General features: G+C 37.6%; 3 protein-coding genes across 3 annotated transcripts; all 3 read left to right on the forward strand.

Moving 5' to 3' along the window:
• The first annotated feature begins 21,998 nt into the window (after nt 1–21,998).
• Nucleotides 21,999–44,835, forward strand: LOC117292904. Its single transcript, XM_033775081.1, has 5 exons — nt 21,999–22,563; nt 25,462–25,505; nt 29,428–29,493; nt 35,480–35,543; nt 43,833–44,835. The coding sequence occupies exons 1-5, from the start codon at nt 22,498–22,500 to the stop codon at nt 44,454–44,456; spliced, it is 864 nt and encodes a 287-aa protein (XP_033630972.1). The 5' UTR covers nt 21,999–22,497; the 3' UTR covers nt 44,457–44,835.
• Nucleotides 44,836–62,444: 17,609 nt separating this feature from the next.
• Nucleotides 62,445–84,679, forward strand: LOC117292653 (polycomb group protein Pc-like). Its single transcript, XM_033774787.1, has 5 exons — nt 62,445–62,941; nt 68,900–68,943; nt 70,415–70,480; nt 76,302–76,356; nt 79,227–84,679. The coding sequence occupies exons 1-5, from the start codon at nt 62,777–62,779 to the stop codon at nt 80,124–80,126; spliced, it is 1,230 nt and encodes a 409-aa protein (XP_033630678.1). The 5' UTR covers nt 62,445–62,776; the 3' UTR covers nt 80,127–84,679.
• A 47,071-nt stretch (nt 84,680–131,750) lies between these two features.
• On the forward strand, nt 131,751–138,214 carry LOC117292702 (flocculation protein FLO11-like). The gene is made up of 5 exons (XM_033774842.1): nt 131,751–132,254; nt 132,468–132,511; nt 132,725–132,790; nt 133,025–133,088; nt 133,263–138,214. Exons 1-5 carry the CDS (start codon nt 132,186–132,188, stop codon nt 136,470–136,472), a joined length of 3,453 nt encoding a protein of 1,150 aa, XP_033630733.1. The 5' UTR covers nt 131,751–132,185; the 3' UTR covers nt 136,473–138,214.
• Nucleotides 138,215–144,179: the final 5,965 nt, after the last annotated feature.

Below are 144,179 nucleotides of genomic sequence, written 5' to 3' on the forward strand. Positions count from 1 at the left end.
GACGACAACAAACTGCAGAAGACTAGGGACATAAGTGGAAAACCTTAAGTTCAACATGTTTGTCACGTAGGTAAACAGAGAAAACCAACTAAGATTATAATACTCTTACAACAAATAATGTATACTTATTGAAAATTTAAAAAATATTAAAAATTAATTTATTTGTGTGTATAGGTGATAATTGGGATACTCATCCAATCATACAAATTACAGCAACAGTAAACAAAAAAAAAGAATTAATCGCACAGAGGCAACATATTAAGTTGAAGTATTTACACTAAAAATCTAATCAATAGACTAGGGGGAACAAACAAACAAAAAACACCACGACAACAAACAAACAACATGAAGTATGAAGTAAATTAATGAATGTAAACAAAATGAAGAAGTGGCATCACTTTATATTCGACAAAGGGATTGTCTTTTATTTTTTTCAAGCTTATTATACAGGTAACAAAATATCAGCACAACGGCTGATTTACATTGGCATACTATGTGTCTTAACAAATGAAAACAATGAAAAACAATACTTACAAATTTACTTACAGTCACAGTTAAATACATTCTAAAAATTAATGATATCGCATGGAAGACATGGTTTACTTTTACTGAATCTCTCAGACGAGCCTTTTTTATTTGGAAGTGTGAAGAGGTGACGATTGTGAGAGGCTCGTTCTGAGGGATGCTAAATGAGTCAATATCTTAAAGACTTTGATAGTTTGTCTTCAATCTGAAAGTTGATTGATATGATCATACCATTACCAACCCTCAGGGAAATGTTCCAGTGTGAAATTAAACTTGAGAGGGAAACACGGAACTCCTTTCGGGGGGAATCTATTTCAGTATCCCATACAGAGAATGTTCCTCTTTCCTTGAACGTAACTTCACTAATCCTGTCAAAAATAACTCTACGGGTCAACCTTACAATCGAGAAATCCAGGAATCTGGGAAAATGTAGGGGGAAAAGTTTTATTTAGATAAGTGTAGAATTGTTCCTGTATAATCCGTAAAGGCTCGATGAAACCACATCCGGGAACAGGATAGGAATCAGTCATACGATCGTTAATGGACTCTTGGAAAGACCGTCAAAAAGCTGACAACTTGAAATGTCAACGTAACTCACAATTAAAGGAAAGTTCGAAAAGAATTATACTAAGGTTTTGAACAGATAAACTTAAATCTTTTCGATTTTATTGTGAAGTGTTAACCACATAGTTGTTAAAGACAAAACACAAGGAAAAACCCATTTGTATGATATGCTAATCAAATTCACAAAGTAAAACCCTCAATTCAAACTAAATGTCCTGGTAAATAGGTGGATAAATGAAACTAATTAGTATTGCTTGAAAACGAGAAAAAAAAAACCACAAAAACATAACAACCACTCAGAAACACACACACAAAAATTACTAACAGTTTCGCCATTGAGTACTTAAGTACTGGTACGGAAGCGTATTGTCGCCACATGAAATTTTTTTGTCTCCCCTCTTATCGTGTTCGTACATACTAACTTATCGTGTACGTACACGATAAATCCAAACTTATATTGTATGTACACGATAACTTATATTGTATGTACACGATAACTTATATTGTATGTACACGATAACTTATCTTGTATGTATACGATAACTTATCTTGTATGTATACGATAACTTATCAAGTTTGTACACGATAACTTATCATGAACGTACATGATAAGTCCAAAAACTTATCGTGTTTGTACACGATAACTTATCATGAACGTACATGATAAGTCCAAAAACTTATCGTGTTTGTACACGATAACTTATCATGAACGTACATGATAAGTCCACAAACTTATCGTGTTTGTACACGATAACTTATCATGAACGTACATGATAAGTCCACAAACTTATCGTGTTTGTACACGATAACTTATCATGAACGTACATGATAAGTCCACAAACTTATCGTGTTTGTACACGATAACTTATCATGAACGTACATGATAAGTCCACAAACTTATCGTGTTTGTACACGATAACTTATGGTGTACGTACACGATAAATCCAAAATTATCGTGTACGAACACGATAACTTTCAATTCAATTCAATTCAATATTGGTTTATTTTCATATAAAAATACAAGACCAAATAAAAAGTCATAGACTAATGGCATTTGGTTAACAATAAAATTACATCAAAAATATATGTACAACTTATCATGAACGTACACGATACATCCAAAATTATGGTGTACGTACACCATAATTTATCATGAACGTACACGATAAGTCAATAAACTTATCGTTTTTTTCAGGGAACGTCATTCTAGCTGCGCTTTGCTCATTCAATTAATTAATGTTCTCGGGTCGGTAATTTTGCGTCTGCAAAGATCGAGGTTTACTTAAGTTTAGTCAAAGGCGTAAAACACAACTTAAAGGGGCAGTCAATATTGCAATAATTGTAAGTCACTGTAATTATGCTCATAGTATTAGTATTACACAAACTTAATTAAATTAAACCGGATTCCCCCATAACTGGGCTAGAGATAATTATTTTGTAAAGTTTTGAACCTCCTAACATAGTGGTACGTACATGATAATTTATCGTTTTCGTACATGATAATTTATCGTGTACATACATGATAATTTACCGTGCACGTACACAATAAGTTAAGATTTTTCATGTACGTACACGGTAATTTTGGATTTATCGTGTACGTACACAATAAGTTTAGATTTATCATGTACGTTCATGATATGTTATCGTGTATGTACACGATAAGTTTGGATTTATCATGTAGGCTACGTTCACGATAAGTTATCGTGTATTTACACGATAAGTTTGGATTTATCATGTAGGCTATGTTCACGATAAGTTATCGTGTATTTACACGACAAGAGATTATTTTTATTCATGTTTCGGCAATATGCTTCCGTATTTAGGCTCATTAGGGCGTAATTTAAAAACAATTCATTTAACTTAATGATTTAAAAACAAAAAAAGGGTGTTTGTAAGAACCCAAAACTAATTCAGAAAAGCATTAGATCCATATAATACGGTATCGCTATCATTATAGTAGAAGTGCAACACAGTAGGGAAGAAAACATTCTTCCTCCATGAATACAGCAACGCAACCATTTTTGTCGGCATACATCCGAGGCTGTTAACAGCTCTCTGGCCAAATTCGGGCAAAACGTGGGGGAAATTCGGCCTTAAGCTATAGACGTAAAACAGAGAAAGCAAAAATACTTTTTACCTGGTACGAAAAACATATTTATATATGTGTAAAATTATGAGCAAATCAACCACTCTGTCCCCATTACCGACGAGACATTCGCCCGTGAATATGAAGCGGAGTTAAAGAAACATGTCTGAATGAATTATCTCGTTTCCTTTAAACGTTGTGGTAAAACTCTTAACGACTTCACTGAAACAATTAAACCACACTTCTCTTGAATCAACTTCCTTTATCCGTTTATTTCACACTTCGTCACAAGGTTTCTATATTCCGACTACCGATTTCCTTTAAAATCGATGATGCATTCACACTTTTTTTACGAAGGAATATAAAAACAAATTGTACATGCCCAAGTAATTTTTAAGTGTGTAGTTGATCTAACAAACAATGGAAAATCTGTTTGTTGTGGGGCATCCCCTGACCGCGTATAGTTTCGCACCGGCTCAGTTCCTTGTTCAGCATTCACGTCACAATTGATTAACTGAATTTTAATCTGGCTTTATTCTCATTAAACCCCGGCCCCCTAGGCCACTGGTTTTTTCTCTCATTTTGAGGCAGCAGCCACTCGACTTAATATTCGCAACAAAAGACGGACAAAATATACTGATCCTTTCGTTCGTAATAGCGTCTTGCGGCCGGCACGCGGGTAACAAACAGCTGTTAAAACAGCCTTGGTGTAGTGCAGCCCTTGAAAATGCAACTTGTACCGCCACTATTGTTAAAAGCTAAATGATAATTAAAAATGGATTTAAGGGGGTTGATGGACCCTCTTCCCGTAGACCGAGCCTACTGGTATTGTATGATTTGCGACAGTTGAGGTCTCTTAGTTTGTTATGGACAATAGGGGTTTAGTGTTGGGGCAGCGGCCCGCCTCTGTGAAGTGACCACTTCTTTGTCCTTGGTTCACGAGATGGCCAAATTATTATAATATTGCCCGTGTGCAACTATCTCTGACCAAACACAGCACTATAACATAATGGTCTCGGTCGCGTGTATGCGCATTGTGCTTATTAGCGAAGGGTTTAGGCTGACACGAGGCCTGTCAATAAACAACAAACGAAAGGCTATCGATCAAGGTTTGATAAAAATAATAACTACAACCTTAATTGGTTATTTGTTCCATTTTGTGATTTATTATTATTGCTCATTATTAACTTCATTGAAAAAAAAAAAAAAACAATAAAAGATTAAGAGACATCTTTGGTAAAAAGACCAGTGTTCCCACTGTGTGTATCCCAACATGTGAATAAAATAACTAACCAGTGAATATATTTACTCAATTGCATTTGTCATCGGAGTTGCGAGAGAATAAGGAAAGCACAAAATCTGTCAAGTATCTGAAGAAAAAATGCCGCCAATAGTATAGCAATACCATGCAACAAAAGAACCCCAACGCATTCGGAAAAGAATACTATATCCCCATTCATAGTGTAATCCCTCGCAAATCCTTGTAGGGTCTAGTCCTGATGAAACTTTATCCGAAGTTGCACAGATGGTCCAAGAAAGAGACAACTGTCACAATTCCTTCCACCTGTTTTTCGAAATAGAACAAGGGAACTGGGTCTGTGGCCTAATACCGGTTACTGGCGAACAGTCATCATTAGCTAACAGTTGGACAATTAGTAGTTTACGGGTTGAGGGTGACAATGTGCATATATTTATTTCCCTAAGAAAGTAGTGTTGGTTTTAAGAGGGCTCGGATTCGGATGATGAGTTTTTTTTTTCTGATAAATTGAATTTATTCGGATACAAATACAGCAAAACACGACAACAATATATACACAATATGCATCAGGAGGTTGAACAATATAACCAAAAATAATCAAAAATAAATTACGAGAAAGAAAAGCTGCAATAAAGTATCAAAAGGATAGCAAAAAGCCAATAACATTAAATCTTTTCAATTTCGGTTCTTACACCGAGGAACCAACATTTCTTCCAAGATGCCTATTATGAAGATGTTAATTTCAAAGGTTCTACCAGTACATTTTATATTAATAATTCTTACTCCGAACAATATACAAAGGGCGTCAATTATTTTATTATTTATCAGACAGTTGGTTCGAACGTAGGTCAAGCAGTATTTCCTCGAGTAAGAAATTTGTGTTTTACTGCTGACACGGGATACTAACACTAACGGGTCAAATGACCTCAAAATCTAATTCTGAGGTATCGAAATCAAATTCAACTATTTAACCGTTTGTTATAAAATGCATATGGTTAGAAAGATGTTGTAAAAGTAGAATACAATAGTCCACACAAACATGCCTCGAAATTGCACGGTTTTCCTTTTACCTCGTCGACTAACACGGTCGGCCATTTATGGTTGACTCCCATAAATGGCAGACCGTGTTAGTTCACACAGTAAAAGGAAAACCACGCAACATCGAGGCATACTTGTGTGGATCATTGTATTCTACTTTTACAACATCTTTCTAATCATATGCATGTTATAAAAAAACGGTTACAAACGCTTTTTATAGACCAACTCGACCGATCCAAGGCAACGTGTTCCTTTGAGTGAAAAATTACTTCTTTCTCGAAAACTACGTTACTTCAGAGGGAGCCGTTTCTCACAAAGTTTTATACTACCAACAGCTCTCCATTGCTCCGTTACCAAGTAAGGTTTTATGCTTACAATTATTTTGAGTAATTACCAATAGTGCCGTTTAAGGCTAGGTGGGCGAATATGAGGGTAGGCCTACCGGTGATGACGTTAAAATGAGGATTTTTATCCGGAACTCCACCCCCGGGACCGCAAAAAGTGGAGGCGTTGGAGGGTTAATAAATCAGTTTTTTAAGGGGAATGAAGGGGGAAGCAGAGACTAGGATAAACCGGTACCAAACCCTACTTTTGAATACGTGTCTGGTCGTAAAACGCTGAAATAACCTATAACAATGGCAGACACCAATTAACCCGAAAGAGTTGTTGCATTTCCCACTGTCTGAAATTATTTGTGGTAGAAAATACCACTTGGATAGCACTCGTACAACCAAACAGGTACCAGGTGCATGTCTGCAGCTTAATAAGACACAAAACTACATCTTAAATTCACAACGTTGTGTCTTAACGCCCTAACAACCATAATCCAGTTGTCAACTTCAACCTTCTTCCATGTACGTTTTTAAGGAAATGGAAATTGCCCTTAAGATGATTTGGTTTTTGCCTACATTACTGTCCGTTTTTTTATATAACTCCAGTTCATATATAACGGAAGCGTATTGCCGCCACATGAATACTTTTTCTCTCTCTCTTATCATGTAGGCCTACATACACGATAAGTTATCGTGTACATACACGATAAATCCAAACGTATTGTGTACGTACATGATAACTTATCGTGTACATACACGATAAATCCAAACGTATCGTGTACGTACATGAATAACTTATTGTGTGCATACACGATACATCCAAACTTGTCGTGTACGTACATGGTAACTTATCGTGTACGTACATAATAACTTATCGTGTACGTACATGATAACTTATCGTGTACATACACGATAAATCCAAACTTATCTGGTACGTACACGATAAGTATACAAGCTTATCATGTACATTCACGATAAATCCAAACTTGCGTACTCGTTAAATTAAAAGTTAGCATGTACATACACGATAAATCCAAACTTATGGTGTACGTACACGATAACTTATCATGTATGTACACGATAAGTTTCATTCCGTTTCCAGGTAACGTATTTTTAGCTGCGCATTGCTCAATCAATTAATTAATATTCTCGGGTCGGTAATTAGGCGTTTGGTAAATTGTTTGATGAATTACCATATTAATTTATTATTGTTAAGGAAACCATAACATGTCTCTCAACCAAGCATGAGAAAACCCTTAACTAAGGGCGCTTGCTATGAACCATAAACACGGGGGTTTCTTGCTTTGTGTTGTAACATTTATCGCACTGTACTTTACCTTTTGGGGAATGAAAGTGTTTCGTGTTTAAAATAAAACAGAGAGCAATTATCAGCATCTGTTTGGATTCAACACCCACCCCTCATGCTGTGGTCTGCAACTTTCAATTTTAACTACGTTCGGACAACTTTCTCAATACAACTCCAGGTCGCATGACATGACAAACTGATGATTATTCAAACTCATATTTACATAATTATTGACACTCCAACCGAAAATGGGGGAAGGAGACACATGGCTATGTACATAATAAACCATTTGAATCTGACAGCCTCTCATCATCACGATCACGAGTGGGGCCAATTACGGCTCTGAAAGTCATCAAGAGTCCCTTGTATTGAAACAGACCGTCCTTGGGACTCTGGTCCGTTTAGGGGTTTCCCCTGAAATGACTTTGTAACCATTATGAAAGAATTGTCCAGGATGTTGTGTGCAATCACTGTCTCTCTTAATATTTATGCATGACGTCATAACTCGTACTCAAAATGAGGCTATGGGCGCACGTTCCCCATCACTTGCAGTGGCTGCGCCCATCACCTCGTTTTGAGTTCGCATTGTGACGTACCTCATGCATAAATACTAAGAGAGGCGTATACCAACCTATCGATGAAGTTTCGAGAAAATTGCTTCTAGAAACCTTGAAGAGGATTAAGTAAAGGCCTTACAAATAAAACACTGTTTATGATCAAACAATGACAATAATGTGAGAGTTTTCGATGTGAAACCGTTGTGTTATAATCGAATACCAGTACCAAGTATATTCATTGTCGACTACAATGTGCAAAGAAATTGCCTCAAACATTGCACATGCATGCACAAAATGTCATAAATTTTATGCACCGTTTGTTATTTTTATTCGTTCATCAAAAACATTCCATGAAAACTTCTCTCTCCCTCGAAAACGTGAGCGTGATTTTCAGAAAATGTCACAGATTTTCTGTATTATGTTGGCGCTTATAATAGAACATGAAGTTACTTTGACAAAAAAAAGGTAGCTAAAAAAAATCTTTTCTGAATGGACATCATGCAACTCGGCTTTTTAGATGCAATATTGACATCTCTATTTAAATAAATAAAAAATTGAGAAGGAGAAATGCTGTAAATTTGCGCACTTACACGGCCCACCGATCAAACACACGCAAGACTTGCATGGTATTCCAGACACCAGAAACATTAATGAATACAGTCTAAAGTCCAATAAGCAATGATGACTCTTAGATGTTTTTCTAAGTGTTTTAATTATACGCATTCCCTTATAGCCAAGTTTGTTTAGTTTTTTGTTTAAGATGAGGTCAAAGTAACACGATACTAGGTCAAGGTTAGTTCACATACCCTGGTATTTAAGACAAATTAAACCGACCCTTTTCTTAGAAAACCGGACAAGGTATTGAGGGTCTCAATTATAGCTTTCCTTTTGGTGAGTGTTTAATTACCTCCGACTGGCACCCCCTCCCCCCCCCCCACCCCCCGGATTGTATTTTGAATTTCCTGCGTGAAGGTGTAAAATCCGTTTTGGTTGGATGAAAATCAGAAGGATAGAGTGTAGTTTCACTAATGGACAACCCAAAACAATCCTGTAAACCTTTCAACAAAGGCAGTGGACACTATTGGTAATTACTCAAAATAATTATCCGCATAAAACCTAACTTGTTAACGAGTAATGGGGAGAGGTTGGTAGTATACAACATTGTGAGAAACGGCTCCCTCTTAAGTGACGTAGATTTCGAGAAAGAAGTTGTTTTCCACAAATTTGATTTCGAGACCTCACGTTTAGAATTAAATTGGGGTCTCGAAATCAAGTATCTGAAAGAAAACACAACTTTGTTTGACAAGGGTGTTTTTTCTTTCATTTTTATCTCGCAACCCCGACGACCAGTCGAGCTCAAATTTTCACAAGTTTGTTATTTTATGCATATGTTGAGAAACATCGATTGAGAAGACTGGATTTTGACAATTACCAATAGTGTCTAGGGTCTTTAAAAGATTGTTTGAGTTTGTTTATTCTTGTTGGAATAATGCTTTCCATATCAAAACGCAATTGAACACTGACCAATCCTCCTGACTATCTTGAATGATAGGCTATTCCAAATCGTCCCATCCCGTGCGTATCTTTATCTTCTTCTGTCTTAATTCGGCTTTTCTGTTTTGATTTCGGGCGGGGTGGGTGAGGTTGGTATTTGCTTCAGTCATTTCTTGCTAATGCGACCCTCATGACTCACCACATTCTGGAAACCCCTGATATGTCGATTAAACCTCACCCCCGCATTTACCTATTGGATCCTAGCAGTCATAGCCTTCTAAGCGAGTCTTTTGTTTGCTAAGCCGTGTAAGCCCTGTTTACACGACAGCAATTTAACAGGAGTACCTTGCTTTAGCTTTAGCATAAATTGGAAATGTGTTGCAATGCTTGGCAGTATTTCACGAAGGGTCATTGGATAATAAAAACACAATTATTCGTCCTCTCACACGAGGTACGATTTCTAAAATTGTACAACCAAACTGCAATTTAGCGAGGGACCCTTGCTAAATTGCTCTCGTGTCAAAGGGGCTATATATTTCCAATAAACCCATGAATAAACCTATCACCCAACCATACTTTTCAACAAATTGGTGAAGACTTTTCACCTAGCCCGGAGGTATTTTCTTCTTCTTCTGTCTTGTTTGGCCTTTTCTGATTTGGGCGGGGTGGGTTGGTATTCGCTTCTGTTTATCTTTTTCATTTCTTGCTAATCATTAGATATACGAATTTCTGACTCCCGGCCCATCACATTCTGTCATTTAAACGCCAACCCCCGCATTTGTAGCAGTCATCGCCTTCCAAGTGAGTCTTTTGTTTGCTTGTATTGAAACCGAGTCTTTCAGTCTTTGATGGGATCAGAGTTTAAGGGACGTGACTTGTGAATACATGACTCTCTGGGGATCCTTGCCAGGGTGTTCACGGGGGCGGAAAGGAACTTAAACACAGGTCACTAGCCCCATTATTGCCCTCCTTCTCAGTCCAAAGCAATATTATCTATATACTCACCTTTTAATATAGAGTACATGCGTCAAGATGCTGCACTGGTCAGTATTGCAATGAGAAGTGATTTCATTACTACCAAAACAATTAGAGCCACTCTTAACTCAAAATATAAGTGTAAAATTTGCTCTTATGATTTTTTACAACCGCATTGATCAAACGTCTACGAAATAAGATATTGTTTTAAAGGTGGAACTGTGCCCATTGGGTTTCATACCCATACACACCGATGTGCATTAGCACTGTATTCCCGAGTCCAGTCAAAATATCACAGGCATATTGGTTCTTCGTGTTGCTGCTGTTATTGTTGTCGTTACAGACTCGGTTCAAAAATTAACACTGCCTCTTTGTTCACAACTATACGCATAATGCATTAATGTATAACAATGGCTCAGTAGACGACGTTATTAGGCCTTAACCCACGACATATCCATTAACTTTAATATAAATTATGCGTGTATCACCAACCATAACCATTGATTTGGATAGACATGCACTGTACGGGCATCTAATGATTCATATCTGGAATAAGGCATTGTGCTCTTTCATGCACAGTGGGACAATAATTGAATGAAAAACAGGATCGGCGTTATTCGGGTATGCCGTAGGCCAATACACTATTATACAATGTGTACATACCCCTTTGTTGAATTCAAACGTGTGAATTGCGATATTTGTTGGAGTGTTCTCTCACTTTAAAATTTACTTTGAAAAGGCACGATTGGTTCATACTCAATCTTACAAACTCAACAGGCCTATAGATACTTGTCAGTACCAATCCTCAGGAGAAATAATGTGTCCTGCCAAAGAACCATCAAAGTCGAGAAGTTAGCAAATTAGTCCTTTGAAGACCTTTATCCCTCATATAACCGTCGCTTAATTTGATCGCAGATATCGCAGTTTCATGAACAGATCGTAAGTTTTTTGTCCCGTTTAGTCAGGAAAACACGTTCACATTATTTGATGAAATTCACGCAAGTTTGGTTGAAGGGTGCGTTTATTAAAACCATGTGGCTAAAAATATAGCTCCATGGTGAAATTTACAATTTAATTAATGTCATTAAGCTACTCAACGACAACAGCAACATTAACAACAACAACAACAACCACAACAACAACAACAACAACAGCAGCAGCAGCAGCAATTGCAGCAACAGCATAATCAGGACTACAACGACGCCAACCATATATCAAATACAAAAACGACAACAAGTTGGTTATTTTGTGTAAATTTAATCAATGCGGTTGTCAAATTACTTCATGTTCACATTCGTGACAGTTGTGATAAATAGGTCTTATTATTATTTCGAACATTATATATCCGCATACATTCAAGTATAATTGACAATAATGCGCTTTGATGCAGCATTATAAGCACCGTGTTATTATTATTATTATTTTAACAAATCAATTTTGTCAACATTGACAGTCCTTGTGACATTCCAGGCATATCTGTCTCGCCAATTACACCATTATGAGTCTCAACTAACCCACTGTGTCGTCACAATACAATTATCACAGGCCCCACAGTGTAACTGACCGTAAATGCTACTTCCCGCCTTCCTCAGATACAAATCTTCAAAACAACATGAGGTCTTATTGACGTCATACGCAAACCGATATACGTAATGCTGATACATAAATAACAAATTCCAGCTTGTTTTTCAAGCGGGGTTTGAGTGGCGGGGTCTTGTCTTGATAAACTCAATAGTCCAAGGTGTTAGCCTTTTCTCATGATTATGATTTAACAGTGTTTCTAATGGCCAACTGTTGACTCTTGATGTTGCAATCAATAAGGACCGCATTCGAAATCAGGTATAAGTTATTGGCTTTTGGGCGATAGTTGGATAGTTTTGTGCAGAATTTTCTATCTCGTGTTTTAGGTTTATTTTATTTCACTGTATTTTCTCCTATTGTTTTTATTTTTTGGCATGTTCTTGCTGTATTGTTGTCTAAATAAATTCAATCAATCAAATAGCACCTTATAAAACCATACAAGGTGCCACATAATTGGATCTCAGCATTCCTAACTTCTGCAATCTATCTTTCAGTAAAAATGTAAATACTAAGCGCCTTGCGTACCCAATTGTTGGTGCGGCGCTATATAAGACTTCGATATAATTATAAATAGATTTCCCCTTTCTCAAGACGAGTGTATTTCACCCCACATAGGCCTAACTCCTGGGAAAATGACATTTCACCAGGCAGAACGGTTGAACGTTTAGAGAGGTATTAGTAAATTATAGTTTGGACATGCCGTTCTGTACACGTGCGGGAATGGCTGTAGGTCTCGTTCACTCAAGTCATTCGATGTGGGCAGCCATTATTAAATCACTAATTCACATGTATTGTTTCAGAAAACTTTCTTTTAAAACACTACAAATCATGCATTCAGTAATCTAGTTGACTTTGACTCCCTTAAAACCTTTTTGAAATTAGTGTTCCAGATTATTACACCATTATGGAGCACCATCAGGGCGGTCTGTATATAATGAAGGGGCTGTGAATAAAATCACCGTGTATGTGAACTGCGTCTTTTCATTGAATGGAGAGAAAAAATCCATGAAATATTTTTCATTTTGACGTCAGAAGTTTACAAGCTAAAATGAGTTTCTGTGGAAATCTTCACAAATATATAACATTGAAAATATAAATATCAGGGGATGTACGCTGTCATGGTACTTGATCTATACTCAGTGTTGGCCTATATAGACTTGCAGTTATAATAGGTTTTGCTTAGTCATCATTGTGTGTCATTCGTGCTTTGATAATTCCATATACAGACGTTTCGATATGTTCGTATCAGAATGATTCATTCTTTCATTATCAAAGCTATAGGGGTCAGACAAAATCGTTTCGCAACATCGTGAAACCATATATACTGTAATCATCCATGCAGTAGTTTTTCAGAATTTCACAACCGTTTTCTTTATGTATATTGTCTGGATCACTTCGGAGTCAGGATTGATTTGTATTAACAACAATACCAAACACACAAAAAAAGAAACAATGGACAAGTAAGTTCATGATGTCCACTGACTATTTAGACCCAAAACCTCTCCCCACAAAAAACCCCCAGACCCCACACAACAAAAAAGAGGAAGAAGAAGAAGATTACAATAAAATATTTCGCCTAGTATTCTTATATTCTTATATTCTTTTAGCAGGTTGGCTATAGTGATTGTATTCATTAACAAAAGAATTATTATAATAAAATGAAAAATAATAGAGGACGTGAAATTAGTTAATATCCCCCCCCAAAAAAAAAAAACATGGACTGTCATTGATTAATTATAATTTGCTTTGTACGCAAACGTCCCCCCCCCCCGCAATTTATTGCAGAATTCTCATTAATATGTAGCCTATTAATTTCTGCAATACACACATGGTTCATAGTCGTTGGAAAAACAAACTATATGTTTTCTATTCTGTATAAAGTTAATGCCGCGGAGAGTAGCCGAATTGGAAGTACGCCTGAGGGTCATTTATTGTCGATAAATTGTTTTAATTATGCATAAATTATTTGCATAAATTAAATCGTTAGATAAATGGGGACTCCCTTTTCTATGAGGAACTTGCAGACTGGTTGAAAGCGACTCTGGAAAACGTCATTGCCTTGGGTTTTAAGATACCACAAAAGAAAGAAAAAATACAGAATAAATGGTGTTAAAATGAGACTCTTCTACCAGAACAATTACATTGGTGTTATTTTAGCACCCTTTGTTGTTAATTTGGATTCTCTTATGTGTACTTATAATATTGCGACAACATCAATGGTGTCAATTATAACACCCCAGTTTTTGCAGTGTAGGGCCTATTGTATTGTACCAATCAACTTGTAATGTTATGTTTTATCACGTTGTTGACAATGTAATGTGTATACCTATCTATTTACCAGTATTATGGGATACATTATTGTACCAATGTATCGTTCATAAGTATTTAAAGTCACCTGAAAGTGGTATTTTTTTCAAAATAAAGCTTTTGTCACTAATATATGTGTTTTGATGAGTGGAATGTGAATAAACAGTTAACTAAGGTTTAAAAAAATCAGTTCTTATGTTATTTACAAATTTAAGAGTAGACCCCGACCCGAGAGGGCGCTGTTCGTGACGTCAATCGAGGCAGACTTTGCCTGTAATGCGTAGAGTAAGCACAATTGCAAAGTACATGTACGGACCAAGTCGTGAGTTTGTACGTTTCAAAAAAAAAAGTTCTTTGTTTTTTTTCCGGCAATGCCGACCAGGTGTATTGCTGCTGAATACAGAAAAACACTTTTTGAAATGTACAAACTCACGACTTGGACGTACATGTACTTTGCACGTGTGTTTACTATACGCATTGCAGGCAAAGTCTGCCTCGATTGACGTCACAAAAGGGGTAGGCGGAGTCAGCCCCCTAAACAACTTTATATATTTTTTAAACATATAAATCGTGACAAACAATTACTAAAAAAAAAAGTGTTATTGTTCGTAAGCATATACTGTTATGTTTGAAAGAAAAATTATATTTTCAGGTGACTTTAATATTTGCACACTGATATTCTTGTATAATACACCACCTAATATGAGATGGTATGATTCCTACTGGTTGTGCAACTGCAATCTTGGTGAGTCACAGTCTCCACGTTGATCAAAAGTAAAACACAAACAAATTAGTAACCCTGCCAAATCAGGATTATTGTTTTGAAAACAAGTTAAGGGGCTATTTATGGAAAATAAGTCATCCCATCCACCCATTACCCAGCACCCGGCCCGTGTTTTGCTTTCGGAGGGGTGGTGGGTAAAAGGGGTCACAGTTCTTGCCTGGTAGGAGGGCCTTGTCACACATTACGAGCAATTCTTGAATGACACTTGACGGCAACTGATGCGTGCAAAAGGAACATTTTATGTGTGACTGGGTTTTTTGTGTCAAAGGTTTGAGGGGCAGATAGGGGAACTATTTGTTGGAATGGTGTGCTTTTGATGACAAACTCATGTGACTTGGTACATAGTCAAAGTGTGTTGGGATAAGATATTTGGCTTTGGCCTCAAGGGTTTAAGTTTTGAAACAATATGTAAAATTAGTAAGCAATTTTGAAAAGTTTCAAAACATGGCTTTTTTTTAATATCTGTATTTTTCAAAGGACAAACCTGCGATGGTCCATATTAGAGCAAGATGCTTTTTTCGTAACTTACTCTTAATTTGTGCCAAAATCAATATTATTTGTAAATCAGCACAGTACCGTGTATCGTATCGCCGTAAGATGAAAACAAAATTAAATGTCATTTGTTTTCTTCTTTGGAATTGCATAGAACAGCAAGTTGATTTAAGTTAAGTTGCTCTGTCTGGCATGGCCCTAATTATGCACAATGGATGGAAATAGCATGTCACAAATTGAAGCCATGATATACCATCGGTTTTGTGAAGTTCATAGACCATTTATTTTACAAATCATGCAGGCAGCCATGCTCGGGAGAAGATGTCATCTAAATTAGGAGGCTATGATTTTGAGAAAATGAGCAGTAATTAAGTTTAAAGGCATTGGCACTATTGGTAATTACTCAAAGTAAATGTTGGCATATAAACGTATTTGGCAACGAGTAATTAGAGAGCTGTTGGTATTATAAAACAACGTGAGAAACGGCTCTCTCTAAAATAACGTAATTTTTTAGAAAGAGGTAATTTCCCGCTCAAATATAATGACTTCAGGCCTGGAGCCTTTTTAGGCATCTCAAAGAACACAAATTTGGGGAACAAGGATACTTTTTCTTAAACCATCCATTCTCTTGCAACATTGATGACCAATTGAGTAAAACAAATGAGATTTGTTGTTTGGATACGTCATTATGTTTGGATGCATAATTTTTGTAAGACGTTGTGTTGAGGAGTCCATTCATTTAGTTTTCAATCCATTTTTATCAATCGTGTGTGATATGCCTTTAGGTATGATTACCATAGCAACGTCAGATTAAGGAGCATTGCCGTCAGATTCTACTGTATGAACTGTTTTGTCTACAAACCTACTGTCCTAAAATGATGATGATGAAATAAGCACTGAAATAAACAATGATGAGGCCCCATCTTGAACGGGTAACTTTAAATGATAGGCTCATCCATGAACCCGCAAAATTATATTTCTTGTTTCTATAGTGGGTCCATTTTCTATGCCTGCAAATACTGGTGCTCTATTTCTGAAATAATATTTGTAGTAGCATGTTTATATATTTGTACAATGCAAATGCACTTTCTTTTTAACGTGGGTTAAATATTAAATATTTATTATTGAAGGGCTGTTATAAAATTGATTATAATGCACGGTTTCAAAATGGCTAGTGTAATTGTATGAATCATCGTGAACAGGTAATTTGCTGATGCTCTAGTTTTGAAATAATAGTAAAGTTCTATGTTTCAATATTTGTACAGTTCAAATGCCCTTTCTTTTTTTAACGTGGATAACACACATTGAATATTGATTATTGAAGTACCGTGATGAACTATAATAAGTTAAACTCAATGGGGTATTATACATGTACTATACATGTCAAATATAAATCTGCAGCTAGTAGTATTAATATCGTTTGTCCATCGACATTAAACACAAGCCGTTAGTTTGTGGCTATTGCTGGGGATAATAATTATTTTGAACCTGTATGTGTTCATTTCTCAGTGGAATTATTGGATGGTCCAGTGCCACGAACAAAAAAGGCAAATCTATGACATTGATGATTGTCGATTGTCGAATAATACAGTACTACAGAAAAAACATGACTCTGATCATTTTGACCTTTTCACAGTCTCGACAATATTATCACACAGCTTTCATTTTGCAATGTTTTGTTAAGTAACCTAGCGGATAACACTTTTCAAACGAAAACGTTATTTAACCCGATCTAATCTAATTAACTACTGTGTAAAGTGCACACAAAAAAACCGTTAGTTTATAACTGATATGATTGTATCAATTTGTCATTGTCATGTTCCCTCGCACAGAACTCGGCAACCGAGTTTCATACAATTATGCAGATTTCTTAATGAATTTATATGATAAACAAAGTTGCAGAGTGTCAAATTTTGGGCTTGCAACCGAGTTTGAGTGAGCGGTACTTTTCTCTGCGCTTGGCGTATTTTATTTGTAAACAAGTAAATTGAGACTCTGATGATTATTTCACAACAACAACAATGTCAACAGCAACAACAACAACAATAACAACAACAGCAAAGAGGGATGATAGCGTTAAAAGGTCTAGGCCATCCTACTAAACATGTAGAGGCAATTATATTAGAGTGACCGCACGCAGTGTGTTAACAATCGACACTTCCTTAAAAACCTCCAATGCAATTACTGTCACTCAAGGCAGTTGATGTCCTAGTTATTTCAACTCATCATATCCCCTCACACACAACGAGGTCATCAGTTTAGTAATAATTGAGGACATCGTTTTGTGAATTTTAAGGTTTAAAAAAAATTAAACTTGTTTGGCGTATTGCCTCTTAAAAAAAAAAAGGGAAGGGGAGGAGGTATGGCCGCCCGACACATACCGGCTGTGATTTTAAAACAAAACAAAATAAAAGAATTATTCTGAGATCGTTAAAAATGTATCTTTTTTAATAATATGAAAAAAAACCAAAAAAACAGGAAAACAATTTTGTTCGTAAAAAAGGAGGCGGCGTCTAAGGAAGCGAGCGTGGACGCTAAACATGTTTTAATTTATTTGGCCTTACAGTTGAGTCATCGCGTGGGGGTAGGGGCGTTGGGGAATCAACGCCCAAAGCCCCAGTACAAGTGGATGTGTTTATTTCCCCATGTGATGAAATTGATGTCGTGTCGAAACCAAGTGACTTATGGCTACGGCTTGATGACCGTTGGTTGCTTGTGCAACATGGGAGACTATGACGTTGTCGAAGCCGCAGCTGATCCAAGCATTTCGAACACGCACCATTTAGTGAACGGTTGCTTTAGGTAAAATCAGGCTGGCCCCGTTGACATGCCGGAGTTATACTCAGTGTAAAAATCAGTGTAATGACTTTTGTGGAAAACATTTAATCTAACAAAAAATTATTAGGATTTGAAATTTTGCAAGGTGAAACTATATCTAAGACTTGCGGTAACATCATGTGAATTTAAATGTGTTGGTTCTGACAAGAACTGGTGTTACCAACTCAACGTTTCGATCAGTATGCTCTCATCGTCTTTGAAGATTGAAAATGAATATGGATATCCATCCATACTATAGTGATAATATATTATTATTTATTAAAGGACGTTGCTGACGACACTTAGTGCCAGAAAATAAATTCACACAGTATACTTCATATTAATATTTAAATAATATTGCTCACACATTCCATGACGAAGAATAACGCAGGATAACACACTTGCGCCTTGATTTGATGACAATCAAAACACTAATCATTCACGAGACTTGTACGAGGTTTTGTTCGATCAATTTTTATAAAATCTAATATGAGAAGCGTTACTGCGGTAATCTCTCAGATTGGGTATTCCAATTACTCTTCTTGCGTGAACACAACCGCTCCAGGTTTCCGGCAATATCCCGAAAATTACCCCCTTTTACAAGGTTGGTTTTATGGTGTTTATCATAGGCCTATATTATAGGATTGAAGTAAACAGTGAGTTTCAATCACCAAATGGAATCCTCGATTTAAATAGTTTTTTTTTTTTTTTTTTGTGAGGCCGACTGGTTTCAATCATACTGTACTGGTACAACGGTTTTATGTTATTCAGATTCTCATATGAAGTATTTTTTCTTCTCTTGTTTTGAGGAGACTGTTAAACCGATTAAAACGAGGGAAATAATGGCACATGGCACCAATCCAGTATATTTTCCGGATATTTATGTTGCCAGCCTTTTGAAACTGAGAGAACGTGTAGGCAAACCTGAAATAAACGAACCATCACTAGATGGAAGGTATGCTGGACATCAGCGAAAATTTATTATTAGGCGTAATGGGTCATCCATAAACGGGGGCGGAATTTGTGTGCCATTTTCTTTGGAAAGTGTTTTTGTTTGGGTATTAATATAGGGTACGCCTACTCTTTGCGTATTGTGCAATGAATGACCATGTCATAAAATACGTGTCAATAAATTTCCGAATAAATTTTCCCGGAAGAAATTTTATTACGTTTGATGGATTTCTTTGGGAAAAATAAAGGGAAGGCAAATCATAGTTATTTTGGAAGAATGAAATCATTTTTGAGAAACACCAGGACATCGTCTCGGGCAAGTTAGATAAAAACAACGGAAATCAACAACGGAAAATGTTGGTTGTTTATAATATCAGTGTTAATTTGTTTGCACGGTTCGTCCTAATCGAGTGATGTATGACTAATCGAAAAAGGCAACGCGTGTGTTGCTGTTGTTGTTGTTGTTGCGTGTTGCTATGGGTTTGTAGGGGAAGGGGCAGGGGGCTAAATGTTATTTCCTCATCTTTGACAGTAATCAAGATGGGGGACTACGAAAACCTTCAAATCGATGATTTTCAGATGGTATTTTTTCTCCTGAAGGGTTGATTTTTATTCTTAAAAGTGGGATCTAGCTTGAAACCGATTATTATTCGTCCGATTACTCGGCGAGTATTAAACAATTGATGTTGACTGTATGGTGCTACCAAGGGTAGAATACCAAAGTGACCAAAGGTTGATTGTCAAGTCAATATTACGGAAACATTCGATAGACTTGTGTGTAAATCCGATCTACGTGTAGGTCTACTTGCTAGAGGGACAAGATCGCGATTAACACCATTTTACAGCGTGGTATAGAAGGAGCAGCGAACCTTTAAAAGTCATGCATTTGCAACTCCTTCTGGTCCTTGCTCTATGATCGAATGGACGATACGTTTCAGTTCCAAGCCGACCGCTCAGTTATGTCCAGGCCTTGATGTATATGGAGGCCCAGGGGGCCATGGTCTTGCCACATGCCTAGTCCTTGGTGCAAATTTAAGAGCTTCTCATATATTTAAAGATTTTATCAATGGAAGTGCCATAAATAAAGACGACCTTGCCCTCTCAAAGATGAATTTCCATGCTCGTAATCCCTATTGTAAATTATATGTGATATTTAAACATTGTAAGAATTATGATCGTATCAATTCTGATGACATTTGTTAAGATAATATTATCTGGTTTTCTGCATTAATTGCACTAATGCAATGTAATATTTCTACCTCCATGGTAACACAATACAAATTGACATTTATATAATACCCTAAGTTGCACACACAGTCAGCGCTTCGAGGCGACGAAGCGCAATATTGCGGATGACATGTCTCCCTGAAATAGATATGAATTCAGGAGTTTCCAATGAGTCTCGAATGTTCTATGACTCAGGAGTTGTTTGAGTCTGGAATTTTCTTATCTTGATGTGTTTGGTTCTAACTGTTTGGTCCTTAAGTTGTTTTATATGATGCGTTTAATTGGTCTTTTTTTCTTTCCTAAAACTGCCTTGCATTATAATGTTAATCATTGGTTTCGTCACTGCATTGTGAACAATCATCGTTTATTTTGTTTGCTCTATTTGTATGACTTCAGGAATTTTATTTTTTGTGGGTCTCGAATGTTCTGTTATTAATATGTTTTGTTCTGTTTGTGGTTCTTTGTTTTATAAGGTACATCGGTGTTTTTGTATCTAGTCACAAACATTCTTGCATTATGGTTTATTTATTTCGTCAGTTGAATTACATTGTCTTTGTCCAAAAAAATGTATCTGTTTGGTCTGTTTAGTTAGTCCTTTGTTTTATAAGGTGCATTTGACTTGCATTTTAAGGTGTAATATTCTACCAGTTTCTCCAGTTGAATTACTTTTGTCTTTGTCAACAAAAAGATAATTTTTTTTATTTTGTTTTATCTGTTTGTCTGGTCCAATATTATCCAGGATTGACTTACACAATTGCAGACAGTATTCATTTGTGTGTGATCACCAGAGTATAATATGAAATTACAAACATGCGAAATTAATCTGTTGATTGAGTCAGGAGAAAATAAAAACAATATTCATAAATTGCAGCATGTAAACACACTGTCCTTTTTTTTTGTCAGAGCGAAATCAGTTGTTTCGTTGTTTCGTTGTTTTAGGTTTACATATACATTACATGTTCTTTTCAGAGGGAAATGTTTCCCAGTTGTTTCGGTGTTTCGTTGTTTTAGGTTTACAGATACATTACATGTTCTTTTCAGAGTGAAATGTTTCCCAGTTGTTTCGTTGTTTTAGGTTTACAGATAAATTACATGTTCTTTTCAGAGGGAAATGTTTCCCAGAAAATTGATTCGGGTGTAGTGTATTTCATAATCAGTCAAGCTTTTTATCCTTACAACAATACCATAAAGGCTGATGACATATCGGTTCCAATCAACTAAAAGGCTTTAAAGGGCGGACAGTGTTGATTTTTTAACCACGAGCAAAACCAACTAACTTTTTAAAGCGAGCATATCAATTAACATCCCCCCATGTGTTATATTACCCACAGTCAAGTTTCATGTTCATGTGCAATTAGGCCCGCTTAGGACACCCACGCCCCAGCACAAGTCGAGAAATCCACCATGCATTTTTACATTCATAAAATTTTATAGCGATTGCCTGCCACCAAACCCTGGGTTGTATTTCGCGGTCTCGGGTCGACACAAGTTCGATAGCTACGGGGAGAATTACTGGAAAATTCCACCTCTACAGTTCGAATTTAATCAGATCACTTTACTATTGACTGCGTTAAAGGCGAACGGTTTGTGACTCCCTCTCGCAAAAGGTCAACCAAAGCAGCAGTTTATCACAATAGCCCGTGACGTCATAGATGTAAACAAGACCGTGGACATGTCACGTGCTGTTGAAGGGGCCCTCGGCATGTCTGCGTGTGTGTGTGTACGGCAGGGATATAGGGAGTCGTGTTGTGCAAGATCTAGCCGTGTTGTGTAAACGGAGTCCAGGGTAAAATATACGAGCACTGCACTCTATCTGTCGGCTCATTCAGAGGGCGGGTTGATGATTGGCTAACACACACGGTGCCACACGTTCGATATCACGTTGTCAACACGATTCATTCTACGCACTGGGGCCACTCAACTGTAGACGTGTCTCGCAGACGGACTGAGAGCATTGAATATTATTATAGAGCCCATCGTCATCATAACAAACTGCGACATCAGAACACAGTGAAGCTTACGGATTTGTAGTGTATGGATCGGTATAATATAAAGGCAGGCTGAGAACCGCGTGTGGGAACTACATTGGGATAATATACACTGTAATGGTCTCTGTAGGGATCCACGGAGGCCTAGATTGAGCTGAGAGGTATACAGCCCGTCTGTACTGTGAGATACAACCACGTGTAGTAAGGAGGCCACCATGATGGAAACACAAACAGACAGAGTCTTCACTGCGGATTATATCAAGAAGAGGCGAAGGAGACAGGTGAGAATGCATGCTTGAATATTATTTATTACGCAATCATTATTATCTTCTTGTTCCTTGTGTCTTGGTAAATAACACAGAGCAATACCAATGTCCATTGCTCCATGTCAATACGCAGTGCACTGGCGATGTTTATGTTTACATTATGATTATATGATAATTACATATAGACAGAACCAGACTGTTTCTACCTTTTTATTTATTTATCCCTCGTTAAGTTACTGAAAGGCATTGCCGAGTACCTGTATAGATTTAGATCTAGAATTGTTTATTTAAAAGATTTAAAAGATTTAAATTAACATCTGGGATAAAGAATATTAATCTTGGTGGGTGGGATTCGAACCTACGACCTCTGTATATTTGATTATTTGGTGTGACCAAAGTGGTTTAGATACACCGATGTGTGTTAGCACTTTAGGGTCTAATTTAACTTTCCTGAACATTTTCACAGGCATTTTACTCGGATGGGATTTGAACCCACAACCTCTATTATGATTGATTATTTGATTTGAGCAAAGCTTTTAGTGATGTTGATAATCCCGTCAAAAAAACTACTTGCAGCTTCCTTTGAGGATTAAACTGATTTCCCACGCACGGAAGCCGATTTAAATAGCTGAACAAGTTTGTAATCAATTAGTCATTAGCTCATGAATTCATTCAAGGTCAGTTAAAGTGGTCAATGTTTACTACCCTGTTAAAGTGCCAGTGGTGTAACTAAAAACTTGGTGCAGTGTCTAAAACAGTTGGCTGTGGTCATTATTTATTGTTATTTTATTCAGATTAGCCTTATTGTATTTCCTCTGTTGACAGACCAACATCATTCTCGGATACTGCCACACTAACGTAATCGTATAACTATAGGCCTACGGGTAGATGCTCGTTATGGTTCACACAGTTTGTTAGTAGTGCTAGTGTGGTATCTCAAAACTTAATCGTACACCAAATAAATATTTCATTGGATAAATCAGTATATACATTCACTGAGTATCCCATTATTGCAACATTATGCATAACATATTACAAATTTGTAAAAATTCTTACTCAATTAGTCATCAAAGTTGCAATTGCATGAAAATATTGAAAGAAAACACAACATTTTTTCACACATTTTTGTGCTCTTAGATGCCAAATAAAAGGCTTCAGGTCTGAAGTATCTCGCAATGTTTTGTACTATTAACAGCTCTCCATTGCTCATTACTTAGTACGTTTTATCCTCGTAATTACTTTGAGTAATTACCAATAGTGTCCAGTGCCTTTAAAGGACAGCCAAATAAGCTGCAACACCATAATTTAAAAAAATTACCACACGTCTGGCCTGCCGTCGAGAATGCATTGTAGAGAGATGTTCTGGGACAATGTGATATAGTTATAGTCCAGCTAATAACAATCAAGCCGCATGGACCGTGTGGACATGTTGCTGATCCATGTCATCGGAGACGGTAGGTCGCCCGCGGGGGTAGGAGTGGGCCAACTCACCCACGCCTTGTAAGTTCTAGCTGGATCTGTTAGTTTGTACACTACATAAACCGGTTATATATTTTCTCTCCTCCGTTTCTATTTTCAAATACCGTTTTTCCGACAGAAAATAGGCGTTGCAGCTTGTTCTTTGTGTTCTTTTTTTAATTTTAATTATTTACAATTGGGCTATTTGTTTAATTTACTCATTTATTTATTTATTTTAATTTGATTATTTATTTACTTTACGTTATTTTTTTATTTATTTTATTTCATTTTATTTTGTGGTTTATTTGTTTTACCATTATAAATATTTTTTAATATATTTAATTTGTATTTATGTATGTATTAATTATTTCATTTTGATTAGGGGAAGTATGAGCTGGGTATCCTCAAATGCTCAGGATTACTAATACTTACCTCAGTGCAGCGTAATTTGTAGAGACGCCATAATTGTTTCGAAAAGACATGAGACGTGACGTGACTCACGGCATTAAAGCTGGTTTTAAGAGGTTTTTAATGTCATCTTTAAGTTTATACATGTCAACATTATTCTATAGTCACTTATGATACTATGTCCTCAAGCAAGAACTTGTGTTAGTTACGAAATTTCAAAACCAATTAACAGTATACTCGACAGTCGACACACACTTGCACTGTGGAAAAAAGCTTTAGTGAATAACCCCCCCCCCCCACCCCCCAACCCTGGTTTCCTGAGGTAAAATAGAATATGTTACAGAATCACTTTAACACATGATGACGTCACGATATCGTGGCAACTTTAAACAATGCCATCATTGTTTCCTAAGCGACGCGTTTCAAAACAAATCGATAATTTGCCAACTTGCTCTGACGTCATGCATTGTTTGACGTGTTTGGCGTATACATCATAATGGTTGATAAACAAATAATAGAACAAGCAATGCATGAGCAAACATTTTGTTGAGTGTCCCCTCTTTGTTTATGCATCCCTTCTTAATTTGTCATAAACAAGTAATATTTAATGTTTGCTTACATGTATACTTGTAATTCATTTGTTGCTCAATTACTTGAAACAGGTTTACTTAAAATTCAATTTAATGGTTTGGTATGCCTTTTCGTCCCATCCCTACTCCTTGTTCTTTTTTATGTGCTTGATTACCCTTGCAATAAATTGTTTTGTTATGGTCATTGGCCCACGTGAATATACTTTTAATACAAGTATTTTATTTTTATTCTGTATTTATTTGTTCATGTAATAATACAAAAAAAAATCTAATTTACATACAACAACTGTAATTTAAGCACACTTCACCCTTCGTCTGCGATGTTTGAATATTTTTAATTAAACCAATTAGTATTTACGGGTATGCCCCCCCCCCCCCATCCCACCCCTTCTATTGAAACCCTGTATTTGTCCAACTGTTAAACAATCTTCTCTCTTCGTTTTTATCTTATTTACAGGGGAGAAACGAGTTTCTCGTCAAATGGAAAGGATTTCCGAGTAGGTATGTATTTTTAGAATCATTACGTAGTCACTTGTCTGTTTTGCAGAAGGGTAAAGCGCATGACCATGACGTCATCGACAGAGATCCTGCTGATCTCACAGTGTCGGATGACGTCACTGATCACGTGTGCCCTTCTGGTATTTGTATTGTGTCAGCTATTTCATGAAGGTTATTATTAGACCCTTCCGCTGTTGGTAAACAAAGTGTGCCTGTTGACCAAATTCGACATTGTAAAGATTCATGACTATGAGCTGAAATATCCCTTATGACTTGTTGGTTTGTTTCCAACAATTCCATATATTTTTCAATATTATGTCAATGTGTGTAACATTCTGTTTTTTATTTGCATCTTTGAGCTTTCCATAGTTGTCCAACCTCGGTTGGCAAAAACTCGGCCTGATAGAAAGGTCGACAGGACTGCCCACATTACATTTAGTGTCGACTAAGAGTATTGTCTCGCCGGTAGAGGGGGTAAACTCACAGAATAGTCATCGGCTTGTTGCAGACTTGAAGTACGCGCGCGAACCCCGACACCCCTCGAGACTGCATGACGATGTGACCGAGAGAACGACGAACTCGTGAGGCCCGAATTGCCATTTATCGGCAAAGCTCTGCTTTGATAAATGACGTCATACGGGCGTTATAAATAACGTCTTACGGGCGTAAAAAAATGACGGCATGAGCCCTCTTATCGGTGATGTAAAAGCTAGGCGTTGACTCTCGGTCACGTGATGTACACATTGTATACCAGTGACGTATGTTTTCGACAACGCCCTCTTTTGTTTCCACGAAAGGAAGCTTAACATCACAAGGTTGTGAACGTTACCCCGTAAGATTAGTGTAACTCATTGTAGTCATCTTTTAGTGGAAGAGTTGTCAGAGAGTCGGTTCAACTCCAACACCACCCTAACCGACGAAACAGTTTGTAATTTGCGTTGTACCTTGGTGTTATTTATTTGTAGGCCCGTTTCCTTGTGTGTGCTTGTGTTTTTTTAAGTGGGTCATGAAGTGTAAATACACGAACTTGCTCCTGTTTGACGCCTGATAAAACGCAACGGGAAGCGACTTTGCACATTGATGTCATATGACGTGTTCATCATCATTTCAATATCTTGGTTTGACAACAAGTTTCACATGAAAGCTGCGATGAAATGTATCTTGATAGCCGGGACCCCCCCCCCCCCCACTTCACCATTAATTGATTTCATCAAAACATAGGGATGTCCAACAGTCGTTTTGCAATAATATGGAACCAATCTGGAAGGGATTGAGAGAATGAGAGTTAGTGCTCATATTCAGTTTGGAACTCACTTGCCTTTGGTGAGTGGATGTCAACAATGCCTACAATTGCATACAGGAAGTATTAGAACATTTTAATATCTGTCTCAACCCTGCTGCGTTCAAATTTCTATTTTATTGATTAAACCTCAATTTCACGATCATTTCCACGTTTTATTTCCAGTCAATACCCTACTTCGTTTTGCAATACACGGAACCGAACTGGGATGGGATGGGAGGGGAGAGAGGAACTCGTTTGTTTACTGTAGATGTCAACAATGGCATAGGGATTAGGATAAGAACACATAAGCTGTCCCAACCCTGCTACTTCCTGGAAGCAATTCTTCTTGAGTTAGAATATAGTTACATGCTTGCGCCACACTAAGGGCTCACGAAGTTTTATTCGCATGAGATGTAAATTAGGACTTGTGGCAATTTGACATTCAAATAAGTGACTTCAGTGAAGAAAGACCCTACTTTTTCCGCGAAAAGGTTTCCAACGACATCTGATGATAGGTCTATCAATAATAATAATATATCCTTGAGAGTGACGTTAAGACGAGTTAAAGGCAGTGGATACTATTAGTAATTACTCAAAATAATTATTAGCATAACATTAATTGGTAAGAAATAATGGGAGAGGTTGATAGAATAAAACATTGTGAGAAACGGCACCGAAAGCGTAGTTTTCGAGAAAAAAAGTAATTTCCACGAATTTGATTTCGAGACCTCAAAATCAAGCATCTGAAAGCACACAACTTTGTGTGACAAGGGTGTTTTTTCTTTTCTTTCATAATTATCTCGCAACTTCGACGACCGATTGAACTCAAATTTTCACAGGTTTGTGATTTTGTGCATAATATGTTGAGATACGCCAAGTGGAAAGACTGGTCTTTGACAAACACCAAAGGTGTCCAGTGCCTTCAGTGCCTTTAAAGGCAGTGGACTCTATTGGTATATACTCAAAATAATTATTAGCCTAAAACCTTACTTGGTAATGAGTAATGGGGAGAGGTTGATAGAATAAAACATTGTGAGAAACGTCTCCCTCTGAAGTGACTTCTTTTTCGAGAAAGGAGTAGATTTCCATGAATTTGATTTCGAGACGTCAAGTTTAGAATTTGAGGTCTCGAAATCAAGCATCTGAAAGCACACAACTTCGTGTGACAAGGGTGTTTTTATTATCTCGCAACTTCGATGACCAATGAGCTCAAATTTCCACAGGTTTGTTCTGGTCTTTGACAATTACCAACAGTGTCCACTTTCTTTAAGGCATCCATCGGCGCACCTTACGTCAATCTGTATGATCTCACAAGGCTCATTATTGACTCTATAGTTCGCAGAAACCTGTTTCTGGGTCAAAGTTTTATTGATAAGATAATTAGGGGCTACAATATAAAAGTCTGAGACTTGTAAAGGCGCTGGACAATGGACATGTTTTAATTGTTAAAGACAAGTATTCTCACTTGGTGTATCACAACATAGGCCTATATGCATAAAATAACAACTGTACTGAAAATTGGGGTTCAATATCGGTCATCGAAGTTGCCAGAAAATAATGAAAGAAAAAACACACGTATTTAGTTTGTGTATTTTCAGATGACATAGAAAGGCTTCAGGCCTGCAGTCTTTCTCAGATTCAAATATTTTAGTGAGCAAATACATTTATCTCTTTCTCAATGCGTTACTTCAGAGTAGGCACTATACAGCTTTAATTCTCAACAGCTCTCCATTGCTCATTACCAAGTTTATGCGTTCTTTTTAGTAATTACCAATAGTGTCCAGGGCCTTAATGCATGGACGTATTAACTGGATGGTATTTTACGTTGACATTAATTTATTAAGAGTGAGCTTTGCATGCGCTTACTATGACCATAGAGCAATAGGATAGATGGATAGACCAAGGCTGGCAATTATTTAAAGAGCTATTATAGGTTGTAGTTCCAGATCAAGTCAATAGTTCCCTGATAGCTGTAATTGAGGTCACGGTGCGATGATTGATCGGATTTCTCGGATTTCTCGGAGGTGGATATTGCCTGTTGTAGTTGTACACGCTGATAAAACTCACAACTAAAAATGCTAATTCTTTTAGGAGATCGCAAACCTTTGCCTGTTCACGTGACGCTGCTTCTGAGCTGCTAACTAGCTCTCAACTCAGTCTTATTACTGTTATTACGTCACTGTACAATATCGCGTCTTAAACTGAGAGCATTCTTGGGCAGCTGGAACGCAGGATTTTAAAATAACACCGTTTCTACAAACAAAAAAAGTTAGATTGGTGTTATTTTTAGCACCCTATGATGTACATTTTCATTCTGTCTTGGATATCTATATGTGACAGCATCCATGGTGGTGTCAATTTTAACATCCCAGTTTTTGCAGTGTTTGATTATCTTTGTGAAATCGACTCCAAGCTTTAAAAATAATACTGCAATGAACAGAATACTGTGAGGAAAAAACATAAGGTTCCCTCTAAAGTAACGTTCAAGAGGTATACAACAACAAACAACATACAACAATTTAATTAGGGATAGCCCAAAAGCAAACTTCCTCACCATTTAAAATTCAGTTGTATTATTAGTTTCTAATACATAGCTTGAATTGAAGCTTAACTGAAGTTTGATTGTTTGTTGTTTCCCCTCAGAATGAACACGTGGGAGCCCAAGGACAACATTCTGGACCCCGGGCTGATCTTGGAATTCGAGGAAAGGTATGGTTATCAATCAGTGTGTTCCTGTTATTAAGTATCAGTGTGAACACGTCCTGTTTTTATTTTTCAAAAGCTCAGGGTTTTATATAGCACCGGTTTAAAGGCACTCGACACTATCGGTAACTACTCAAAGTAGTAACACAAAAACGTGTTTGGTAACGAGCAATGGAGAGCTGTTGATAGCAAAAAAACATTGTGACGAAGCGTCTCCCTCTGTATCTGTAACATATAGTTTCTGTGGAAGAGGCAATTTCTTACTAAAATATTTGAATCTGAGAAAGCCCTGAAGCCTTTCTCATTCATCATATGCACACAAACTTAGGCAACAAGAGGGTGTTTTTCTTACATAATAGTTTCTTGCAACTTCGATGACCAGTTGAGTCCAACTTTTTCTCAGATTTATTTTTTCTTAAGTGTTTTTTTTGGGGGGAAAGAGGTATTTGATTCACTTAGTTATTGGAATCTGGGGAAGACTTCAGGCATGAAGCATTTCTCATGCTTCTGAGAGCACACAATTTTGTTCAGCAGGGTTGTTTTTTCTGTCATTATTTACTTGTAACTGCGACGATCAATCGAGTCAAATTTCCACAGATTTGTTATTTTATGCATTAATGTCGGGATACACCAAGTGAGAATACTGGTCTTTGACAATTACCAAAGTGTCCAGTGCCTTTAAAAACCTCAGTAAAAAGCACCGGTATAGGACGTCCCTCCCTGGGCGTCGCATGCCCATGAACTGACTCTCTCGGTATGTGACTTCCTCGGTGCTGTGAACAAAGGGTAAACTAATTTAGGAAGAAACAAGGACATCCCCACAGTGACATGAATAACATGACAGACTGACAAATTGTGTGTTGACCTCTCTGTGGCAGTGTGTTTTGATCTTAAGTTGCGAGTACGGATCCTTGAAAAGGAGTATAAAGCATGTTGAAGGGAGTTCTTGTATGTACTTTACGAAAGGTTCATCTTTCAAATGTTGCCAATTTTGTTTAGTGTTCTGTGAGACTTGCTTATGCTTTTGAGTTAGTTCACAACATTACACACACATAATGAATGGTAAAAAATGAATGGGTAAAAAGGGTATTTAAAAGTAAAAGTTAACCATCAAATACACACCTCCATGATAAAGTATCAGTTACATAATGTTATGTAATGCTATACTTGTACAGAACTGTTGTCAAGTTTTACATTGATCATGAAAGTTTACAGATTTATCGGTTAATGTATACTTGAAGACGTGTGCTATAGAAGGTGTGACCTGTGCCATCACATGTTTACAAGAGTCACCAAGCCTGGAATTTCTGCAGGCACGATTTATACACAGCCTAATATAAAATCTTATATTTTATGGAGATTGCACTGTCCAATTTTTTTCAACTTTTGACACATCTCAAAAACTTGTCAAGCTGTTACTTTCATAACTTTTGGATTTATGTGGAAATTGTGACACAAAATGTCAACTTTCCCATATGACCAATGCAGTATCTTGCCTGCCAGACTAGCCAAAGAATGAACAAGGTCGCACTTATTGTAAACAAAGTTTACATGGTCTATTGTGCTCGTCAGTAGTCGGCTAACCGGTTCATATAGTAATCCTCTGAACGTCAGTCTTCTTTATGATTCGATAAATGGTGGTTAAACCCAATGGGGAAGGGTTGGTTGATAAACGTTACAAGCTCTTTCTCACCGCCGGTCTTGTAACCAACCTCTTGTCTACAGATTTTAACTGTAAAATATGTTGTCACGGTGTCCGACCTGGACCCTCCTATCAAGTTTGAACGTGAAACCAGGGGTCGTTTTCACAAAGATAGTCCTAACTTAGGAGTAGGCACTAGGCCTAGGACTCTTGGTAAGCCTATAAGTTTTCTTTTACTAATGCCAAAGAGACCAAGTGCCTTTAAGGCTCTCAGGATATGCACTTTTCAACATCACCTTGACATTTGTATCGTATAACGAAAACTTATGCAGAAATATCAACTTAAATAAAATTAAAAAAAGTAATCGTCGTTCCCTTGAAGGCTTGCGTGAACGATTCTATTTGCCAAATCATCACCTCGAAAGACTCTCGCTTCACGGCCTGATATTCGATCGTGCCAGACGGGGCAGATTCTGAGGGCTGAAATAATTCCAACTTGTCCCTCTTTCCCCTGGCACAGAAAGATGAAATGTTGTGGAAAACTTACCACTTCTTTATCTAAACACACTGCCATTACGACATGTTACACGACAATTGCACTGATGATGCGTATACCTTTTGGTAAAACAGCCGTATGTTTATAATGTTTTATAACACATTTCCTTGAAGTATTTAGGCAGAAACTCCGAGGAGATAACAACGTCAAACAATGTCAAGCCCCTTGGTCACGGTTGCTTAAATGTTTTTCCTAGTTTTGTGTGTGTGTGCACATTCTGATTCCAGACCGAATTCAGCCGCTTTTTCGTAATTGACGATAGGTCTATTCAACCAACTGTGGTCAAGTGGTTGAGTGTATGACCTGCAATACAAGGTTGGGGGTTCGAATCCTACCGAGTTAATGGACTTTAAATCAATGTTTGTTTGAGAGAGATTTTTTGTATCCCCTTGTGGGTATTTACCGAGTTCCCTTCACGGTAAAATCATCTTCAAACAAACTAACAAAACCGAAAGCAGACACTGCATATTTGCCCTAGCTCAATAGCAGACGTGATTTTTCTAACAGTGTTTTTCAGTTTTCTATGGCACTGTTTTGAAAAGAAAGAGAGGACATCAGCTGATCAGCTGAATAGTTGCATGCCTGTGTATGCCACGGGTGAATGGCCGTGGAAAACGAACTTCACAGGGTTAGGATACTTTCATCTGTTAAGATCTGTACAATTGATGACGTAGTTTGTTGGTTATGAAAACATAGCAGTTGTCATGGGCTAGGTTGATGAACAGAGTCGACGAGTATGGATGGGCTGACGTTGGCATAGTGTTAGCACAATCTATTATTATCATTTATGTGAATCATTCCAATGATTAAGTGCTACTCTTATTGATTTGTCTTGAGGAATAAATCAATGTTAGTTTTTGAGTAGAGTCGTTAAATGTTTCAAGTGTTCATACCTTCATTATAGTGCAGACATTTTGATTAGTTTGCAATGAAGTTAACGTAACTAAGCAGAGACTAGAAAACATCTGCTCTATTGGTCACCAGAAAGCTATAGTTATCCATGTTACATGGTCACATAAAAGCTAGTTAGTGAATTGGTCACACACAAAATAGTTAGCAAATTGGTCACAAGAAAGCTACATATAGTTACTGAATTGGTCACAAGAAAGCTAGTTATTAAAAAAAAATATATACCCATGTTACATCGATCACTTGATATAGTTAATTAACAATTATTTGATCATGTTATGTTTTTCCATTGATCACAATAAAACTAGTTCGTGGATAGTTAACATTGTTACATTTTCTCTAAAAGCTATTTAATGAGTAGCTATCCATCTATAAGTGAATTATTACTTGTAGGCCTGCAGTGACTGTGGAACAATTTCAAAAAAATAAAGTCATGAAAACATATAAATTCTTTTTTTTGTATGGAAAAACTTTAATAAACTATAACCATATCAACCAAACCAATATCACACACAATAATTGTTCAAATGGTGACAATTTCCCCAGTCATTAGATCGATACATTCATTTGATGATGAACAACTTTTCTTTCCCCCTATAGTCCACCCCACAACACCTTAAGGGACAGTTTTTCGGTTTTATAATCGATAATATAGATCGATGAGAGATGATTCTTTCACACGTACAGAGTGATACATTTCACAGCTCTCATCGGAGCTCCAGAGTCTTTCTGCCTTGAGTTATTTATAGATTTTCGAGCAAGCAGAGCCAGTGTGTAAACCAAGGTCTTCATTTATTAGTGTTTAATAAAGCAAAGAGTGCAGAAAGAGAAATAAATGCTACGTCATCCGTGTGATGAGATACTGTAGGGCATCTGTATATTACTCATGGAGAAGAATTATGAGTGGTGACTTTATCGTTTCATTTGCCAGTAAATGGACGAGACGGTCAGTTTTTGTTGACTCAATAGCAAATAAAAGGCACTTGAAATCACGAGAAACTTTCGAAGTATGAAGTAATTAAAGATTATTTGGAAGTTTGTTTGTCCAACTTTTTGTTGCGGTTCATAATAAGTCATCGAATACCCAACTTCGTTACCGCAACCAGGGGGACCCTAAAGCCCTTAAGGGGTCCCCGGGCAAAACCCTTCACCCTCTATGACAAAACCACAGCGGATCATCCAATATGAAAACAAATTAAATAGAAGACATGTATTTAGCTATCGCTGTTGGATAGTGTTAAGAGGGCATGTCTAATGTGACCACAACAACCATCAGCTTAAAGGCACTGGACACTATTGGTATTTGCTCAAAATAATGGTTAGCATAAAAACTTACTTGGTAACGAGCAATGGAGAGCTGTTAATAGTATAACAACATTGTGAGAAACGGCTCTCTCTGAAGTAGTTTTGAGAAAGAAGTTTAATTCTCACGAAAATATTTAAATTGAATTCGAGACCTCAGTTTGAGGTCTCGAATTCAAGGCATTTGAAAGCACACAACTTGTGTGACAAAGGTGTTTTTTTCTTTAATTATTCTCTCTCATCAACTTTAGTCAACATTTTTACAGGTTTGTTTAATATGCATAATGTTCAGATACACAAAGTGAGAATACTGGTCTTTGACAATATTACCAAAGGTGTCCAGTGCCTTTAACCATGGAGGTTTACTGTCTAGTCTTCCTTGAGCTACCTATAGTTCCTCTATTTGCTCTGTGGCTGCTTTTGTGCAATGGTTTAGTTTATGTATATATTATTGGCTTTATTGATGCCCCAAAGGAACCGTGTAAAGTCGACTCTTGCTGACGAACCACTATAACTTTTTGAAACAAGAACGTTGATAGAGGTCGGCAACATAAAGAAACACAAAGTAGATAATGAGATTTTGGATTTGTTCAGCAGACATCTTTGTAACGTGCTATTTATAACTGTTGTGTACAAGTTTGAGGGCAGTTTGATGTACCTTGTACACTCCATTAGGTGGATTGTTTTGATTGATCCGAGTGGGATGTATCCCAACTAGATAACGTTCAAATATAAACCAATGCTTCATGCAACATTCTCAAAATGTTTAAATCATCAACATGTTCAGAACTCGTTCACAGTTTCTTGCCCCCCTAAAATCATTATGAACCAAGACTAATAAATTTGACCACAACAATGTATATATATTTGTCCATTGTAGGAGGTTAACGTTGTTTGAAGCAACATTCAATATTTAATATAAATTGGGAGGTTCAATTAAAGTACATTACGCGCCGTAAAGGCAAACAACGATATTAGTAACCGTCGAGGGCAATTTTGTTCTTTTCTTTTAATCTACAGTGCAAATTTGTGCCGTTTGACTTTGTTTGTCTGTTAATAAAACAAATTGCTATGGATATGATTCCATTTAACAAGTGTCACAGTCAAGAAAATGTGATAACATCCCCAAAATAAATAATAAATAAATAAAAGTTGATGTTGGAGTGCAGCAATCGATGTTTATGATCGATGGACGTGCACAATAATCCACGACAAAACATAACCGTTTGCGCTCGAACTGTATATTTTTTTTTTTTACCAAAATGTGAATTCTGTTTTAACCTGTCCTCAAAGGCACTGGTCTTTGAAAATTACCAAATGTGTCCAGTATCTTTAAAACATTGATGTATTAACCCTTTAACATGAGAATGAAAACAGAAAGTGACTGAAAGCTAATATTACTCCATCCCAGTGCCAAATCACTATAGCAACAACTGAGGGATACACTGTTGATTTTAGAGATGAGAACACAATTTGCATATGCACACATTAACTTTGCATCATTGATCAGCTAAGAACTGTAATGTATAACTGAAATGTGAACCTAATACATTCGTTACTTTTGTTATCTTTTGTTTGTACAGGTTAGCGGATGAGTATCGGAAGGGAAGACCGGGTCGTAAGCCAGCTAAACTACTGAACCTAAAGGTAAACAACAACAACCTATTGTGTATTGTTCTAATATGGCGGCGCTATTGAGTAAACAAAAACTGGTATGAATCAAATACACTTTTGAGGCCTCAGACTCAGTAAGCCTGTTCGGATTTCTATAAGAGTCCCGAATTCACCTTGTATCGATTAATTTAGGTCAGCCTACGTCAATCTTAGGCCTGCACAAAACGTCTTAGTTTGTCCCTGTCAAACCTAAATTACTTTCGCGTGACAAAAGTGTTGCAATTAAAAACGAATCGGTGACAATCGTCGATTTATAATTAAAAAAATCGCAGCACTTGTCGGTTCGGTCAACTTTGGTGTGGGACGAGTAATGAGAACTTGCTCGCTGGTCAGCTTGGGGTGGAACAAGTCTGCTGCCACCCAGCGTTCAAAAGTCTCTCATTGATCTTGGTCAGCTCTGTAAATTTCGGTCAATCTCCTTCAGTCTAAGTCAGTAGTGAGAAAGCCTGTATCTTGATAGTATTTTGTCGATTCAGTCAACTTTGGGTTGTGTGTATGTGTATTGTAACTGTCTTTGGGACGAGTAACGCGAATTTGCTTATCGGTCAATTTGGGGTAGCGCCTTGTTTGTTTTTGTGTACTTATCTTTGATTTTGACAGCTCAATTAAATAATTTATATGTTTCGCCGCAAACACTTAGAAACGTATTCTTTCCAACGGCGGGAGTGTCCACATTGAATTAGTTGGGTCGATACATTCAATGGACGAGCAGTTAAGTTGTGCACTGTCTTGAAAAGGAATTCATGGAGAAGACAGGTGTTAGTTTTCAGGTGAAAACGATGTTTTTGTTCTAGCCTTTTTCTTTAATGGAGCTTTGTTTTGTAATGAACAATCCTGGGTGTTGTTGAAAGTCTTTTGAAATCATTGCATCATTTTCTTCTCAGTAATATTTTTCTCTACTTCGCAAAATATTTTTAAACAGCTTTGTGAAATGTTGATCTTAAATTAGAAAATAATTCACGAGGTGACATGGAATTAAGTTATTTTTCAAAACACAAAACATAAGTTTATTTTTATCCAGTGTGTTTGTTTAACCCATCTTATGTTGGCACGTTCTCGTCCCAAAACGCTCAGCTTTTTCCGGCTGCAGGCTGATTCCTCAAATTGCTGTCAACACAATTGATTTCCGTTTTTATAAGATTTGATAACATCTCATGATATTTGATCTTCGACAATCTCTTTCTCTCTTATTTCTACTCTCCTCTTCTCACTCTCTCTCTCTCTTGAAAGTGCGACCGTTTTTACTTTTTACTTAAAGGCACTTGACACGATTGGTAATTACTCAATAATTGTAAGCATGGAAACTTAGTCGGTAACGAGCAATGAAGAGCGGTTGATAGTATAGACATTGTGATAAATTGTTCCCTCTGAAATGTAGTTTTTTAGAAAGAGGTTATTTCTCGTTCAAATAATTACCAAACGTGTCCAGCCGTCGGTTTCACCAAACTATTCCTAATTTGAGGATTTATATTAGGACTTAGGACGAGTTACTTTTCCAAAGACGTGAGGACGCATTGAACCCATCCTAAGTTAGGACGAATTACTTTTCCTAACTCGAGATATGGTTAATCATTGCGTTTCGTGAAATCGGCCACAGGACCTGTAAAGAGAAATGTAAACCAACGGTGCTTTAATTTGTAACTGGTTTATGTCAATACCGGATGCTGTAGTTGTATCGTTATAGCCTCAGCCGATCCCTGGATATATGATATTGATTTGAAGGACTGCCATGCAGTTTCACTTGTTTAGCCAACGAAACATGAGCTATGCAACCATAGAATGTATCGCCATGTACTTGATATTTAAAACCCGGGCACGTTGTGTAAAACGGCGTCGTACCTGCGCTGACTGTGCGAGATAGTTCTTGATTTGGCACAAAAACAAACTCGCGGGCCTGACAAAAAAATTAGCTATCGGGAGATTGTTTTGTTGCACAATGTTTGTGATCTGCGATTATCGAGATAGGCTTTTATTAGACAACTGATGATTACATGAGTTTCGTATTAGCAAATGGAAGGTGTCTGCTACTGACCACTTGTATAACACTGCCATCATGAGTCTAAACATTGCTCACAACAATCAAATGACTTCGCATATGGCTGAGGTTTTGGCTAAGGGAATGTAAATATTAGCCGTAGCCATATACGTTTCTAACATGAATGTCTACGAGCGTGGACTGAAGTGATAGGAATTTTTGACCCAGCTAAAAAAAAGAAAAAAACAACAACAATAACATTACGTCTGTAAACAAAATTTAGACTGCACTGGAACGTACAAGGTCACCCTTTTTGTAAACTAAGGTTGCACAGGTTGTAGCTTTCGAAACAGAAAACTGAAGTCAGAACATTAATGTCACCACCGTCAGTCAGTATGATACATAAATTATGAGATCTAGTCCGTGCTGGTTCTATACATTGTGCAGGCGTCATGTGGTGTGTTTTGTACACAGTGCTATGTTACTGTCACTGACATCGCACAACGTCATTCCACAAAAAATGCAACAATCCACGGATATTCTCGTGTTGTTTTGCGGGATTATCGAGCGACCATTTGACCTAATTCTGCCGCAAAGGGACATAATGTGCCTTTTACTGCAGGGCACTGTTTGTTTAGTTGTACACTAGTATCCTACATTGAACGAAATGTTTGAATAACATTTTTGTTCTTATTATGTGTCTACGACATCTCTCAAAATTACCAATTGAATGCATTTTACCTCAGTCCAAAATGAAATTTTAACATCTGGTTAGTTGACCTACTTGATACTTTGCAACTCTAAAGTAAATCTCTGAAGGTTTATCATCTAGAGTTTTTATTTTTAGTACGAGAGTTATTGAGTAACGAAACCGTCTACGCAATACTGTATACACCATCTCTTGATTTACTGTTTCCTTTATTGACATTGACTGTACACACAACGATCCATCGGTGTGTACATACATTAATATTACATGTAGCTCACTGTGTACTGCTCGCCACTGCCATTTTGTGCATTTTCGAAATTATCATTTAAAGGGCTTACATACTCGATTTTATTTTAAGACTAAATTATTCAATAATGTGTTAAATCCCACCTGAATGAAACAACCAATCTGATTTTATCTCCTGGAAAAATCCAAAGCAAACAAACAATATGCTTGACTTTTGAAAGCAGTGTGTTAAAATAACAAACCAACAGACAAACAAACATGGTTTATACTATTATTTCGAATTGCACTTTGTTCTCATTGTAAAATATTAAAGTACACTTATATTGCTACCATTTGGGTTATGTTAAACCTGTTGTACAAAAGTAATGGTTCTGATTACATTGTACACATACGAAAGCTATTTTGCTCTTCAATTTGAATTGCCAGAAACAAAACCATATAATCGATTACCCCCTTTTGAAAGACTGTAAGGCGAGGTCAATCAAGTATCTTTTTTTTATCAAACCACTTCTCTGTTTGAAATTGTGTTGTTGATGTCAATTTACCACCGACCATCTCGTATGCTACTACTATCGTCACATCCCCTGTCTACCAAGGCAAAAAGAAGAAGCTATTTTTGAATTCTACTGAGGTGAACCACACCATTCCTCACAGTGCTTGACTATTAAGTGTCAGTCATTCTCTACCTAGTTTGTACTTTTTGTAATTATAAGCAATAGAGGCCAAATTAATGGGGGGCTTCTTGTGATGCGGACAAACAAAATATCTTTCCATTATCTATTATTTGGATTGTGTTGACATTTGAATGAAAGCATTGACCTCATTTGGGTTGCCATAATTATTGTTTGACCCCTTATATTATATCAATCAGCTGCTTAAAAATAAAATAAGGGGGACAACGGCGAAAGGGAGATAAATCACAAACTTTTAAGGCATTTAATATGTATACAGTTCATAATACGCTATAACAACACTGTGTACACAATGTATGCCCGAGGTATTTAATTTCCGCTTGCATGGTCTTGCCCCTATTATCAGTGTAATTTATATTCTATAGCCAACCAACTACTTTCCCTTTGGAGTTTTCATCCAAAATAGATACCTGTATTATACAACAATATCGATCGAGGTAATTTGCCTCTGCAGCTCAGGCCAAAATAAGAAACTTGTTCAGCGTCCTCCCTTTTTGAAAAAAAAGGAAGGAGAAGGGCCTTATTTTTTATTTTATTTTTTTGTACATGGCCACCCGACAAATGTTTTTATTCAAACGGCTGAGCTTTTTTTCAATATTATTTTCTTTGCTGAGATCGTTAAAATAATATCTTTTTTTGTGTCTTTGTCTAAAAATAAATTCTGAAAAAAAGTACAAAACATTATTGCATTAATAGAAAAAATAAATACGGCCTCTTTAAAGGAAGCAGGCGGGGACGCTCAACATGTTTTTATTTTTATTTGGCCTTATTATATAGTTTTCTAGAGAAGTGAATATCTCCCCCAGCCCTAGCTTTTATTTAGGCAGAGGGGGGACATGTAATATAATAGCTTCCTATTGGGGTCATTATAAGCGTATAATGCCGTCAATACGTGAGGTATGAGAGAGGCAAGGTATTATTAATTTGGAGCCAAAATAAACCGCCGACATGGAGGATTACCGATCACGGTTATTGCTCAGGTTTGCGAAGCTCTTGAGCCCCCCCCCCCCCCCCCCGCCCCAGCCCCACCCAATACTCTTTCCCGTAACATTTACTAAAAAGCAGAGTAAATATTTGTTTTACAAATAAAAGACTTCAGCCCTGGCATTTTATTATGCATCTGAAAGCACACACATTTGTGGAATAAGGGTGTTTTTTCTCTGTTTTCTTTAGCAACACAGACGACCAAGCGAGTCTAAATGTTGAAAGATTATAATAGAAGATTCACCAATATTATTCTTTGACTTTCAATTCCAGTGCTTCGTGTACGATCGATTACCAAACGTATGCATTCTCTGTAGTTTGTTGGTCCGGAGTGGATGACTGGTAATCGTGCCGAATTCATGGACACAAGTTACAACAACGTCAACAAGAGTCGATAACGTTTTGATATTAACAAACACGTTGTCCTTGTGAATTGTTCCTTATGTCTAAAGCGGACTGTCTGTATACGCAAGGTGACACAGTGTGTCCAAGTTTCCTGGAAATTAAACAAAACTGTGTGTTTTACTATATTTTTAAATGTAAATGACAGATAAAACAGTAGGGTGTCATCATTTAAAGCAGGGTGAACAAAAGACACACAGACACGCCTTTGGCTAGATAGAACGCTATGTATGTACGTCATCGTTTGCCTGTGTTGTGGAATGTTTTGAAATCCGTATTTTTATGCTGTTTCAGACGGTCTCTTTGGGCAGCCATTTGTTGCCACGTCCATGTCTTATTTAAGTGGAAGTGAAAAGCTTGCAAGCCCATGGCCATGTATGTCAGAGAAAGCATGATGACAAAGAGAAACTAGATTGTAGAATCTAAACGATTAGTTTGAATGAAAAACTTTTTCAGAATGTTGCTTATTGTAATGTTCTTATCTTAAAAATTAAACCTAGTAGTTTTGAACACCAGAACAAGCTTTGATATGCATTTACTCAAGCTATTTGTCACCATAACATTGCTAATTATAGAGTGGGCCCACTGGCCTACCCGCTTAATTGTTTCAGGTTATCACCCGAGCGTGAAAATCCCGTCCCCCTTTAATTGCCTAATTTGTATATTGTGGAACATGAAACGTCCGTATAATACCCGGTCTCCAGAGATCGAAGGATGGCAAAGACCTTTTTACTCTCTGTCACGTTGCCTGAAACCCAGCCTGGATCCACAACGGCTCTTTTATGTATGATGATTTTAATTATAATTTGAGCATTGTTCGAAATTACCAAACCTATAATTTAAATAGTTTGAAAATTGTTCTCTGTTGAAACACTGACATTAAATATTAATCAGTGACAACAAAGTTTTGTGCACTTAAACGGTGGTAGAAATGCCCTCAATGTTATTTTTTTATTTTTTTTTTATTTTTATGCAAAGGTCGTGTGTTCAAATCCCACCCAATAATAATGTGCCTGTGTTTGTTTCACAACACTCGGGAAAGCACTTAAGTAAACAGTGGTTACACACATCGGTGTAGATGGGTGAAACCAAAAAAGTATGTTCTTTATCCCCGATGCAAATTTCCTTCTAATCTTTCGATAATATTGTCAATTATCTTTGTTTGGGTTCAAGTAAGAGTTGTGGTTTTATTGAGAAATTGTAAAGCTTGATGTAGGACTCCTTGTTCACAAACAGGTGTAAATTGATTTAAATATTACAACTGAACTGAACATCAAATGGCTGTCGTGTTGTTTTTGTGCTAGAGTTGCAATGTGGAGGCGGTGGCGAGACGAATTTTTTTTCTGCAGGAAGTAATAAAGCTACGATAGTCGTTTAAATGTTAACATGTGTATAAAAACGATGACTGCAATTCGTTGCGCATTGTCAATCAATTGGTTAAACATGGCGGCAAAATCTTTCAGAGGAAAAAGGGGGAAAGAAGGGGTTTGGGTACTTCTTGTAGGACGCAAAACACAATATCCACAGATTAACATTAAACTTATACTGTTTGAAGATATTGATAGTAGAAAGCTTCCCTGAAAATATTACTTACTGAGGTGCTGTAGTTCTTGAGAAATTAGCAAAACAATGTCACGAAAATTATTTTTTTTCTCAGGAGACGAACATCTTCAAGGTAATTACCAATATTGGTAAATACTTAAAACATCGCTCTGTGATTTTCAAATCAGATAAATTATATTACATAGGCCTACATGTCAGGGCCAAAATCAAAACCCTCTTTGCCTAAATAAAAAAAAAAATAAAAATAAAAAAAAAAGGTACGTAAGATTTATAGTGTAGCACCAAAATGGCAAAGCGGGACATTTGTTGTAAATAATTAATGTATCCATCTGATCATACGGGATATTAAAGTTTGTTGTCAACATGAATGTCATGCACGCAATGGAGTCACGGTGACAGCGCCCTCAAGCGTTGACCTTTTACAAAATTGTAGTGCTTTTTAATTAATCGATTCAAAGAGGGGAATTCTCTTTAAAAGTCGAGAAAATTGTTGAGGATGACAATTCTAAAGTGCAAAAAAAATTGCTAAACGAACCAGAAAGTTTTGGTATTCATTTGGTTAAACAATGAGTAAGGTCTCAGATGTCGACCGTAAGTTGTGCAATATATTATTTTGTTGTTGATGACATTTTGAGGCTTCTTCTCGCGACGTCATGTTTTATTGAGGCTGATTTTTGTGTGTGAACATTCAATCACGTCGACCCACATGATTGTGTATTCATGTCACGTCTGAATGTTGTATATAGGCTACGACTCTAAGAGCCTCGCGCGACATTTCATTGCATTGGGATGCTGTCTGAGAAGGAAGCCTGTCACATAAATTATGTTTAACATTAATATACTTTAAAGAGCATGTGGTGATAGTTTGTAATGAAAAAGAAAACCTTACACTAAGAGTGTAAGCTCGTTTTAACTGCTGTGATACATTATCTAAAATATGAACACATTAACTATCTCTCTTGTATTGGGCCCGGTTTCCTTATTAAAGACAGTGGATACTTTGGTTGTCAAAGACCAGTCTTCTCACTTGGTTTATCTAAACAAATGCATAAAATAACAAACCTGTGAAAATTCCAGCTCATTTCAGTAAAAAAAATACCCTTGTCACACGAAGCTGTGCTTTTAAATGCTTGATTTCGAGACCTCAAATTCTAAACTTGAGGTCTCGAAATCAAATTCGTGGAAAATTACTTCGTTCTCGAAAACTACATCACTTCAGAGGGAGCCGTTTCTCACAATGTTTTATACTATCAACCTCTCCCCATTACTCGTTACCAAGTGAGGTTTTATGCTGATATGATAATTATTTTGAGCAATTACCAATGGTGTCCACTGCCTTTAAGCACAAAGAGTAGGTTATTAGCACAACACTTATGCTTACCAGATTAAGGTTCCCACCCAAACTATCAAGTAACATGTACAATTACAATTTTGTGACTGGTATCCTTCTTATATCTGCTAAGCAGAGAATATCTAAGTGGTATTTCCTAAAGCAACTCTATGCAAATTGGCCCTGGTTCCTTTGTAGACAGTCTCTATTTCCATCTGGTGCAATATTTACGTTTTAGAAGTGCAATATGAACCTTATAATGGTTTTGTGCAATCAATGCGTATTTACAACATGCAGAAAAGGGTAGCTCAATTTTTTCTGAATACTTCACTAAGGGTTTTTATTTCTTTCGTTCTTGCAGGACTTGAAAAATCAACGGCGGGATTTTCTTGCGAAATGCAAACAGGGGTTTTTACTTACGGAACACCAACCGATAATAAACCAAGATCACACGACTATTTCCTACGAGGAGGATGATGACAGCGATTGCTTCAAAGATGGAGCCGGCAGCTGTAATGATATGGACATTGACAGCCCAGACGCTAACGGTAACTTTGCACACTCAGACGGGATGGAAATTATCCCACCGAAAGCCGTTAAAAAGCCCGCCTTCTTACAACTAAATGAACGCCATTTACCGGCTGGGAATTGCCGAGACGCGAGGTCGCCGTTGGCCGGCTGCCTGCCGTCGCCAACAGTACCGAGACCGCCGAACAGCGCTACGTACGACCTCGGTAGCGACACGCCTCTGTCGACCACCAGTCCTGACTCCAAGCCACCATCTCCTTCCAACGTCACCACGCCGACGAACACCGTCAAGCTGGGGAAGTTTGCCCTGCTCAGGAAGTACCGCAACTCGTTGGAGGAGAACTCTCAGATCAGCGTGACTAACGTGACAATAGGAGACGTTACCGTCGCCATTACAGAGAGTAACACTCCCAGAGGATTCTTCAGGAAGATCGAACCCGAATCTGTTTGCTGGTGAAGAGAAATCCGAGAGAAGAATACAAACAAACAAAAACAGAGGAAAAATACAGCATGATTAAACTGCGAGAATCTGACCGATACTTCGGTACAAACGGAAGTTATGTGGAAATATTAACCGGAGATTCTTCCTAAAAGTGGAACAGTCTGAAATGAGGAACAGTTCCGTGATGAAACAATGTAACCAAAGTTTACTTAAAATGTCCATCACTAGTGGCAGAAGTGGGATAGCGAGAATGAATGTTTTCACCTACAGAAAGTAATGATTACTGATAGATCATATGATGATCTTATCGTTAACTCCTCTTGTTAAAGGCACTGAACACCTTTTGTAATTGTCGTCAAAGACCAGTCTTGTCACTTGGTGTATCTCAACTAATGCATAAAATAAGTAGCATGTCAAAACTTCAACTCAATTGGTCGTCGAAGTTGCGAGAGAATAGTGGAAGAAAAAACACCCTTGTCGCACAAGTTGTTTGCTTTCAAATGCTTGAATTTGAGACCTCAGCTGAGGTCTCAAATTCAATTCAAATATTATTTTAGTGATAAATTTCTTCTTTCTCAAAAACTACACTTCTTCATGGGAGCCTTTTCTCACAATCTGTTTTACTATCAAAAGCTCCCCCTTGCTTGTTACAAGTAAGTTTTTTATGCTAACAATTATTTTGAGCAATTACAAATAGTGTCTAGTGTCTTTCATCACCACAACATAGTGGCAGGAGTGGGATTGCCACAATATGGTGGCAGGAGGGAGGATGCCACAACATGGTGGTAGGAGTAGGATTGTCATAACATGGTAGCAGGAGTAGGATTGTCATAACATGGCAGGAGTGTGATTGCCATAATATGGTGGCAGCAGTGGGATGTATACTGAAGACTGTGCTGTTAATCGTTGCGTGGAAGCATCGATTCGTAATGATACGGTCGGTTTCAGAGGTCCACGTGGTTGGAAGTTCTTTGAAAATATGATGAGAAACACGAGACACATATTTGGTGTGAAGTGATCATGAACAGATTTTGACTCTCGGATTAGTCTCAAACTGATTTCAGGATATTGAGTATTTTTCTGTATATAATTACGCAAACTGACTCAACACGAAGCGTGCTTTGACTTACAAAACACCACGAATTGTGGTATATGTATTTCAGGTCAAGCTTTAATGATCACCAAATGGGTGTATTTTATCTCGACGATTGGAATTCAAATTATAAGATGTTCCAAGCGAAGGATTGGAGCGTTTAAAAGAGGTATGAAGGACCGTTCGAATTCAAAGTTGTTGCACTTGTTTTAGAAGTAACGATTTATATAATATGAATAGGTTCCGTATACCTTTAAAACAGCCATTCGGCAGCTGACCCCCTTTCTTTGTGTACGTTTACAACAACTTGAATAATGCATGAGATTTAATTTCCCTCTTAAATTCCCTATAAAGAGCCACGTTAGATTAATCTTCATCATCACAAGCTTACTGAGAAGTGAAGCGTCAAAGTTGTTACATCCTTTGCATGTACATGTAATGTCTTATTAGATTACTATTGCCATGCACACTCCGATCAGACTTTTTGTTGGCTTCATTTTTTTTCCCAAAGCGCATGCCTTAATAGCTTTACTAGAAACAGAATGGGATGAAAGGAACAAAATGTTAAGTAGTTGAATAGGATTTTGAAATATATATTCAGTAGCTATACTGTCCTGATTCAATTTGTACAATGAAATGTATTAATAAAACTAAAAACAGTTTTAACAGAGCTTTAATTAGGTGAGGTTTCCGGTAGTGCCATTTGTAAATCTATCCAACACTACTCAAACAAGATTTACACATGGTCTTACTGCAAACCTTAATTGATATTAGACCGTTATATTGGTGATAAACAAATCGCGCTGATTGGTATGGAATTACAAGTAGATACAAACCATGGTTGTTGCTTTCTTTCTAAAAAAAACAAAATCCCATAATATAGTTTTCTAACTTTACTTCCACCTTGCAAAGTTTCAAATCCTATGTCACATAGTTTACATAGCTTGTAACAACGTGGGTCATTGTGTAAACGAAGGGCTTTAAAGTTATACAAACTATGTTTCCTGCTATATTATCACGCTATCACCATCTTGGTCATGTTCCCTATTTCCAATAACGGTAATGAATGCTAACATTTATTACGCAAACATGGCACCAGACTATTATTTCGTCCGGCCTCAGTTTGGTTACAATGAGTTGGAATGGAGTTAAACCAAGTCGACCATCACACAGTGATAAAGGTTTATAGGGTTGATAAAGTTGATAAGACGTGGAGGCAAAACTGTAAGTAAATCAGGTCGTAGGCGTTGAAACATTGCCCCTCCTCTTTCCCCAATTCCATTCCCAGCGACACGCCCATCCGTGGTATCACGTGACTTACCTCAACGTCCATGTATTCCTTTCTATTATGCATTATAATGTTAATCTGATTAAATATATATATTTTGTAAATGCAAAACGTTTGAACTTGAATTACTTTATTTCTCAGTTGTTTTAAGGCATCTTCAGATTGCCAAAAGTTATCATCTGTACTATTTGAACTTTTGCTCATGATCGAAGGATTCACCAAAAATCACCACCTCCCAATAATTACAAACCAATCTTTCGACAACAACCAATTTGGTCTTTAAAATTGTTACTCTTTTATTTAGTATTGCAGTAGTATTAATCATTTGAGCTTACCCTTGGGTAAATGTTACCCTCATTATTATGGCATAATTATCTAGAAGAAACATTTTACTTCCCAACAAAAGCGAAGAACACAGAGAACTTCGTGTTGCATAAGCCCAGCGTTTTAACGGGGAATTTGTGCTTGTTTGTAAGTTAGTTTCTCACATACAAACATTAACGTATAGGTATAGGATTATGAATTGCACTAGTCAAGAAATTGTGATTCATAAACTAGACGACATCACTTATTCTAGTCAATGTGAAATCAACGGTTAGCTTTGTGGGATTCTAACTTACGACCCTGTGATTGCAAGTCCTGCAATCTAACAACTGGACCATGGTGAACGAAGCCATGTGGTCCCAAGTGACCAAAGGTTGGAGACTATTTATTTTGATGTTTCTTCCACATTTTCTCTTCTCAGTTTTCTTTCTTAAAAACAAGTTTCCCTTGAATAGACATAGATTGACATAGTGTAATGATGTGGCAGCTTGTGTATAATAGTAAGGATGCACAGCAATCCAGTTCAATGCGAAATTGAACTAGGGTTTTTAAAAGAAATTTATCTGGGGCAAGTTATAGGAAATAACTTCCTTCCGGTTTGGCGTGGCTAATATTGTTGACCTTGCCCTCCATTGTATGAATATTAGAAGATTATTACTATCATTATTAATATATTGTTCACTACAGGATATGCTAAAAGGTGAATCAAATCTCGTTCACGTTAACACAACCTGAAGACCCTGCCCAGTTACTAATATTATTAACTTAACGAAAAAAGAAGACGGCCAAAGCACAATGATCGAAACGTCGAGCAGAAAACCGGCTCTTCTCAGAGCTACCACTTTTCTCACAACATACTTAATTACCGCAAACCTTACTTAGCAAAAATGCTATGGAAGACTGTGGGTAAATTAACATATACATGAAATAAACAAACCTGTGACAATTCTGGATAAATCCATTAGCCTAAGTGAGTCAGGAGAAAGTGGACAACAAAACATGCATAATAATAATAATAATAATAATAAAAATAATAATAATAATAATAATAGAAGGTATTTGTAATGCGCCAAATCAATCTTAACAGATGTTCAAGGCGCACCAGAGACAAGTAAACAAAACAATACATGTCTTCAAACAAGTAAACACATTTATAATTTTTCATCGAATTTGCAAAAGAATAATGAAAAAAAAGAAAGAAAAAAAACACTTGTTGCACAAGAAAATGACTTACGTGCTTGCCTTCACGCCTGAAGTGTTTCAATATTTGAGAGAGAAGTTACCCCTTTATCAAAGACTACGTTACTTCAGAGGGAACCGTTTCTCGCAATGTTTCATACTATCAACAGCTCTCCATTGCTGTTACTAAGTATTAAGTAAGTTGTTATGCTGACAATTTGAGTAATATCAAATAGTGTACAGTGCCTTTAATTGTTTTGTTGGGTGGCTGGGATATTACAAATTTTTGCAATGGCGGGGTGACTACGTGAAAGAGAAACTCAGAAAGATGGCGAGCGGTAGCTTTCATTGTTGGCCACAGTTGGGTTTATTTGTTGAGTAAACAACAAAAATAAAATGTTCAACAGCCACTGTATGAAATCGATATTACTTTAAATTGGTGGGCGATGGATAAAAGGTCTCGTACAAGAGGTTTTTTTCCTCAATATTAATCATAAATATTTTGGCAATTATTATTTTCTGTACAACAAGAGTGTACAGTATTATTGTATTTGTTGGACCATTTTTATGAATAATGACCCAGTTACACAAAGCCGAAATATTACGTTACATAAGCTTAGAAAGCTAACAAAGGACAGCTTAAAGCTAATACATATTGCAATGCAAATGGTAGTTGTCGCATTATGTCTGAGTTGTGTGCGTTAGTGACTTACTGAATTGGGTGACCCTAATTTAAACTGGCTCACAGTGAGTGTCATGAAAACAAAAGCATCTCCGAAATTAAACTCCAAAACCAACAATTATTGATCACTTATATTGGTGATCTATAAGTGTTCGTTTATGGAAGTATATATTGCAATATCTACTTCCATGGGAAAACAGTGGAAGGGGATTTTAATTTTAAGATCGATCAATTAACAACAGTAATTCTATTTTTTCATATTAACCGGAAGAAAATACTCAAGTTTGTATTCTAAAGATAAACTTGTATTAAGCCAGGTGCATTGTTTCCAGTAAATGCTGTTATTATTTAATAATTATTTGATCATAGTAGATATTATCAGTTGCATGATTATCTGTATCAGAATTTAAACTAGAACGAAAAGTGAGTGTCAACTTAATTGTTTCCAAAGATAAATGAAGCAGAATTAACTGTTTAAATCGGTTAATATAATTGGTTAAAACAATATTAAAAGTTTTCTGGACCAGTACTTGTAAAAACATGTAACTTGGGGGATAATGTTTAACTAAATACCATTTCAGAGCACCGCCTTCAATATTGCGGGATTCCACGTGTACATAAAAATACAGATTCTATTTTTCAAGAAAAAAAACAAGTTTTTGAGATTATTGATGTTTTATGTTTAGGTCGCAGCAAACTAAGCGGTGTGAGCCGTCTCTTGTTATTTACAACGTGTAGTTCGTATTATGTTATGCTCTCCCTTTTTTTCTGAGATGAAAATGAAGTTGCAGCGTTTGACTGGATCATTTCTGCATAATGTAATCAATGACGTCATGGGCTTAAAAAAAGTCCAAAGGGTCAGAGGTTGGCAGGCAAAAAAATTTCACGTCGTTTCAGATGCTGGAGTTTGAACATAAGACGAAAATATGTTTATACCCAAGCCTACAAACGTATAGATTGTAAAGGGGTAAGCCTGTTGTCAGCCCCATGAGTAGGTGCCGACGGCCCCTGGGAACTGTTTTTTAATGTTTTTGCAGCCCACACCTTAAAGAAAATGTCCAAATATTTCATCCCGACTATCGAGGATATTAACCGTACTGGTCTGAAAAGAAAAAACGAAAAGTTTTTTTTAAAGAAACTCCCTATTTGCTGATTGAAACCTGAGACTTTGTGTTCTAAGTAATAGCAAGTTGACATTCATTTTGTATTGGAAAGTGAAAACATTCCACTGAGTAATGGTGTAGGCTACTATTGTATGTCTCTAAATTAATAATTATTATGTAAAGGGCATAATAATATTATATAGTTGGCTGCTGTGCAGTCAGCAAAATTGTTTCCCCACTGAAAGAGAAATAAATAAAGTTACATCATAAAACAGTCGTTTGGTCTCAATGGTTCTTATTGATCGAAATGTGTCTGTGTTGATTTTAAGAGTGCGAGTGAAGAATGGTTACACATGGGCCGATAAACGCCACATTAATGCCAATGTTGCATTTTTCTGAAATCCCATCCTTTTTTTGTTTAGAAGAAAAACATTCACATGAGACATTTATTGTCGATGATTTTTGGTATGTCTTCTTGATATAAAAACTTATTTTGGAACCTTAATTGTAAAAGGTAAAGTGTTATTTTATTTTATTTATAGAAAGAGTAAAAACAAATAAGTGTTACTCCTTCAAATCGTTTCTTCTTCAAGAAAAATAATGTGAAATTCCAACGAATTGTGTACCTTTAGAAAATCAATTCGAGGTGGTTTATATCAGATCACCCAACTAATCAACTGATCAACTTATCTAGAAAATGCAGAGAGTTTGAATAACAGTTTAGTGGAAGTCCGATTACTAAAAATCTTTGGCTTATCTCCAAGCACCTCTTGGCAATTTAACCTTTTGCAATAATAATGTAAAGAATTATCTGACCCTCACAGCGTTAGAGGTCTTTTGAGGAAATTCCGTGTGGAGATAATTGAGGAGTGCTCAGAGCGCCCTCTGTCTAAAATTCAAGAAATGTTGCTTAATTGGCATTTATATAACCTTTTCTTATACAAACGGTTTGTTGAAAGCCAAGATACAGTAAACAGCAATACTGTGAATAATCATCTTCTTTATATGTAACTCGATGTAGCTCGGTATTTGTGTAAACTTGAAAATTGCGTCATCGTCCTTTTGTGTGGTTTTTGTAAACACCAAAAAAACCTTTACGATTCTAAATAATGGACATTTTTCTGTGACAATACCTCCTCAATCAAGAGGTAAAATCCCTCGTACATGTGACACTAAAAGTGCGTATAGACTGAAAGACACACCAGTGTGATAACGGTAGCCCTAGTGTGCCGATTTGCTTCAACCGAAATAAGGGCGTTTAGCCGTGATGATGGCACGGCCAGTGTTGTGTCTGGATATTTTAATGTATGGTGGTATTCCTCTTTGGAGCCTCATCACCATGGACAGCGCCGTCCACAGACCCGTCTCCTGGCAGCGTTTCTCAGCGTTCAGACTCCGACAGCATCGAGATTTGCGGGAACAGTCAAGGAATCTCACAGAAACAGTGGGTGCGTTCGTTTAGCTTCCCTGGGTCTACCCGCGGTGCTCACGCGGGTGAGCCCCTGACAAGAGCTAAACGAACGACCACTCACCGCTCTCGTAGTGACGTCGTTTACCTGGGGCCAGCCCCCAAGTGACCCACTCCACAAGCAGGGCACTGGGGGCTGACCTGGTGAGCCCCTGGAATGACGTCAAAAGCTATTCGAACGCACACCGGGCAGACCGGGGATGACCCAGGGAAGCTAAACGAACGCACCCAATGATACACATTTTCTATCTGTATTCCTAACGTTGCAATGTGGATTATTAACGAGATGGTCAACAGAGCACCAGACTATTAAGTGAACACACAATTTAAACCTCGTGGATATAATACATGTGTCACCTCTCTATCTGGATCTCCGACGTTGCATTGTGGATTATTATATCGAGGTGGTCAGAGCACCAGACTGTTCAATGAACACACAATTTAAACCTCATGGATTTATACTTTTGTCAGCATGCAAAGATGGCGATATATCGACTGGAATACACCCATTGGATTCCTGATTTGGGTCATGGGTATCAACACTTAAAGCCTAACATGGAACCGGGCAAAGAGCTGAGCATATGGTAAATATTGCTCTTATAATAGTTTTGTGGAACATATCACACACACCAGTGCTTTACATCGCACTAGTACTCTGCTGTCACTTTGGGTTATGCATGGAACATGAACATCAATCGAGGTGAGTTAACATTTATGAATTATCTACCCTCGTATATATTACCAAAAATAAAATCGTGGATAACTTTCCGTATGGCGCCACCACTTTTTCGCTAAGTTTTACAAAAAGAGAAATCTCATTCAGGTAAATTAGATACTATATTATTTCATGTCGAATGAAAAGTTGGTGGCGTGATACGGAAACTTTTCCCCTAATGTAATCAATTAACAAAAATTAAGCCTGTGCATGATTTTTTGAAAGCAGACACTTCTAGAAAACGGTCAAACAAAAACAAATTCAAACAGACAATATGCATAATTGCCACGAGCGGCAAAACACATATAATAATAAAATAATAATAATAATAATAAGACTTGTAATGCGCACATATCCACCCTGCTGGGTGTTCAAGGCGCAGTAAAACCAAAACAAAAACAAAAACAAAACACAAAGAAAAACAGACACAACAAAATTAGTCATTGAAAACCTGTGACATAAGATAAGTTTTGAGAAGAGACTTGAATTTTGCGGTACAAACACAAGATCGAAGATTAAGTGGTAGAGAGTTCCAGATGCGTGGCGCGGCTGAAGAAAAAGACCTGTCACCCCATGAGTGTCGAGACTTGGGTTCAATGAGGAGAAGCATGGAACTTGATCGAAGATTCCTTGATGGAGTGTAAACTTGAAGCAGTTCAGAAATATAGTGGGGAGCCTTGCCATTTAGAGCTTTGTGGACAATGAGCATCAGCTTGAAGATGATTCGTTGAGAGATAGGGAGCCAGTGTAGTTGTTTCAGAATGGGGGTGATAGAACAGGATTTTCTAGACAGTGTCACAATGCGGGCAGCAGTATTTTGGAGCCGTTGAAGTCGGGAAATCTGGTTGTTAGGTAGACTGTATAGAAGAGCATTGCCGTTGTCAAGACGAGAAGTAACAAATGCGTGAATGACCTTTTCAGTGGCACTTTTATCCAAGTACTTGCGAATCTTACCTATATTCCTGATGTGATATGATGATAAACGAACAATATTGTTGATGTGTGGCTGAAGTGTCATCGATGAATCAAAAATAACCCCCAAGTTCCGAGCTTTTAGCGAGGGAGCTATCCGAGCATCACCGATGGAGATGTATGGCACTGAAACCTTAGTTAACTGTTGACGTGACCCAAATAAAAGGAACTAAAAATAGATATACACACAATAAAACGTGTTGAAAGATGGCAAAACAGTTTAGTGTAAGTCCCTAAACTATAGACACTCACTATGTACAAATAAAATATTTATGGACGAGCTGAGCATTCTGATCAAAAGTCGAGTACTCAATTCAACAGCACGTTCTTTTAAGAACCAACTAGTATATCTTAAGAAATTAACACATGATTCTAACGAACCTCGCCTTAAAATGGAATATGGGGGGGGGGGCATCTGTAAATATGGATCGCGATCTCAATCCTCTTTGAACATTATTTGAAAAGACTAATCTCATCCGATCGCCAATGTTTAGCTTGTATGACTGAAATCAAAATCTGACCAAAGTAAAATAAGATGCCACTTTCTAGTTTAAATAAGACGATGGTTCGTGTTTTTTGTGTAGGGGTGGGGGGGGGGGGGTAGTGGGTGGTTCACATGATGCACCCCTTCCGTGTCATATAAAATAATAGGCCTCTAGCAGTCTGTTTTCTCACGCACCCTCATCGTGCGTGAGTTCGGGGTGCCGTGTAAGCTTCGGATCCCGGTCGCATCCGGATTATTCAGCGAGTGCGTGAGCCGTGCAGAGCAGGAAGTTGTATAGGGTCCTCTTGAGAGATGGACGTCCCCTAGCTCCCAGGAATTAGTATCAACCCCCCCCCCCCCCCACTACAGCCCCAGCCCCACCCCCACTCCCCACGTGCTAAATTTGAGTGTTTAATTTGACGTGTGTCAGCTACTGCAAAGCAGCTTTGCATATACAAATTATATTAGATTGAAATGAAACCGAAACTAAATAACTTGCCAATCAAAGTATCGCGTTGCTTCTGTACTGTGTTATGAATGTCACGTACCCGGATCCCGATTATTGTAGCAATAAGACTTTGTGTTGTAATCGCATCAGTGACATTTCTGTCATTTCGGGACTGTGTACGTTTATTGGAACCCACACTGTTTGTTTCATTTAGGTGTAAATATTATACTTTTAATGTAACCTGTTACATTTTTTTTTCAATAGGTGGTAGAGTTTTAAAGGCAGTGGACACTATTGGTAATTGTCAAAGACAAGTCTTCTCACTTGGTGTATCTCAACATATACATAAAATAACCAACCTGTGAAAATTTGAGCTCAATCGGTCGTCGAAATTGCGAGATAATAATGAAAGAAAAAACACCCTTGTTAATAATGAAAGAAAAAACACCCTTGTCACACGAAGTTGTGTGCTTTCAGATGCTTGATTTCGAGACCCAGTCAAATTCTAAACTTGAGGTCTCGAAATCAAACTCGTGGAAAAATTCCTTTTTTCTCGAAAACTACGTCACTTCAGAGGGAGCCGTTTCTCACATCATGTTTTATACATCAACCTCTCCCCATTACTCGTTACAAAGTGAGGTTTTATGCCAATAATTATTTTGAGTAATTACCATAAGTGTCCACTGCCTTTCAACATTGTCGAAATTCTTGGAGAACAACAGCTTTCAATTTGAATATACAATATCAGATTCAAATAATTATTGGGGAATCAAAATGGATAATTTTTTTCCATAACCACAGTACTTCGAAGTTTCTCAAAATGTATTTTACTATCCAGAGTTGCTGTTCTTCTTGCGAAGTAATACGAAGTAATTATGTTTTGCCATTCATTTTCAGAGTCGGTATCAACCGTTTTCTGTGCACATACATGGTCAACAAGCATGTACTACTTTCATTTTCAAAAAATAATCTTGAATGCAATTTTCGCTGGTATTGTATTCAAGAATGTTGTGATAATGGATTGCAGTCGTCATCTTATTTCGATTTCGGGTTTTTGTTCAGTGAAATATAATAATTAGTATTTATTATGCTGATCTTGGGTGACCAGTAGTTGTAAAATACGGTTGTCTTGGTGGCAGCTCTTTATTCCGACAACACCCCCCCCCCCTCCCTCGTAGTTCAGGTCCAGATTTAGTGTTTTGAGTTAGGTTGAGTGTATTGATATAAGTCAATACACTCAGGGTTGTCAGAACGTAGCGGTGTTGGACTTAATAATGAGTGTCGGAGTAGGGTGCCGATCATATGAGTGTCAGGGTGGGGATGTCGACAGTGTCGAAACACAGGGGTGGCGGTTATAGGTGGTGGAACATAAGAATGTGGACAAAGTTGTGTATTGTTGTCTTATTGTCATATTTTGTCCTCTCGGTCATAGATCCAATCACATGCTTTGAAGTTTGTTTCGGTGGTTTGCCAAAGTGGATGGGCTTGATTGGGTATAACAAAGACTACTATGATGATCGGTTACAAAATGGTAGTGAAACTTTGATTGGATGTGTAATGGTACTGTTTGAAACATAATTGTAGTTTAGACATTTTAAAAACTTTCTTGATAAGAAGTAATGTAGCCGTTTAAGGTCTCATCCGGGGCCCAGAGGCGAAAATAAATAATAAATATATCCGAGCATCAATAGAGGGCGGGCTAACACAACTGTCAAAGGGCGGCGGCCGCTGCTCGATTCACACTTTCTTGCGCCATGGACAAAACTAGTTGAATTTTGTTTCAAATTTACTGCATTTTCCTGTCGTTATTTTAAGCCTCCCTCTCCATACTGTGATTATTATGATATAATGATTGTTGTAGCAGAATGTTTCTTAAAACCAAAAAGTCTGTGTATAAAACGCATTAGTGACCTAATCAAATAAAAACTGCAGAACATACGCAAAATACTACAATAATATTCAATTCAACCATTGCATGAAAATGTTCAAAGGTTGGTTGGTTCGTGTTTTGCGATACCGGTATAATTTTAAGCTCAAGGATGTAATCTATATTTCATCCTAGTATTTCCCCAACCATGTCCTGTTCCTCGGGGTTGTTATCTTTACTATAAGCGGGGGTTCATGAACGTTTTCCCGTCTTTCTATTTCGACAAGCAGTGCTGTGGTCAACTTCCCCAATTAAATTCCCTGTTGAAATTACTACTTCATATTTAGCACACACACAAAAAAACGTTACTTGGTGGCTTCATGGACAGAAACCAGTATGATTCGGATATGATGCGAAAGCATCGATGGTTAATCATGCCAAATGGGGGCGCTCTTTCATGTAAAATTCAACTTGATTTCGAACTCCGTGTATTCACACATAAATGTGCAGAAGACTCTTAAATAAACGCCTGCTTAATTGGTACCGCTATCACACCACCTGTTCTTAGAAATAATTCAATTTGTTGGGCTACGACAATGCTGACTTTCTAAACATCCTAAGCAAAAAGTAACAAAACTCTCAACTATAATTGCTTCTCTCCACCTAGGGGTAAATGGGTACCTGTGATGAGGGCAGAGATGGTTCTTGTGATTGATTTAGCCGAGTAGCGCATATTAATGTTGCACAATGCTGTATACTCCCCACCAGGGAGCTGAGATGGTTTAAGGAGTGAGTTAAGGCCCAGTGACCAGGGATAATAATGTGAAGCGCTTTGGGACGCCCTCCGGGTGTAAAAAGCGCTAATATAAAATTGGGTTATTATTATTATTATTATTATTATTATTATTATTATTATTATTATTATTATTATTATTATTATTATTATTATTATTATTATTATTATTATTATTATTATTATTATTATTATTATTATTATTATTATTATTATTATTATTATTATTATTATTATTATTATTATTATTATTATTATTATTATTATTATTATTATTATTATTATTATTATTATTATTATTATTATTATTATTAACGTTTGCTCATCGCTCAAACAAAGTTCACAGAGTGAATTTCGACAATTACCAACTGTGTCCAGTGCCTTAACGACAATCAACGACAATCATACTTATCACTTATAACGGCAACAGCCGCGTAAATCCTACAATCAGAATGTCAAGGAACTTGGAACAAGAAATATAAAACCGACTAATGACCAATGTCACGAGGATCTTGAGACATGTAGTTTTAATTCTGATGAGAAAAAAACAATAACGATGATTTAACGGTATGTCGCATTGATCAGTTTGTAATAAAAAACAAACCCACCCAAAACCCCTTTAAAAAAAAAAAAAAGATATATACTGTGAGGTCAATTTGAATCTGAAACTTTCAATGGTATGGTGACCATTATTTTGTCCTGAGAGAAAATTTGGCTTGCCTGAAATACTTTCATATCCAAGAAAACGCCACATAAATGAACGTTGATAAAAATCCTGACAAGTAAACAGAAACATTAAACTAATGACGTGTGACTAGTATATTTAAATCTGAGTTAAAAAATGATCACAGGTTTGTACCTTAAATGTATGAAGTTTGTCAGTGTGGAATACCTTCCTTGAAACATGTTTGCTTCAATTTTTGTGAAACGGATAAAACAGTGGTTTTGATTTCACTAATCCATAAATCCGATGTTTGAAAACAGTGACAACAAACACTGGGGATTTTCATCATGAATTTTTCTCATGACTGAAATGGATTAGAATAAATTAGATTAATTATTTCATTTTTTTTCCTATTTATAGCAATTACTTGCCCTTTTCTCTCTTGCTTGAACAGAATGTGATAAATAGTTAAGTAAAAAAATATTATGACTTTAAAGGTAATTAATACAACGTTTAAAATGACACCCAAAATATGCTAATGCTAACAATAAAAAACACCAAAAATATTTTCAAATTGAGCAGTCTTCAATAAAATCATAGAGATTTATTATTTGTCATTCAATCCCCCTGACCTGTGGTTGGATATCAACTTTGTCCGATCGTTCTGTATTGGACTTGATCGTTCATTATCAGTAGCGATTCCATGGTGTTAACAAATCAAATGTTATTTCATTTAAAGTGTGGATACTTGACAGCTGGACTTTAAAATTATTTTTGTCATCAATGACATTTTTGACATCAATCTTTGACTTTTTAGTGTTGACCTCGTGCTGGAGGATGCATCTCTCGACTCCATGTTTCCATTGTGATACAACATTCCAGAAAGTAAACTAATGAAATGTTTTTTTCCCCATTATCATCAACAATAAACCAGTTTGATATGAGGTGATTGAGTGCTAGGACATCAGAGCCATTATACACTTTCGGTACAGAAAAAAAATCACAGATTTACAAATAGGGTTTACAGAAGGTAATGATGAAAGACTTCTCTTGAAATATTATTCCATGAAATGCTTTACTTTTTGAGAAAACATTAAAACAATATCAATTCTCGATAGCGAGAATTACGAATTTATTTTGAACACATGTCATGACACGAGGAAACGTGCGGAAACAAGGGTTGGGTTTCCCCGTTATTTTCTCCCGACTCCGATGACCGATTGAGCCTAAATTTTCACATCAGGTTTGTTATTTTATATAGAAGTTGTGATGCACGAAGTGTGGGCCTTGGACAATACTGTTTACCGAAAGTGTCCAATGGCTTTAACGGAAAGACTTTGAACTTGTTGATCAGAACGAGTTGTCAACCACCGGTTCTTTTCAGAACCTTCAGAACCAGCGATACTCAAAACTTAAGAGATTTACAAACGGTGCTACCTCAAAACCTCACCTATAATTAAACTCCCGCATGCAAAGTTTCAAGTCCTACTTTACGAGTGATAATGTTTGTTATCGTATTCTTTACCAACTATGAGCATTTTAAATTATTGTCAAAAGAGTTCAGCCAACCAACCATTATAAAAGTTTTGTTGCGTTTGGGCAACCTAATAATTGGTTTTATTTGCTGTTGCACTGTGGTGATATTTCAAAGGTGGAGGCAGACTGATACAAACAGTCTTTTTACCATTGACATTTATTTTTAGTATAAAGTGGTAGTGCATAACTTGCCCCGTATAAAAGGAACGGTATAGTGACCCTGTTGCAATACATCCAAAGGACGTTATAGTTATGAGCATAAACCTTTATCAGTACAACTGGAAAATTAATAATAAAAATTCAAGTGAAAGGGGAAGTGGTAAATGCGTTTATAGTTCCAGTCTTCTCATGACCCTTGCCAGCTAGACCAAGGAAAACAATATAACTATTGGTCCCCCACTCTTTGCTATTATCCAAGGTTCATAAACCTGTTTTATACTGCATTGAATGCATTGAATCGTACATTACAAAATATCAACCTTGCCCTAAACCATCAAAATATGTTTACACTTGAACACAATACCATACCTTTTAACAGTTAAAATATAAGCATGTGGAGAAAAAAATTGGCCCATACCATAAAACAATTTGTTTTTATTTTTATTTTTTTTTAGAAATAGGTAAAGCAAGTTTACGAAAACAATTAATTTTAGCATAATTATACACCGGATTTACGCGACTCTCCTGAAAACATTGCTCTCTGGGTTTCAGGAAATATCTAATACACAGTTACGCCTAGTCAGAAAGTCAAAATGATTTTGGGAAGACCATTAAATGATCCATGATTCTCTCTCTGAACTGGTTCAAACAAGGTTGTTGGAGCCCGATAATCATGTCAATAATTCTAGCAGTCGATAATACAGCAGCGTTCCAACCATAATATTTAGTCTAACCTGGCCACTCAGTACAGAACACGTCGCACTAGCGCCTGACCCCGATCGGAGATTGATCAAACGATAACTAATCATTTTACTGGAAAATCATATGAAATATATCGGCCGTGACGATAATTGCGTGCAGTTGGCTCACTCCAAAAATGTGGATCTACAAAGGTTCGAGTCTGTTATTATTATCTAATGCAGTAATAATTTACTAATATTACTATTTTATGTGGCTCACAATATTTCAAAACATTCCCTGACTCGTGGTCTACAACTTTCATGTCTAGTGTCAAAACCCACAATTCTTTCCATTATATTTGCACCTTTTTTTTAGATTAGTAAAACTGACCATCCACTTTTGTTGCTTTTATTTGTTGTAGTTTCGTTGACTTTATGTTCAGTCAACGGAGTCCCTTAAAGGCAGGGACCAGTATACTTTTGGTAGTTGATCCGCAAGTTAATGACCATACAAACGTATTCGTGAAGGAACACTGGAGAGATGTTGTTATTAATATAACAGTGTTAGAAACGTATAGTTTTAGAGAAAGTGTTGATTTTACACTCCAAACTTTAAATTTTTGAAAGGTTTTTTTTTTTTTTTTTTTTGTACAAACCCGCAAAATACAATACTTGTATTCGATAGAGCTATCGGAATTGACCCAGTTGGCCGAATTGACCCCAAAATGTTGATTTACAATACAATAAGTATTTTGACGGGGGTCGAGAAAGTTACAAGCTTTCATTTGAGCCATTGCTCGAAAAAGTCCGCCAATTATTAGTATTAGTGAAATAAAGTTTCCAAAATTAGTTTTTGTCGGGATACCGACAATATATTACGTGACCAATTCTTATGTGTTGTATAAGAAATGTTTTAAATTTTTGTCACGGTTCCTGACCGTTTAAAATAAAAAAACATATATTTTTTTATATGTTTTGGGCCAAAAATCTGACTCAACATCTTGAAAGTGCCGGCACTCTACCAGCTAAGCTACCTAATAGCCTTATATTATTATGTTGGCGGTCTACTTTGTCAGTTTCTCTTGTGGTTACAACGTAATGTTATTAGAAAATTTGAATATTAATTATCATAATAAAATAGCACTTAATGACACGCTATTGCATCACAAAGCGATTATTACTTGTTTGTAATATGCTGCAGATCTAAGTTTGATTATAAGACCCATTCATTTACACAGCACCAAGTAACAATTTACACAATCGTGGTGCAATACGCCTCTCTTAATACTTATGCATGACGTCATAATTCTTACCAAAAATGAGGCTATGGGCGCACTTTCCCCATCACTTGCAGTGGCTGCGCCCATCGCCTCGTTTTGAGTTAGCATTGTGACGTACCTCACGCATTATTAAGAGAGGCGTATCTGCACCCGACCCGTAGCGGAAAATACCAGGGTAACCTTGTCGTACTGGGTTCTTTACCTACGCAAAATCCGTGCTCAAACAAGCCATTTTTCGTTATACTCACTTCAACAATCAACACTAAATGCTTACATTTTCACAATGGTTGCATGTAAGCGCTATATAAAAACTTGACATTACTATTATTATTATTATTATTATGAAATGTGTTGATTGAAAGTTGTGAAGATAACAATAATGTTATCATATATTATCCCTATCACAGAACGAACCATGCGAAAAAAATAACAATTGATAGTCCGTCACTTCCTTATACCAGCCATAATACTTCATATAGTTTTATCACTGGTATACCCGTACAATACTGACTGTCTTGGACCGGCGAGTTGGTCTCTTCAAAGCATTTGAAACCGTTTGTTATGGATGTTTTAAAAGTAGAATCAAATGATCCACACAGACATACCTCGAATTTGCGTGTTTTTCCTTTTTATATCCGAACTAACACGGTCCGCCTCTTTATGGAGCCAAAAGTTTGACTCCACAAAATGGCGTGCCGTGTAGTTCACCGTGTTAAAGAAAAACCACACAATTTCGAGATATGTTTGTGAATCATTATATTGTACTTTTTCGAACCTTTCGAACACCTTTCGAACCATATTCGTTTTATAACATAGACAAACTCGCCCGATCCAAGGCAACGTACCCCTTTAATGTATGCGTGCTATAATGTGCTTACCCAGTTATTCTACTTTATATTACAAACGCTTCCAAACGCATTTAAACCAACTCGACCGATCCAAAGGTATCACGTCCCTTTAAATGTCAGCGTGTTATATTATGTTTATTCAGTTAACTATTAATATTTTGTGATCATTTGGTGGAACTGGCTTGTCAGCCGGCTGCATCGATAACTCACGCAGTGAACCATCACTAAACGTCGAGATAGATTATAATATCAAAGTATTATCGTGACGTTGAAGCGCTCCTGCTACGCAGCAAAGCGCCGTGTTTCGTCGCCAGTGACACGTTTTACTTTTGCGCTGCGCCATCCGTTGGTTTGATACCTGCATGCACATCATTGCTTTACGTCATCAGTTCACTGTCTATTGGATTTTATGTTTTGCTATACAGTCTCGCCAGCGAGTTATTCCGCACAACTGTTTACTATCGTGGCCGCATTGGATTGTCTGTATACATGTATTTCTATATCCTACTGAGCAAAGTGTAGCACTGTGAATATGCAGTGCTGTAATTATGGTTTATCATCGTGGCTCAGTGTTGCACGAAGAGTTCGGCATGGGACTTTATAGTGCGTTTTTCGACAATACACTGTGTAAATACTACACAAGGTTGCAATTCTGTTTACAAATTAACTATTCGAAATAAACACTGATGTGTGCGGTGAGGTTGAGACTCCATTTGGTTTACGAGAGCTTATCGTGAGTACCGGGCGCTGGGATGAACTCCCCCGGGGCCGGCGGCGCGGGGTGCCCCACCACGAAGAGCGTTGACTTCGTGAACGTTATCCCGTCGAGTCATCTGCGAACGGCCGGAGGACTGATGGACCAGTCTCGGGACGACGTGTACATCGTGGAGGCATTAAAGGGCAAGAGGAGAAGGAAGGTAAAGTTTTGTTTTTGGCATGTTTGTTTGTCTGTCTGTCTGTTTGTTTGGTTGTTTGTCTGTTTGTTTTATTGTAAGGGCCATGTCTCATAAGGCAATTTGCAGTCAACCCAGGTCTAGGCAATTTTAAAGATGATAAGGCATTCTCGTTTGAATATTCACGTAATTATTACTTTGCGACAGTACATTATTTAAAAAATTAAACATTGCCTCGTATGACAAGGCCGTAAGATTGTATTAATGTTTGACATGTATTTGCGTAGATCTAGTTTAAATTTTATTTTCACATTGAGAATCGTATGGAATGAACATGAAATGCAAAGTAAATATTCAACTTTATGTCATGTGAATGCGTAGCTGGTACATATGGTCGACACGGTCTATTTGCCTCTATTCATACCATTATGTCGGGTACGAAATGAGTGGGTTAATTTAAGTGATAGCAGGTAGCCTAGACGACACTTTCATTTGTCATGTACGTTTTATATGTCACTCATTTTAGTTAGTAAAATTGGCAATCAGCATCAATTAAAAACGGCATTAATTATCGATGCGCTCTGGAGACCTTGGGCAACAAAAGACTAGTCTTATCTCCAGTCAGAACAAGTAACTCGTCCTAACTTAGGACAAGCCTTAAGTCTCCATAGGACTATTCCTAACTCACTGTGAAATCGACCCTAGGTAAGCCCGCCCCTCCTGCTTTTGCATAACAATGCTAAACAGGTTTCGAACCATCAAAGTACCTCAGGCATAGAGATATAACCTTTAAGTTAGAATTCAATACGAGTATGATTTGTTTTGGATAAAACTTTATGTAAACACCGACTCAAATAATATACCATAGTATTGTGTCCACAAGCCCCTCTCAATTGGGTTATATTGGATTGGAGGCCATTTCAGGAGTTAAGAAGTGACAATTTGCTTTGGATTGCAAGTTTGAAGGTCAGCTAATCGTAGCTATTAATCCACCATTCCATAGTATAGAAAGTTATAAGTGCTCCACCGTTAGCCATTTTTGATGTACAGTCGGCACATTATGATGACACTAATTGGTTTGGGTAAATCTGTATGCTTTCATTTCAATTCAATATGACGTTTATTCAGTACTCTTTTTGGAAAATAATTCAATATGAGAACATTGAGTATTTGGACCCCTGTAAAAACCAACGCCAGACAGTTTACTCACTCATGTGTGTCCACCATAGTCTCAAAAGGGTGAATTGTGTTTGATCTGAATACTATACATTTGACCTGCTCCGGAACTCATTATAAATAAAAGCTTATACTAAACATCACAAACATTGATGTATATTTGGTTTGCGGTAACACCATGTGTGTATCTACTTGCCAGGTAGATTACATATATTACAATTGCTCAAACCCGTGCCCTTTGCGTAAGGTGTTTGCTGCTGTTGTCATCGTCGTCGTCGTCGTTGTTGTTGTTTTTTTTGTTGCAGTTGTTGCTTCTGTTGTTGTTGTTATTATTTTTGCTTATGCTGTTGTCGGTATTGTTATTCATGCTGCTGATGCTGTTGTTGGTAATGTTGTTGTTGTTGTTGTCGTCGTCGTCGTCGTCGTCGTATTCGTCGTCGTCCTTCGTCGTCGTTGTTGTTGTTGTTGTCGCTGTCGTTGCTGTTCTTGCTGTTGCTGATGATGTTGCTGTTATTGTTGCTGGTGTTGCTGTTGTTTTTTGTTTTTTTTATCATCGTCGCCGTCGTCTTCGTCAATTATGTTGTCGCCGTTGTTGTTGTTGTTGTTGCTGATAATGATGTTGTTGTCATTGTTGCTGATGCTGCTGTTGTTGATGTTTATTTAGGCGCACAATTCACTGCGATTAATTTGAACCGGAGAGTAGTCAATGTTTTAGATGGCACCTTCAACTCTAAACGTTACTCAATATCAGTCTATTATTACATAATTGCATGGACAGAAATTTCATCCTAAAGACTTGATGGTTGAAATTGGTTATAACATGTCGTTTGGTGGCCACTTATATGGAGTCTTTCAGCGACATAATTCAGGTTGTAACGGGGAAGGAAGCTCGTGTGAAATTCCACGTCATATGCATTAGGATATATCGACAATCAATGGCCGCTTCGTATGAACGAGTATGTGCAATACCTCCCATCAAGTGTCAAAAGTGTCAAGTGTCACACTGCCAAGTGCCACAGTGTGATATCGCAATGAACAACGTTAAAGCTTTCCTGTTCGATTGTGACCATTAAATTAATTTGATTGGTCGCCATTTTGATTGAATCGCTAAGTTTGAACATTTCATAAAATTGTTTACACACAGTTTAACGTAGGAAGGTGCTGTGTTGTTTATACTCCCCTCATTGATTTGTTCTGATCGCTATAACTTGTTTTTATTTCTTTCGATGAAGCTTAAAGACTCTCAATTTCCCTTCTGTAAAGGGCAAAGAGTGTTCAGCAGTTGCAGTTAATTGGGGCCTACGTGTCGGGCACAACTAAGTGGAGTAATTGTGTGGCAATTCCCACAAGCTAATCAATATGGATCCTGTTAAGTAAATTTATTTGCCACGGCTACGAAGAGCATGCGAAATGTTTTTAAAATGCCAGCCGCTGCATGCTCTGAAGCCTCCCACCCCATTCTTACAAACGTCATCTCACTGTAAATTTAAAAAGTTCCCGATAACTCAATAGAGATTTCTCAACGCTCAACGGATCTAAATCTGAAATTATCTCATGTTTTTATGACTCCATTGTGTAGATCAAAATTGGGGCACAATGATGAAAACCCACGGGTGATTGTTACATGGACTGATAATCATTTGTATCCCGCCCCCACCAACTACAGCGCTCACATTTTCGTCACAACTGTGTTTTGACGTGCGTTAACCACTATTTTGTGCCAGATATTGACAACACCTTGGATCGGACCACCGCAGGGTCATTCTTTCTAACCTATTTAACTCCACTGGAGGAGGCTAGCCTCTTCACCAATTAGGTTTTTCATTGCGCTGTCTGTTGCCTTGCATATTCTCAATGCATCCCTGATCATCATCATCATCATTCGGCACAGACTTGCGTCCATGACCGCCTCGTCCTTATTGCAATGGGGGCACACTCCCACAGGAGTGACCGCCATTATCTGGGATGTTTCAATCGCTTCTTTTCTCTGCTCTTCTACACTTCTACTACCACTCCACTTTGTCACGTTTGCATCCCTCAATTTTCTGTTGAGTTCCCCTGGTCTTCTGGGAGTCAACTTAGTTGTTTTGTGACACCGCCTTATCAGGTGACAAGTCAACCTGATTGTCATGTGACAAGTCAACCTCCTGGTCGGGTAACAAGTCAACCTCCTTGTCAAGTGACCAGTCAACTCCTCGTCAAGTGACAAGTCAACCATGTCGTCACCTGACAAGTCAACATCCTAACTCCTTGTCAAGTGACCAGCCAATCTCCTTGTCAGATGAAAAGTTAACCTCATTGTCACCTGACAAGCCTACATCCCAATTCATTGTCAAGTGACCAGCAAACATCCTAGTCAGGTTTCAAGTCAACCTCCTTGTCAGGTGACAACTCAACCTCCTTGTCAGGTGACAAGTCAACCTCCTTGTCAGGTGATAAGATCAACCTCCTTGTCCCAGGTGGCCAGCCAACCTCCTTGTCAGGGGACAAGTCAACATCCTTGTCAGGTGGCCAGCCAACCTCCTTGTCTGACCAGTCAACCTCCTTGTCAGGTGATCAGTCAACCTCAGGTGACAGGTCAGACTCCTTGTCAGGTGCCAAGTCAACCTCCTTGTCAGGTGGCCAGCCAGCCAACCTCCTTGTCAGTTGAAGTCAACCTCCTTCATGACCAGTCAACCTCCTTGTCATGACCAGCAGTCAACCTCCTTGTCAGGTGATCAGTCAACCTCCTTGTCAGGTGACAGGTCAACCTCCTTGTCAGGTGACAAGTCAACCTCCTTGTCAGGTGATCAGTCAACCTCATTGTCAGGTGATCAGTCAACCTCCCTGTCATGTGATTTTTCAACCTCCTTGTCAGGTGACCATCAAAATACTTGTCATGACCAGCCAATCTCATTGTCAACTGACCAGTCAACCTCCCTGTCGTGTGAAAAGTCAAACTCCTTATCAGGCGACAAGTCAATTATAACAGTAACTGCTTATGGAGTTTATTTGCTCTGTCTTTTGAATGTTTTTGTGAAGTAACAATAAATTGAGTATTGCCCAATTAGGTCAAATTACTGTTTGTTCTTCCATTCACGAGTGTGTAAAATGTCATTTTTTTTAAACCAACAGAGTGACCGTGTATATTCCAGATTCATGTAAGACGAAGATGTTAATCTATATTCAGTTATTGCACAAAAAAACAACAACAGTTGGACACGTTTTGAGATGTATCCCCTTTCTTCGTCGAAAAAGCTGATGAAAAATCTCAAAGTTCAATCTACCGTAAAATAATAACAAGTTGTTATTCCCTCCTTTGAGCTATGAATAAATTGTGCCCTGCAGGAAAGCAGACAATGTTTAATGCACAAGTAACCATCTACTGGGCAGACAGCAATATCTAATAGACCTTAAAGGCACTGAACACTTTTGGTTATTGTCAAAGACCAGTCTTCTCACTTGGTGCATCTCAACATATGCATAAAATAACAAACCTGTGAAAATTTTGACTCAGTCGGTCATCGAAGTGAATCATGAAATACAAAAACACCCTTGTTTTTTTTACAAACTTGTGGGTTTTCAGATGCATAATAGTAGGCTTCGAGTCTTTATTATTTGAGTGAGAAATTATCTCTTGCTGAAAAATTATGTTGCTTCAGTGGGAGCCGTTTCTCACAATGTTTTATTCGATCAACGTCTGAATTGCTCGTCACCAATTAATGTTTCGTTATGCTAACAATTATTTTTAGTAATTACCAATAGTGTTCAGTGCACTGGACACTATTGGTTATTACTTAACAGTACCTTTAAACAAGACATAGTGCTCAGTATGAATTAACCACAATGTCGGTTTGAGTCTTTCTACAACTTACAGATAAAAAACACGAATTGGTGGATACGCATCGAGACACTCTAACACCCCCACGTCCTTGATGCGTGCTTAAAAATAGCAGCTTTTTACCCCGTGTGGCAAAATATTTGTAACGCTCGGCAGATCAGCCTGGGATTTGTTATTATTTTCATGAAAGTATATCATTAATGAAGCTTTTTCTATATGAGTACAATATTCAAGGCCCTTTTAATTTGTGGTTTAATGGCTGGCTAGCTGATCACAACGGTCACTCTTCAATTGATCGACCATATGCAGGCACCTTTGCTACTATAGGCCGTTGGAATTCGCGGATAAACTCGAGTTAGTTTAAATCTCGTTTTGATACAAACAGGAGAGGGCGAAGTGTTAGGCTTTTGGATGGTCGTGGCGTCAAACTCGTGGCGTAATGAGCATAATCTTAAATCGCAGATGGAAAGATTTGCGCCGTTGCCATGATTGCTTATTCTAGATATTTTTCGTAATTTTTAGAACAGTAAAACATGCTGCGCTTTATAATACGCTTTTCTGTGTAACATGATTATTTCCTTATCCTTGCACGCAGAGCTAGATGGATAACCCAATATAGCAGTTTGTACAACTACACATGACGGAAACTTAGAAGCCTAACAAACTTTTATAGAAAGTACCGCCTCGCACGCTCCAAAGCGGACAGATTTTGCTGGATCTCACAGCTTTTCTCATCTTGTTTATGTGCCCCTTAAAGGCACTGGACACTATTGGCAACTACTCAAAATAATTGTAAGCATAAAAACCTACTTGGTTACGAGTAAGGGGGAGCTGTTGATAGTATATAACATTGTGAAAACGGCTCCCTCTGAAGTGACGTAGTTTTCGAGGACAAGGTAATTTTCCACTAAAATATTTGAATTTTTAGGATAAAACAGAAATAGTTTGTACACTATTTATCACAAATATTTCTTGGTTTTTTTCAGGGAACAACCGAATATCTAGTGAAATGGAGAGGCTGGTCCAATAAGTAAGTCAAAGCAGAAAACTCTTACTTAGCAAAAGTTGTACATTTACAATAATTGAGGTAACTGGTACTCCGCTTATTTCTTGCTTAGCAAAGAAGTCTCTGTTAATTAAACAGCTTTATAAGGTTTGGTCCTGATCGGAACGTCATGGTTCCAATCAGTACCCACTCTATGACGGTAGGCAAGCCTCATCGCTTCCTCCTTCTTACCCCTCCCACCCTACTTACCACAAAAAGAGATGAAAATAAATCAGAGCCTTTCAAATGATCCCCTGCCATGTATCCGGTACATTGCCTTTACTGCCAGGATTTGTAGGAGAGAGAGAGAGAGAGAGAGAGAGAGAGAGAGCTAAAAACTTTACAAAAAAAACCCACAATCATTTTGGAGTGAAAACTTCTTGGACTGTCAATTAAAGGGATTGCTGCAGTGAATTAAAATAGAACAGTTAATTTTGCTGTCATTTATTTCTGATATATGTATTGAACACCAATACAATGTGTTTTGTTTATTCCCGACATATCTGACTTGCGTAATTAGCGAATAAGTCAGGCCCCCCCCCCCCCTTTTGTGGATTGTTACCGCCCCCTACCATCAACGTCACGTCGGGAATTCAAAAATATTGTCGGCAAAAAGAGTCTGGTCCCTAACTACACGCGCCTAGGTACCAGGCCACACAGTGCACACGTCTCTATATGCACACAGCCAGGGGGCCCGACGGCTCGGGTTACCGACATGACGTCACGTTTATGCAAATGAAGGCTCCCTTTTAGGGGCGGGGTGGGTTCCCCTTATCTCTTGAAAACCATTTTAAAAATACATTTAATAAAAAATAGAAACAAATATTTCAGGTTTAAAAAGTCATGTTTAATCGTTTAAATGAATAACAAAAAACACTGCAGCCACCCTTTAAGTTCAATTTCATGATAGTTTCGTGGGGGCCTACCACAGAATGTAGCCACATTTAAAAACATGCTGGCATGTTGTAAAAACAAAAACACCTGCATTTACATTAGTTTTACTGTGCAAATAAAGAGTTGTGTAACACTCTGTCATAATCAATGAATGTTTCGGTTGGATTGGTCATTGGGATAATATGTAGTGAAATGGAGAGGCTAATTTATAGTTCAAACTCCATGTTATTTCGTGGTGCCAACCATACAGGAATCGAATTCAAAACATGTTGGCATGTCACCACAAGTAAAGAGTAACAAACACTTTGCTATTCTGCCTGAGATCGTGCATCCCACGACTCATCCTCGTGTATACAATTTCACGTTTTTCATTTCCTCCAATATAAAATTACATATTTTCTAAATTGAATGAGCCATTCTAGCTAATCATTCAAATCACTTAGTTCCCTAGCAACAGCCGTAAATACCGTTATTGCTCTTTCTGCAGTCCACAAATCATGTTAAGTATTATTTTATTTAATCTGTCTTTTCATATTTTTCTTCAATTCCATTTTCTTATCAGACACAATACGTGGGAGCCGGAAGATAACATCTTAGACAAACGGTTGTTGGATAGTTACTCCACAAGGTAAGTTACTCACGTCATCATGACGTCATCATGACGTTATCCGTGACGTACATTGTTTACCTTTCTTTGGGTTGATACAAGGGAACAAATTTTCGCGCCCAAATGAATGTCTATTGCTCCATAATGTACTGAGCTAAGGCTCGAGTATAAAAGTAGCACAGTCCTCTCCACAGTCGATGATATGTTGACGTTTGAAATAGACGAACGCACATTTTGTGACTTCTTGTTTAAGGAACACGCTCATAGGATTTAAAGATTGAATGTCTTCGTAGATGAAATTTTGTGGCACTTTTTCAGACCACAGCGACCCAAAACTCAATCAGCATGGGCTTTCACTTCAGTTGAAAGCACTTGTTGTTATCCATAAAATCCTGTTTGGCAGCTCACATGGGAAACGGAAGGGTATAGTTACACAACAAGGAAAACAAATAATCAAGAAAGATTATGTTCAGTGGCCAATTTCATAGAGCTGCTTAAGCAAAAAAAAATGCTTAAGCACGAAAATAGCTCACTTATTTTACACGAATACTGGCCAACATTTCATGCCATATACATTGCTTGTGACTGGTATTTAGCTATTGTTTACTTAGCATAACAATTGAGTGGAGTCTTGTCCGGTAATCTGATTTTACTAGGCAAGGATTTTTTTCCTAAGCAAATTGTTTTTGCTTATGCAGCTCTATGAAATTGGGCCCAGATCAGATTCAGTCTACATAACGATGACTAGAGCAAGCTAGTCGAAACGTTGAGACCAATTTAAGAACTGTCTCCTCGGTAGTACAGTTAATTACGATCCTATGAGCTAAAGTAGTAGTCCCAGCCTATTTTCTATACCATCCGCCCGGGTAATAGTAAAACAAGATAGCAGGACAGTTCTTTTCAGAACTGCGAAATCTCCTGAACCCCCGAATATCTACTCCGCGGTAGTAGTAGAATAAAGCAAGACAGTTATCTAAGAAAAAAACTTTACATGGCAAGTAGATACACACATGGTGTTAAACCAAATTTTATATACAATGATACCTCACCATGCAATGCCTCGAATCCTGTATAAAAATTATGGTAATTAGTTGAAGACTTTGATTTATTTTTTATTAAAGTGGATACTAGAGAGGGATCCATGTTAAGTACCAACTGCAATAAACTAATGGGGCAATCTAAGTATAGCCTTGTGAATATAAGGTACCTGCAGAGGGGGATTTTCTTATGGTTGGTGCTTGGTTCACCTTCTCGTCTTTCTTTCAACGGGAAGTACGTTTGATAATCACTCTTGAAATTAATGATGTTCGTAACAACATTGCTTAGATAAGAAGCCTACAGCAGCTTTCGGTATAGTATACATCATTTGTGAGGAACATGTGGTAACCTTCTCAGAGTGTGTATTCCTGTTAGGGATAAGTCTTCCTGCATGGATAAATTTTTCACACGTTAGTTTTATTGTTTACTTCTACATTTATTTTTAATTAAAACAATCGAACGGTTCAAAAGATTGAGGGTATATATTACCTCTTATACGAATACACAGTTTTTACTATACATCAACTTAAATCGCATGAACTGTAAATTGAGACCTATTTTGCAAAGAAGCTTATGCAGATCACTTTCGATAGTGATTCAACAAAGACAGACAGTTTAACATTGATCAATTCTGCAGTGATGTGACGAGGCCAGGTGCAGCATCATCTATGGTTGAATTCCTTTCGATTTCATTATTGATCATTTCACGAAGCACAGAACCAAAATTAACTTTTGTCAAACTTGTTTTGAAAAAAATTCAGATCCATTTGGCATTCTTCGACCCTTAGCAAGCAATCTTAAAATACAAGTGAGATTGGTCATATATTGACATCTAAACCATATCTTGTGTTTCCTGAAACCAAACGTGTGCGACGTGGAGGTACCAGACCTAGTAGTTAAGGCTTTCATCGATATAGGCATGTGTAGTCGGTGTCCTTGGTTCGTCCCATTGGCAGCGTCAGCAGTTAACGCACATTATTCTTTGCCAACGCATTTTGTATAAATAAAAGAATGCCCTCTTGAAGTGTGTACATTTGACCTCACCATCGAAAGAGAAAGACACATATTTCATGACAATGGGTGCACAATGACAATTCATATCTTTGTTTATCTTATTCTTTGTGCAAATTAATTGTGTAAACATGATCACAGGTTTAAAGGCACTGACCACCTTTGGTAACTGTCAAAGACCAGTATTCTCACTTGGCGTATCCCAACATTTTTGTAGTAAAGATATATATGTACAAAATAGACCTGTGAAGATTTGGACTCAATTGGTCATCAAAGTTGCAAGAGAATAATGAAAAAAATAAACATTCTTGTTGCACAAATTTAGATGCATAAAGGTCTTCAAGCCTGACGTCTTTGAATATTTGTGTGAGAAATTACCTCTTTCTCAAAAACTACGTAATTTCAGAGAGGGCCGTTTCTCACAATGTTTGATGCTCGTTACAAAGTAAATTGTTATGCTAAGAATTGCTTTGTAGAATAACCAATAGTGTCCATTGCCTTTAACTTTGAAGATACAATGGACACTGTGTCAGTGCACTGTGTCAACCAGATTAGCCATGAACAGGAAAACAATTAAAACGCGATATTAGCATAATACCATCCCGGATCTAAATAGTATTAGAAAATTATCCAGCTTATAAATAATGCCATGTCAATACCATTGACGTTGTGTGGAAAGATAGTCATACTATTCATATAATTGATGGCCATTCATTATAATTTTGGCTTATAGTTCTGATAAAGTTACACTTGTCTATACTTGCTAAACAAATAGCTAATTGCATGTCGTTTTGACCATAGCAGAATCTTTCTCTATTGCTAAACATTATGCTGTTCATTTAATACATCTGTCGTCATGCAAAATATACTTATTATGGTCTAAAAATGGTTCATTAATGAACCTTCTGGCTTTTTTTACTCTCCCAACTTTATATTTCAAAATGTGTTTAAATTTCATTTAATATATGTCCCCCCTCCATAAATATTCATGCGTAATATAGTTAAAACATGGGCTAAAATGGATCATTGAGGAACCAGCTGGTATGTTTGAATCTCCCAATTGAATATTTCCCGATTGGAGCCAATATTACGTTTAGTGGTGTTCATTTTATACCTGTCTCAATACATCAGTCATGCACAGTATTATTAAAAACCAATGGCTAAAAACGGTTCATTGATGAACTTTCTGGTTTTTTTTTTCTCAACCAACTAAATATATCCCAAATGGAACCATCATCACGTAAATGCTGTTCATTAAAATTCTGTCTCGATACACAGTTAAATGCAAAATATATAATGAAAACGTGGCCTGAAATGGATCCTTGAGTAACCTTCTCCAAACAGAATACCCCGAATGAAACCAACATCAATGTCACTGTTCTTTTTAAATCTTTCTCCAAAAAATAGCAAACGTGGGCTAAATATGGATCCTTGAGGAACCCTCACCCAACATCTCATTAACAATGCGTGTATAAATCATCGGACTCAGCAAGAATATTCATTACATCAAGGTTTTTCACTCAGTTGTGTTTATCTCATTTAGGGGATTTTAGCCATCTCCATAAGAAGTACCACACTGACATCTGCTTGCACGCAGCTAACGTATTACTGAGTTTGCCATTGTGAACACATCCGCCGGCAATTCATTCTTTCTTTTTCTTTCCTACTTTTAAATTAGATTCCGGTTCGTGACGTCTATTAATTAAGTTGTATTCAATTCCCCTCAATTAATTACAGGTGGCTCTTTATTTGCCGGAAATGTGTTTTCAAGTTGTTCATCCCCGGCACTATAAAGGCACTCCGAAGGATATTTCAAATTAATACCTTTGTGTGAATGAAACCTGAAGTGATAATATGCAAGCTATTTGAAAAAGGTGATGAACGAGTGCTTCCAGTGCCTACGTAAAACTAGCTTCACGAATTCACAAAGCCCAACCATTTCATGGTAATTTACAAAGCCATACTATATAAAACATCTGAGGCCTGGAATCATGACGTGGGTTATATCAAGGTAATGTGATCTTAAAGATAGACAGAGTTCCCTTATGGTTGTTTTACTTGAGTACAAACATCTTCCCCATCTCTTAGAAAGACGAACATAAACCTTAAAGACAGTCGTCTTCTGTGGGTAAAACACCATGAATAAAAGTGAATCAATAGTAAAAATGTGGTGATGTCACGGAATGTAATATTGCCGGGTGCAAATTTTGTTCTCTAGTATATAATTGTCATCCTCAAAATTGTCCTGATTTTTTTTAAGGATTCCATATTTGTAATCGATTTAGAAAAAAAATTGTTCGAAATAAAAAAAAACCTACACTGTTACCTGGCAGCTAGGTGGTAGATAATGACAACTATAGAGAATGATGTCCCCTTTTTCAAAGAAAAGCTGTATTCGAACAGTCTTCGTGGCAACTGTGATAAGAACTAACGGTAGTAGCATGTTTGATGTACATAAACAAAGTTGCTCAAAAAGCTCACAGGCCATTCCAGGACTCCGTAAAATACGGACTCATCTTTCTATAATGACTAATTAATTCGAGGGTTTGTGATCCCAAGGTCAGGCGGCTTTGACCTTCTCTCGTGTCAATAACTTTGAGTTCATCTACGGATAGTTAGAAGGACCATCGATTACTATCATACACGCAGTATTGCACTTCATACATCACGAGCGACGTCGAGGGTCGTCAGCGTGACATTTTGCGGGGTAAACGAAGCTGCCTCGGGGGGAACAGCCAGTGGGTCTTCCTGGTCGCTGCCAGAACCGTTTCCGCATTGAGAAATGTTCCACTCAAACAGTTTTGAGTGTCGTCAACGCATTCACATGTTGTTGTTTTTTATCTTAAGACCGGTGTCACAAGCCATGGGAATAATCTTGGATCATGAAGTCTGAAGAAGGCTGAAGTTTTCCCCGATAATAAACTTTCAAAGGAACCCCACAAATCGGCCAAAGGGAATATCTGCAAAATTAAACATGCGATATTCGCACCGGTACATGTTTTGTTTTTATTATTTTTATTTCTAGTCCTAAAAACAGTACTCATAACTTAACCCTGCGTCCTTCAATTTCATGATTTAATCATTGAATGTTTCGCTGCGAGGAAACCTTGGTCATCGTATTACATTAGTTGTCGTATTCATTGCCCCCCGTATAAAACAATCAAGAAGTATGCGTTTAATATCCAATAATTGTTAACATAAAACAAATCGTATTGCCAATGATAACGACCGCAAACAAGAAGGCTGGCATTGTGGGAAACAATGGACCAATATGCTTCACTGATAATCAAATTGTATAGAGGATTCAAAGGCAAAGTATATAATATATTTGGTTTATGGAACCGCTATATAAATGTTTGATGTACACAATAAATCTAAAACCTGAAAATTTCATTTCAAAACTTTGTTGCGTTTTTTAATATATCCACGCAGAAAATAATTCCTACAAGGAATACACCATAATGAGAAGCGTTTACGCGGTTACGCTTCTCAGATTTTGTGGCAAAAATATGTTATCTTTTAAAACCACGTTACTTTAAAGTGAAATGTTTCTCAAAATGCCGTATACTATCAAACGCTGATGTTAGGCTTCTTACCTATAGAATAATATTACTGATGAATTTTCATTTTATTTTTGCTTGGTTCGAATTTGACAATGGTTACAGGGACAGGTATTGTACATGAGCTTCCAGATTTGAAACAAATTATTTGTTTGTTTTTGTTTTGTGGATCAGCAATCCCGGTCTTTGTCTTGAAATATATGTTTATTTGTTCTTCTGATTGATTTATACAGGCGTACAAATGTGACGTCACAGCGACGAAGACGCCCCAAACGGCAGTTATCACAGGTGAGATTTAACTATTGAGCCCACACGGGAAACTCTGTAAGGAATCTACAGTCAGTAGATATGTGGTTCCCGATAGGTAGATGATTTGTACATGACGTCACTTATAGCCGCCATCTTTAAAGAGAAACAATAAGAGATAGTGCCCGCGTGTAGGAGCTGCGCACGACTCTCAGCCAATGTGTTTGACTTTAATCTGCGTCAAGAGTGTTCAAATCTTGTTATGACATGTTGTGCCATCCATTTAATCTGAACAGCAAACACATTAGGCAGATTCACATCAACCGCTCTGGATATTGATGTTATTGGACATGCTTGCTAAAATTAAATATCAATTTAATTTTGAGGCAACGTACGTAAAATATTCGTGTAAGGCTTTATAGTCTTTCTTCAAATTATTATATAGCAAAATATATTTATATTATACGTACCACTGCCGTTAAATGTCGAACGAAACATGGCTATTTTTAGGTATCGTCCGTTCTTTTGTACAGGTACCGGTTTACATGATATATTTGTTATGCTATCAGTTAAAGACACTGGATCCTGTTGGTAATTGTCAAAGACGAGTCTTCACAGTTGGTGTATCTCAACAAATGCATTAAATAACAAACCTGAAAATTTGAACTCAATTGGTCGTCGAAGTTGCGAGATAACAATGCAAGAAAAAACACCCTTGTCACACGAAGTTGTGTGCTTTGGGATGCTTGTTTCGGGACCTCGAAATCTAATTTTGAGGTCTCGAAGTCAAACTCAAACAATTAAGTAGGAAATAGCTTCTTTCTAGAAAACTGCGTCACTTCAGAGGGAGTCATTTCTCACAATGTTTTATACTTTCAACAGCTCTCCATTGCTCGTAAGCAAGTAAGTTTTTATGCAAACGATTATTTTGAGTAATTACCGATAGTGTCCAGTGCCTTTAAGATAACGTGACAATGGCCGGAGATAGTATTGTTTCATTGATAATATATGATACTCGTGATATTGCTATATTCACTGTGCCCCGCTTTTTGTTTTAATGCAATGTCACCCGCCCATGAAATACACGCTGGAAAAATCACCTGGCAACTTGCAAGCCGTAATTAAAAACAAGTATTTTGTTTACAATTAGTTCAATAACACAATAAAGACTAAAAAGCTATTGACAACAAAGATACGCAAACGTCATGTAAAACTTACAAGTTTTCTACACGAGCTAAACAAGAAAATCACTTTATAAAATTGTAAACATTTCTAACAAATTAAAAACAGCCTGATTTAAATTATTTTCACCAGATATACAACAGCATCATGCATGACGTCGTCAATGACGTCATTTGAGTAGGACGCCCTCGCCTTGGGGTCGAAAGGAGGCTGTTCATGTTGTGCACCGCGCGTAAAAATAATTATGTGCTTTCCATTTTTTCACCATCGGTTTACTTCTAAGATGGCGGCTAATTGATGACGTCAATGCATAAGGTCTATAAATAATTAACGCAGAGCAGCAATGAACGTTTTCAAAATCACGGCTTCCGTGAATCCCGTCTTCCGGCTTCGGTCTTATGCTCCATCTGCCCCCGTACCGACAGCGCACGGCGGGTCCTAAGCCTCAGCCTCAGCCAATGACACATTTTTTATAAGGCCCATTTAAGAAACAGTGTTAGTTTTTTCCACTTTGATAATACCGATTTCAAGAGTTCTGTGAAAAACACAAGCATATTACTAGGGTGGGTTTTGAACCCATGACCTTTGCAATTCTAGAGCAGTGTCATACTAACTAAACCACGAAGTGTTACAGTTTTATCACCCCCTTTGAATAGATTTTTCAACTCAGACATCGTTAAACAATCCACCTCAAGTAAAACCTGTGCAGTTTCTCACATCGGACCGTTACCAATTATATAGCCCACCAGCTGTTTTGCAATAACCAAAGTGAATTAAAATAACAATGACCATCGAAAGTGAAAGGGAAAACAACAACATTATTGTGTGAGCACGATGTGGAGTGGACAGAATACATATTGCAATCAAGCTAAACAAATACTCGCCCACCCACCTCTTATGCACCATGGACCATTTTATTGATTAACAAGAATACATAACGGGGTAGATGTCACACCTTTTTTATCAAAACATTCGTCCGAATATTGTGTTTCACAGTTGACGCAAAGACTGGATTCGAATACATTTTCTCTTAAGAAGGGGACATCGTTCCCTTACAAATAGTTGTCATTATCTATTACTGTGACGAAAATCCTTAGATGGTATTAACATTGATTTATGATTCAAAACCTAGACTGTATCTGACAATTGTGGAGACAATTTTGGTAATTGGTCTCACCCCCCCCCCCCCACCCCGCCCCCAATAGGGAAATCCTGGAACCGCCCCTGAGATAAACAAAAAATGCTTTTATTTCGTTTGAAAACAATTTCATTGTGAGCAAAGACATAAAAGGCCCTAAAGAATTACTTATGTATTGTGGGTATAAATAATTTGCGAATTCAAAATGATACAAGTGGGAGACTCATAATTATATTGTGTGATAACCCTCTTCCATGATTGCAGTTGGTCCTGTTTGTTAACATATCCTGAGCTGTTTTTGTCTTTTAATCGGCTTTAATTGCATACATTCTGGTGTTTTTTTTCCCTTCGTTGTGGTTCACATTCGTATATGGTATTGTGTTGGTTGATTAAGTTTTTTTCATTATTGTTTATAATGACTGACTTGTTACAAATTGTGTGTTTATCCCTTAGGCTTCTTTATTAGAAATGCAACAGTGCAATTCAACATTTCGGTTGTCATACTGTGCATTCGTTTTAATGTTGTTTAATGAAATAGACCACAAATCTCCACACCTTCTTAAAATATATTCTTGTCTTATTCTTCCCTCAGCCGTCCAATATGCTACTTTCTGAATTAGACTACGACTTGTCGGACACATCGTTCCCAAACAGATTCCGGCTCGTCAAGGACCCTAAGAATGGGACATGGCGTGCACGGGACGGGCCCACCACCACCACCACCCCAGGGAGCCTAACCCCACCGCTAGAATCCTCGCAGCTCACCGGGGAGGTCCGACACCGAGACCGGGGTGCCGTACCTCGCGGGAGTAGCACACACCTACCCAATGATGAGAGATTCTACGCCAGGACGGTCTCAGTACCGAATAACCCGAGTGACTACCGGTCAGACTGGACGTGGAGTCCCAGCTCAGACCGCAGCCAGAACTCGGTCAATGCAACACCCGATGGCGATGTCACTAACTCCGAACGAGATTTGGCGAGTTTTTACGTTACTGCCGCCAAGGACCTCGAACTATGCAACGAGAGCATTGTGGTACCCAAGCTCTCGCCAAAGATCGTACTAAAGAGAATAACGCCATCCGAGATTCGGCGAGAACAGAACCAACACAATGACGATTCAGACACGGATGAGATCACTTACTCTGACCCCGATCAGGTTAAATATTATCCTAAAAGTGCAAAGAGGACTTCGCAACAGAAGGTTAGTCTTGCCATGGAAACAGGCAACCCAGTTCCTCAACATAGTAACACCATCGACCTTGCCATCGTAAAGGAAGGAAAAGTCAGTTTGCGTTTTCCAAGAGGTATACATAAAGACGCTGTGAGGATGCCACCTTTACCTACTGCGTTTGATGCCATCATGCCGGGTAGGATGAAAGCGTCAGACGGTGTCATAGTAACGGATGTGACGTCAGGCGGGTTAACCATCACCATTAAAGAAAGTGGCAATGCTGACGGCTTCTTTGGGGGCCAACAAATCTCTGGATGATAATTAAAAAATGATGAAGTTTCTATTTGCGAACTACGTGCAACGTATGATCTTTTTAACGTGATGATTTGGTGTCTGCACAGGAAATTTGGAGTGGGTGGGGGTGAAGAGGGGATGCACAACACCCACCCATCTCCCCTGTTCTTATTGTCATTTGGTTCATTGAATCAGTGGCCTTCCAATCTCCCACCCCCACCTCCTCCTCCTCCACACCAAGCTGATGCTTCACCGCATCCATCCAATATATCTGAGCCCACTTTAACAACGCAACGAGCAAGCTTCTGCATTGACGCAACGAGCAAGCTTCTGTATTGACGCAACGAGCAAGCTTCTGCATTGACGCAACGAGCAAGCTTCTGCATTGACGCAACGAGCAAGCTTCTGTATTGACGCAACGAGCAAGCTTCTGCATTATCCATTTTGATTTACATGTACATGTACACCTTCTGGCCTGTATTCTAAGTTATTAATAACAATAGGTGTTCGTGCATCAGCACGAACACCTAAAAAGGGTAAGGGCACCAAGAAATGTTCTCCTTTGTAAGAGCACCATGTGAGAAAATTGTAAATGTCCTACTGTAGGATTTCAAGGGCACCAAGGCAATGATCAGGGGGCATGGAGGCAACCAGGCCTGGGTTATGACTGGAATGTTACCCAGTCATGTTTGTCACCCACACGTTTTTATGTTTAACTTTCAAGGCAAATACTCAATCTTGATTATATATATCTTATCATGGGTAATCCTATCAACTCGGAATACATCTCTCGACATATAATAGGCCTAAATAATATATAACATCAATTATGAAAGATGATTTGAATTGCTAAATAAAATTATGGGTTCATCGAGTGTAAGTCTACTAGGAATACATTAGTCAGTAACGTATCTATATTGTTGTTCTTTTTTTATTACACCCGTCTTTCTTGAAAATTTACAGACCAACATGATGGAAATAAAATGAACTTTTTACATCAAGGATATTGTTATGATTACCATGGCAACTGTGCTATCTTGCAGCTATTGTTGTTTGCTTCCATATTGATGTCACACCCCCAGCAAGCTATACGGCTTGTTGTTTTTAGCAGCGGCTTTGACCTCAGTGACAATGCAAGGCAGACTTGGTTAGGGCATGGAGGAAGGAAATAATTGTCTTCCTCCATGGTTAGAGGGTGTAGCAGTGATGTTGCCATGAACGTTTGTTTGACTACTGGTAGTGGATGAATTGTTACTCCATGTTTCTGATAATGAGTCCCTTCTACACGATCAGAGCTGCCCGGTCAACTCTCTTTGATTCTGCAGAAAGTTCCCTGAAAATGTTGAATGTAATTCTCAGTATTCCCCAGATTGTTGTACATTCTTCCCGATTGCAAGATGCAAATGTTCAATTCAATTCAAAATGCATTTCCATACTTCAAGAAATAAGTACAAAGCAATATTATTGTTAAGAAGTAACAAATAAACAAGGCTGTTATACAGGCAGCTCTGCACTTTGATTCGAAATAAAAAATGGTGTCATACATGAGTGGTTTGCGGAGGAGTATTAACTGAATCCTTCAATTGTCAGCAATATAACTGCAAACAGAGAGAGGGAGAAGGAAATGTCATGGTATACGGTGTTAAGGTTTTCAAGCAAAGTGTAATGATTGCGTCAAGGACTCTGTCAGTCTGTGCGTCAATAAGATAATTATTTTGCCTTTTTTGCTATAGGTCATAATATTTCTCATGTTTGTAAATTGGTTATTGTATCGAGTTTCGATCGCGATAACAATATACCGTAATATCATATATATTGACGTCTCATTCCGCCATCTTGGAGGTAAAGCGATGATAAATTACAAATTTGTTGGTATTAGTCATTTTTCCCATGTTTGTAAGTTGGATATTGTCTCAAGTTTCGATCGCTATAGCAATAGACCGTAATGTATTGACGTCACCAAGCCGCCATTATGTCTTAGGATAATACAGGCCCAATGATTTCAAAGGGATGCAATTGTTTCATTGGATTAAAGTGCTGTGTCGTAAACTTTCCATATCTATGTTTTGATTGATCCGATGTGATGTGGTGTCCGCTTGCACTGTCGACCCTCCACACAAAGCGTATACGTGTGCATAATGTTGTGTATAATATGGCGGACAAAGACAATGGGAAAAAACACTCAAAAAACGATACCAAAAAACTATAGCCATATACAATATTTGCAATGATAACATGGAGAAAACCTTTCCAATAAGTTAGACTAAACTATAGCTGCATGAATCCTCTGATTAACATAATGGACAATTATAATTAAAAAACATCGCTCATTATACCTGTCGTAGCCAACACAAAAGCGGTTCGAGACTCCTATGTGGTTGTGATAGAGCACTATTCAAGAACTGCGTCATGTGTAATTTCTATATGCAATTAAATATAACACCTGAATGACCCTCCTTCTTCTCTTATGGAGCGAACCACGGAGGCAGGAAATTGTGAAAATGCCTCAGCTCGACCCCGCATTGTAAAATGACGAGAAATAATCTTGCAACGTAGAGCGTTACAAATGACATATATTGAGTCTATAAACACTGCTATGATGTTCAAGGACACAGTAATATTCCCAGCTTGTCTAAACGAATCGTTGTATCGACTTGGATGCTGTTTTCTGCACGCTATCGCCATTAACGCGGTACAACCATAATGGGAATGATTATCGCACATGTAATATCCACTAGTACTGACGGACAAAGAATACAAACATTATTTTGTTATCTTGAAATATTATTGTGTTCCCTCGAAATAATTTCAGTGTTTTGTTTACCTTTTCAATATTGTGTTTACCTGACGCTTCAGGGGAACCGTGAACGTTCACATTTTTATTGGATGACAGTATCAAATGAATGGACAATTAATTGTTTGAGTTGAAAACAAATGCTTATTGCTTAATTGAAAATTAAGTTGTTGTCACATTTTACCGAGACGAACTATATCCACGCGTCTCCCATCTATTTAATTAGTCTTTCGAAATGTGGCTTGATTGAATTGAAACATTGGAAGACATCCCCTGCTAGAAAAGTTTTTTTTTTAATGAAAGACAAAATTTGAACCACTTGAAAGGATATTGATGACTGACTGAACTGTTCTTGTAATCAGGAGAGAAAATTAACTAATTGCACATTGCTCGACTAAGTTTCAATAAGTGTATCCATTGTATGGAATTGTAAGCTTAATGTCCACTAAATTGAAAAATGTGCAGCTGTGTTGGCCTATATCCACAAAGTAAATATTAGTTTTGCTGAATAGAGATATATCCACTGAATGAAAGTGAATCCACAGAATAGAAACAGTAACTTTAAATGGAGGATTTTGTATCCACACTATTAAAACAGATATTCACATTGTTAATATTCGTTCGCAGTATAATACTGTGTCCACTTGATGTAAATGTATCCTTAATGTATCATTCAAATAGTAGACATCACAATATCAACGACTAATTGAAATGTATCCACTAAACCCACTAAGTGTTTCAAAATGAATCCTCCACTGTGCAGATATATCTGCTCATTGAAATGTATCCAGTCATAAATGGAAACTTATAATGCACGAATTTGAAATATATCCACTAATAGAAATGTATCCACACAAAATAAATCCTCTACTATTAGAAATATTTTTGCATATACATTCAAAGGAATCCACTAATTGGAAATGTGTGAATAATCCACAAAGTAAAAAATGTATTCACACATTATAATGTATCCACTAAATTGACATTTTCCCTTGAAAAAGCATCATCCACTAAGTAGAAGTATATCCATAAAATAATTTGAAGTTTATCCACAAAATGCTAATGCATCCGTTATAAAGTGCATCATCCAATGAGTAAAAATATAATCACTTTGAAACTATTCAACTAAATGCAAATAATATCCAATATGAAAAATGCACCAACAAATATAGGCTTTAGAAATATATCCAAGTTCAAATGTTTCCACATTATGCAAACGTATCTAATAAAATGGGTTATTTAATGAGCAGATATTTATTCACAAAAAGCAAATGTATCCACTAATTGCAAATGTATCCACATCAAAAAATCACCCCACTGAGTGCGAAAGTAATACAACCTCGAGAAAGTGATCAACATTTTGTTTTTCTCCATGGTTTGTGATGAAGGAGATTTACTTACATAATGGTGTTTCATGCAATTGTTTTTATGGACATTGCTCTTTGGTCCTATGTCTATACGTTATTGTTAGTGGAACAGCTGATTTATCACATACATCGTTTACAGCCGTTGGGAAGCACGCGATATTGACTGTTTAGTGATCAATGAGTCACTGTCATTAAAAAGTCGTCGTCTTGTTGGTAATTTTTTCAACGTTACTCAATTTGATGAATTTGCATAACCAATCTATGTTCGCATTGCTTGGTTGGTATCACGCAAATTGTGATTACATAAAAAATAAGTTCTTTGAGAAAATGGCTGAAATCATCTATATCTACATGTATTGTTTTTGTCTCGTCTGAAAGACACTGGACACTATTGGTAATTGTCAAAGACCAGTCTTCTCACTTACTGTATCTCAACATATGCATAAAATAACAAACCTGTGAAAATTTGAGCTTAATCGGTGGTCGAAGTAGCGAGATAATAATGATAGAAAAAAAACTCTTTCAGATGCTTGATTTCGATACCTCAAAACTCTAAATGTGAGGTCTCGAAATCAAATTCTCGAAATCTTTCTCGAAAACTACGTTTCTTCAGAGGGAGCCGTTTCTCAAAATGTTTTATACTATCAACCTCTCCCCAATACTGATTACCAAGTAAGATTGTATACTTATAATTATTTTGAGTAATTACCAATAGTGTACAGTTCCTTTAAAGCCATTGTATAGTTATGCTTGTTGCATAAAAACAGGCAACATTTTCAGACTGGATTTTATTTTTATTACACATTATAGAAGACGTCCCTTTTATTATCAAAGTCAGTGCGTTCCAAGTAGGCCTTTAAGACATTACTGTGGCAGTTATGGTTATACAAATGAAGTCTGAACATTAGTAGGTTGGGTGACTCGATGCTTGTGAAAGGTACACTGCGAATACTTGGTTGTCAAAGTTAACGCACTTGGTGTTGTTACATGTTAAACATACAAATAAGCAACATTTACACCATGGGGTGTCAAACATAACACTCTGCCAAAACAATTACGTCGGAGTTTTTTAACGCCCCATGATATTAATTGTTTTCTTTCTTGGGTATCTATTTGTGTTAATACTATGGTGTCAATTTTAACACCCCTGGTTGTGCGGTGTATTTGTACCTTCATATTTATAAACAATTACACTGGTGTCAATTTAACACCCTGTGATATTAATTTGTATTCTTCCTTCAGCATCTATATTATGTGACAACACGCATGGTGCCAATTTTAACACACCGAGTTTTGCAGTGTATAATACCATTCTATATCAGGTAACTGGTTTGAAGAGGCATGTATTATACCATAGGTTTAGTGTTTTTAGCCTGAAGGCAATATACATTTGGCGGTATGAAAATATGTATCTCTTCGTTGACAAACATTGCAGCAATGTCCTGAATATGTTGTGGGGAAAAAAATCAACAGCCCCGATGTGTTAGTTGACTTTGTTAGACCATATTCAACAATAGTACGTTTGTATGGCTTTGTAACTGGGCAAAGCTACGCCATATAAAAACCGTTTCTTACAATTGTTTATTTATAACTTTCTTCATCTCAGTCTCTTGAAGATGACTAGAGCAAGCTAGTCGAAACGTAGAGACCAATTAAGAACTCACTCCGTGGTAGTGAAGTCCTCTCGATACACTAAAGTTAAAGTAGCATAGTCCCAGACGTTGTTCTATCTTCCTACCAGGTAGTAGTAATTAACAGCTAGGAATGAGGAGTCTCCCGCATTTCGAACAGCTACTCCGCGGTAGTAGAATATACAGCGAAACAAGCTCCCAAAAAAACAGAAATCTACCTGGCAAGTAGATACACTGAGATATACAAATATTGTATATGTATCTAAACATGCAATGCCTTAAATCCATTATACACTTTCGGTACAGAAAAAAATAAGTTCACAGATTTGCAAATAATTTACAGGGTTTACAGAAGGTAGTGGTGAAAGACTTCTCTTGAAATATTGTTCCATGAAATGCTTTACTTTTTGAGAAAACATTGAAACAATATTAATTCTCGATAGCGAGAATTACGGATTTAATTTAAACACATGTAATGACACGGCGAAACGTCCAGAAACAAGAGTGGGTTTTCCCGTTAATTTCACCCAACCCCTATGACCGATTGAGCATAAATTTTCACTGGTTTATTATTTTATATATAAGTTGTGATACACGAAGTGTGGGACTTGGACAATACTGTTTACCGAAAAGGTATAATGGCTTTAAATAGACTGAATATTATTAGAATTTAAAATCGAAAAACAAAAGAAGATATGATTCTCTTTATTATTCATTAGTACTTATTATCAATATACTGAAGATATGCGACTATGGCGGCAGGTGTAGTAACAGTATCACATAAATCATCATTGAAGTCATCAAGCCTGACGGCTAAACGTGCTCTCAAATCAAACATTAAAATCACCATCTCATTTTGTTTTTGCAATCTGCAAACACTCGTACCATGTATACCCCGATAGCCATAATATTTACTCGATATATGCCTCGTGTATTTTCTTTTCTATCAACCCGATATAATGTTGTGTTGTTACAACCACACTTCGCATAATTATATTTTTTTTTAGCATAACAACTCACTTAGAACACGCAATGGAGAGCTGTTGATAATTTAAATCATTGTGAGAGAACGACTCGGATAAAGTAACGTAGTTTCTGAGAAAGCGGTAATATCTCACTTTGTGCATTAGGGGTTCTTTCTTTTAAAATCTTGCAAATACGATAACCGATTGAGTCCAAATACTCACAGGTTTTTCTTATTGTATGCATATTATGTTGAGATACACCAAATACTGGTCTTTGACCATTACCCTTAGTGTCCAGTGTCTTTAATCGCCATTTATTCTAGCCAGCCTGTGTCTCAATGTATTACTGATTGGGTGGAAATAATCAATCGATTGGTTGTTTATTAATCGTCTATATCTTCTTTCGAAGAACAGTTTGTCAAATCAACTTGCCAAAATCAATCCATTCGCTCCTTTTTTAGCAGAAACAAACGAGAATTGTCTAAGTCTAGGTTTTTGTTTATTAAAGTGATGCGGCAGGTTGTTATGATGCAACAATCGAAATAAGAAATGGCGATTTGAAATGTCTTCAAAGCCCCCCCGCCCCCCCCCCGACTTGACACTTAAGACAGATGTCCGTAGTGGAGGAGGTTTAGTTCTGGATCCAATTTCATGAGCTGCTTATAACAAACAGTACCTAAGCACAAATAGTAATGCTAAGATTCTGGTTTTCTTATACCAGAATAAGTTTACCAGCATAGATACCGTTTCACTGTGCATTTTTTTGACTGGTATCCTGCTCCCTTTTTTGCTCAGCAGAAAAATGTTAAGCAACGTTTCCTGGTTTAAGCAGCTCCATGAAATAAGAGATCCATGTGCTCTTTGTAATTTAGTAAAGATCTAAGATTGAAGGTTACGCAGTCGGTGTTTCTCATATGCATATAAAAAGAAAATATTTAGGAATAGTGTATTTTAAGCAGAATGTACTATAATGTATATAAGAATGAGCTTTAAAAGCAAGAGTGAATAAGATTAACATAATAATGTGTCACTCTGTTTTAAACGGAAAATATTGGATTAAAATACATATTTTGATTACTAACATATTCACGAATGTCATATTTATTTTTGGTGGAATAAAAAGAAACAAAAACCCATTATTGAGTGCAGTGTATTGATTCATTTTGAAAATGCATGGTTCCCTCTGGAGTTACGTAGTTTTTGAGAAATAGTTAATTTTTTTACCTCATAACAATAAAAGTCTTTTATTGTGCATCTGGAAGCACACAAAGTTGTGCAGCAGGGGTGTTTTTCTTTCATTATTCTCTAGCAACTTCGACGACCAATCGAGCCCAAATTTTCACAGGTTTGTTATTTAATGCACATGTAGAGAGAGATACACCAAGTGAGAAGACTTGTCTCACGTGCCCAGTGCCTTTAAAACATATGTTATTGTGTAGCTATCTGCATTATCATGATCGTGGTTTTCCTGCTGCATAAGGAAATGGTGACAATTTAAACAATGGATGTTTTAATTAAGTTGCTCATCAACATAATTTCATATAAAATTGGTATCGTTGCAACAGCCACATAAAAAGGAATTATGAACGTTTTATCCTATGACCTGAACCTGAACTCATAGGATAGAATAATAATAATGTCCTCTTAAATAAAGCGCTCAGAGTCCGTCAGGCCTGACGCTCATGGCGCTGTACAAGCAAAACATAAACACAAGTACAGAAGAAAGTACAATATCTATACAACATTGTATTGACTAACTTGGGCAGACTATGAAATTGGGTTGAGTGGGCGAACAGTATATCGACCCAGTCAATATGAGATGGGAAAACACTCACTGATTGTTGATTTCGAAATTAATGATAACGAACGGTAGACCTTATCGATGTATTTTTTTCTGCTGGCACTGGACGATTTTATCGTAAAACAAGACTTAGAGGAAATATAAATCTTTGCTAAAGGGAGAGTGTCTAGTGGTAATTATGTTGTAAATAATGGCAATAAAACATCTTGTCGGAGAGCCTTTGGTAATATAAAGCATTTCACTAAGAAGAATGCAGTTTTATGTAAGACTATATCAGATGTTATGTACCAAAATTTGAATATGAATAACGCTTCTCAGATTGTGAACTCCTGCGTGGACATTAATCGCTCCGCATTTTCGGTGACATGTAAACCACCTTTTATTTATTTAAATTGTTTATTGTATACATCTACAATTATTTGGGACTAATAAATCGAACGGTTCCAAATACCACAGGTAGACTTGGCCCTTATTGGCTCCCCTTTTTATCATCATGATTGTCTGCAATCATCATACACACATTATGCATATTGATCTTCACACAAACTTAGGTTAAACTCCCGGAGGCCTGAGCGCACCCATCCGTTTATTCAGTCCGTATTACTTTGTTACACACGATTTTGGGAGCGCCGATAACTAAGTTACATATGTTTCGTCAATAAGGGAAAGCTAATTGCGCGACTTTGGCGTTACTCGGATTTTACAACATTCTTAAACACCATGCGAGTGTTGTGAAACCCTTTCATACAAAACGTAAACAAATGAAAATTATTTTAAACAACTTTAATTACAAAATAAGTGCTGCCCAATATCTGTAACGCTCAAAACCCAGCGTAACATTTTCAATGCTGTCCCTTAATTATTCAGGAAAGACGACCAGAGTGCTACGTCGTGATGTCGCCCTTCGCTTGACGTTACACACTTCCTAATGATTTGTTGCCTGCCAAAGATGATGCATGTTTAGAGAGGATCAAAAGGTAAATTACATTTGGAATTACTATTCAGGCCGTATCCGAAACGACGGCTACGGCCTATGGCTGGATCGCCACGTCATCATGCATTAAAGTATAGGGCACCCTTAGAAACTTCCCTAGCAACAGTCATAGCTGTAGCCGTAGTGACTAATTCGGATACGGCTTTAAAGACACTGGACACTGTTGGTAATTGTCAAAGACCAGTCTTCTCACTTTGTGTATCTCAACATATGCATAAAATAACCAACCTGTGAAAATTTGAGCTCAATTGTTCGTCGAAGTTGCGAGATAACAGTGAAAGAAAAAACACCCTTGTCACACGAAGTTGTGTGCATTTGATGGTTGATTTCGAGACCTCAAATTCTAAGTCTGAGGTCTCGCAATCAAATTCGTGGCAAATTACTTCTTTCTCGAAAACTATGGCATTTCAGAGGGAGCCGTTTGTCACAATGTTTTATACCATCAATCTCTCCCCATTACTCGTTACCAAGTAAGGTTTATAATGCTAATAATTATTTTGAGTAATTACCAATAGTGTCCACTGCCTTTAAAACAGTACTAATAATAGCTTCATTACGAAAGAAGATGCTTCAAATGTAAATTAGAGTTGGATTTACCATTAGGCCATATTATGCGATATGGCTGGATCGCGTACAGTCGTAGCCGTAATTTGTAGTAGCCGCAACAGTCGTAGTCACCAAGTCGGATACGGCCATACAATATTGCTTATTATGCTTCATCTCGCTAGAGCAATGTAGTTAATAATCTTTTGTACATTGGGTTTTACATAACACATTGATTACTACTCATTAGCTGCAGTGAACATTTAAATGTTTTCGAACGTATTGTGATTTATTCATTAATTATTCACGGGGTTGTTAGAAATCATTAGAATCAGAACGAAATTCTTCTTAAGGTGCATAACCATTTAATTTCGGTTGAATTTACCGTTTGTTAATTTACTGACCAAGGAACAGTTGTTAATATAGTTACGACCGCCAAAACGCACCTTAAGACATGTCAAATATTGAGCATCGAGGCAGCTTCCTCAGAATAAATCAATAATATCAAGAGGTTTGCTCCTCGCTTTAGCAAACAACATTCTTTACTTAAAAGTGTGTGATAACTCACATTACCCTGACGAAAACCACCAAACTGCTGAACCGTAAAGCAAACAATGCCCTTACATAGGTTGTTTTTACGAAAACAATTCCATTTTAGAAGTGAACTCATATTTTCACTGGGTTTTGCTGTTATGTGAGTTATTTGATGAGTTGTTATCAACGCTGGCTGCGCCTTTTCACTGATTCCCTGCGCCTTCTAAAGGACCCGGCGACCCAACAATTTATTATGCATTGAATCGAAAGCTTTTTTAGGTTTCTTAGCATGTTTGCTGAAGCTGTGTAACAAACATTTTGCCATTACCTTGAATAAAAAACAATGGAGTTTGATGTAGATTAAACACATGGTTAAGTGAGAGGCGTAGGCCCTGATGTTGTTTTTGTGGCATAATTACCAAAACAAAGAAAAAACCACAATCAAAAACTCTTGTTTTTGCAATGATGGAACTAAAAATGCGATTAAACGGTGAAACAGAAAGTACAACCTACTTATTCACAAGAAAGATTTTCGCAGACCAATTTATTATTATTTTTGGTCAGTAACTGAAACTCCTCATTGAGCAATACGGTCACACGGGACATAAATAAATATTGTTTTTAATTTAGTAATTCACAAATGTTCCCTTTGTTTTTCTTTCTTCATTTTTGTATTATAGGCCTATATGCCTTGTCAAGCTTTGCACAAATCTTGTGAATAAACGTTTCATATTTATTAGTATTTAATTTCTCGGGCAGATTATAGATAAAACGTACAAGACTGCGCATTAATTAGATTAAAACATTTTAAAACAAAGCAATGAGCAATAAAAAGACAGGGAGGAAAAAGAAACAGCCCGAAGGGTTGCCTAAAAGAAACACAGTTCTTGTCTAGAGGCTCTCATCTCCAGCTGATCCTAAAAAGAACAACAATAAATTGAAATATAAAAATATAAAAATATATAAATATTCAAACAGCAATAAAAACAAAGACGAATACAAAATAGATATACAAGGGCATACAAGAAAAGCAAAGACATAACTGACCATTTTTTAATTTAAGATGTTTTTATGAAATAATAATGGCTTGATTCGGTAAATGTGAAACACAACTCAACTATGTATATGACAGAGTTGTCTTGATAAAAATAGATTTTATATCAATAATTGAAACTTACTCATTGGAAATACAGTCACGCAAGATATAAATAAAACATTACTAAATTAGATGCAGGAGTTCAGCAATGTTCTTTTTTCGTCTTTTTTCCTTATTCTCTTTGTCTTTGTCTTTATTATGCTATTGTCAAACTTTGAACAAAACCACTGTGTTTAAAAAATAAATAAGTGATTAATTCGGGACACGTGAGGTTCAACAAATAAACCCTTATTCAATATGTATTGCAGCAGATTGGGCAATGCTTTCGTAAAATACACTTTTTGATAATGAGAATGGCGCGTTTACGTGTTATAAAGAGTTACTGCATTTGAGTTTGCCAGTTTATTAATAAGAATAATGTATTAAAAAAAGCCCGGACAAACTTTAAAATTCAAAATAATAGCAAAAAAGGCTTCATTCATTCATTTATTAACTTCACAGTTAAACATTCAAGTACAGACAATAAAAATAGCAAAGACATAAAAAAACATGCACATACAATTAGGAGAAGAAAAGAAAGGAGTACCCCAGATGGATTTAATTTTTTTTTACTAAATTACTATCGAGTTAATCTCCTGGTGCCACAATTTAAGAAGAGACGTTAAAGGACGTTACAGATGAACATTAAAACATGACATACAGTTTAAAAAATATATAACTATACAAGCAGTATATTGGCTTCAAAAGATCTCCAAGCTTTTTTTCTTATTTTAACATCAAGCAAGTATTTGAAAGCGAATTCGAAGGGAAATCACAGACTCCAATTTTAGATTGCTTTGAGCGAACTGTTTATATATCTTAATTGCATTCAATCCTTATTTCTGTGTCATCTTTCTTTTTTTGGCACCGAATCAACAAAACGAAAAGGTTGAGTTTCGGTGACAAATGTTATATTGACAAGTCAGGGCAGTACAGTTGTACACATTGTTGCTCCAAAACAACAAATTGAACAAATATAATTAACTATAGTAGAGCCCTTTTAACTATTGTATAATTTCACATGATTATGGTCATTGCTTGCACACGTTCTTTTCCAGCGCGTGATGTAAATTACATTTGCATCATTCACTTCATGATCCCTTTTGACGTAAATCTTTGTATAATAATATTATGCTGATATTTCACATGAATTCGGTAGTTTGAGCACATTCGTTGTTAAAGGTTTATTAAAAATCGCAACCAAAAGCTGAATTGGGTGATTTAGGGGAACATTCTACATACAATGTACAAACAAAAAATTGAACACATAAAACACTAATTATTGAAAAAAAATATGCATTCGTTCGCTTCACAGTGAACTACCAAGCATGCTGATCGATCAAGCATGCTGATCAATCAAGCATGCTGATCGAAATGTCAAAGGCAAAGTATATTTCTTCTTTTTTATTGAAACTAACCTGTGATAGTAACGCTTAGTGAGATATTGCCGGAAATCCGGAGCGGAATTATGTCCCCACAGAGAGACAAATCCGTTACTTGAATGCACAATCTGAGAAACGTTTTATGCAGAAACGTTTCTCAGATGGAAATGTTTTTGAATCCTTCTCTCTAAAATCACATTCTATAGAAAGGAAATGTTTTTCAAAATGATATTATAATTATCAACAGTTTCAGTGCTTCTGAACCAAGTAAGTTAGGTACCACAAATGAACAAATATGGTATTCTTTCGCAAAGCGGCATAAATATCTAAAACTTATAAAATATGTTGGTGTTTTTGTTGTTGTATATATTTAAATCACAAAATTTCGTGGTGATTGTTCTTTTTTTTAAACAGTTTGTGTCATGTGAAATCTTCGGCAAATTTTTTAAAAATAAAACGTGATACGTGTCCTGTGTGGGAGTTTATGGAATTAGCGCGTAGTGAATTCGAATGTAAAAATTGTTGCAAATCAGGTTAAACAGCTTTTATTCCGCATAGACCTATTATTTAGATCGTATTATGATATTGTTTGAATGGAGATGTAGGCCAAGATAAACGTTACACGGGGAAGCCTGTTCTACTCACTTTTCTTAAAGGCACTGGACACTATTGGTAATTACTCAAACTAATTATTGACATAAAGCCTTACTTTGTATCGAGCAATGGAGAGCGATGTTGGTAGTATAAACAAATTGTGAGAAGCAGCTCCCTCTAAAACAACGAGGTAATTTCCCACTCAAATAGTAAAAGACTTCTACTGAAGCCTTTTATTATGAATCTGAAAGCAAACAAAGTAATGCAGCAAGGGTGTTTTTATCATTCATTATTCACTTCCAAATTCGATGACCATTTGAGCCCAGATTTCCTCAGATTTGTTATTTCATGCATATGTTGGGATACACCTAGTGAGAAGAACGGTCTTTGACAATTACCAAAGGTGTCCTGTGCCTTTAAACCTGTTGGAGACGTAAACAACATTTCAGTGAAAAGGGTTGTATTGTGGGCGGCACACAGTGGTCGATGTTGAAAAGGAAGAAAAATGTGTTGTGCGTTATGTGGCTTGTTTCAGACTCTAACTATTAATATTAAATGTTTCTGTGGTGACACCAATAATGCATCAAAAGTGAACTTTGATCTCCGTAGCTCGCAAGCCTGAGGACACCTGTAAACAAGGGTGCCTTTTAATGTCAACCCGAAACACGGGTTAACGTTAAGCCCTATACTCTTCCACGATAATTGTTGTGTTTTTTTAACGTGCACTACCAATATCTTTGTACCAGAAGTACACGGGACCTACGGCTAAATGTTTTTTTTTTTCCTGGAGGGGGAAATTTATTCTTCAATGTACAAAGCTACACAAACTACTGGTAAAACCAACTACTTATAGAACGATACTAAGAGAGAAATGGCAAATTGCAAAAACAGGAAGTTTGATGATTGTGCAAGGCATTTAGTTGGTACATAGCAATACAAAAGGCTCCCATTTGGTATTGAACTTATCTAAGTTGTTAATCTTAACAAATATCATTTTTTCCATTACAAAATAATGATTTATTTCCTTTTTGATAAGAACAAATGAGGGCTTTCTTTCATTCATCTTCATCCGATAAATATGAAAACGGCAAAGAATGAGAATTAAATTGAGAGCAGACCATTTGCTATTAAGGACACCAAACAGCTTGGTCGTGTTGTCAAAATTAATGTCAATGTTCAGTGTATTAGTCAACCAGTGTTTTATCTGACGCCAAAAATACAGAGACACCTTACAATTACAAAATGGTCAACAGGGGGCAGTATTTTAGAATCATGAACACACAGTTCCTGAATAGAACTATGATGGTACTTTGCTATAAGAAACTGTCTAAAGACAGGTTTCCCTGGGGTTTCCCTAGGTTTCCCTATTCCCCAGGTTTCCCTATTCTTTCACTGGGTACTGGCTAGAACTGTACCAACATGGCAGGATTTGTTTTGCTTTCGTTACCTTGTGAGACATTGATCGTGAAAAACAATTTTGACTTGTTATCGTTAATAAATATTTCGAGCGGAACCGCCCTAAGGATCAAACCCATCACAAGAGGGCGCCATGAACAAATCGAGCGAAGCATTAATTTTATTTTCTACGGTTTGTAAGTCCAGCGTTTATTTTAAATTGTATTGAAACAGTTGTGTGGAAGATACTTATAAATACGTGTCAAGCTTGCAAACAAATAAACGCAATATGATAAATCATTGCAGTAAATTTGGATGTTCTTGTTAGAAATAGGTGTTTTTACCAAAACAGTCCAATCTGTCCAGGAAAGTGTCTAATTTTATGGTATTTGCAGGTTCATGAGGCCAGGCACACCAACTTATACTGAAGTAAAATTAAAAGAGGATGCTGAAATTATTATATTTCGGTTCGGTTTTTGCGATTGATATATTTCCCGTTAAAGGCAGTGGACACTAATTACTCAAAATAATTATTAGCATAAAACCTGTCTTGGTGACGAGTAATGGAGAGAGGTTGATGGTATAAAACATTGTGAGAAATGGCTCCCTCTGAAGTGCCATAGTTTTCGAGAAAGAAGTAATTTTCCACGAATTTGATTTCGAGACCTCATATTTAGAACTTGAAGTCTCGAAATCAACCATCTAAACGCACAAAACGTCGTGTGACATCGGTGTTTTTTCTTTCATTATTATCTCTTAAGTTCGATGACCGAATGAGCTCAAATTTTCACAGGTTTGTTATTTTATGCGAAGGCTAGTCTTTGACAATTACCGATAGTGTCCACTGCCTTTAAGCAAAATGTGCGGTCCGAATCACTCACGACAAAAGGCTGGCAATTATTGCATTAATTGTTTCCGAATGAGTTCTGCCAGAATGGCAAGTTCATGTTCCCGCCCTCATAGGAAATCCAGCATGCGTCATTTGAGCCCCCTCACCCCTCTTGTCCCACCAGTGATGTTGTACTATAGCACCGGGAGATTTCTTGTTGCTGATGGGGTAGTTGATTGCCTTAGCACCCACCGAGTGTCCAGCCTGGCACGCCGGGGTGTAAATGCCCTCGTTTCCCGTTCCTTACATATGTCTAGACCTTGCAGTTCTGTGGAAAAATCGAAGACACTGTTTCAATAACGCAATTACATGGGAGGTTCAGATAAATATCTGGTGTCGGATCTATCCAATTAAGATAAGTAAGGCTGATGAGACATTATTATTCTTTGAACTTCCGGCGTCGAACGAAAGTCTTTTGTCTTTTCATTTTGTGTGTTTCATTTTGGAGGATAGATCATGTTGTGCCTGTCTAAAGCCAACCCTACTCGTGTTTTGTGGGGACGTTTCAGTTCAGATGTGTGGGTCTTGCTAGATTGTGGTTTAATTTGACATTTTTTTGCCGAGGTAGGTCTTAGTTGTGATCGTCCAGATGTTACTGCAGTCTTGGGCTTCAAAGAAAAATACTCCAGCCTGATCATTGGGCATGGGCTCCGTGGACGTGAAATCGTTCAGTGGGAGATGCTTTAAGACTTATTGAAATTGTATTGAACAACAAAGTTTATATACACCCCATATTCACAACTGTACCTGTTTTCTTATGAACATAAAAACCCAAGTTGATTTTACATAATAGTTAGGATAGTTAGCCTAATACCCGGGGGTCACGTTTGATGAGAACTACCAGTGAAGATTGAAATCTTCGTTCCCTTTATATTTATGTACGTCTTGTATCCATGTATATAAAGGGACACCAGTGAAACATACACATGTTGAGACACTTCATAAGATTGTCGTATGCTGTTGCTGTTGTTTAACCGTCACCCCTTCATTGGTCCACTTTCAAACCTCCCCTTTAAGTCTAGACAAATGTCTGAATACTTTGGATGAATTTCGTTTTCAATGAAACGCACTTTCTTGATCTATCATTTTGACCCATTCCTCGAAGACATTAGACTTAAGAGAAGGGACCCTCAAAAAATCAACTTGCAGTTTTGTTTTTATAATAGGTCAATATACTTTAGTAAATGTCTTTGAATCCTGACATGTGTCTGTTTTTTTATGAAGTTTGTATCGTACATGCTTGCCGCTCTATTTTATTTCTTGGGTCAAGTACATTATTGGCATCATGTTTTATAGGCTACATTCAATTCAACAACACAGCTCCTGTATGGCAACACTCTGCCTGGGCCCATATCAGGTTTACATGATGTGGATATTTTCATCCATAAAAAAAAGAGTAAAATAACCAAATGTCAACATTTAGTTGACGAGTCATATTTCAATTTCCTCCATCGCAAAAATGAAATCCACACTATAAGAAAACATGCTGTACCGAACAGGGGGGGGGGACTCTTTCAATAATATCCCTTTGTTTTTAACACTATTTATTTTATTTTATTTTAGAAAGGGAAAAATATTTCATTAACATCCCATTATTTTATCTCTCATATTTGTTTCTTCTTCTTTATTTCAAAAATACTCTTCATTAGTAATTCCCAACTACTTGCCCCCACTGTCATCAGCGTGGCTGAATCCCCCGTGAAAAGACGCTTAATGATGATGGGCAGATATAGCCCCAGGCAGTGCACGCCCCACCTAACCCCCACAAACCTCACGGCCTATTGAAAGTACACGTCTCCCTACGAGCTAAACAGTCAACCGTGCAGTAATCAATACGTACAGGCCCAGGCCTTCACTGCACCGCGCTGTCCCTTTGTTGTGTTCCCGCTAGTTGGTGAATTCTATGACCGGTCTGCTGCCAGCTACCAATGGGGCCGTGGAGCGCGATTACCGGGCCTGGTTTATTTGTTCGTCGCGGTGCTGGAAGAGCTCACGGGTTTAAGGGGCTATTTCTAATAAGACAAGAGAGAGCTAGCTGTTGTGAAATTACCTAATCCCCAAGTGGTAGAGGAAAAAAAGTGTTATACAATAGTGGTTATTGTCAGGATCTCTGGATTTGATTTCTTCTGTGACTCACCCATGAAGAAGATTTTAAACAAAAACAGGAAAATGTGACAGGGGTAGATTTCACAAAGAGACTAGTATTATCTCGAGTTAGGACGAGTTACTCGTACCATGGAGGTAGAACATTCTCGTCCTAACTTAGTGTGTACTCATGGGACTAGTCCTATGTCCTAAGTTAGGACTATCTTTGTGAAAGATTCATAACAAAGACGTAAGAAGCCTGACAGAAAAACGAGGCAAAGGAAATGGGAGACTTTTAAAAGAAGCAAGCAAGCAAGCCTTTATTCGAGGAATTTATGGATAGATTCCGTGACATTACGGTGGAAAGGTAACGAGGCGGGGAAATGAACAGGGTAAAGAATATTGCAAGCCTATTTACGCAGGCACGGTGCCTTTGCCAGTAGTGAATTTCATCACGAGCTAGAGCGAGGACCGTACGAGCATGCCCTAAATGAGAACAACAATAGGTGGGGCATTAAAAGCACTGGACACCTTTGGTAATTGTCAAAGACTGGTATTCTCTTTCGGTGTATCCCATAATATTCATAAAACAACAAACCCGGTGTGGAACTTTTTGCTCAATTGGTCATTGAAGTTGCAAGAGAATTCTCTTTCGGTGTATCCCATAATATTTTTTATCCCAAGTTACATTGCAAGGCGAGGTCGCGGTGTATCCCATAATATTCATAAAACAACAAACCCGGTGTGGAACTTTTTGCTCAATTGGTCATTGAAGTTGCAAGAGAATTCTCTTTCGGTGTATCCCATAATATTTTTTATCCCAAGTTACATTGCAAGGCGAGGTCGCGGTGTATCCCATAATATTCATAAAACAACAAACCCGGTGTGGAAATTTTTGCTCAATTGGTCATTGAAGTTGCAAGAGAATTCTCTTTCGGTGTATCCCATAATATTTTTTATCCCAAGTTACATTGCAAGGCGAGGTCGCGGTGTATCCCATAATATTCATAAAACAACAAACCCGGTGTGGAAATTTTTGCTCAATTGGTCATTGAAGTTGCAAGAGAATTCTCTTTCGGTGTATCCCATAATATTTTTTATCCCAAGTTACATTGCAAGGCGAGGTCGCGGTGTATCCCATAATATTCATAAAACAACAAACCCGGTGTGGAACTTTTTGCTCAATTGGTCATTGAAGTTGCAAGAGAATTCTCTTTCGGTGTATCCCATAATATTTTTATCCCAAGTTACATTGCAAGGCGAGGTCGCGGTGTATCCCATAATATTCATAAAACAACAAACCCGGTGTGGAACTTTTTGCTCAATTGGTCATTGAAGTTGCAAGAGAATTCTCTTTCGGTGTATCCCATAATATTTTTTATCCCAAGTTACATTGCAAGGCGAGGTCGCGGTGTATCCCATAATATTCATAAAACAACAAACCCGGTGTGGAACTTTTTGCTCAATTGGTCATTGAAGTTGCAAGAGAATTCTCTTTCGGTGTATCCCATAATATTTTTTATCCCAAGTTACATTGCAAGGCGAGGTCGCGGTGTATCCCATAATATTCATAAAACAACAAACCCGGTGTGGAACTTTTTGCTCAATTGGTCATTGAAGTTGCAAGAGAATTCTCTTTCGGTGTATCCCATAATATTTTTTATCCCAAGTTACATTGCAAGGCGAGGTCGCGGTGTATCCCATAATATTCATAAAACAACAAACCCGGTGTGGAACTTTTTGCTCAATTGGTCATTGAAGTTGCAAGAGAATTATTGTTGAAAGAAAACACCCTTGTTGCACAACTTTGTACGCTGTCAGCTGCTTAATAAAATGCTTCAGTCCTGAAGTATTTTGAGTGAGAAATAACCTCTTTCTCATAAACTACGTTACTTTAGAAGGAGCCGTTTCTCACAATTTTGCTATACTATCAACAGCTCTCCATTGCTCGTTACCAAGTAAGGTTTTATGCTAACAATTATTTTAGTAATTACCAAAAGTTTACAGCGCCTTTAAGCCGAAAGGATAGGTTCATTTATAGCTAATCGGGAACATTCCGACAAGGTTAAATAATATGATGACAAGTTAAATTGCAAGGCGAGGTCGCGAAAAGGAAATGAAGAAATTATGAACATTTTATAGCCAAATTCGGCAATAATATGGACGGAATTAACCAACCAGTCAGGAAATCCTGTATGAACAGTGCCAAGTTATCAGTTCAGTTTATTTCCACTCAATCAGTTTGCTTACAAAATGATAAACCGTATGGTACTTTGAAACAACGTAAATGATTAAGTGGTGTGAGTCTCCTAAAGGCAAGCTTGTTTATAGGGAGGTTGAGTTCGAAGGCTTTTGGAATTTTACATGTCCACTATGCAAGGCTTGCAGAGGATCCGAAGAAGTTTTTGCAAGACTTGTTGTCAATGTTTGAGTTGCTGTCTTTGTTGATCAAGGCTGAGCTGCATGACTGTTGTCAAACTGTTGGCATATCCACGTGTGTGTTTTTTAACAGTTTTTAAATTGTTAACTTTTTGTCAATGGTAAATATTTATATTTTTTGACTCTTCGTATGCCTCTGAAGAAGGTCCGGTTTGGATCAAAAACTAAGGCAATCTACCCTATAATTGTTTAAATGTTCCTAATGATGTAAACATAAAAATCATTTCAGCCTCATTTATGCTGTGAAACCCTTATTTCTGAAGCAAACCAAACAATAAGAGGGGCCATAACATACAAGACAAATGAAGTCTGCTCAGAGCAAAGGATGTTAGACAGGAAGGAATACGTTCCTGTCGGAAGGGGCATGAAGGAATAGGAAGGAGAACACATGTTTTGAAGTCTAGATCTCGGCAAAGCAGTACTTCTTGTGGGTGGGTAGTAATGGGGAAAATCATTGTAGTAAACAGAGGAAGAAAACCCTCAAGAATTATTCGGAGTCGTGAGATGCATTTTTACAACCCTTTTCACAGGGGTGCTCATTTGCCCTTTTAGCAGGCTCCGTACTTTTGTCTTTAAAACAAGCTCAAAATAAAAGGGACTGTATACCTTTGGTAATTTGAACTCTATAAGTTGTAGGTAAACCCAACAAATTAACCGTCCTGTTATTTCCAAAAGATGGTACGTTTTTGAGATACTGCCGAAAATGTGGAGCAGTCATATCCACGCAGGAACAATAAACTGCAGTCGGAACACACAATTTGGGAAGCGTTTCTGTCAGTATCATTCCTCAGATTCAACTTTTCGTGACATTGTTTAACTCACTTCTCAAAAACCACATCACCTTAGCTAGTAATGGAAAGATTTTTACTAGATTATCTTTAAAGGCAGTGGACACTACTAGTGGTAATTACTCAAAATGATTATTAGCACAAAAACATACTTGGTTACGAGAAATGGGAGCTGTTAATGTTTTCGAAAAAGAAGTAATTTTCCACGAGTTTGATTTCGAGACCTCAGATTTAGATGTTGAGGTCTCGAAATCAAGCATCTGAAAGCACACAACTTCGTGTGACAAGGGTGTTTTTTCTTTCATTATTATCTCGCAACTTCGATGACCATGAGCTTAAATTTCCACAGGTTTGTTATTTTATGCATATGTTGAGATACACCAAGTGAGAACACTGGTCATTGACAATTACCAATAGTGTCCAGTGTCTTTAAAGAAGACATCGAACTTTAAACCTGACATATCGAGTCTAGACTAAAGGTTCGACGGAAGAAAAAAAAAGTACCCCTGGTCATTTGATCTTCTTGTAGTACATTCGATACTTGTATAATAAGATAATGAAGTGTCAATTACCAACGGATATTCGGTTTAGTCTGTTGTCATGCCCTCCACAAGTCTACACCTTCGAGGCCGCCCTCCTCTTCCTGCATACGTTTTAGCAAAATCATAACTGACTTCCCGGCTTGATTGGATGTTATAATAGATGTTAAATTTGCATCGGGGATAAAGAATATTAATTTTGTTTTTTACCCATACACCGTTGTGTGTTAGCACTGTATACTCAGTACTTTCCCGAGTCCTGTGAAAAAATATCACAGGCATGTTATTGATTGAATGTTGTTGAGTGCATTTTTATGTTATGGCAATATCAAGTCGTTAAAGATACTGGACACTACTGGTAATTAATCAAAATAATTTTTAGCATACAAACTTACTTGGTTACAAGTAACGGAGAGCTGTTGATAGTATAAAACATTGTGAGAAACGGCTCCCTCTGAAGTAACGTAGTTTTCGAGAAAGAAGTAATTTTCCACGAACTTGATTTCGAGACCTCAGATTTAGAATTTGAGGTCTCGAAATCAAGCATCTTAAAAGCACACGACTTCGTGTAGCAAGGGTGTTTTTTCTTTCATTATTATCTCGCAACTTCGACTACCAATTGAGCTCAAATTTTCACAGGTTTGTTATTTTATGCATATTATGTTGAGATACACCAAGTGGGAAGACTGGTCTTTGACAATACCAATAGTGTCCAAGGCACTGGACACTATTGGCAATTACTCAAACATGATTGTTAGCATAGAAACGTACTTGATATTAAATATCAACGGAGAGCTAATTGTGAGGAACAGCTCCCTCTGAAGTAACTTAGTTTCTGAGAAAGACATGTTCTCACTCAATATTTGATTCTGATAAAAGACTTCACCCCTGAAACATTTTATAAGCACACACATTAATTGTGCAAGAAGGGTGTTTTTTTCTTTCGTTAATTCTCTCGCAAATTCGATGACCAATTGAGTACAAATTTTCACAGTTACTATTTTATGCATACTTTTTGGATACATCAAGTGAGAATACTAGTCTTTGAAAATACCAAAGGTGTCCTGGGAAAGTATACCATTGGTTCTTTGGAACCATTCGATTGTTTGAATTCTACAGAAATGTAGATATATACAATATAATTACCATGTTAATACTTTCTGTTCAAAAGGTTGTCACTATTAGAGATAGTATTGCCGAAATCATGTTCACGCATAAAGAATAACCCCTATAGGAATACACAATCTGAGAAGCGTTACTGCAGTAATGTTTCTCAGAGTCAAATTGTGTTGCATAAAAAGTTACTCATGTTTAAATTACCACAGTTCTTCGAAGTAACATGTTTCTCAAAATGCTTTATACCATCGAAAGCCACTGTGAACAAATAGTTTGTATTGCCATTCATTTTGAGAGTGATTAACAAATGTATATGGAAGTGTGGTGGCCTAGCGGATGAGCAAAGAGCACCGAATTCATACTATGGTGTTTCTGATCAACATAGTGTGGGTTCGAGTTCTAGTCGTGACACTTGTGTCCTAAGCAAGACAATTAACCGTTGATTCGTCCTTCGGATGGGACGTAAAGCCGTTGGTCCCGTGTAGACCAACCGAATGTTCATGTCCCGCATTACAACTACAATTCCTTTCTGTGGTTCCTCTTTTATAGGTGGATGACGGTGTGCTACAAGCGTAAGCGTTAAGTCAATGGCCCAGTACATATCTTATATTGTACCCATCCCGGTTTCTTACAAGAACGTTTTCTTATGGTGGGTATCACACTCACTCTTTTGACTAGAACAATAATCAGTATTCATTAATGCTATTGCATGAAAGGTAAATGACGAAGGAAGTGGCAGAATGATGAATCTGTACATCAAACCATGCATTTTAAGCTACTGTCCCGACTACCTTTACGTACTGTGTCTGAACACAGCGGAAGAGGGGAAAATGACGTGTCCCCAGGCTGGACAGGAGCACGACCAGCCACCAGGGGTTTCACTCATTCCTCTACCGTCCGCTGATCAATTTATCCCCATGATACTTCGTGACATGTGCTGGATAATCAACGGACAAGGTGGGGAAGAAAAACAAAATGCCAGATCATAATTTTTAGAGAGTCAGCGCTCGGTAATGTACGGGGTTTGATGATGACTTGAATCAGCGGCGAGAGGTAAAGCCTGGCTCTGCTTCTCAAGACCAGACGGGGAGAGCTTGCCACTAGGCATACGTTGGTTTCCTTCCCTCAGTTGGCTTTCTTTCCTGCCCGGGGCTTGGGTGACTCATGCTCCAATGTTAGCATAATGGAGGGGAACACTAAAAAACCTGGTTTTTCTTTTTAACATGAGAGAATCTTGTAAGGGGCTGACACTTCTAGAGGGCTAGGCAGTTCAGTTTTAAATAGGTCGATACGAAGCAGCCCACTTTCCAAGAAGAAATCACGCGAAATATTGTAATTTGACAAAACAAAAATTATCTTGCTTTGAAGCTACACAGCTTTATTTATTCACCACCACCAACATCAACAAACCAATAATACATCAATTTCACAAGAGATAAAAGTCCACACATAATGCTATTATATAGAAGTTGATGACAAACACAAACATTTTAAATAAATACAGATACAAGTATATATACAACTTGACAAAATATTTATTTATTTATTTATTTATTTATTTATTTCAAAAAAAGCTCAAAAAGTGATGAAGCAGATAAACAATACATTACATTTTACATAATAAAGTATCATATAGAAGGAGGATAACCCTGACACTCATGGACGACCCTCAGACCATGTTGACAAAGTATAAAACAAAATGATTGTCAGAACGATCTGAGTAGCCGACCGAGAGTACCAAGATCATCTCATTCAAGAAACTGGTTACGAAACAAAACTGTTTCAATACTATCACAAATACTAAGATTGACAGTCTTATACGTACTTAATGTCAGTATTGAATTTCCGTCTGAAAGAGGACTAATAATGCAGTTAAAGCCTTTGGACAAATTTGGTCATTACATATGCATAAACTAACAAATATGTGAGCACTTTGGTCATCAAATTTGAAAGAGAATAATGAAAGGTGCTTTCAGATGCATAATATAAGGCTTCAACTGAAGTCTTTTATTATTTGAGTGAGAAATTACCTCTTTCTCAAAAACTACGTTAGTTTCTCACAATGTTTTATACCATCAACAACAGCTTTCCATTGCTCGTTACCAAGTAAGTTTGTATGCCTGAAATTTTTGAGTAATTACCAATAGTGTCAAGTGTCTTTAAGCAGCGACCAAAGCGTTGTGCAAGCTATAACTCTATCAATTAAAGTATTCTTATATGCAAAATATGATGGATCGGCTCAGCTAGGTAATACACCTATACGTCGCGCTCTCCCAGTACGTAGAAGTAGCACTAGTCGACCGAAATGTATACCTAAGAAATTAGACATGTATACTTTATAAATTAACCGTATTTTCGGTGTAACTCCCACTTTATGTGTGTATCTTGAAATGCATCTAACCTGAGCACACATTTAGAGCCCGGCCTCTGATGTTTTTTTCTTCTTCTCTTTCCTATACGCGGCGCCTGCCGCTGCCAGGCTGCCCCCGCCGGCTTCCATAGTAGCGCCTGCACTGCCTAGCGAGTAAAGCTCCCACGTTTTTATCTAATGTCAACGGAGGTCGGGCGTTAGTTGTTGATGCACACTTTTGGTAATTTCTCAAAATAATTGTTAGCATAAAAATAGTATAAAACATTGTGAGAAACAGCCCCCTCTGAAGTAATTTTGAGAAAGGTAATTTCTCACTTTATTATTTTAATAATAAAATAATTCAGGCCTATAGAAAAAAAAAGGTACCGAAACAAAACTTATGAAGCCCCCTGTGAGCAAGTTTGTTGTACCGGTCAGTAAATTTGTAGACAGTTGCATGTAGCCTACATTAGAATAATAAAATATGCGCAAGAAAATGTATAAAGTGAGCAGGGATCCAGACACAAACCTAACTACTTTCATTGGTAATGGTACAGCCATAATACTATTGATTCATGTCAATTTATGTCTTCTTGCCTGTAACCTGTTTCCGCATGCTCAATTTTGATGAGCTCAATAAATTTGTGCTCTTACAAGTTCGTTTAGAAATATTGGCTTAGTTTGTACTAAAAACTAAATGTAGTGCAACTAAGCATGAGTTGGGCAACCTTAATGTTAACCAACTATCAATTGTCAGATTTCCTCGTGGTCTGAAATCTTAATTATACAACCATAACGCTAATGTCACCACTGAAATCCTAATAACTTAATCATAACCCTAATACTGCAGTCACTGTTTGGTAATCAACACAAGCTCCCTGGAGAACGAAGTATACCCCGCCCCTTCCGAAGAAGCAGTTGCTCCAAGCAAAGATTAAGAAGAATCAGTTTCGTTGTACCATGGAGTTAATTAATTTGTCCTCACTCAAAAGTTAAAGAAAGAAAATAACGATGATTAACCTTTCCAAAGGGTTTGGGTAATTTTTGTAGGACACAAAACACAGTTTGGCATTAAACTTAGACACGGTTTGAAGATAATAATGGTAGAAAGCCATTCCCTCTTAAAATATTACTTGCTGGGGTGCTGTATTTTTTGTCAGAAATCACGATGTCCCAACAACAATTTTCGTCTTGGAGACGAACTTAACTTTAGCATGTAATTTACCAGTAGTGGTGTTTAAATGCCAGTACTGGTAAATACGTTGTACATGCTAAAATGATCTAATTACTGATTGCACCACTCAAACAATAAATAAAGAAAAGCTGATAATCTTGAAAGTAGGGTTGTGGTACCTTCAGTAAACATAAAACACCAACTTCCACAGATTTGCATTAAGCTATACACTGTTTGAAAATAAGGATAGTCGAAGGTGTCCCTTAAAATATATGTCGCTAAGGTGGTGTAGCTTTTGAGAAACGAGTAAAACAGTTTCACGAAAACAATGTTCGCATAAAATAGTTAATGGCCTGACGTTTTGACCCTAGCAGAATCTTTCTCGAAGGCTAAACAGATTTGTTGTTTCCGGGAGACGAACATTGTTGTTAATTAGCGGGTACAGCAGATTAACGTGACTCTTCATAAAAAACAGTACATTCTTTTACTTTTTGTTCATAACACAATGTATCAATACCCTTTAAGGAAAGGTCGTGTTCAACACCTGGCGAGGTTTTCCTTTAATGAGTGCGGAATACTCTTTTTTTACTTTTCGGCGCTTGAGTCATCGCTGTAATTAATTTGAGGAATTAACCAGAAATGCTTGTCATGCCGCTAGACGATGAGCGTGGAATCACAGTGGCTATTAACGTTGTGCTACATCGTCGGTAACAACCTAATTTTTGAAGAAAAAGAAAACAAATGTCAAATCTCATCATTAGACACAAATTAATTTGCCGACTTGGTGTGATTTGTGTTAAGAATAAACGATAAATAATAGTCAACTTGCGGATGCAACCGTGTAATAATTATCTTTCAATTCAATTCAATTCAATTAAAGACAGTGTACACTTTTGGTAATTGTCAAAGACGTGTCTTCACTAACACGCAGTTGGTGTATCTCAACATATGCATACAATAACAAACCTGTCGAAATTTGAGCTCAATCGGTTGTCGAAGTTGCGAGATAATAATGAAAGAAAAAACACCTTGTCACACGGAGTTGTGTGCTTTCAGATGCTTGGTTTTGAGACCTCAAATTCTAAACTTGAGGTCTCGAAATCAAATTCGTGGAAAATTCTTTCTCGAACACTACTCCACTTCAGAGGGAGCCATTTCTCACAATGTTTAATACTACCAACCTCTCTCTATTACTCGATACCAAGTAAGGTTTTATGCCAGTCATTATTTTGAGTAATTACCAATAGTGTCCACTGCCTTTAAACAATCTATATTCATCCAGAATAGGCACTAGTTGGCCAGCTCCATAAAAAACAACAATAATAGAGCTATTGATTATACACAATCATTCAAAATTATAAAGATTTTTTTGACAAATGACAATAAGCAGAAGTGAAGAGGTGGTTGAAACCACAGTAGTATTATGCATGAGGGTGATTGCTCTAAAAACAGCCGGTTTGGTCTCGACGCTTCGAACAGTATTACTAAACAAAAATACACAACTTCATTGTAAAGTTTCAGTATTTTTATGTGATGCTTATGTAATGCTATCAACAACCCTTCCCTATCTGACTGCTTCAGCGGCTAGTCAACTAACCCCGACCCTTCTTCGCTAATGCATTATTCTCATATTGAAGGATATTTTTACAAGAACATTGCACAGCCTTTAAAACCGTTCCCCTTTTTTTTACGCTTTTCTACAGTGTCAGCATGACTTAATTGACTATCACTGCAGGAAGCAAGAAGCAATTCATCTTGGTGCTTTTTGATCGCACCGAGCTGACTGTTAAAAGGGTAGAAGCGCGTATGTACCCTCGTTTCAAGACTGTACCATAATATTGTGACCGAGTGTTAAAGGGTAGAAGCGCGTATGTACCCTCCCTTACCATACTGTGTTTCCCGTGTCGTCACTCTCAACGGCAGAAGTGTTTTTAGTTTTTCAAAACCTTTCGGTTGGGGCCTGATTTTTTCATCGCTATTTACGAAAAATTTAGAAGTGTACACATATCAAAATTACATTAAAATGGTGAACAAGTGCATTATAAACAAGTTAAAATACCATTTCAGTTGAAAACATTCCGCTCAGGTAGCTGTTTAATGTGGTTATAACAACCAAAATCATGTGTTTGCGTTGTTCGGGGTTTCACATACAGTCTTCTCAATTTAATTCAATTCAATTCAATTTAATTCAAACTCACATTTGTTTCCATACTTTCTTGAAGGAAAAACATTGAACAATGCAAATGCGGGAGTTAGATATAAATAATAAATGTGAAAGATAGCAGACAAAATAACGATGGAGGCATCTTCTATAAGCTGAGGCTAGTAGTGAAGTGCCTTCCGAGGACAAACAAAACAAGAACAATCTCGATAGTAAACGGACAGACAGGTTGGACAAAGACAGGCAAACGACAATGACAAGTTAAACATGATCTTTGTACCAAAAAAAGAAAAATCATTTGTTGAGTAACAGTATGAGAACACTGGGAAAAGGAGCTCTTTTATATGCACCTTTAAATCGGCCCATCGATGACTATTATTTCAGAGGGAAATATTCACTAATTGAGATTGAGGTTTATTAATATAAACTTCATAATCAGTGTGTCGTCAGACTAAAATTAAACAATGATGCAATCCTGTTTACAAATCAACAAAAGATATTCAATCTTATTTAGCAAAGCGAACACGCGTGTAATGCGTGCATTATTTAAAAACGGCAGCAGTGTCGCTGACTATGGTTGAAAACCCCGCGAGAACCATCAAGGGGGAAGAAGAAACAAGCAGGGGGAAAGTCCCATCCGGTTCCAATTTCCATGGCAACCAAATAAACAGACTCTTGTACAGTAGATATAAGTTGTGCTGGATTAAATAAAAACGAAAAACTGACGAAACGTTACCGACAAAGTAATTCAAGCAAATCTAGTTCGATTTTGAATAAATTAATGAATGTTTTGTACTCAATTCAATCGATACAAGTATTATGAATTGTTTCATCAAGAAAACAATATGTAAAGGTTTTACACATCATTTGGTGAGAACGAAAAACATAATCTGAAAGCTTGCTGACCATTTTTCTATGAAATAATTCCCTCTGAGATGGAGTCTTATTCGAGAAAACTGCGTATTCTGAAAAAATAAAATATTCTTTAAAATAAAATAACAAATCTGTGAAAAGTTTTACTCAATTGGTCGTCTAATTTGCAAGAGAAATATGAAACAAGAAACATCCTTGTTGCACAAATTTGTGTGCATTCAGACGCATTATAAAAGGCTTCAAGCCTGAAGTATTTTAATATTTGAGTGAGAAATTATCTCTTACTCAAAAACTACTTAACTGCAGGGGGCCGTTTCTCACAATGTTGTACGCTTTTAACAGCTCTCCTTTGCTCGTTACTATGTAATTTTTTATGCTAACAATTATTTTTTGTAATTTAATGAAACAGGAACATTTATGGGAGAAGAGGTATACACCATGATTTGTACGCCTTTAAGATTGTTGACTGTGTGCACCATTTCATTGAATGAAGCACGGGAAAGGAAATTGGTTTTGATAATTATTGATTGAGTGGTATAGGAGAGGTGGGGTGCAGCTTGGAAAGTAAAACGAAGTGCTTAATTTCGTTTTCCTTTAGACTTTGGGAGAAAGGAATAATGCGTTGAATTTTGTTCAGCATGCATAAGTAATTTCAGAAAGAGTAAAGAACAGTCTTATTTCGAGTTAGGACGAGTTTCTCATCCTAACTTAGGCCTAGCCTTAAAATGTTAATATCTCCTATAGGACAAGTCCTAACTCTTTGTGAAATCAACCCCTGGGGTGGATTTCACAAAGAGTTGACTAGTCTTGACTTGAGTTAGGACGAGCTACTCGTCCTAAATTAGGACCAGCCTTATGTTAGTAATTACTCACAAATAGTCCTAGGACAAGTCCTAAGTTAGGATTATATATATTTCATAGAATTATTCTTTTGATAAAGACGAAGTTTTTAAATTACCCGTTTTACAGCTTCAACCCTTCAAGTCGTGTAAATCCTTTGCGCATGTAAAATGTTTGTTTACATATTTTGAAAAAACTACAACACCTCAGCAAGTAACATTTTAAAGCCATTGGACCCTTTCGGTAAACAGTATTGTCCAAGGCCCACACTTCGTGTATCACAACTGATATATAAAATAACAAACCTGTGAAAACTTAGGCTCAATCGGTCGTCGGAGTCGGGAGAAAATAACGGGAAAACCCACCCTTGTTTCCGCACGTTTCGCCGTGTCATGACATATCTTTATATAAATCCGTAATTCTCGATGTCGAGAACTGATAATTGTTTTTATGTTTTCTCAAAAAGTAAAGCATTTCATGGAATAATATTTCAAGAGAAGTCTTTTATTATTACCTTCTGTAAACCCTGTAAGTTATTTGTAAATCTATGAACTTTTCATTTTTTTCTGTTCCGAAAGTGTATAATGGCTTTAAGGGAAGATTATTACCATCATTGTCTTTAAACCGTGTAAGTTGAATGTAAATCTGTGGACTATTGTGTTTTGTGTTATACAAAATCTGTGTAAATCTGTGTAAATCTGTGGACGTTTGTGTTTTGTGTCATACAAAAAGTACCCTTTAACAAACAGAAAAGCAAACAAGCACCCCAACTTATGTATTACACGGTGTGCCCGCACGTAGTAAAGCAATAGACATAGACATGCTGTCATCTTCCTAATGCGCATTGTATTATAACACCAACAACCTAACACTGTGATTTCAGCTTTGCTTTTGTCTTATCACATCCATGGAAGCTGCTCTTTGAAACACTACCGGCCGATCGGTTAATTATTACCGTTGCCGTGGCAACCTGAAGACAAGTGATCAATCCGAACATTGCTTGAAGGAGCAGTGAATACAACAGTCGGGTTGAACCTGTTTTGGGTTAAAATGTGACATTGATCTTTTGAAGAGGCGATCTCGCAGGCAAAGTGTACGTTTAATTTAATCATATATAAATCTAGATATATAGAACAAAACTTAACTTTGACAAATTTCTTCGAAAAGGGTGATTGCGTTTTTGAGATATATTTCCAAAAATCAGGAGCGCATAAGTCCACGCATGAAGACAATTCCTGAGGAATACGCAATATGAGAAGCATAACCGTTATTTAGCTCAATGATTTTATTTACCGCGAATTGTTATATTAACATTACTCATTACTTATGACAGAGCAAATTTTAGTGCATTGTAGTGCCCGGTTTTCATAAATTGTTAAAAGCAGAAGAGCTTCCTTTTCAAATTCCTTTGAAGCGAAAAATAATATGATCCGGCGCCTTTGAATGGTACTATTCAAGATAATGTGCGCCTTATAAATTGTATGTTATTATTATTATGATATGAGATCTTGGCTGGCAACCGTCAGGCAAGATTTGTTTCAGTTCTGAGCACAATTGTTTAGCTTAACAGCTCTTGTTTGAACCAGAAAATCCGCGTTTCAAACGACCTGGATGGGAGAAGTTAATCCCGACACGAGGAATGGCGGGAAAGGATTATACCGGGCACCGGGGCGGCCGATGAGCAGATTGCTAGGGGGTTCAAAGGCTCGAATCAAGGCCCCGACAATCGTGTCACGGGGGTCGGGAACTTGGACCCGATGATGACAGGCTGAACGTTAGGGCCTTGTCACACGAGGCAACTTTAGCAGGCAGCTTGGACGTAACCAATTGCAGTGCTCTTGCTGCAGGACCATTTTCGTATTTGGTAGTCATGGGTAATTTTTAAAACAATGTTTTACGATCCCCAAGAATATGTGACCATTCAATTATGAATTGATTCTCTTCTAGGAGATTACCTATTGTTCTTGCCTGTAAATTGCCTCTTGTGACATCACCCATTAATGGCAGCGGGCACTGTCCGTCATTACTCAAAGCGCTTGTTAGCTTAAAAACGCACTTGGTAACGAGCAATGGGGAGCTGTTGATAGAGTAAAACATTGTGAGAAACAACTCCCTGTGAAGTAACTTAGTGTTTGGGAAAGATACCTTTTTTCTTACCCAAATATTAAAAGACTTCACTCAGGCCAAATAAATTGCGCAACAAATGTTTTTCGATGACCAATCATGACCTTATTTGGCTTGGGGAACATGTAATGTTAAAACCAAACGCCACACGTTAACACAGTCACCCCACCTCCCCTCCCCCACGTATCCATCGCCCACCCCCATCGCCCTTTAAAACCCCGATCAAAACAAACATCTTCAGGCGTACAACTGGCGATAAACAAACGCTGTCCGTACGTGCTTTTATCATTTTCGCTCATAATAATAAACGGATTTGTTCCCCCTTTCCGAACGTAAGCACCCTTGACCCAGTTTTTCCCGCGTAAATTCCATCCGGGCCCGAAGGACAAACATTTGGAGCCTCCATTGAATAGTGACCCCTGTTTGACCTCTGGAACAGGACTGCATACTGATGTAAGGTTAAATCACAGGTCTGTGTAAATACATACTTTTCAGGAATTTCTTTCTTGGTATTTGCTTCTTTTTTGGGGGCGAAATGTTAGGCTCGTTGACTATTGTATTGTGAAATGGTTTTGTTAAGGTCAGGGACAATATTGGCTGCTAGTCTACCGCATTTAATTTATCATCCTAACATTAATCACAGGGGTCCATGTTTGTAAAAACATACTTTCCATTTCTTTCTTGGTATTCGGTACTTGCTTTTTTAAGCGAAATGTGTAAGGGCAGGCTCGCAACAACTCGTCTTTTTATAGAGGAATGGTTTGTAAAGTCATGTACAATTTTTATTGGATGAATTATGTCTCACTTCATTTATAATATCCTATTCAGATCCATTGTAAAAAACATACTTTTTCGGGGAATTTGTTTCTTTGGTACTCGGTATTTTGTTTAAGCGAAATGTACGACTCGTTAGCAAACTCTATTGTGGACTGGTTTGGTAAGGTCATGTACATTATTTGCTGCTTGTCTAACGCACCTCATTAACTAGCCTCACATTATTTACACTGACTTGGAGAATGTCCTCATACATTCTGAATGAAGAGATGTACACGAGTGTGTCTCTTTTGTACTAGGATAATAGCGTTAATTCCACTCCATATGGCTGTGTGTCTGGATACTCAACGCATAGAGACCTTCCTGTTCTATGGACGACGTATTAACCAGCCCGTGGTCGGCGAGACATTTGTACGAAACGTTCGTCCGTTTTTTGTGGTTTTTTTTGTGGGGGGGGGTCTAGATGTTTGTACAAGTTTCTGCTTATCAAAACAGCCGTAATGTAATCTATACTTATCCTATCCTACTTGTTCACGGCTTCTTCTTCTTTTCTTTTTCTTTTCTTTCTTCGCTCCATAGTCACATGTAGGCCTATTTTTCGGTATTTTTTTCACAAGTATGGAAACTTATGTGTATCTTGTGAATGATGAATATTCACGGGACAGTCTTGTTGTCTTGTTCGTTTTGTTTTGTACACGCGCGTGGAGCCCAAATCTTGAAGTATTGTTGACGAAGTGGCCCGCATGAAGTGCACTATGGTCGGTCCTCGTGGTGTAGATACTCACTGTCACCATCCTGGCCTGGACTGGACCACTTTCCCTCGAAGTTGTTAACCGGGTCGCCAGCATAATAATCAAGTTAAGGCCATACTACCAGAAGTAGACTGTTCTAACCATCCCTTTAAAATAAAGTCACTTAAAGACACTGGACACTATTGGTAATTGTCAAAGACTAGCCTCCACAGTTGGTGTATCTCAACATATGCATAACATAACACACCTGTGAAAATTTGAGCTCAATCGGTCTTCGAAGTTGCGAGATAATAATATATAATTAAAAAACACCCTTTGCACACGAAGTTGTGTGCTTTCAGATACTAGATTTCGATACCTTAAATTCGTGGAAAATTACTTCTTTCTCTCCCCATTACTCGTTACCAAGTAAGGTTTTATGCTAATAATTATTTTGAGTAATTACCGATAGTGTCCAGTGCCTTAAAGCTATTTGCATGAGTATAAAGGTTGTTTATCCATACACCTTGATGGACACATTATACAACCGACTGTACGAAACAATGTCAATAAATAAAATGCATTGTTGTCAAGTTCAACGTCATTTTGTTTATTCGTTTATCCGTTTGTTTGTAGGACTTTATTGCTCGACACCGCTGAAATGTATTTCCCTATAGCGGTTGACTATAGATCGAGGAGTGATTGGAACATTGTCGGATTATAGAATGATAGCCATCGTACGTTTATTTTGCTCATTATCATTAACTCGATTTGAAGTAAATCGAAAACGTTGTGCTCTGATTAGTTCCGTGCATGGGCAAGCCGAGGACACCCTTCCCAAACGACCTAATGGTCTTATGTGACAAGTTTGAATGCCTGGACATAAAGCCCAGAATACAGCAAAAGTTTGGAAGGACAAATTCCACATCTGCACATCTCAACGGCTACCTTCGGAGTACTGAATCAACGGTCAACATGCTCCGTACCTGCTAACAGAAGTTGTGGGCGTTTTTTTTTTATTTTTTTGCAAACGGTTGTCTTTTCACATAATTCATGTATAATATAATGCAACATTTATTTTACACAAATTAGGCAGCGCTTATCTACTTAATGTAAGCAATGTTAATTTGCCCGCTGTTTTTTTTTTTTTTTTCGGACAGCAAAGATCCAACTAAATCCATTTCATGCAAGGGAGAGCGCCCGCGCTCCGTCAGAACCGTCCTGCATGTTTACGCAATTTTGTTTTTGGATCGAGGTTGTTTCCTAATCATGTGTTTCTTTGGAGTCAAATCAAGGTTGACTACCCTACAAAACCTTTACTTTTTGAAGGTTACAGTTGCTTGCCATGTTATAGGGCAGCTGCTTTTACTGTTTGTCCTTATCCTTTACACAATGCAAAGCTTCAAACATCACTTACATCGAAACGTCGGTTTTTCTATTACCGATTCATTGTTCATCCGTAACACCATAAAAGTTACTTCACGGTGCTACGGTAATCTACTCCTGATTGATTGTTCATCCGTAACACCATAAAAGTTACTTCACGGTGCTACAGTAATCTACTCCTGATTGATTATTTTACCCGATGGGTCAGGCCATTCAAAATGCTATGTCAGATTTTTGGCCCCGAACATTAAAAAAATTGATTTTTTTTAAATTTAACTTTTACTTTTAATGATCAGGAACCATGAATTTTTTTTTAAACGTTTCTTATAAAACACATAAGAATTGGTCACGTGATATATTGTCGGATCTCGACAAAAACTAATTTTGAGCACTTTATTTTACTACTACTAATAATTGGTGGACTTTTTCGAGCAATGGCTCAAAAGAAAGCTTGTAACTTTCTCGACCCCCATCAAAATACCTGGGTCAAATCGGCCAAAAATCTGACATAGCATCTTTAACGCTGTGCCTTTTCCTGTAGTTTGGATTTCATAATAACTGGTTCCCACACAAACAAGCAGGCCTAGTCTTGCACGTTGTTTGCAAGATATTTGAGTTTCGTTGCCGGTACCAAATGTAGCGTGAAAATATGGCAATGAAAGTTGTATTGCTTGTGGCAACGATTATGTTCAAATGTTGACTTAACCGTTTATGGTGTGTTGGAATAGTCGTCACAGGTGAACCCATTTTAGGGCCTTTTTTAACACAGTACATTTACTCCCCCGCACCTAGGAGTACACATGAAAACCTTAAACTAATGGATGTCAAGATGATGTTGAGGTAAACCCTCTGTGTTACTTAAAGACCAGCGCCAAATTCCGATGAGCTGTTTCAGTTAAAAAGGTGCTGGGGTGGATTTCACAAAGGTAGTCCTAACTTAGGACTAGTCCTAGGCAATGCTAAGAGATAGGACCAGTCCTAAGTTAGAGTCCTAAGTTAGAGTCCTAACTTAGGACTGGTCCTATCTCTTAGCGTTGCCTAGGACTAGTCCTAAGTTAGGACTACCTTTGTGAAATCCACCCCTGGACACCTTTAGTGATTGTCAAAGACCCGTATTCTCACTTGGTGTACTGCCCCAACATTGTATGCATAATACAACAAACCTGTGAACAGTAGGACTCAACTGGTCCTCGAAGTTGCAAGAGAATATTGAAAGAAAAGCACCCTTGTTGCACAACTTTGTGTGCTTTCAGATACCTAAAAAATATATTAGACCTAAGCCCTTTAATATTTGAGTAAGAAATTACCTCTCTATCAAAAACTACGATTCTTCAGAGTGAGCCATTTCTCACAATGTTTTATACACTATGAACAGCTCTCCATTGCTTGTTACTAAGTACATTTTATTTTAATACCAAAAGTGTCCTGTGCCTTTAAACAATATTCATATTTGAAGGTTGTGCGGAACTTGATTGGTATGGGCCTTTTAGTTGATTTGGCTTATGTTCTACAGTCGTTTGGTCCCGAGGTCACATCATCCGTTCCTTTTATATATTTTTCTATAATAATTAATGTTAAAACATATCACATACCGCATGGGTTATCTTTCATTCCTTTACACAACGACATTTCACTGAAGCTAGAGACAGTGTGAATGTGTATCGGGAGGAGTCCTGTTACTTTAGTCCCACTGGTCGTGACAGATTTCTGAAAAATAAGATCTGGATTCTTTACAAAAAATAAAAGCGCGCCAACCAAAGAGAAGGAAAAAAGACCGAAAATTCAGAAGTGCTCACTTTCCCCCTTCTTGTTTTCCTCGGGTTTTGTGTTCCCAGAGAGTTTCACAGGACCCCTGTGTTTCTTTTGTTATTCGCTGCCAGTCGTTGCCCGAAGCGACAGAGAGCGCTGACTGGGAACATTGGACGTAAATCCCGGACCGCGATGGGACACAAAGACTGCGGCGGAGTTTCACGTCGATGAGGCCCCACGAGTGTGTGACTGGCTTGCCATGCGCAAGATAACTAGACAGGCAGAGCGATCGGGGGAGCAAGGAATAGGTGACTGGGTTTTCCTTTGGTCCAGACAGCTCCAGAGCGGGCCGAACGGGGGCACTCAAGTCCAACAAACTTCCAAAATCTTGCTTAGCAGAATTAGATTACCCGCAGCCCAATTATACGTAGTTTACATGGGTGTGTCAGGTGCCACTGGACGTCGATTTGCTAGCAAGAGAACTATTTTAAGCATGTTCTGCTTTATGGATTAAAAGGCACTGTCTCTTTTTGAAAACGATCCCTTGTCACCCTGTATGTTTCCTTTCTGACTGTATGAAGCACTATTTATAAATGCATGCTATTATAGTTATATTTATTAATAACATTGATTGTAGACTATAAATGCATGCTATTATAGTTATATTTATTAATAACATTGATTGTAGACTATAAATGCATGCTATTATAGTTATATTTATTAATAACATTGATTGTAGACTATAAATGCATGCTATTATAGTTATATTTATTAATAACATTGATTGTAGACTATAAATGCATGATATTATAGTTATATTTATTAATAACATTGATTGTAGACTAAATGTATTGGGTGCGATTATCGGGCAGCGGATGATGAAAGACATGGGATCGTTTTCGAAAAGAGACTGGACATGTTAATTCGTAAAGCAGAAACGCCAGAATAGTTCTTTGATTAGTTCTTTGATTAGCGGGCACCTAACAGATCGATGTAAACTACGTGGAGATGGGTTGGTAATATTATTCTGCTAAGCAATCAATTATGCTGAGCGAAATTTCTTTATGAAGTTGGGTCCGAAGATTAGAGGCACTGGTCACTATTGGTAATTACTCAAAATAATTGTAAGCATTAAAACGTACTTGGTACACACAATGGAGAGCTGTTGATAGCATAAAACATTGTGAGAAAGGGCTCCCTTTGCGAAAGAGGTAATTTCTCACTAAAATAAAATACTTCTGGCCAGAAGCTTTTTATTAGGCATCTGAAAGTGAACAATTTGTGAAAAAAGGCGTTTTTTTGTCCGTTCTGTAATGCAACAAATATAGTTAGTGGCATGACTTTCTGATCCCGAGTCTTTTTCGAAGGCAAAAAAAAAAAAGCTTTAAAAAAATCTTAAACCATGATACTTCACCGTTTTCGGAAGCATTCGTTCATTCATACAATTCATTTCTAAATAATCAAATATTAGGATGTTTCGGTTTTTTTTTTTGGGGGGGGGTGTTTTTTTTTGGGGGGAGGGGGTGTGCTCATTGCAGTGTTCAGTCGCTGAATCGGATCCATCTATGGGGAAAGGTTAATTGACTCAAATTCTTAAACAAAGCTAACACAACTTTTATGAGGGTTTGTAAAATAAATTGTGTTGTCGTTTCCCTAATATGCACGTATGGGTTCAAATCCCTACTGAGTCGCATGCGGGTGTTCGACAGTCTCCCGCAGCAAGAACAACACCAAACTAATTTGCGCGTATATCAAATCAAATCATAAAATATTTATGAAAATATCTGACCAGAAAACTGCTAAAGACGATCGTGAATAAAGTACCGTGAAACCTCGTTATGATAATATCTCCTTCGTTCCTTCATCCATTCATTCATTTCAGTGTGCCCCCTCCCCCTCACCTTAAGAAAGATAATATTGGTTTAAAATATAAAATAAAAAACCACAAGATGCATGATGATCCGTTGTGATCAAAGACAAATATTTAATATTTGTGTGTGTTCAGTCAAAGTATGCAGCAGCGCAACCGTGGTTCAAAGGGTTTTATTCTTTTTGTAGATCAAGTTTGTTGACAAAATATTAATCCCCTCTCAATGTAAATGAAGATGTATGTATATTCATTAAAGTCACCTGGAAGTGGTATTTTGTCAAAATAAAGCTTTTGTCACTAAAATATGTGTTTTGATGAGTGGAATATGAATAAACAACTAACTAAGGTTTACATAAATTAGTTTCCATGTTATTTACAAATTGGAAAAAAGCCCGACCCGAGAGGGCGCTGTTCGTGACGTCAATCGAGGCGCGAAGAATCGCATGCAGTGCCAACACAGCATAGTGACGCTTGGCGCAAGCTAAAAACATGCCCTCAAAGTTGAAACAATACCTGATTTTTTTCACGTTAGGCAAATGCTCCTTTAGGATCGTTACGTCTTTCAGGTACCTTCTTCGACTTCCCCACTAGCTGGACAAATTATTGGGATGGCGTCATGTTTTAGAAAAGAACTTTTCTCTTCATGTCAAAATGTGTAGTGTATTCCGGATTCTCGAAGCACGACGGCTCGAAGTGTTTGCCGCACAGCGCTGGAAAAGACGTCGGACCGGACAACTTGGTAAACTGACACCATCTTTAGTTGTTTTGCTGCATCCAGCAGCAATACACCTGGTTGACATTGCCGGAAAAATGCAAGAAACAAACTTTTTCAAACGTACAAACTCACGTCCAGGACTTGAATGTACTTGCACGTACGTGTGTTCGATGTTCGATCGAGGCAAAGTCTTCCTCGATTGACGTCACAAAGGGGGTAGGCGGAGTCACCCCCACACAACTTTATTTAATTTGTTAAACATATAAATCGTCAAAAACAATTACTCAAAAAATTATTTTATTGTTCAGGAACATATACTCTAATGTTTGAAGGGGAAAAAAAATCTATTTCCAGGTGTCTTTAATTCATTCATCCATTTATTCATTTACCTCTAGAAGTCAGGTTTTTGAGAGAAAAGAAGTGTAAATCACAAAGCAATGTTTCAGGAGAGTCGCGTACATCCGTTGTACATCTAAAACAATGGTCGTCTCACTGAAAGATTGTTTTACTAATTTTTCAAAATTTACTACTGCACTACAGCAAATAATATTTAAAGGGAAGCTTTCTACTATCGTGATCTTTAAACCGTGCAAGTTTTATGTTAATCTGTGGACATTATTGTGTCTTGTGTTTTAGAAACAGTACCGAAACACTTTTACCAAATATGAAATTGTTTTACACATAATAAGAGTGCACTAGTTTCTGAGATATTATTTCAAAATCTACAGAACCCAAGCAAGTTATTTGTTAGGGAAGCTTGCTACCAAACAGGGGATTTTTAAATCGTGTAAGTTTAATGTAAATCTGCGAACGTTTGTGTTTTGTAAACCCTTTAACTGGCGTCTTAGGAGAACTTGCTCTTCTCACCATACATAACCCATAACCAATTACGTCAATCCTCAAGTGTTCTAGATTTTTAGCGGGTTTGTCGCCAACGTCTCATTTTGCTTCGAAGCCTCCCTTGTTTCGACTGAATGTCTTAAAGATTGTGCTCGGAAGGGAAACAATTTTACCTATTCTGGTTGGGAGTCTCCACTATCAGTCTCTATTGCAGTTATACAAAATTGTTTCATGAAACAAAAATCAAAATGTATGACATCTAAATATTTAATTTTACGAGCCTTTGTCCCAGGGCAAAGTGATTAATAGAAATCCATTACGTTATACATATACAAATTATACTCTGACGGAACACTGTGTGAAATTCGCTGTACCTATTGTTTCCTTCGGTTGTTTTTCAAGGTTCGGAGTTTAAAGGATCCGTCTCAAGGATTTGATAGAGGTAGTAAATAAATAAATAAGGAGTCTTTGTGAATGCATTAAATTGGCTCTGACTGCAAGAAGTTGAAGCATACTTCCTAGTTCTTGTCACAATACAATAACTCAACAAGCAGATGCCCTCCGTGAAAATGCACCAGTTAAACAAAGTGTCATGGAAGAAAATGTGCCCTCCCAGACCTTCCTCATTTAAAAGAGCAAAAATATAGATACTATTACACAGAAGTCTGAAATTGTAGTGAAAAGTAAAACCAACGATGGCATATTATGATCAATGGCTATTGATACACTATAAATAAGCTGCTTGGTAACATGTAAAGCATAGAAAGAGGCATTTTTTGTCCTAAAATATTATTCTTCACTAACAACTATTTGTATCTTCTTAAAATCTTCTCATGGAAATAAAAATGTATCTTCCCGAAGAAACGGAAAGCAATACCCGAAACAAATAATAACCTCTTAAAAGGCATATTTGTTTTAAAGGCAGTGGACACAATTGGTAATTACTCGAAATAATTATTGGCATAAAACCTAATCTTGGTAACGAGTAATGGGGAGGAGTTGATAGTACAAAACATTGTGAGAAACGGCTCCCTCTGAAGTAACGTAGTTTTCGAGAAAGAAGTAATTTTCCACGAATTTGATTTCGAGACCTCAAGTTTAGAAATTGAGGTCTCGAAATCAAGCATCTGAAAACTTCGTGTGACGAGGGTGTTTTTTTCTTTCATTATTATCTCGCAACTTCGATGACCGATTGAGCTCAAATTTTCACAGGTTTGTTATTTTATGCATATGTTGAATTACAGCAAGTGAGAAGACCGGTCTTTGATAATTACCAATAGTGTCCAGTGTCTTTAAATATAGGCCATAATAAATGATTCTTATTGTATTTTCAAATCATCTTCTCTTGGGGAAAAAATGCATCTTCCCGAAGCAATTGGAAACAAAACCCGAAACAATAACCAGCGAAATAGGGGGGGGGCCAATAAGTACATTTTTCTAAAGATTGCACTCTCTTAAATGTGATCTCTTTTTCTAAAAGTATTTTCATGAAACTTAAAATGCATCTTCCCGAAGCAATGGGAAGCAATACCCGAATAACATTCTATTCTCTTAAAAAGGGGCTTATTATTTTGGATTAAGTCCTTCAGACCCTTATTAATTAGTCTTCACCAACGACTATGGTATTTTTTAAACATCTTCACATGGAAACAAAAATGCATCTTCCCGAAGCAATGGGATAAAATATCCGAAATAATACCCATTGATATGGGGCCTTATAGGGCTCTCTAAAAGATATTCTTTTTAAAGAGACTATTCTGTTTTAAATTGGTTCGGCCTAAGGCCTAGTTATTGATTATTCACCAACAGCTATTGTATTCTAAACATCTTCTCATGAAAATAAAAACGCATCTTCCCAAAGTAATAGGAAACCATACCCGAAACAATACCCATTGATATTACTCTCTGCGAGTTCAAAAAGGTCTCACAGCGATACCCTTCCCGACGTACAAGAAGAAAAAACATCTCATCCATGTTTAAAAAAAAAAAAACACAGCGAAACATACCCGATGGCCTAAATAATGCATCTTCAAAAATCTTCACCGTGTATCTCAGATGTAGAGTCGCGATACTCTTATACATCCAAGCACTATCTTTCCAACACACAGCACATGCCGTCCAGAGGGTAATGGTGATTTGAGAGCCAGCCACGCAAGAAAGACGAATAAATACGTCTTTGATTTCCCCCGGGTATATATAGCAGCGGTACTGTCGAGCCATACTGTAAAATTTTCCCCGTATACAGAAGCCCCCTTTTGTTGTTCTTTGCAAAACGATATTCAAGGGGCGCTGCGCGATAAATTTCCAGCCGAGAGAATGTTCTCGCGGCCCCGGTGATGCTAGCTCTTGGTATGGGGTGTTGTGCGTGGGGGCAGACGATGTGTGAACTCGGATAATGAATCTACACACAGTAGACGACGATACATTAATTGATGTTTTGTTTGGTTTTTTTTTTTTCCTTCTTCTTCATTGTAATGTAATTTATTCATAGGAAAAAACAAATCCGGCGAATGAAATATGTATGCTTGAATTAAAAATAATAAAGATGACGTCATTTATTTTGGTATTGTTGTATTATCCAAGGCGTGGACAACTTTAGTGTCCTACCTAATTAACGGGGTAAAAACATTGCGCTGAATAATGTGGACAAATTACATTACATGATTAAAGCTGTAAGTATTAAATTGTCCATTTTATGTTACGTCTTTTCCCAATCCAAAAGAGGATTTATAATTACCGAAATATGACAAATCCTTATTCGTCATTGAAAACCAGAGAATATACATCACGGAATGGGAGTTTTATTATAATTGCATGTAATGTAAGATTTAACAAGAATATGAAACATTTGTCATACTCTTACTGTTTGTTTCTTCTTTCTTCCTTTTTTTTTATTTTTTTAATTATTGTATGCTATAAAACGACCTATAAGATGACCTATTTTAAAGGTATTACACATAACAGTTTTTCTTTAGTTGGAAGAGCAAATTCAGTGTGCAATAACCACCATGCAACCGAATTCATAAATTGTTAAAGATGTCGCAGCTTTTAAGAAAAACATAGAATGACTGTTGATGTTTCAGGATTTTGTATGCGTTCACAATGCCCCTATTTCGATTTGGAAAACCGAAAACATAAATTGATTATTGGAAAACGTGTCTCTTGCAAATACTTCAGAAGGAAATGCTTCTCATAAAAGTAAGAGATTGGTGTGTAATACGCAAACCTTGTTCGATCGTATCACATCGATCAAGTGGTAGACCCGTCAGGTTCGAATTTATAGGTAACCGGTTCAACAACAGGCAATTGCGAAGGCTTAACATTTTCACATAATTTTCTTGTGGAAAACATCGTTAAAATTGTTCTCATGTGACGGTAAAGTATTCCTTTTGCTTGACATTATGGCTGCCTCAAAGTTACTGCGGTAACTCTTTTCAGATTTAAATTTTGTGAAATGAAAACTTTTTGTTTTCCTTTTTTTTACATTATCACACTACTTAAAAGTGAAATGTTTCTCAAAATGATTTATACTTCCGAAATCTGCCGTGGGCTTTTAACCAAAAGTGTTTATTGCCATTAGTCTTAAGAGTGCTTACCAAATGAATACCTTCCCTTTAAACGCTTAATGTTGGCAATTACGATTCTTTTTTATTTAACGCAAACAAAAGAACAGTACAGATTCAGACTTATTCTGGACCAAGTCCACACTGAACATTAAAACATTGATGTGACGACAACTTAACAACAAATAAATTAAATTAATCAGTACGTTAATATTGAATGGTCAGGAAGTTAAGCCAATTAGGAAAGCTTCTTCATCACCACTGGCATCTGTAAATAGTTAGTTTGTTAAAACTCAAATTGATCTGTTGCTCATAATTGTGGTTAAATCCGTGTTTTTACTAACGACTGTTCATTTATTTAAAACATAAATATCAGTAATGGACTGCTGGCAAAGTGGAAATTAGTCTCACGTTTTTTTTTCTAAAAGACTAAACTTTAAACCTTTAGGAGTGTTTCCTTTTCTTTTATTTTGTCCATCCGTCATATTGAATTGATTCTGTGAAGGGGACCATGTTGCTTGCTCCCAAAGTTTGTGCTCAAAAAGCGGCTGCTTTTTGTGAAAACTTTACAGTGGAACAATCTCGTTTTATATCAACAGCGATCAAAGCTTTGCGTTTAAGTCCATTGCGTAAAATGGGTGAAAGTATTGACAAAGATACTTTGAGTCGACTCAGACCCATTCCCATTTATCTCCCAAAAGCTCCCATCCACTCACTGAACAAACATTTCAACGCCAAGATTCATTTTATGGAAATGAGATTCAATTAAATTCAATTCAATTCAGTATACTTTTAATTCAATGCTGTCATTCAATAAAATAATGCACATTTATGTCAAAATTTAAAAAGCAATATAGTATGAGGTATGATATATTAGGTACACAATGGTTCAATAAGGAGTTTAAGGTTAAGCGATATGTTTTTGTTCCCTAACCTACATGTTTATATGAACAGACAACCATTTAGTACAACCATGGTACAACATGGACGTAGGAAAAATGAAGCAGACAAGACAAGTGTGAGACAATGGCAATAACTATCGATACCGCAAAGTTTATGAATACGAGTCAAGGAACTGAGCTCTTGAGTTTTTTTAAAAGACATATAGAGAAGATGATGATATATAAGATTTATCTAAGCTATTCCATGCAATGATTTAAAACATCATACTATGCGGATTGTATCAATTTTCAACATTTCCTGAAAATGAATTTGGAGACACAACAATCCCCTCTCGATCGCCGTCCATTCCCCCTCTCCCCTCCCACTCCCTCTCCCCTTGCATCATCCAGTCAACTAAAAGGGCTGTTGCCTTTATGCAAACACCTTTGTGTACCATACCATCACCGCTAATTCTAGAGGCGTGTTTACCACAGAACAACAGGCAAGGGAAACGACTCATTTGACGGGCGGGCCGTGCCTTGACATTGCGGTCAGTGGGACCCCGTGAAACTACGTTTTTGGGGACTCCCATTCCGCTCCCTGAGGTGATATGCAAAGTCAAGGACTTCGGCTTAATTTTTTCCAAGATTTCCAAATTACCTAAATGGCTAACCTCAAAAAGAAATGCTCATCATTGTTTTATAGTATTAAGACAAGTAGATATTGGCGGTTGCTTGGTTCAAAAACACAAACTTTTTTGTTTCTGGAATAGGTTTTTTTTTTCTCAAGTGTTTTTTGTTTTCCTACAATTTTTCCAAGATTACCGAATTACCTAATGGTTAACCTCAAAAAAAAAAATCACCGTTTTTTTTTTAAATATTATTTGACAAGTTTATACTGGCGGTTGCTTGGGTCAAAACACCTCCTTTTTGTTACTGGAAGCAAGCTTACCTGAAAGAAAGCTTGCCTGAAAGAGTTTTGTCAAGAGGTATTTTTCTTCAATTTTTCCAAAATTTTCGAATCACCTTAAAGGGTCAACCTCGAAGGAAAAGATCCTCATCGATTTATCTTATATGATAAGTATAAACTGGCGGTTATTTCAGTCAAAACTACCCATTTGTTCTTGGAAGAGTTTACAGTTTTAGTCGCAAAATGACAGATCAGAGTAATAAAACAAAATTCGACAAAAGAGGAATGTTTTCAATAAATACTGTAGTTCCTTCTGAACCCCACTTGTGTATTTCTCTGATTATCAAGAAATGTTTACGAATCTTATAGAGTTCCCCTATAATATAAAACCATTGATGGTGACACCGGGACAGTATTAACTCTTCATATTTTCTTTAACTTTTTGGTGCACTTGTTGTTGAAAATAATGTTTGCTGCTGTTGCTGAAGATGATACTCTTGTTGTTGTTGCCGTAATTTAGAATGATGGGGTTAATGCTGTTGTTGATGTTGCCGTTGAAGGGAATGGTGAACTTGATATTGTTGTTGTTGTTTTTGTTGCTGTGGATGATGTTGTTGTTGTTGATTATGCACTGTCTGGTAAAGTTCAACCCTACTTTAGTTGGCATTATTAGTGGTGATCAAAATGTGTTTATAGATGGGTTGTGGTGGTTTATTTTTAATTGTGTAATACGCGTGCCTGGGAACAAAACTCTGTCATTGAATTCAATTATTCAAAACAGCTTCGGAGTTATTTCGAAAAGTTGTCTTTGCAGTTAACAAATAAAGCGATATGCAGTAATTAAAACATTGTAGATACATACAATGTACTGGTTAGTCAAATATACTTGTATTTAAACACAACTTTTTTACGCTAGAAAATGAAAAAAGTATATTGTGATTATGTGGAAATGCTTTCCAGAAAAAAATGCTCCTCTGAATTTATAAACACATGATGAAACAAATTATTTTAACAGCGTACTTCTTCTCGTGTTCTTCTAAAACATAATCTCAATTAATTGCAAAAACGGTTCTTCACAATTGTTTTCTTACAAACAAGCAAAAACTCTTCGTTAAATGTTTTCTAAAATAGTGTTTGACATGGGAGATTACTTGAATGTGAAAACAAATTGTTGTTTGTAGAACATGATTTCAGAAGGGCTTTGTGGCATTTTAAAGGGAAGGTACACGTTTAGTATTTACTCAAAACAAATATTAATTTAAAAACTGACTTGGTAACGAGCATTGGAGAGCTGTTGATAGTATAAAACATTGTGAGAAACGGCTCCCTCTGAAGTAGCATAGATTTCGTCGAGAAAAAGGTAATTTCTCACTAAAATAACAAAATTTCTCACTAAAATAACAAAAGACTTCTATCCAGAAGCCTTTTATTCCTATCTGAAAGCACACAAATTTGTCCAATAAGGGTGTTTTTTCTTTCATCATTTTCTCGCAACTTCGATGAACAGTTTAGCTCAAATTTTAGCTCAATTTAGCTTGTTATTTTATGCTTATGTTGGGATAAACCAAGTTAAAAGACTGGTCTTTGACAATTACCAAACCTGTACCTCCCCTTTAACATAACAGAAAAATAAGGTGAAACTAAATTTAGTTGGTTTGAATATTATAACAAAATATTACAAAAATTTGATTGTGTTTGCACAAACATTTTGAGTAAGTAGTTAAAAGGGATTGTTCTCGATTTATCTACAACTGAGCCAAAGTTTCTGATTTATCTTTGTGGACTCGTGTTCCTGTTATTTGTTTACGGGTGTACTTTTCTTTTAACTCTTCACTTAATGTATGTCATTATGTCTTAATCTTTTGCAATTTTTACTGTCATGCGCCCTCGAACAGGCTGGTCCTGGAGAGAGCGCAATATAAGATCAATAAATTATTATTACTATTATTATTATTATTATTATTATTATTATTATTATTATTAAAACAACGCAAACCGGCCTCAAAAGGTCAACGATGACCCACAATTTAACACACACAAAAGTCACAAAATCATCTGTATACTTCTGATGTGCACACTTTCAGAATTACCCCACATACTTACCTTTTCAATAGTAGCATTTACACAATTTGTAGTGAATCCGAAGGATTAACATAAGAGACCAAACCATTTTTAGAATTTTAAATGCTTAGGATTTATTTTTTTAATCCCCAAAAATGGATTGGACATAATTACAATCCTGTTAACTTTTAAACCCCTCCCATTTAGAGTGTATTGTTAATTGTTTTTCACTAGTTGACTTTCTCTACGCCCTGGCTATCTATTTATATTGATTAAGCGCATTGCAGCTGTCTATTCTAATTGAATAATATGAAAACAAAAATACATTTTCTGTATAATTTGTGTTCAGTGTTATTTGTGTATTCTGTTAAATATCATTGAGAAAATAGCTGTTGTAAACAACCACCAAAAGTTTCGACCCCAACAGAGTCTTTCTCAAAGGCTACAAATTGTGTTATTGTGACATAAATAATTTTGACCACCTATGGGTGAAACTGCAGACTTTTCATTCGGTGACAGGCATTGCGACACCATTAATTATATTTTATTGTGTTAAGCCTGCAGTGAAACTACCACCGGTATAGACATCGGTTGTTTCGGTTTTTATATGGTTTTGTTAAAAAAGTTAACATTATATAAATGGGTGTATATTACAGTTTGGGTGATAAAAACACGCGATAAAACCGCTTCAACGATCGAAAGTTGGGGTTTAAGAGTAATTTGAAGGTTTACTTGTGAAAACCCAGAGGCCGGTTCAAACTTGACATAAATCTTTACCCTTTTTCGCGCGAATATTTATTGCATGTGTGTAAGACTTCTGAATCATTTGGTGTTTTTTTTCTCACTTCAATGCCAAATATCTTAGTGAACAAGATTTCCCTTCGTGAACCTCGTACTTCATTAATAGAACTAAAACCTCAAGTTTGTTACATTTAACAACCTCTTTAAATAAGATTTAGGCCTTCATTCGATGCAATTTCTTTTTGGTTTGTTTTTTTCACCTAGTGAACAAGATTTCCCTTCATGAACCTCGTACTTCATTAATAGAACTAAAACCTCAAGCTTGTTAAATTTAACAACCTCTTTGAATAAGAATTAGGCCTTCATTCGATGCAATTTCTTTTTGGTTTGTTTTTTTTACCTAGTGAACAAGATTTCCCTTCATGAACCTCGTACTTCATTAATAGAACTAAAACCTCAAGCTTGTTAAATTTAACAACCTCTTTGAATAAGAATTAGGCCTTCATTCGATGCAATTTCTTTTTGGTTTGTTTTTTTTACCTAGTGAACAAGATTTCCCTTCATGAACCTCGGACTTCATTAATAGAACTAAAACCTCAAGTTTGTTAAATTGAACAACCTCTTTGAATAAGAATTAGGCCTTCATTCGACGCAAGTTCTTTTTGGGTTTTTTTTTTTCAAAGAGGCGGGTTCTATAGTAAGCCATTCCTCGGTGGTACTTGCACCCACCGTTTCATATTCCTTGGTTCTTTTTAGATCACGGTATTGCTAATAATTAGAAACCAATGTTGTATGCATTTCTCTAAATTCGGGTCATACTTTGTTTTTAAAGGAATGTTACTTTTGTTGTCAACAATTTTTTATTTTACACTCTCTGATTTCAAACCTAGCGCATTTGCTTCTGACGAGTAGGCCTAGTCAGCTTTAAGGCACACTTCGGCAGTGCCTTTAATGGGGCACACAGTATTCATGGATCTGCGCTTTGCAGACGTTAATTCCGTATAGCCATTATTATTGGCGGGCATATCCTGGCGAGCACTTTCTACTAGCCTCAGCAGACGGATCAGTTTCTTGTTTTTCCCGCGCGAAAGACGAAGCCAAGTTTCGCGCTCGATAATTCCACACAGCGTCGCTGGGGCTTCAGGAGGAATTGGTCGGGTGACACACCGAGGCCCGCGAGGCCTAGCCAGCCAAAGGAGGGAGGTAACACGACCGGGCATGGGGGCGCTGGGAGGTGCCATATAGCCGTGACGCTGCACTGGATATAAGAACAGCCACACAGCCCGGCCTGACAGCCTCAATTATTACAACGAAATTTGTCTTGAGAAAAACAGGTCTCTCTCTCTCACTCGCCTGGGATCAAGTGACATTATGAGTAATGGATATTTTTTTTCTTTCTCTCCCCTGGTTTTCTTTCTAGGCCGGTTCGGCATAAACAGTGCGGGGCTTGCCGAACCCAATTCACTATCTGAGGATCATGACTTGATTGTACTGCACTGCATCACCGGAAATGTACAATGCGGGTTCAGTCACCGTGTCATGGGATGGGGCGGCGTGGGGGGAAACGTAAATATACCACCGTGTGATACGCGGCCAGTAGAGAGGGGCGGCCGCGGGGTCGCGAGGGTTGTTTTGACCGCGTTGGTTTGTTTGCTGTAATTTGGTTTCTAACTTCACACGTGTCCGTTGATGGGTATAGTTTAATCAAGGGAGCTCTGAAGTGGGAACAGTGGCGTGGTTCAGTTGACCTTGCTGTCGCCTCAAATAACTAAATCTCCAATTCGTACATTTTGTTGTTTTCCTGAACTTGTTTTCGTTGCCCCCCCCCCCCAGTTTTTTGCACAGTTGACGACCAGTAAATGTAATCAAGCGAGTGGAAATACATTTATCTGTTTGTTCGGGGTCCAACTCAAGTGAACTCGAGTGGGAATTTACTTTCTGCTTTGAATGTAAATCTTTAACCAAATATCTGCATATAATTTAGGGTGATTGGTGAAATAAGTCGTAACCCATTTATGATGGACGTTTCGAAATTTATCCCTGAACAAACGAACGCGGGTTTTTATACAACATTTATTTTGATTGATGGCTTATGGTGTATTGTTTTTTAGCATGCCGTGTTTTGTTATCCAATTTCCCTTATTGCACCAACAACTCAGTGTTTGTTTTTTCCAATGGCCGTCTCTTCCCCCCTTCACACGCTCAGCTAATATTTTTTATCGGAAGGGTTTTCTCCGCAAATTAACTGCATCCGCCGTCGCGTCAGAATAATTGCTTACGTCACATGAATTTATCCATTTCCGCTTCTCGTTACCCAATATGTGAATTATTATGCGGAGCTGGAATTAAGAGAGACTGTGGAATAGCGCTAGACTGACGGTGAGCGCGGATACAAGACGATATACACCGTCAATTGTAAAGGATTTAGAGCCGTTCATTTCACCATCTAATTCTCTGGTCGTCTCCAGGCGGTTCTTTCTACCATACGCTAGCCGTAGGCGGTAGCGTGAACCCCGCCGCGTGTACTCGCCCCCTTGTCATTTTTTCCCTCTCTTTTTTGGTCTCCGTCTACAGTGAAAAACACAGGTGTAGTGAAATGAAAATGAGCATGCACACAGCTGACACTGTAGCATTACACCCTGGCGTGGTGTTAGTGTGTAAGTGTGCAGAGAGACCCTCGTTAATATTACTGGCTGGCTGGCTGGCGAGGCCGGGGAAAATTCACTCGAGTGAATGCCCGTATGGGGACGCGGGCAGAAATAAAACATAGAGTGAGAGGTCTGTACGACGAGAGGAGAAAAAAAAATATCGAATTCCATCGCGGCAGTGCAGTCCATCAACACGCACAACGACTAGCCATTAATAAGCGTCAGCGCATTAGGGCTAGGGGCCAGATCGTGCTGTGCACCGACCGACCAGGCTGGTTGATTCCATTTCAACGGTGCAACGGGCCAATAACATCGGGCTAGCCTCTCACTGCACACAAGCACCATCAAGGCTGACTCGTACTGTAGTCTCGTTCACTCATACAGTACATAACACACTGTGTGGCGCGCAATACACTACCCAACCGCTGTGTATTGCATGCGCTCTATGGCTTTTGCAATCGCGTTTGCTGTATGGCTAGCTTAGGCACACACCCAGATAAATTCAACGACCTTGTTGATCTGTGCAGCGCTAGCGCATGCCAGTAGGGTTTATCAGCGAGGTTTAGACGCAGGGTGATTGGACCGCTGTACTGCTAACCCACGGAAGGGGACAAGACACAACACAAGACGGTAGCTGTTCGACTTTCAACGACAACATCATCTTCTAAAACCAGTCTGTGTGATTGTTCCTTCCCGCCAATATGGAGTTGTCTGAGATTGGAGAGAGTGTTTACGCCGCGGAATCGCTACTAAATCGGAGAACTCGTAAGGCAAGTATATCACAGCAACTATCCACGACCATATTGTATGATGAATAGCAATCGTCTCTCTGCTAGCTGTGACAGCCAGCCGAGAGAAGTGGATAGAGGAGAGTGGGCAATCTTATCCGCTAGCTACAGCCAGCGCCGCATAATACATGCGCGCTATAATACATGGGAGACGACTAATTCACCCTTACGTTCTTTTGTATTTATCTAACACAGGGCAAGCCGGAATATCTCGTCAAGTGGAAAGGCTGGTCAGTAAAGTAAGTATTTGAATTCACTGCACGGCTCACTGTATAAATCCCCCTCAGTATTCATTTGAATATTCCATTTGAATTATAGGTGTTTACTGGTTCCTTATTCGGTTTTTGAAATATTCCATGGGAATTAGATGTATTTACTGGTTCAGTATTCGATAGGACATGTGCATTTGGCTTTTATTAATGATTTCATCCCGTTCACCCATGTCCCTATAGGTACAGTACATGGGAACCAGAGACGAATATACTGGACAAGCGCCTCGTGGATGGTTATGAAGACAGGTAAGTAAAGCACACATCGCCCCGCACTATGTATTTATGCGCCTAGTGGCTCTCCTTTTTTTGCATACTACGTGTGTACGTGCCCGTACATAATGAGTTCCACATCATGTCAATATGGCTGTGCGTACGTGCTCGCAATGGGGAGCACTACTGCCGTTGGAAATTTCAATCCCGTTTTGTCGATCGACACTCACTGTTATATTATTCTCTCTTTATTTTTTGAACCCGTTCTAGGCGCAGAGAGTTGGCTTCTCCTGCCGGGCAGAGAGGACGTAAGAGAAAGAGGCCCCTCTTAGACGTAAGAATGACATTTCGTTGTTTTCTCCGACCTATAAAACCAACACAACTTCTCGATGAAAACCCCGCCCTTTGCGAATGAATTGAACCGTCCCCGAAATATGATAATGAATTGAAATTTGATATAATTTACGAATGAAGTGGGCATAAAGAGTGCTTTCTTTTCATATTTCAGATTCGTTCGGGGACTGGATTGTTAAGAAATGCGGAACCTAAACCTGAGCCAACGGAGAATAATAATACTACCACGGCGGCAGCAGGAAACGCCTCGGCCCAGGCGGGCGATCAGCCGACAGCTACCGGGAACAAAGACTCGGCGACCGGCAGGGCGACCAATGGCACGGGTGGAAACTCCCTGGATACCGGCGGGACTACACCGGGCAGCGTGGCGGAGGATGACTCCACAACCGACGACGGTGGTGATGATGATGAAGAGCCCCTCACTAAGAAAACTTTCACCCTGACTGCTGATAAACAAAGACCTCCATCAATTCTCATCAACGGATCAGATGAGATACCTCTGGTGAAGCAGCAGCCGAGTAACCATAGCAACCAGGGTGTGACGACAGTTTTGGCGGGAAAATCAAAAAGTGACCCGGATGAGCAGCAGACGACGAACGGCGTACGGGATTTAAAACATGGCTCCTCGGTGATTAAATCAAAACACCGGACTAAGTCCTCGAAAAAACTCAAACATGCCAAGGGAATTAAACCACCGAAAGAGGAGCTGACTGGGCTGCTGCGAAAAATAAAGAAGCGCAGAAGAGAGAAGACCAAATCCAAAAAAAGGAAAGAGTCCTCGTCGATTTCGAAGGAGAAGAGAGTCAACGGCGAGAAACGCGGGAAAAAGAAACACAAGAAGAAGCACCGACGTCATCATCGTCGCTCTTCTGATCAGACGGAAGAGGGCCTCCTCCTACTCAAGAAAGTCCACAAAACCCCAACAAAGGATAAGAAGAAATCACGCAAAAAGAAGAAATCTATTCTTCCTCCTCCTCCTTCGGCTGCTGCCAAAATAATTGATTCCACAGTCTGGGATTTTAACGACAGTGATTCGAATTCCACCGCGATTCCAGTAAAGCAGTCGCCGGAGAAAAGACTTCTCTCCCCCGTCAAGAAATCGTCTGAAAAACCCCTTGCCATTCTTCACATTGCCGATAAATCTCTAGGTGCCCTCACGACCGTGGACAATTCTCTATCTCCATCGTCGAAAACTCCAACCGACACATCAACACAGTGCACCATAAAGACCAATTCATCGTCCACAAGCGAACATACGTCTACTAAAAGTCCAACCAAAGCACCACACTCCCCGAAGAAATTACTAACCGCGGAATTATCACCGAACTTTGCAAGAATTTCCGAATGTGACGCCAATAAAATTTCCATCAGGATAACCACGTCCCCACTGTCGCCGAACTCTTCGAAGAAATCAACCGTAGTCCAGTGTGTAAGCCCCGGTAAAACAATCCCATCCGAGAAGTCGCCCAAGCCCGATCGGGCAAACGGTCTTGATAGATCGGCTCAAGCCGAACGGCCCTCACCGTCTGAAAAATCCAAAGTGAGACAGCCCACTTCACCCGTGAGACCACCCACTTCACCGAAATCAACCACTCCTCAACGTTCTCCTGTACGCATCTCTGAAACTACGCCCAAAGCCACGCCCACTTCTGAGAAACCACCAATCACACAGATGCCTACATGTCGTCCATCTGAAACCACGCCCTCCCCAGAGAGGTCGCCTACTTCCCAGAAGCCTCACATCCGTCTGTCTGAATCCCCGCCCACTCCGGAGGGACCGCCCACTTCAGAAAACCCACCCACGTCTTCGAAGAAAACGCCCATTATAGAGAGACCTCCCACTTCAGAGAAACTGTCCGTTTCTAAATCACCTCCCAGAGAGCCAGAGAGGAATTTAGTACAGATATCTGTACCCACATCAAAGACGACACTCACATCAAAAACTTCGCCCACATTAAAGACCACACCCACATCAAAAACCTCGCCCACATCAAAGACCACACCCACATCAAAAACATCGCCCTCATCAAAGACTACACTCACATCAAAAACCGCGCCCACGTCAGACAAGCCTCCAGTCACTGCGTCTGAAAAACATTCAAAATCAGAAAGGTCAATTTCTTCTGAAGCCCCGCTCATTACTGAAAAACCACCAAACTATGGGCGCTCACCTGTATCAGAGGCGGTGCCTGTGTTAACTCTCACCAACGGTTCATCGCCCAACAGTTGCGAGAAACTTTACATTTCAACCAAACAGATCTGTGCAAAAAGTCCAAAAATCACGTCATCATCCATGGAAAGTGAAAAGTTGAAGAAATCTCCACCTATTAAAAAACTTACTGTGAGTTGCGTCTCCCCGCCCAACTCTAATGGGAAAAGTACCGTTGTAAAGAAAACGCCCACCACGCCCGACCGAGTCACAGAGCAGAAGAATCCACACATTGTACAGAGGCCGCCAATTGCCACAAAAACAATAAGTTACCCGGATAGACCGCCCGCTGCAAAGCCGGCACACCTACCTAAACACACCCTACAAACTGGAAAGCCACCCAGTGACGAGAGGCCACAAATACCTACACCATCGGCCAAAAAACTGTACGACACGTCGAAGCCATCTCTACTGGTGAGGTTACCCATATCTAATAAACAAATACCCACGGAAAGACCACCCTCCTCTGCGAAATCGCCCAGCTCCCCGAGAACGCCCAATTCCGAACGACCATCCATTCCTGGTGCTGGAGCGCCTGCATGTAAAAGACCGCCCGCATCACTGAAAACCCCAAATTGGGAAAAGGCGCCCATTCCCCCAAAACAGTTGACTTCTGAAAAACTCAATCACAGTGACCGACTGGTGAGCCCGGGTGGGAAACCCAACTCAACAGTAACACAGATTCCTAAACGGGCCCCGATCCGGGATAGCTCGCTGTTACTTACAAGCGGCTACCCTGCGCATGTTAGCAGTCGCCCGTCCAATAACGACAACATCCAGTCACCACAGCAGCCCCGAAAGGTGACTCCACCAAAATGTCAGAGCAAGAAAGTAGGTCAGCCATCAGCCCGAGCAACGCTGCCCCGAGCCCCTCAGCATGACCCGAATGTACCCCTCGATCTGAGCGTCAACCGTGTCCCAACTCCGTCATCAATTCCTGCAGAAGCCTCCACCAAAATGAAGAACAGCGACTCGTCTAAGCAACATTCGAAACCCAAGCCGTACCCCTCCCCTCCCCCTACCCATCGAATCTGGACCCCGGCTCGACATCACAATCTCGATTACATCGTGGTGACTGACGTCACGGCCAGGAATTTTACGATTACAGTCAGAGAGAGTTATACACCAGAGGGATTTTTCCAGAGCTGTACGTGATGGATTTTGCCCAAGGGGCGTTACGTGACAGTCTGGGAATAATTCTGTTCAAATTATACAGCATAGTAAAGTAAGAGGGGGAAAAAACCGCGCGAAAACAAAATAGAGTATGTAACACATCAATGTTAGGCAGGCTGACGCCTTAACAAATAAATCACAACAGATTGTGTACATAACACCTGAGAGATAAAACAATACATTTTTTGAGCAGTACATAACGATTGTACAAAGAGCACGCGCTGTGTAAACAAAATGACTTTCTCTATTGCCAACACGCATTGGAGGGTTAACCAGCCGTTTTGTTGAAACAATGAATGGCATGGGGGCCGGTTATAATTAATGTAAACATAAAACGCGTTAATGCTGTATATTAAAAAAGCTTATAGACTTGTAATATTATAATCATGTGAAATATATCTGGATGTAACACTACTATTGAGACTCACTCAGCGTGCTGCTGCTGTACACATGCACACTTCTCACTTACACGCATAATAACCAAAGGGATGGTTAACACTGCACAATTTTATCCCACACTGCATTTTGCTATTTAAGTATACAAGTCAATGTTAAAGGAGTGGGGTACTTTTCGTAACACAAAACACAATGTCCACTGATTTACATTAAACTTACACAGTTTGAAGATAATGATGGTAGAAGGCTTCCCATCAAATTTGTTACTTTCTTAGGTGCTGTAGTTTTTTATAAATAAGTAAAACAATGTCACGGAAATACGTTTTACATGCTAAAATAATTTTCGGGGCTTGTTTTTACTCATTGCTCAAAAACTACAGCACCCCAGTAAGCAACATGTAAAGGTAAGCTTTCAACCATTATTATCTTCAAACTGTGTGAGTTTAATGTAAATCTGTGGATATCGAGTTTTGTGTCCTACCGAAAGGACCAAGACCCCTTGAAGGGGCTGAAAGCTATCGCCTGCTTCCCTATACACAGTCAGCAATATCCACTTCCATGTGCTGACTACATGGGTATTATGTTAGCTGTTCATGTCTTTGGGAGAACTTGTTTAACAATTTTGTAAAGATATGTAAGCTGAATGATTTATAATCAGTACTCACTCTTAAAATTCTCCTTTTTTACCGCAAAACATTGTAATCACCGCCATAGTTGTTTTTAGCACGAACCAACAAATATGGCGCGGAAATTATCTTGATTAGTAATTCATCTTGTGTGTAAGAAAAAAAAAGGAAAAAAAATCAACGTGCACTATAAAATAGTGCAAGTAGAAAAATGTATGTTGTTTTGTATTTGTGTTAATCGTCATTTTGAGAAGATGAAAAGAATTTCAGTCGTCCAGAAATGTAGATATGTGTATCTTAGTTCTGGACGTAAATTAGAAGAAAAACAAGTCGTCATGTTCTGTTTTTTTTGCACTCTGGTTTGTCGCAACATGTTTTGTATTAATCAAGTCTTTTAAAAATCAGATGGTATATAAATTATGATAATTCGACGCCACCTTCTTCTAGAAAAGATAATAATGTTGTATATGTTATATGAATAGTAAAAAAATACATAATAGATGTCTATATATGGTTGTATGATATAGCCTTTTAAAAAACAGTTGAAAAAGCTATATATATAAAAATGTTTGTGTTGATGTTTGCTGAGCATTAATGTGATACAATGTTGATTAATGGACAATACCTTCCCTATAGACCTTTATCACGGTGTGGCCATCTTGATTTTACTCCATTCCAACTCATTGTAACCAAACTGAGGCTGGACGAAACAATAGTCTGGTGCCAGATTTGCGCAATGAGTGTTAGCATTCATTACTGTTTGTGGAAACAGGGAACATGACCAATATGGTGACAGCGTGATAAAGGTCTATAGCATTTATTTACAATCGTAAAGCTGCGCTGGATTGTTGTGAATTAACCCGACATTACACAGTTGCAGGACGAGTCTATCAGACCGTTTTGTGAATTACCTCCTTAAAGTAAGGCCGTATCCAAGTTGGCGACTACATATGTGGCTGATGCTAAGGCTGTTGCCAAGGACGCCCCATACCTCAATGCATGATTATGCGGAAAGCCATAGCCGTAGTCATGACTGTAGCCGCTAATTTTGGACACGGCCTAAGTCAGCTGAACATCACAAATACTGTGTTTATTTATTTATTTTAATTGGGAGGCAATAATACTACTTCGATGATAATAACTGAGTTCCAAAACAGTTAGTTCGAAAAGAGTTATTATATTCTTGTCTGAATAGTGGTTCATTAAAAAGGTTTGCAATTGGTCATGGCTGTTTTGGTCGTCTTCATTTCAAAACATGAAAACTGTGGTTATGCCATCATAGGGGGGCCTATAGCTGTTTCAGAAATTTGAGGAAACAAATTATGTTTAATGTCATATGATGATATCAGAATAATAGGTTAAAAGCATCCACAAGAAAAGTTGGAGAAGGGGAAACCCACATTGCAAACTGGATGCCATTGGAGTAAATTGCTTTCTGATAGTTTTGTTCTGTGATTTGATGTTCTCCAAAGGGGGGAGGTAGTTTCACAACCTATCAAAAATTGTCTAAAACGTTCTCACGTTGCCTTGTTTATCGTTGCTGACACTTATTTTGGCGTTATGCAAATGTATTTCTGTTGAAAGTTTGCGCAAGAAATGTTTAGTTTTGTAAGTCGCACACATTTTGTACGTTGAGTAATACACAGACCTTTGTGAAATTGTTCAGATTGAAGTAACGAGTGTTTAATGTTGCTAGAATTTAAAAATCAACATATACTTTATTTATTTGTTTAAATTATTATTTGTATTTTTTATATTTGTTTTTGCATTTGTATTTAATATTTGAAAAATTTTTTGTGTGATAACATGTCTAAACTCGTTTATACGTAGAACTCTGAGTTGTGCTTTTAAAAAAATGCATTTTTATTTGTTTACGACGTCAAGTAGCAAAGTATATTCAATACCTGTGTATGTAATGAAATTGCAGCAATGTTATAAAAATCAACTGAATAAAAACATGTTGTGGAAAAATTTGTTTTGACGTGTTCTCTAATTATGTGCACATTGTTTCGTTCAATCAATCAATCAATCAATCAATTAATCAGAAGACATTATATAGCGCCAATCAATCAATTGCGCTTAAGACAGCTGCATGACAAAAACAATACAATTTTTCGGGAAAAAATGTATTATTTGATAAAATTTGATGTCGTTTGAGCATTTTCTGTAAAAATATTAACAGTCTGAGCTTCGTAAGCTTTATTTGTGGTGCTGTTTTTGATTGTGTTGTTGTTGTTGTTTTTGATATTGTTATCTTTGTTGTTGTGGTTTTGGTCAGGCTAAGAAATTCATCTTAGAACAAGTTGGAAGGGTAAGGCCATTTTCTTTTTGCAAAGGGCACTTCCATTGGAAAATCTAAAAGTCATTGGGAAACTTCTGGAGGGCACCAAAGCCACAGACCAGGGGTAGCGGAGGCAATGGCATCCATGGCCTGTCTGGTTGTTGTGGCAGTCTGGTTGTCGCTTTACTTTTGAAGGTTCCTATCGAGGAATAAATTAACGTGCACAGAAACTTACTTCAGTCGTGCCAACCCCCCCCCCCCCCCCCCCCCCGAGGGAAATAAAGACCAACACCTCAGGCAAACCTATTCTCACAGAATGATGGTATACATAAGCATCAGTTTACAGTGATACATTATACAGTATGTATAAAACACATGTATGTGTGCATCAAAGCCAATTTATACTCCAAACTCAGGATCTCTAACATGTAAAGCACACCTTTTTAAAACACGTGCTCTCAATATTTGCATAGCTGATGGGTTTTTTAAAGCTCAGTGTTACTTCGTCATTCCTGTGTCAACCACTGCCCAAGTTGGGATTGGTTTGTTATAATAAGTCCGAGAGATACCGATACCGCTGGTGCAAGCCAGACCGTGAGAGCCGCGAGCGTACACGGGTCAAAAGGGCGGTCACGACACGCTGACATTATGCCCGGCCTTCTGTTAAAAGAAAACCCCGTAAAGCCTAACGTTAAAAACTCAGTGTTATCTGCTCTCTGAACAACGCAAAAAAGAGAACATTGCCTTTTCACTGGCTGCGTTTTCGATATGACGTGCCATGAACAACAGCTGAAAAGATTGTATACGTAGTAATATATCATCTGTGGTCCATACAACAGAATATATTAAAAAGATTAGGTGGACGGTCTATCTTTCGTGCTCTCTCCCTCTCGATGAATAAAGGCTTGTGTATTTCCAGAAAGTGTTCAGCAACTATGGGATCTTTTTTTTGCGCATAGAGCGCGGGTGTTATTGTTGACTAAGACTCGACGGTGTTTGGTTGCGAAACCGACAAAAGCTATTATTGTGAAGCATTATATTTGAGCTATACAAACCTCTAGCCAGTTGAAGACCAGAGACTGAAGGGAGAGTTTGAATGACTGAATTGGCCAGAGTGTGAGACTCGAGTGTGAGCCTATAGATAGTATGTTTAACAGCGCTGAAAGTGTGTCAAAATGATTGGGGTTTTTTCCCATTTTATTTTTGTCTTAAGATAAATAGGACGACCATCTCGTTGTACAATCATGATTTGTTTAGCAATCGCCGTGTGTTCGAAAGTAGCGCTTATTAATAACTCAAGAGTTCGCTTTAACAGAAGATGTTATAATTTCTCTCAAGTAAGAATGAGTTTGTTAATTCTACCTCCATGGTTTCATGAAGCTATGTGGCGACGGTCGCCATTTTGTGCTTTTGCAGTTTTAATTTTGGCCATTGTACCATTCCAGACATCAGTCGCCTTATGTACGGACAGTTTGTACACCATCTCTTTTTTTAATTCTCAAAGATTGCTCTTGGAGAATTGCTACTTGCTCTATGACAAAATAATAATAATTGTAATGATAATAAGACGAAATTCCACCATAAATTTAATTATTGTTTTCTCTGTATTTTGCCAAGGACAATAAGTGTTAACTCTCTTCTAACTATCATTTGTAGAAAAGTTGTCCTGTATGTTCAGCGATTTTTTATTATTATTATATAATATGCATGATTATGAAAGGCTGGTATGGGGCCTACAGTAAGAATGAGTTTGTTTCGTGAAGCTATGCGACGGTTGCCAATTTGTTTGTGATTTTGAGTCTTAGTTTTAGCCATAACACATCGTTCTCTATGCATGTTGTGCAATATATAATCCAAAAGGCTAATGAGTTGTACTTCCCACTTCAAGAATGTTGTCCTGTATTTCAGCGACAACATACTTCAAAGCATTTACATAAACAGGTAACAGGGCTCAGTGAGAATGAGCTTGTTATATGAAGCTATAGCGACGGTCGCCATTTTTTTCTCATGCTTGTTGGAATCTTGTGTAATATAGAAATGTCCACAAACCCAAAGGGCTAATGATGTATAATTCCCTCTTGAAGAAAGCTGTGTTGTACATGTGAAGAGTTGTCATGGAATTGTCTCGTGATATATCACTAATCTATGTATGGGGAAAATTAACCTCCAGTGTGACCTAGTAGTGATGTCACAGTGAAGATGTCACAATTTTAGAACAGGAGAATGTTGTTCCTTAACTATAGCAAATCGTGGCATGCAGATGATGTAACGATTGGCTTTACTGTTTACAGTCCCAGCTCTTCAGAAGGAAGGATGTATATATTTACACCAAAACAACATTTAAAGAAGTTGTCATTTGGGGTGGTAGCACATCGCACAGAAAAAATTCTGGAGTGGTCATTGTAGATTCAGTAATCGCAATATCATGAAAGGGTGATGAAATGAAAGGGTGATGGGGATGGGGTGATGGGTCACTTAATTACCTTGTTTTGTAGCTATTTACACTGTTTGTTACTTCACTTCTTAGCAGTACAAGCATTTTTAAAGTACAAATGAAACAAAAGTGTATGATAATCATTTCAACCAAATCTCGGTTTGATTTGATATTATGTTTGACTTTAGGATAATTTGGGGGAATATTGATAGAACCCGATTTGTTTGTGTCTGTTATCCCGAATAACCAGAATATTTTTATTTTTCAAAATTAATAATCTAGTTCCAGGAATCAAATCCACGATATCTAAACTATTTAAAATGTCCTGTTCAAATTAATGATGAAATTTAAAGTAACCTAATTCCGCCTCTGTACACAAGTCGTGTCATCCAACAATTCCAGACCTCAGCCGTGCTATACTGGATGCCATCTCCTATTTCAAATCTCAAAAAAGGCTCTCAAAAATGGCTGCTTGTTCCTTGTAAAAGGGGACTATATTTTGTCAAGATAATCAGGCGAAATTCTACCGTAAAATTTGGGGGTTTTTTTCCCCCAGTATTGTAGCATGTACAATAAGTGTTAATTCTTGTATATAGTAACTTGTGAAAAAAAAAAAAACATTTATGTTCAGTGATATAATTTTGAAATGCATGATGATACAAATAAAAGGCTCGCAATGAACATGTAGCATATCTCCTCTGGATTAAACATAACAAATAGAAGGAAATTTCAAATAAAATATACACGATATGATTGGAAAAATTAAGTAGCCTATCTCCCTATGACAAGAAGAATAAATTAAAGAAAATTTCAAATAAATTATATACACTTTGCTGTATAAAAACATAGCAATATGCAGTACACATAACATTTCTCACCGAGTATTAATTTTTACGATACACACTGATTTAAATGTATTATAATTTCTATATATGAGATACATGTACATATCTAATTGTATTATTTCCCTTTTTAGTTAAATTTCAAGCCAGAATTCCCCTCGTGCAGCGAACCGCCCTAGATACTAACACAACATCTTTTTTTTCCAAGATGTAAACTCTCGCCTCTTCTATACGCGCTTTTGGTTGAAATGTCAGTATGTGCATATTTCATGAGGAGTTTATTTTAGTGATGTTTCAAATGATGTATTTTTCCTTTTTTTTTACACACGGAACGTTAAAGCGTGTATAACTCCCTGGAGTGGTGGTACATTATAATGCCCGGGCACTGTTTGAGTGATTGTCAATGGTCTGCCAAATCATGTAAAAACCATGCCGATCTTGATTAACAGCGAAACAGGTTGGTCTTATTGTTACTTTGATGTAACTTAAAGAGGATGTTACACTTGGTAGTCACTCTTATTTTAAAGCCATTATACACTTTCAGTACAGAAAAAAAAAGTTCACAGATTTACAAATAATTTACAGGGTTTACAGAAGGTAATAGTGAATGACTTCTCTTGAAATATTATTCCATTAAATGCTTTACTTTTTGAGAAAACATTAAAACAATATCAATTCTCGTTAGCGAGAATTACGGATTTGTTTTAAACACATGTCATGACACGGCGAAACGTGCGGAAACAAGAGTGGGTTTTCCCATTATTTTCTCCGGACTCCGATGACCGATTGAGCCTAAATTTTCGCAGGTTTGTTGTTTTGTATATAAGTTGTGATACACGAAGTGTGGTACTTGGACAATACTGTTTACCGAAAGTGTATAATGGCTTTAAAGGCAGTGGAAACTGTTGGTAATTACTCAAAATTATTATTATCATAAAATCTTTTTTGATTACGAGTAATGGGGAGAGGTTGATAGTATAAAATATTGTGAGGAACAGCTCCCTCTGAAGTAACGTAGTTTTCGAGAAAGAGGTAATTTTCCACGAATTTGATTTAGAGACCTCAGAATTAGATTTACAGGTCTCAAAATTAAGCATCTGAAAGCACCCA

The sequence above is a fragment of the Asterias rubens genome, chromosome 7, assembly GCF_902459465.1.
Source record: "Asterias rubens chromosome 7, eAstRub1.3, whole genome shotgun sequence".
NCBI lineage: Eukaryota > Metazoa > Echinodermata > Asteroidea > Forcipulatida > Asteriidae > Asterias > Asterias rubens.

Coding starts and splice junctions, on each gene's coding strand:
- LOC117292904 (XM_033775081.1), top strand. CDS start 22,498: ATGATGGAAACACAAACAGACAGAGTCTTCACTGCGGATTATATCAAG. Junction 29,494..35,479: donor ATCTTGGAATTCGAGGAAAG/GTATGGTTATCA, acceptor TTGTTTGTACAG/GTTAGCGGATGAGTATCGGA. Junction 35,544..43,832: donor CTAAACTACTGAACCTAAAG/GTAAACAACAAC, acceptor TCGTTCTTGCAG/GACTTGAAAAATCAACGGCG.
- LOC117292653 (XM_033774787.1), top strand. CDS start 62,777: ATGAACTCCCCCGGGGCCGGCGGCGCGGGGTGCCCCACCACGAAGAGC. Junction 68,944..70,414: donor TGGAGAGGCTGGTCCAATAA/GTAAGTCAAAGC, acceptor TTTTCTTATCAG/ACACAATACGTGGGAGCCGG. Junction 70,481..76,301: donor TTGGATAGTTACTCCACAAG/GTAAGTTACTCA, acceptor TGATTTATACAG/GCGTACAAATGTGACGTCAC.
- LOC117292702 (XM_033774842.1), top strand. CDS start 132,186: ATGGAGTTGTCTGAGATTGGAGAGAGTGTTTACGCCGCGGAATCGCTA. Junction 132,255..132,467: donor TAAATCGGAGAACTCGTAAG/GCAAGTATATCA, acceptor TATCTAACACAG/GGCAAGCCGGAATATCTCGT. Junction 133,089..133,262: donor GAAAGAGGCCCCTCTTAGAC/GTAAGAATGACA, acceptor TTCATATTTCAG/ATTCGTTCGGGGACTGGATT.